Genomic DNA, 142,796 nt, shown 5'->3' with positions numbered 1-142,796 from the left:
TCGACCGTATGAACAAATAGAGGGGTGCTAGCCCATGCAAAAGTCGGTTGTCACTTCTTTCCATGCACTGCCATAGCCGTAATGTTGGCAGAATCTTACTATAACCGTTTTCACGACGGCCATTTGGTACACATTTGGTGCAGATCAGGTGCAGCTTTGGTCAAATTAGGCTCATTGTGTTTCCTTAAAGTTATCAGTATGGGTTGCAAAGATGCTTATATATTTCATTTTTTAAATTATGAAAAAATATTTTCACTGAAATAAATTCATGATATGAAGATATTTGTTGTAAAAGAGATTTGGTGCAGATTTCGTCAAATTTGGTGCATGCGCCAGATAGCCCGTCATAAAACCAGCTCATGCCTCGTTTCGGAGGGCCCGGATCCGCAAAGGCGCAGACTAACGGGACTTCATTTGCCGTCTATGACGGGCGTGAATTCGTCTCCATACCCTTGTCCATACCAACACACGACAGAAGCGGAGAGAAGCGAGTCTTCAACTGCGCTGAGTCACCCTCCGTAATCCTCACCGCCGGGAGCCGACCCCCGTCATTTGCCCTCCTGAGAGGGTCCAAATGGGACATAAATTCGCGGCCCCCTGTGCGCGCGTATAGTTAGATCACGCTCAGAGTCGCGGAGCTATCGACCGGAGCGAGTTGTGTGACGTACGCACAGAGGGGGGGAGGGGCAGTGCGGGGGAGGGGAGAGGGACGAAGGATGGATAGGACAGCGATGGTCTTCTGGGGTGGATGTCGTAGGATTTTCAGTTGCATGACTTGATTGATTACTGTATTCCAGTGTTCATCAGACCGAAACTCAATACAATTAGGTACTTTGAGCCTTTCTGATAACCTTATTGACAATCATATGGCTCCTTCGGCAATTTAAAATGCATCAGCTGATGCTGTTTATCAATTTAAGACTATCACCTCGTGTAAAATAATAGTATCTTCCATGTGTTTCCAGATCAATGGCGCGCGGTCGACCCACCCACAGCTCTCTCAGTATGACCTGCCTCAACACTCGCCCTGACCGAGACGAGCCCCCGCCTCCCCCTCTCCTTATCTCCCTCCCTCTCTCTCTCTCTCTCTCTCTCTCTCTCTCTCTCTCTCTCTCTCTCTCTCTCTCTCTCTCTCTCTCTCTCTCTCTCTCTCTCTCCGTCGGCACCGGCGATGAGTCATCGGTCGATGGCCGTACGCACGCGCGCCCCCGACGCGTCGAAGCCGACGAAGGAGCTCGCGCGTGGCCCGGCGTCGTCGTCGTCGGCGGCGGCGGCGGTGGTGGTGTGGCGGTGTGCGTGGCGGCGTGTGGGAGTTGTGAGAGTCGGTGTAAGAGTGAACAGTAGCGGTGGTGAGATGAAAGAGCAGCGGTGAAGTTGTGGGAAAGACAGCGAAAAAGGACGAGGAAGGAGCGAGAGGTGATTTCAGCACTGAATGGTGAGTTCGTAAAGATGCGAATGCAGTTTTATTTATCCAATGACGTTTTGTAGCCAATACGATAGTGTAGTTACCCCTGGCACGGATGTTTTTAGGACTAATTTATGTTCTCTTGGCTACCGAGAGTGACAGAAGTCTCTAGTCTCCTTCAACAGTTTTTCATGCAATTTTATTATTTTACGACTGTGACCGTTGCATACATAGAACTCGGTTCATCAATCGTTTGCCCGAAGCGATCCCCTCACCCCTGGTCCCGTTTATGCCGTATATAAGTTTATATTGATATTGACTGAGCCTGAGGCTGGATGCCGCCTCACGTGGCCGGTGCCGCCTCCTCCCTCCCTCCCCCTGCGGCCTCATCCCCCTCCCTTCAGCCCACGACCTTCGCTCGGCCCTCCTTGGTAGTTGGTGTCGCGCTTCTTGCAATGTGCCACTTGGTCCCACATACATACGAGGTGTAGTAACCTTTTATTAGATAACTGTATAGAAACGCAATATTACTATGGTGTAGCGTATATAGTAACGGCACGCAGTGAAAAACTTTAACCCTATTCCTGGCGGGGGGGGCCTCAGGAGCCCCCCCCCCCCTGAGGTTTTTTGGTTATTTCTCCCAAACGCTTTGAGCTAGGAAGCTCAAACTTTCTGACTTTTACTAAAAGGCTTTTACGCAACATTTCTGAAAATTTTGAGTTGATCTGACCTCAGGTCAGGTCACCAGAGGCGGTTTGGTGACCCTACCTCAGAAAAGTTTGCAATCACGCCAGAGCTAGAGTTTTTGACCGATCAATTTCTTCTCTTCAGGCTTTAGTTAGGGTACCAGTATGTGCAATTTGTATATCTCAGCATTTTCATATCTGTGACCTGAGGTCAGGCCAGACTCGTGACCTTTACATTGCAAGCCTATGGGAAAATATTGAAACGCCTCCTGCTTCGTGTAAACGAGTCAAAACCACCCAATTATTTCAGTATTATGGAAGATTATTTTATCGGTGATGATCCTGGTGCCGCTTATTGACAGGAGCACCGGCAAAGGTCATCTGAGGTCATGTGACGTCATAAATCGTTTTTCTGTAAATAAATCACGACATGATGGTGCTAAAGACTTGTAAGTGGTACCAAACTGCTTGCCTGGTCAAGGCGCGTCGTTTGGTATGCAGCATGACCATACCCCACAACCTCATTGATGAATGACCTGACCTTGACCTCAGGTCAAATTTCAAATTGACCTGTGAAGGTCATCACATACTTATTTCGCATCGCCTCGGCGAGAGCAACAAAAAATGTATTGGTTTTATGTCTCTATGTTTCTTAGTTTAAAAGTTATATAGGTAACTAATTCCAAAACATTTTATCGTTGATGACCTCTGGTGACCTCAATACTGACCTGACCTGAAAATGTTTTATGTAAAAGTTGTAGATCTTTAAACGACCTATCAAACACCGTTCGCCGTTTGTCGCTGCGATGTGTAGTTTTTGAGATCTGAAGGGGGGCCGAATCGCCCCCCCCCCCCCCCGCCAGTTTCTTGTCCCGGCGGAGCCCGCCAGGAATAGGGTTAAATCTACATATATGTAGAAAAGAAGAGAGAGAAAAAACGTGATGTCTCCTATGTCTTTTGAAGCGACATCGACGGAGTAGACATCTTCAGGCTTGGCAGCGGTCTCGAATGGTTCTTTAGGGATTCCTGAAGCCAGCATCGATCACCTATATGCGTCAGAGTTCCGGTGGCGCAGCTGTGCTGACGGAAAACATACGGCCCGCTGAGACCGGGGATCCCCGGCCAGACGGCTGATCGATTTAGGCAATTTAGGCAATTTAGGCAATAAGGTTATCGACAAGGAGAAGGCATGTTAGACACGGTGAGGGGTGATAGATGAAAACTTATTGTCGATATTATTCTGCCCTGAAAAATGACACCATCCTTCAAAACACTCGCTATCACGTTGGTGTAGAACAAGTTGTGAGCGTGTGACATGCAGCTACCGCTCTGTTATACCTACCTACCTATAAACTTTTTTTTAAGCAAAAAATGCGCCTGAAAACGAAGAATTCGTGCGTCTCTTGACGATATTATTACATATGAATGAAAGAAAAATTAAGCAAGTTATATTCACCATAACGATGGCTCGAACGTTTTTGTAAATCCATACATCTTTCACCGTTATAGACGTGGCCATTGACATCAATACCCCTCTAGAGAGCTGACATTTCAAAGCATATCTACAGGGTGTTTCATAAAAAATGTCCTGATTTGTTTTGCTTATAACGAAAAATCTAATAGTCACATATCCAGCCACAATGGTTCAAACGATTCCACAAGGAATGGAGATTTATTACATACATATCACGAACATGAATCATGCGTTCAGCGCCGCTCACAGCACGTTCTCGAGATGTCCTCCTTTTCGGAGCAGACATACGTCGGCCCGTTTCGCCACGTGCCCGATAACTCGGGCGCATGTGGCGGGCGTGATCGCACGCACCTGGCGTCTGATCGCCCGCTTGAGCTCTCCGAGACTCCCCGGGCTCCCGCTGTACACTCTGGACTTAAGAAAACCCCACAGGTAAAAGTCGAGGGGTGTCAGGTCAGGGGAGTGAGGGGGCCAGGGAGTGTCCGTTCCGCGGCTGATGATCCTCTCTCCGAGACGCTCCTGGAGCCACTGGAGGGCCATCTTCAAGGTGTGCGGGGTGGCCCCGTCCTGTTGGAACCAGATATCGTCACCACCTGAAGTCGAGCCTTCTTGCACTGTGGCCCAGAAGCGTTCCAGGATGCGGACATAGCGTTCCTTGTTCACCGTTTGAGTGCACCCGTTGCCGTCTTCGAAGAAGAATGGCCCGATTATTCCGGTGGAGCTCATTGCGCACCATACAGTCACTCTCGGGCTGTGCAGTGGGACTTCCAGCAACGTTTCGGGTGGTGCCGAGGCCCATATACGGCAGTTCTGGGTGTTCACCTGTCCAGTAAGGTGGAAGTGGGCTTCATCGCTAAACCAGACCCCATCCAAGAAGCCAGGATTAGCGGCAGTCTGGTCCTTGAGCCACTTTACGAAGGCCACTCTCTGATGTTTGTTGTTCTCCGACAGCTTGTGATGCACTGTCACTTTATATGGGAACAGTTCGAGGTCCTTTCTCATTATTCTCCGCACCGTTGAGTGGCTTGTGCCAACTTCTTGGGCGATTTTCCTGATGGACTTCTTGGGGTCCCCATTGACTACGGACTTCACCTTGGCGATGTTTTCGGGGGTCCTTTGTGTCGTTGGCCGTCCACTTTTCCCTTTGTAGCAATTGAGGATAGACCCATCTCTTAGGAACTTTTCTTGCAAACGCAGGATTGTTTTCGGGCACGGTGTGAATCGGGTTTTGAAGTGAGCCCTAAACTGTCGCTGTGTTAGAATGATAGAACGTGACGACCAGTAAAACTGAACCAGTTTTGTTTTTTCTTCCTTACTCAGATGCTTCATGGTGAGAAGTGAGCTAAGGTGCGTGAGGAAAATTTCCCGTGCACGTGCTTTCGATTGCAGTGAAAAAAAAAACACGTGATTGCAATTAATAGGGCACCCCAAAATGCAATCAAAACCAGGACATTTTTTATGAAACACCTGTACGAGGCCCCATCTCCGGCTAGGAAGGGGGGCACCTCGGGCGGTGATCTATATACTCTGCCTCGGGCTGCCGCTATCGCTGCCACGAGCCCGGCATTGCTCCCGAGGGCACACTGGGTCGGCTGACGGGTCTGTTCTATGACTATCGCACTGACCCTCCGTGGTGACGACATGCGAATGTTCAACTGCAGGATAACTATTTTACCCCGGGATCAGCGAGTTGGGTGTCGTTTGGTCTGTATAGGTATGCTGTGATAGAAATGAGGTCTGCCGGCTCGACATGCCTTAGCACATTCCACGCCTAATGGGTGGGTTTCTTTAAAAGTTAACGTTATGCAAAGTTGACTAATGTAACATCTATGTAAAAGGAAACAGTAAAATTAACGGGGAAAATTGCCTTCTATTTGCCTACCTACATTTTGGTAAAGATCACGAAAAAGTGCGATAGAAGCAACGAAAGCTTCTTTTTTTTCTTTTGCGGATGCGCTGAGCAGATATGTTGCTTATACGCAAAATTCGTACATATACCTATTAGTTTCAAATGCAAAATAGTCATAGCGAAGCTTAGGCCTCAGATGAAGATATGATAATGCCTGAAATAAATGAACCATGTGACATGCAATCAAAATAATACTTTAGTAAGTGCCATTTGCTGCCACAATGCCGCTGCATAAGATGCCAACAGTTTACATTTTTCTTTTTCTTTTTCATCAGCTCTCTATCATCATGATCTCTAGACGCCCGTGGCCCGCCCGGTGGCCTCACCACTAGTGCCCCCTATCGGCGAGTTGTCGGCGATCTGCGCGCCATCTGTGGGCGACCTGAGAATGTTAGCATGCTGGCCAGCCCGGAGAACACGGACGACCTGGGCGAGAGCACCCCCAGCGGCTCGGTGGACGGAGACGAGGTGCTGCTGAGGCGGCAGGCCCTGCATGACGTGAGTTCCCTATTACACTGCACGTGATTGCACTGTTTGCATATATGTAAGTAGCTATGTGCCGGCGATAATGGAAAGGTAAATAATGAACTTTCCCATTATGTTGTCGAATGTTGGCAGTTACCAATCACCTACGAAACCATAATGAATGTTTTACCTTATATTCATCTGCATTTTCTACAGATGCATGCATAAGGTTTGTTATCCTTTGATGAAGAGTCCCTTCCCCGGCTCGGCCTTCGATAAAGGAATAGGTATGCATTACCAACAATAAGTATAATGTTTGTCTTTTATCTCAAGTGTAGGTAATGCACGTAAAAAGAACGTCGAATCATAAAATTGTTGAGTTTGGCACAGTGTGATCAGGTGCTCATCAGATTCTCCTCTGTTTCAGAACTTACGGGATATATTTGATAAGGTAAGTTATCAGTGTTACAAATATTTGTGTATTGAGATTGGCGTGTGTTGCATATTAACCCGCGCCCCACTGGGGTCTGTGTATAACACGCCCTACTGGGGGGGAGCTATTCATAGCCCCCCCTCCTAACTCCAAAACTACTGGGCCGATCGTCAAAATTCAAACGGCGTCTGATAGCCCCGGAAACACTGTCGAGCGAAACCTAATTTCATTGAACTCGAGGTCACCGATGACGTCACAGGTCAGGTCAAAGTAAAAATTATTAGCATTTTGGCTTGTTCACATTTTGGGCTCTGGCCGCCGTCTTACAAGTCAGATCAGGCTCATTTTTTGTTTCCACACTCGTGAAGAGATGCTCTAGATACTTTGAGGGTACCAAACTTGTACTTTGATTTTCAGGTCAGGGTCAGGTCATCACAGGTCACGAAAATATTATATCATGCGTCGGTCACGTGACACATGTTTTATGGTCCATTTAGGCCATAGATTTCAAATTTGATGTCGTCTGTGTCATTCGAGGTCATTTGGAGTCGAATTTCGCTTAGGTCAGGTCACTTTCAGGTCAAAAAAGGTCAAATTTTGAAGTTTACATTTTTCAACAAAAAAGGTGTCTAATGGATGCAGTTTGAGCTCAGGAACACGATGGTGCCATTTATATTGGTGTACGATGTCAAATACGTACTGAAAAATTGATTTGAAAAATTAATAATTGTGAATTTTTTGCAATAATGCGTATAACTTGGCCATTTTTGAAGATATTTAGCTAAAACTTGCTAGAGTTAGTCAACATTATGCGTTCTGTCACATATATTCCGGTTTTTTCGAAAAGTCAAAAACTTTTTGAAAAAATATAAAAATATACATTTTGAAAATTATTATATAAAATTTTCGAAATTTTCAAAATTTTGAAAATCCGAGATAGCAGTTTGATAGCGCGGTCAATTCTGAGTCCTTTCATGCAAAGAAATTGGATCTAGCTTAAAAACTGAGCTCTTGGGAGCGATTGCCGTGGTTCAATGTTTTGCGTCGAAATCGGACGAACATGACGTCACTCTGACGTCATTTCCGGCCGACCTATGGTAGCTACAAAGTTCAAATTTTGACACAAGGTGTCAAATTGATGCAGCCGAAGGTCCTGAAAGTTTGGCGTCGATCCGTCAAGCGGTTTGGAAGTTATTGCAGAAAAACGGGAGGGGGGGCTATAAATAGCCCCCCCCCCAGTGGGGCGCGGGTTAAAAGTACCTAATTCGCATTGGTATTTATTGAACGTTGCATGTAACTGAACACGTTTTCGTAGCTTCACCATTCATAGCTCTCGTTATTATCTCTATAATCCCGTTCTTCATTGAGCTATAGATCAATCGACCGACTTTGACCGTAGTGTAATACATAACATAGTGATATCTATTACATTGTACTTTGACCTGACGTTGACATTGTCAACACCCAAAGTGACTTACAGAAGAAAATATTAGCAATATGGATTTAAAACGTCTCGAAGCAAAGAACCAGGTACTTGGTGTAAGTTTTGAACAAAACCGTGATGATGTGGCCACTTTTTGGCCAAAGCTGTATGTATAACAAGAAACCGGTTGTTTGTTTGTTTTTGTTTTGTTGGGTTAGGCCCCTTCGGTCTGAAAAGACCATTTCAGAGCCGGAAGAATGATAGGAATTAGGGGGAGACATTGGTCTGGGCAGGCACTCTAGAGAGTCGCCGGGGCTGAGCACGTCCCAAAGGACAGGCCGACCCCCCCCCCCCAAGCACTCTCTGCACCCGACTACGGGGTGCACTCCCTTGGGAGCATGAGATAAGGTTGCCTGTCCAGCCCGGATTGAGGGTTGCAGCGTGAAGGAGAAGGATTTGAATGTCCTGAGGATGGAGACGACGGACGGGTGAAAGAAACCGGACCAAAGGTTGATCGGGTTTAGAACGTAAATGCCCTGCTACTCTATTTCTAACGTTTATTAATGTTCTTGCATTGCTAGCGGAAATGAGATAGCTGTTGTTTTAAAAATGTTTTAGAGTTCATCCTTTCAGATGAAACCTATTGATTGAAATCGACTTCCTCTCCTAGAAAACAGCACGACCTTTATACCGCGATGCTCAAGACAAGTGTTCAGTCAAAGATGAGCAAACGTGAGGGAGGGGAAAGGAGCGAAGGTAAAAGGAAGATCGTACTTTCACCCCTCCCCCTCCCCCTATTGTGAAAAGATGACGGATGACGGTAAAAGATAATTGATACCTTTGATAGGCTCACGGCCCAAAATTCCTCCAGACACCCTCGAATCGTCAGGCATTGCCACGATCCAATGTGACGTCCCCTTCTGCGCTAGTGGCGCCGTCTCATCACTTCGTCGAATCATTAGTTCGCCTCCTCGTCACCAGGTGATCGCTCAGCCTAGTGCGCGGCTTCCCAGCCGGGAATATCTATTATCTATGGACGGCTGTATCTGCAAGCACAGTGCGAAATTTAACAAATCTTCAAAGATAATGATACTTATAATGATAATGATAATGATACACAGTGACGTTGTCTTTATAGCTTGAAAAATAATGATAAATAAATTAATGTGATCCCGAGAGTCCGACCATCGGTCATCTATCCGTGACGATTACGTGACAAAAGATCGTAAGACAAAAGATCGTATGGAAAAAGATCATAGGAAAATGATCGTAAGATAAAGATCGTATGTTGTAAAATGTCGTACGACAAAATATCGTAAGCAAAAGATCGTAAAGCAATTGATCGTATGAGAAAGATCGTAGGAAAATGATCGTAAGACGAAAATCGTATGTCGCAAAAGATCGTGCGACTAAATATCGTAAGCAAAAGATCGTAAAGCAAAGGATCGTATGAAAAGGATCGTAGGAAAATGATCGTAAGATAAATATCGTATGTCGCAAAAGATCGCACGGCAAAAGACCGTAAGCAAGAGATCGTAAAGCAATGGATCATATGAATAAGATCGTAGGAAATTGATCGTAAGATAAAGATAGTATGTTGCAAAAGATCGTACGCCAAAAGATCGTAACGCTAAGTTCGTAAAGTAAATAACGGTATAGAATAGTGTTGTAGGTAAATGATTGTAGCATGAAGCCCGTTAGTCGCAAAATATTCTACGAAAAACCGTCACGTGCGTGTGCTGCTGTGACCTGTGGGGTGCCCCTTTTGGGACTTGGGGTGCTCAAGTCTTATTGGGGGTGCCCAATCTAGCAATTGGGGTGCTGAAGCACCCCCAATGAATGTACAAATTCACCCACGCTTAGGTCACCTAATATAAACAAATCCGAGATATAAAAACTAGGAATGTTTATGACGTCATGTTGTCCACTAACTTCGAAAGTTTTCATGCCAACAATTATATAAAGAAAATCACAATTATGAGTGTGACTACCATGGGCTTCGATGCTGGAGCATGGGTGTGGATTTTCAAAAAAAAAAAAAAACGTTGGGGCGTTGCAGGCATAGGTGTGTCCCTCACGGCTGGGTGTGCCCCCTATGGCAAAGAGGGCCCTCACATTTCACATGTTACCAATAATATCGTACTATTTTAGTGGGCTATTCATATTTCATAATACATCGAAGGCATCAAGAAATCAATAGCAATCCTGTAGAGATTGTTTCAAGATTTGCATTTTGCAATCGTGGTAGCGGAATATCGACAACATTTTTATTTTAGGAGCAAAAGGTGGTGTCGCAGCCTTTTGCTTTCCAGCCACCACCCCCTCCCCTACCGGGCGCCGCAAGTTGAATCGCGAGGGACACCACAGGTCTAACAGAGGCACCACAGGCCTGGCAAGGGCACCCACCATCAGCCTCGCAGGGACACATTGGGCCTGTCAGGTGCACCACGTGCCAGTCAGGGGCACTTAAGACTTGTCACGGGCACCTCAGTCCTGTCAGAGCCCAAGGGCGCCAGCGGCCTAGAAGGGGCACCACAGGCCTGCCATGGGCACCACCACAGGCCTGTCAGGCACCACCAACCTCGCAAGGTTACCACGGGCCTGTCAGGGACACCACCAGCCTCTCGTTGGCACTTCAAGCTTGTCAGGAACACTACAGGCCTGCCAGGACCCATGTGCAAAAAAAAAACTGAAAATAGGGCAGCACCTAAATGAAGTGGTCGAAACCGAAATTCGAGATCCGTTAAGTTTTTTTTTTTTTTGGGGGGGGGGGGGGTTTTAGGTAGGGGCACCACTTCGATTCATTATCCTCCCCTCGGAGTTTTCCTGGATCCGCCCCTGTACATACGTACATGCGTGCATGTGCACCTGGGGGCTTTGAGGTGCCCCTTTGGGGGTGCAGAAGCATTATTAGGGATGTAAAAATGATAAACACATCCACACCCATGTGCTAGAGCCTCAAAGAAAGGAACAGACAGCTGAGTCCTTTCTGTCAATGCGGATATTTAAGCTTCAGCTAATAGCCATCTAAGGTCTGAAATAACATCAATGTATGGTCGAGCTTACCACGGCCACTTACTACGCGAACACATAAATTGATAAGCTTTCAGGTATTGACGAAGTGTCATTTCTAATCTTCCTCAGGTAAATTATAGTAATTCGTATTCGTTTCGGGCTACACTGAGGTTAAAAAATTGTTAAAAACCAAATATTTCGGCTTTATTGAGTAGCCTTGTTCACTGGTTCACTTGTTCACTGGTCAAAACCAGTGAACAAGGCTACTCAATAAAGCCGAAATATTTGGTTTTAAACAATTTTTTAACCTCAGTGTAGCCCGAAACGAATACGAATTACTGATAAGCTGCGCTAGAGTCGGGCTATACCATGTGAATACCATATTTTGACTGTACAATCTTTATCTCATACGATCATTTGGCGTACGACCATTTACGTCGACGATCTTTTGCGAATACGATTTTTCGTCCATACGAACATTATACTGTACGATCTTTATCCCATACGATCTTTTTACATACGATCATTTTCATTGACGATCTTTTGCGAATACGATCTTTTGTCCATACGAGCATTATGTCGTACGATCTTTATCCATTACGATCTTTTGCATACGATCAACTTCCTACGATCTTCTGCCATACGATCTTCTGCTTTACGATCTTTTGTCCGGTTACCACCCGTGACAGTCACCCTCTGCGGGGTGACTGTTTGAGCGGCAGGGCGGGCTGTCCTATCGGGACCGTCCCGACTCCCGTCCCGCGGGACGCTCTCTGCCGCTGCGGCGCACCGTCGCGTCGGTGGTCCACACAGTCCACTGTCTACACTCCTCTCTATCAGCTCACTGCTCTGCAATAGCCCTTTAAAGGGACCCTCCCACCTTCAAAAAAGTTAATGAATTGGCATGAAAGTGATGTCCCTTGGTTCAGAAAGAGCGAAAACGAATATCTACCAAATTTCACCGAAAAATATTCACTAGTTTTAAGATACTAGGCTTTTACTTTTGCTTACTTTTTGGGATCTCCCCTGTTACTAGCGACTTTATTTGGAAGCAATAATTTGGCAGCCTTAAAGTGCGGCAGACGTTGCGCGCAAAGCAGCGTATACCACCACGTGTTAACGATGGTTTTAGTCTTTAAAAATCGTTAGATCTCCACTGACGTCACAAATTCTAAGGGGGCATTCCAATGCATTAGCCCCTTAGAATCCGAAAACTGCAAGTTTGAAATTCCATATCTTCGAATTAAAGCATTTTTCGATGTTGTGAGTGCCCAAACCGGTATTTGCAGGCCATGGCCACCAATTTGGCTATCTCAACTCAAAACTAATGTTAAGGTGGGAGGGTCCCTTTAACCCTCGCCGGACCTATTGGTTTTCTACATACGCGCCGGCCGAGGGGGGGGGGCGGGTACGACCCCCCCCTCGCCGTTTCGCCCCTGGTGGAGCTAGCGCGTCGCGGAAAAAACGAGCGTGTGCGCCGTTACGAGACGCAGAGATTAGTACCCGATTTTAAGGTCCTAGGTCAACCGGTGACCTCTGAGGTCAGGTCAAGTGCCCCAGGGTACGGTTCAGTTTTTGGTGAATAACTTCGCAAAAAACGGCTGCAGAGCCGCGATTTCGGCAGCATCGTGTTTGCCTTGCTCAGGCGCGTCGAATGATATACTTTTTGTCCGGGTCAGGTCAACTTGGGGTGTTGACCTCAGGTCAAGGTCAGGTCAGCACCCCCAGGTCACGAAGTTGGTCGAAAGAGGTCATGTCGCATATCATTCGATTTGTCAGGTCTTCCTGAGTCCATTGGTGGCTTTCTCGACTCGCTAGCTCAATTTGATCAAGAGTTATTGACGAAAAACTAATATGACCTTGATGACGTCATAAATGACGTCACGCAAGGTCAACATTGCAAAAGTGACGCATCTAACCTTGCAAGGAGTGCATCAAATCACGATTATGTGTGCTTGAGATAGTTGGAGATCGTTCCCGGCGCCAGATTAGCAGTTTTCATTTTTCCCCATTGACTTATAATGGTGAGGTCACGAAAATGACCTGACCTCATATGACCTTTAGGAAAAATCCGAGATATACAAGTTGTGAGACTCATAATGGATACTAGATCCTGCAAGTTTCATTTCCCTGTTACATCTCCTCTGGCAGTGAGGGCGTTGCGAAGTTGCGACATCTGAAGACCGTGCAGAGGTTCACTTATGACGTCATAGGTCAGTGACCGGACCTGACCCAAAAATGCGGTTGGTGTCAAAAGATGCGGCTTGGATCAAAGGTCAGGTATGCCAAGTTTCAGCTCTCTATCGCCAGCGTGTTCGGAGCTATCGCGAAAAAAAACCCTATGGGGGGGGGCGGCACCCGCCCCCCTCCCCCCTCGGCCGGCGAGGGTTATTAAGGCGCAAGAGCTCGCTCCCAACAAAACAATATAGCAACGCCAATCAAGGTTGTAGGTACGTACGTCAGCACTTCAGATTTGTAATCAGCTGATCTTGTTTGCTCGCTTGCTTGCGAGCAAACATAATGGTTTCCGCGATATAGCTACATCTATCATAAACATCATGCATCATGATATTATTGCACATAGGTATTGACTTCAGCAAAAGGACACAAATACACATATTGACTCACAATGCGAGACAACCCAGCATGTAGTTCGAATTCTTTCAACTGCATTGCAGCTCGAATCACTGTCAGCTTCAATAAGAATACTTGCTTTAATCTGCTGATAAAAACCAACAAATAACGCCAGTCACGAATCATTATTTTTACCAAAGAAAGCCGGCAGTCGCCGACTAATTGCCCCGACAGCGGCGAGTTTCTGCTCTAAAAGTTCTCGTTTTGCCACACCCGTTGGCGTTTTTCACGATTCCGACGTGCAGAGCTCAGGCTGCTGCCCATCCTCCATTCACGAAGTGCCAGCAATGGCGGAGCCAGGAGGGAGCCATGGAAAGGGCACCGCATTGGTCCGATACTAAACAGAACACTGAAGGAATAATTATAATACTAGTTAAGCAAAAGATGCAAATCGATAGGGTGATAAGAAATATAATTAGTTCATGGACGAGTCGGCGATTTGACTGTAACCGTGTCCGTGTACCCCTCTCCCCTCGCGAGTCCCGCCCCTTGGTGCGCCTCTGGCACTGGTGCTGCCTCTCTGGACAGTAATCCTAATTTCAGTCGGTGTTTCGATGGGGCTGAGCGGGCCGGTTGCCATTTTTGTCGGACTGCTGAGACTGTGCTCACGCGCCGGGGATTAGAGCGGACGGACGGTCGGACGGACGGACCACCCCAGTCCGAGCCGAGCGGCTGGACGGCGGTGATGGACGTGATTCGCGGCCATTCATGATAGTTCGATAATTTTTTTATTTTGCAAACCTCATTTGTATCGTACACTCAAAACAGCAATGAAATGCATATTTTTAGATTTTTCATTCCTTTTTCCAATATCTATTGTCAATGTTCAAGAAAATGTTGACATTAAATGTACATACCTAATGGCTGTTGTCAATAGCGCAAATATTCACGATCAAAACTTTGGTGCGGTTGAACTATCAAATGGGCATCTTGACTATCAAAGCGTCTAGAACCCTTCGTTTGTGCCTTTCCTTTCAACGTATTCAGATTACATAAATGCCAATATTGTTCATTTCCCAGGGCTTGCCTATTACCAAGCTCGTTAATCGTTATAGTAAAAAACGATTAAGTTAAGTTATCAAAAAAGTTATAAAATAGCCGCAACCTGACGCTTAGCTTGCCCATGTTGTATTTACTCACGGGCCGCGGTGCTGACACTAACTTCTTCTGACCTGTCAGGTCGACCTCCTCTGACCTTTGACGCCGACCCCTAACACTAATCTGTGACCTTTGACATTGACTTGTGACATTTGACCTGTGATTAGTGACCTCTGACCTCTGGCCTGTTCACGTGAACCGGGAGGAGTTCGGAGAGGTGCTGACACTGACCTCAGACGCTGACCTCCGACACCAATATGTGACCTCTGGCACTAATCTGTGACCTCTGATATTGACCTCTGACCTCTGACCCTCTGACCTGTTCAGGTGGACCCGGAGGGGTTCGGAGAGGTGCTGACACTTACCTCTGCCACTGTACTCCGACAGTAATATGTGACCTCTGATATGTGACCTCTGACCTCTGATCTCTGACCCTCTGACCCGTTCAGGTGGACCCAGAGGGGTTCGGAGAAGTGCTCGCCGTCGACTTTCTCCGGGCGATGAGCTCTGCTGAGTTTGTGGAGTGTGTGGACGTGGGCAAACGAGTTCAACTGGCCGACCGGATCCGCTCTGGGGAGTTGGAGCTGGTCACCTACCAGGAGTTTGTCAACGTGGTGAGTACCGCTGGTCCACTCTGGGGAGCTGGAGCTGGTCACCTACCAGGAGTTTGTCAACGTGGTGAGTACCGCTGGTCCGCTCTGCCGGGAGTTGGAGCTGGTCACCTACCAGGAGTTTGTCAACGTGGTGAGTACCGCTGATCCGCTCTGGGGAGCTGGAGCTGGTCACCTACCAGGAGTTTGTCAACGTGGTGAGTACCGCTGATCCACTCTGGGGAGTTGGAGCTGGTCACCTACCAGGAGTTTGTCAACGTGGTGAGTACCGCTGCAGTCGGATCCGCTCTGGGGAGTTGGAGCTGGTCACCTACCAGGAGTTTGTCAACGTGGTGAGTACCGCTGGTCCGCTCTGGGGAGTTGGAGCTGGTCACCTACCAGGAGTTTGTCAACGTGGTGAGTACCGCTGGTCCGCTCTGGGGAGTTGGAGCTGGTCACCTACCAGGAGTTTGTCAACGTGGTGAGTACCGCTGGTCCGCTCTGGGGAGCTGGAGCTGGTCACCTACCAGGAGTTTGTCAACGTGGTGAGTACCGCTGGTCCGCTCTGGGGAGTTGGAGCTGGTCACCTACCAGGAGTTTGTCAACGTGGTGAGTACCGCTGGTTCGCTCTGGGGAGTTGGAGCTGGTCACCTACCAGGAGTTTGTCAACGTGGTGAGTACCGCTGGTTCGCTCTGGGGAGTTGGAGCTGGTCACCTACCAGGAGTTTGTCAACGTGGTGAGTACCGCTGGTCCGCTCTGGGGAGCTGGAGCTGGTCACCTACCAGGAGTTTGTCAACGTGGTGAGTACCGCTGATCCGCTCTGGGGAGCTGGAGCTGGTCACCTACCAGGAGTTTGTCAACGTGGTGAGTACCGCTGATCCACTCTGGGGAGTTGGAGCTGGTCACCTACCAGGAGTTTGTCAACGTGGTGAGTACCGCTGCAGTCGGATCCGTTCTGGGGAGTTGGAGCTGGTCACCTACCAGGAGTTTGTCAACGTGGTGAGTACCGCTGATCCGCTCTGGGGAGCTGGAGCTGGTCACCTACCAGGAGTTTGTCAACGTGGTGAGTACCGCTGGTCCGCTCTGGGGAGTTGGAGCTGGTCACCCAGGAGTTTGTCAACGTGGTGAGTACCGCTGCAGTCGCAGGAGCTTGCCTACCGTTAGTAGCTACAATTTCTTTAAGACAATTTACTCTGAACGATATGTATTTTTTGTAATTATTGTTTGCCTTGTTCGATGCCTTTATGTAATTACAAAATATTAGGTACATAGTCCTTTTTTAATTTGTTTACCCTATTCGCATCTTTTGCATACTAAAATCGTCCGAAGCAGCAATTTTTTGTAGGATACTCATTTAATCGGCAGTCTGCTTTGTTATTTGATTGAAAATAACTGCATAGCCAATTTTTACACATGTTCGAATAAGTAATACCTGCTAGTCAAGTAACTGATGTGTCAAACCGATTAGTGAGACCACAGCAAGTGCTAAAATATGATGAACAAGGGGCAGTAAAAATCGTAAACCAAGCAGTATATGCGGCCGTAACCGATAACTTTAGGCATTTTGTGCATCTTACAAAGCGATTAAACCCTTTTACCTGATTGGTCCTCTGGGTTGTACTTACAAGCCCCAATCATGGATTACTCTCGGATTACAAACCGAATTACAAGCCACAAACCACCATATTATCTCGTGGTCTCGCCTAAACCTATTTGAACATCCGAAACACATCGAGAACAACAGGCTTCGTGACGGCATAAGCTCGCACATGAACTCTTCTCCGCCTCGAGCGAGGTATCCGACAAAGCATATAAAACTTGCACGTGTGTCGAGACTTTGGAAAAGAGCTGCTGACGTGCCATGGCACGGCAAACGTGACAAACACCTTATGTACAGATGAAACATATCGCACTTGTGTCGCCTTCGCCGAAACGCTGCTGAAATGTTTCGGGGAAGATGTCCTGCACCCTCTGTCCTCGTGCCATTTGTCGTTTCGGATGTTACTCACTGCTCACAGGTCCATTTCCAGCCAACCAGCTGTAATGAACGAGCGGCAAATGCACCCATTAGGCGAGACACTGGAGAGCGTACCGGGTGAAAACAAAATATCATAATTTGAAATCAATTCGGCGAATCCAACTTTTCAGTGTTTCTGACTAAAAACAAATACGGGTATTATTTTAGGGGTAAACGCAAGTATTTCGCTTACTGCCACTCACGATTTTCTTTTAACCCGCGCCGTGCTGGTGGCCTGAACTTTCCGCCGAGTGCTGGGGGGGGGCGTTTTCACGCCCCCCGTCTAACTCGGCTCCTGGGCCACATAGCGACACGCGGTAAGCGGCAATCGAAAGAGCGTCAAAAATAAGGACGAAAACACTTCGGTCATTTTTTGGGTCAGGTCAAAGGTCAGGTCACCAGAGGTCACCAAAGGTAAAATGTTGACTATTTCAACATTTTGGAAACTGCCAACGGCTATCTCGGGAACCGATAGAGCTACAGCGCCGCGGAAAAGCGCATTCGATAGCCCTTTTACAGACCTTTCTGAGTAATGTTCTCAGATTTGACCTCAGGTCAACGGTTTAGCCTCCAGAGGGCAAAAACTCCAAAAATAGCCGTTTTTACGAAAAACGTTTTTTCGTCAATAACTTTTGACTCATAAGCGCCATGACATTACTTTTGCCAGCATCGTGTTCCTCTCGTCGAGACGCGTCGAATGAACTATTTGTTGACCTTGAAAGGTCATTTTGAAAATTTGACCTCAGGTCAAGGTCATGACCTGACCGAAAAGGGTCATGTTGCATATCAGTCGATCCGTATCGTCGAGCTGAACACATCTGACGTGTTTTCACCGCTCTAGCACGTCTCTATCAAAAGTTATAGCCAAAAAACTGCTGGCGACCGTTCATGACCTGAGATGACCTCAGGGGCACACAGAGGGGTCACAGGTGCATTTTTCCTATTCAGTGTGTCATGTTTACCTATGAACCGATGTTTGAGAGCGTTTTGAACGATATTCGTCCAAAAGAGGCGCATTTCAATTTTCTCCCATTGACTTATAATGGAGAGGTCGCAAAATTGACCTGACCTTAGGTCACAGATATCAAAAATCCGAGATATACATTTTATACATACTGTTACTCATATCAATCGCTGAAAGTTTCAAAGTGATCGTTCAGTCGGTGTAGCTATAGCGAGCCTTTGAACTTTTTCTGAGGTAAGGTCACTTGACGTGACCTGGTGACCTGACCTTGAACGGCCTAGGTCTGAAATTTTCACAACATGTGCGGAAATGATGTAGGAACACGTGTACCAAAAACGGCGGCGCTGCGCGCCGCCGTTTTTGAGATATTCGCGAAAAACCTGAGGGGGGGCGTAAAAACGCCCCCCCCCCCCAGCACGGCGCGGGTTAAAAGGATACCTATCTTAGCGCTAAAGCAAAGCTAGCGTGTTGGGGGCTGGCCTATTTTTACTGCATGCATTTCATGTTTCAGAGAAGTCGGTTATGCAAATTGAACAGGTGCTCCCGCTGAACAGTCACCACACGGATGTGCTAAGACAGCGATGTCACTGATATTCCTTAACTCCATCCGATCACAGCTAATTTTGGGATTTCTCGCGGCGGCATAACGCGTGAATAGATCTCAACGTCAGACCGGGATGTTTCACAGTTCCCAGTACCTACTGCATCCAGACTGCATTTCTGGTTTGTCGAACTGGTGATATGACTTCACCATGACACGTCACCCAGCTACTGAACACGCGGCTTTGGTGTCTACCCAACACGGACGTGCTGGTCTGATTGATGAGCGGAAGGTATTTTCAGACAGCGCTTATCAGGCACGCCACTGAGGATCTGAGTTGACTAGAGTCAATTATCGGGTGATGTCAGGCGATTTTCTCAGATTTATGTCTAAATATATCCGTTTGACAGCAGGCAGCATATGCCTTCCCATATGTTTTGAGAGTCGCCTATACTGTTGTTCAATTAAGGACCATTTCAATGAACATAACCACTTCTGGGCGAGACGCCTGGTGTGGCCAACACTGCACCCTCGGACCATTATTTACGCCTTCAGTAACTTGTGCCACGCCCGCTGTAGGCAGCTTAGTGTGTTTCTGCCGTCACTCCGGAGCGAAGGGCGGAGGTGTTAATGCACTGTTTGTGTTTACCAAGGTGGTGCGGTCACAAGGCGCCCACGTTTAGCTGGCCATGCTTTACGTACGTACGGACTTACGGTGAGGATAAAGCATTTAGTTACAACTTACAATACTTGACCAATGAAGTTCAACGTTCTTGTGAATAATTATTACCTCTCATTGAAAACATCATTTATTCAGAGACTTTAGTCGTTACTAAGTGTATCAATTCTCAGCATTTGGGCCGACGAAATCAGTCCAGAATCGGTTCGGAAACAGTTCGGAACTGCTCCAGCAATGTCCGAGCACCACTGCAGCTCTACTCGGGCCGCCTGGTGACGGTCCCAGCCGACTCTCCCTACCCCCGAGAGCCGGCCGGTGCTGACAGAGCAGAGCACCGCGCTGACCTCCGCGCCGGCTTACCGCCGTCACGCGGATCTTTTACCGTCGCTAACGCGTTTAAGCGGTGTTCTGAGCAACGCTTATCAGTGCAGAGCACCTGGCCGGTCCTAGCGGGCCGACTCGTGACAAACTCTGACCAACGGAATGATACTGGAATGATTCTGCAGTACAACCGCCAGCGGTGGCCATCAGGGCCCGGACCAAAAATTTCGGCAATCCAGCGCCATTCCTGGCGCGGCGCGGTCGGTGGAATGTCGAGAATGGAATGTCGCTCAGAGGCAGGCCGTGAAGTTAACGACCGCAGTTCGACACGTGATTTGGCGAGTTATTGCAGGGCTGTGAGAGCAAGTTTGCACGTGCTTTGCGCAAAGGCGAGCAAATCTGGACGGTTGACGGTGTTAGGAGTGTGAGACAGGAATTGTTACGGCTAGAGCTGACGGCTTGGTGCTAAAAGAATTGAATACAGTGGAATGAAATATCGACGTAGTTACTAGTTATACCGCATTTTCAGTGCACGTTATCTGATCAGCCCACGCAATCCAATGGCCAATGCATCCTTTTGCTCTTGGATGCATCAAATTGTCTATTTTTTCATGTGAACCAAAATATCTTCCAACAATTTATCTGTTGCTGCATTGTTGCTGTACATACCTAACCTGGATATATTTTTTCACGAATGAGTGTTTAGCTCTCCGAAGCTGATGTGCTTGGCACGAGCTGCGGGGCCACCAAATCCCGCCATTACAGAGAACCGCCTGACTTACGGAGCCAGACGCGCTGAGTTTGCCTCTGGGCCGCTCCCCCGCAGGATGGCATTGAAGGCACACGAACGGCCTCATACCTAGGTCTTGCCACCAGCCCCAGGCACGGGACGGTGAGGGAGGGCCTGCTGGTCAGGGCGCTGCAGAGACTGCTCCCCCGTGATACTGCAGCACGGCGCGAGCAGCGTTAGTGCTCGACCACCAGCTCGGGATGGTGCGGGAAGGACTGCTCCCCGTGATACTAGTCGGTAGGCGTGCTTCCGTATTTGAGAATGGAGACTTTCAGCAGCGAGTTAGGAGTGAGAGAAACCATACATACATCAGGATAAAGAGGAGCATCCGGAGGGACAGCATGCAATGCATGTACATTTAATAAACCAGTATAACGCCTTATGGGGCGACTAACGGAGCGAGCGAGAGGGTGGGCCTTGCACGTGCGAAATTTCGAGGGGGTACCTCCAACTGACTTGTGCACGGCACCCTACTAACTGGTCTCTAGCGATGTGCCAAATTTGAGCACAATCGGCCCAGCCGTTCTCGAGATCTGGAAGCGGCACCCTGCACGTGCGCACGTGCAAAATGGGTCCCAACTGACTTGTGCACGGCACCCTACTAACTGGTCCCTAACCGTGTACCAAATTTGAGCGCCATCGGTCCAGCCGTTCTCGAGATCTGGAAACGACCCCTGCACGTGCGCACGTGCAGCAGCACCCCAACCTTAACACATGCAGATGAATTATCTGATGGAGACCTAACTGTGTGCCGAGTTTCAATTCAATCGGCCCAACCGTTGTGCCGTTATTGAGGTTGCAATTTTGGGGTTCTTAAAAAATGTCCAACTTTACCACGCGCCACGTGCGGTGGTTGGCAAGAACGCATGGTGGCCATCACACCACAGAACTTTTACGTCCAAGTGACATTCAGTAAAGAAGACCGCTTGTCAATCGGATGTCCCGTTCCTAAGATATTAGCTTTTGAAGAGCGTCCCCACGGCCGGCCGGCCGGCCGGCCGCTCATACTCAGAAATTTCCGTTAATCTAAGGAAAGACTCCGCTCGCTTCGCTCGCTCCGTAACCATGAATATTGCACACGGAAAACACGCAAATATTTTTGTTTTTGTTTTGTATGTGTCAGATCATTTTATGTGGTAGTTTGTGAATTTCCAATTTGATGATCGTAGTCATATTTTGGAACTGCGTCTTGTAGGTTTTTATTGTTTTTTATTCAATACTTTTTTAAACACCTGTTGTCATGAATGAACCTGGCGTGCAGCGAGGATAAAGGAACTACTTTTAGTTTGCGGTTACATCCCGAATCAGGCTTAGTGTCTGAAATACGTTTATATAATCTCCTCTAATCTGCTTCGCCCGTCCCATTAAGCGCTGCCGTTTGCACGATGCTGCCCATGCCAAATGCCCGTATGTCTATGTTGTTTCCGTTTAAAGATCTTAGCCTTTTCTGAGGAACAGTGCACAGTAAACGTGACTGGTATTTTATATGAATGGAACATTGTTGAAATTACAATTTTCTTTACTGATGTCATTTATCTTTGTCTTTGTTGCTATTCTTTCTGGAAGTTATTTACCGTGAAGACCATTTATGGCCAAACCTTATAGTGAATGAGCTTTAACCCTATTCCTGGCGGGCTCCGCCGGGACAAGAAACTGGCGGGGGGGCCGATTCGGCCCCCCCTGAGATCTCGAGAACGAAGCAAGATAGCGACAAGCGGTAAACGGCATCGGATACGCACGGCCAAGATCTACAATTTTTACAAAGGTCATTTTCAGGTCAGGTCAAAGATGACGTCACAGGGGTCGAAAAAGTCAAAATGGCGGCGCTAGATATGGAGAGAGTTTTTCTCGAATAACTTTCGAATTAGTCAAGATAGGAACAAACTAAGGGCATCATCGTGATCCTCTCGTCAATCCGCATCGAATGATATATATGTTGACCTCGAAAGGTCAAGGTCAAAGGTTGACCTCAGGTCACGTGACCTCGAGGTCATCATGTATATCATTCGATGCGTCTTGACGAGCTGAACACAATGAGACCATCCACGCGTCTTTATCTTGTTCCTGTACGGAGTTATTGGCCAAAAACCTTTGGTGACCTTTGATGACGTCACATGACCTCACAGCTGCCCAACAGCAAAACAGACCTCAAGATAGTAAAGGTTGATCGTATATGAAGTCATGTATGGTATATGGGGCCATTCCGACCCGTTTTAGTGGTAAAAACAGGGAGTTGATTTTTCCCCCATTGACTTATAATGGGGAGGTCGCGAAATTGACCTGACCTTAGGTCACCGATATCAAAATTCCGAGATATACAAATTGCACATACTGGTACCCTAACTTAACCCTGAAGAGAAGAAATTGATCGGTCAAAAACTCTAGCTCTGGCGTGATTGCCAACTTTTCTGAGGTAGCGTCACCAAACCGCCTCTGGTGACCTGACCTGAGGTCAGATCAACTCAAAATTTTCAGACATGTTGCGTAGAAGCCTTTTAGGAAAAGTCAGAAAATTTGAGCTTCCTAGCTCAACGCGTTTGGGAGATATAACCAAAAAACCTCAGGGGGGGCTCCTGAGGCCCCCCCCCCCCCCCGCCAGGAATAGGGTTAAGACTCTCAGTATAAGAAATTACAAACCGCATTTACTGATATCCCTCGTTAGACATGATAATTATTGCGTAGCAAAATATTTAAGTTGTTTAACAACTTCACAAAACTACACCTATTTAGAGCCTTATGCCACAGGAACCCGCTTTGGTCGTTTCAAGCCATTAGATATCAAATGCAGCAGCCTGAGCCCTTAATTGGGAGGTGGATTGGGAGGTGGACTTTAGCGGGCGTGCCTTCCAATTTCTTACCACATAGCTCGGTATGCCAGGTCATCATGAATTCATCAAGGCATTGCCCACGGTCCATTGCTTATGCTTGTAAGCACGGTTGTTGACAGTCCATTGCATTATACATGATACATCCTTAAGGCTAAACAAGCTTTGTAAAGGCCTAACTCAGACAAGAGTCGGAAACGAAAAGAACATCTATGGAATATTACTATAAAACATAAAAAATGTCCAAGGTAAGGTATCAGCAATAGGTAGGACCTCAGCAAGTCACTCGCTACAGATTGAAAATTCCGGTTTTCAATCAGAATCCATTATTTTAGGGCCGTCCGAAATCCCGGCCCAAATTAGCGGCATGTGGCACGTGATCCCCTCCATGACGCACGCCTTCTGCTGACTTTCCAACGGCTCGTGTCCAGGGCTTGTGGAATTTTCGGTAAAATGCAGGTGCCGGGGCGGCCAATCCAAGCCCATGCCAGCTGCTGGCTGCGCCCGCTGCACCCATCTTGCCATTGTTGCAGGGCGTGACCCGGTCTGTAATCCCCGCCTCACAACCTGCTGCTCCGTGCCTTCCGTTCCATGACTTAGATAATGTCGGCGAGAAGATGTGACGCATTAGAGTGAGAAGCGTGATGGGCCCACCCTCTCAGCAAAAGATCGGTAGATAAACCTTGAAATCCAGTTCAGCTCGATTTCATGTCACTGATGATGAACATCGTGGACAGCGGAATAAGCGCAGATGCAGGTGGTGATACAACGTAAATGGCGATGAAATTTGAGGCCAAGGCGAGCATGTTTACTGAAAGTGAAACAATAAATTTTCAATTGGAGGCATGCGTGTCCTTTAACCCTCGCCGGACCTATTGGTTTTCTACATACGCGCCGGCCGAGGGGGGGGGGCGGGTACGACCCCCCCCTCGCCGTTTCGCCCCTGGTGGAGCTAGCGCGTCGCGGAAAAAACGAGCGTGTGCGCCGTTACGACACGCAGAGATTGGTACCCGATTTTAAGGTCCTAGGTCAACCGGTGACCTCTGAGGTCAGGTCAAGTGCCCCAGGGTACGGTTCAGTTTTTGGTGAATAACTTCGCAAAAAACGGCCGCAGAGCGCCGATTTTGGCAGCATCGTGTTCGCCTCGCTCAGGCGCGTCGAATGATATACTTTTTGTCCGGGTCAGGTCAACTTGGGGTGTTGACCTCAGGTCAAGGTCAGGTCAGCACCCCCAGGTCACGAAGTTGGTCGAAAGAGGTCATGTCGCATATCATTCGATTCGGCAGACCTTCCTGAGTCCATTGGTGCCTTTCCTGACTCGCTAGCTCAATTTGATCAAGAGTTATTGACGAAAAACTAATTTGACCTTGATGACGTCATAAATGACGTCACGCAAGGTCAACATTGCAAAAGTGACGCATCTAACCTTGCAAGGAGTGCATCAAATCACGATTCTGTGTGCTTGAGATAGTTGGAGATCGTTCCCGGCGCCAGAATAGCAGTTTGAATTTTTCCCCATTGACTTATAATGGTGAGGTCACGAAAATGACCTGACCTCATATGACCTTTAGGAAACATCCGAGATATACAAGTTGTGGGACTCATAATGGATACTAGATCCTGCAAGTTTCATTTCCCTGTGACATCTCCTCTGGCAGTGAGGGCGTTGCGAAGTTGCGACATCTGAAGACCGTGCAGAGGTTCACTTATGACGTCATAGGTCAGTGACCTGACCTGACCCAAAAATGCGGTTGGTGTCAAAAGATCCGGCTTGGATCAAAGGTCAGGTATGCCAAGTTTCAGCTCTCTATTGCCAGCGTGTTCGGAGCTATCGCGAAAAAAACCCTATGGGGGGGCGGCACCCGCCCCCCCCCCCTCGGCCGGCGAGGGTTAAACACAGAAACTAAAAATTAAATCGTTAAGTGCAGCGCGCAAGTCCATGGTTTCTTATGTTATGTGTTCTGCGCACTGTGCAGTGTGCAGTGCACGCCTTTCGCACGGTATCCGCTCCATCAGAATCTTTGCTGAAGAATATTGCTCCACAATGGACGCAAGCTTCTATTCAAAATATGATTTAAATATATACCATTTCCAACACATCCTGGAAAATTTATAGGCACTCGATGACCAGTTGCTATGTGCGCAAAGCTTCAAGAAGCTCAGATAAAGTGGAACCCGCGAAATGGTAGGCATGCAATGTTATGAATTCAAACGCGTTTTCGTGTGCCACCTCATTGAACATTGGACCATTTCCTAGGACAGTAATAATCATCTCTGAGCCGTGGCTGGTTCCAGGTCCCCTCTCCTATTATTTCCTGAGGCAGCTGTCCGGCAGAAGTGGCGCGGCTGTGGCCATTGTGGCGCAGCTGTGCGCCGGAATGGTGCTCGGTGCGCAGCTGAGCGCCGCACGTGCCATGCGCGCCAGTGGAGCGGGGGAGGAGAGGAGCCTCGTTAGAGGTCTGGACGGGCCGAAAACCCGCCCGTCGACGGAGGTCGGAGCGTAGCACATTACAGGACCACTGAGGTGAAGGCTATTGAATGCAGGCTGACTTTTTTGCATAGGGGCCCTATCGGCCTATTTGAACCTCTTAACCGAGAAAAGTTGTAGTGCTCTTGTGATGTTTGCCTGCAGTTCCGATTTTACACAAACACTCACGACGAACGATGATTTCAAGAAAAGCACCCACGTGCTACTCGCAGGCGAATGAAGGAAGTGAAACAGTGTCTAGCAATGCTTTACTGTAAGTGGGCCAAATCTGGGCCTTGGGCCAAATGCTCCTCGATAAAGCATACCTACGTGGCCAGTAAATTATATGCTGGGTAATGTTTGCACATTTGCTTCAATAAAATAGCAATGCTTTTCAAGTACAATCCTCTATTTAGTGCTGTCTAATCCACAAATGGCCTCGCTGATACTACTAGTGCTGACGTTTTCCATTAGGTACTGCTAGATTATTACTTTCTATTATACCCGATCAGCTTGCGCTATAATTTGAGCAGCTTTGTTCCTAACCCCTTATATAATACACATTACACATACATTAGGAGTACTAAATTTTACTGCATTAAGCAGATATAAAACATCTCACTTTTTACGTCAGCTGGTGTGACGTAATGGCTATCACCATATCTCTCAGAGGTGATTGGCTGTCGGATACGTCAGATAGTCGATGACATGACATATTGTCGCGGTTTCTAAGAAGTCTGCCGCAATTTTCATCCACCAGTGGGAGAACCAATCCCATTCATAGCTAAAAATATACACTGATTGACGAATTAATAATTCATCAAAAAGGCTTTTTTTCTAGCATGGAAGAAATGTGATTGGTAAAAAGCATGATTCAGCCAAAAAGGTAATAGACAATAAGAAATAATTGTATTATTATAAGACATACTTCGGAGGTTATCGATCGTTGTGTATTCGTTTAAAAAGATAACAATCAATCTTGATCCCCTCCCAAACTATTATGAAAAAAATATATTATGTTTTTTCATAATAGCTTTGAGGAGGAATCGGGATGATCCGAAACTGTTAGCTTTTCAAACGAATACAACTATCGAACTACTCCGATGTGTGGCTTATAATAATAATTGATGCGAATTTAGTGCATTTTCTTCCAATAATTGTGTCTTTTACAAGCATTACAGCGATGACATGCAATCTCATCGACCTAATGCAAATTATCCATCTCATTTGGCTCGGATATTTCTTGCCGTGCACATCTCCTCTCCTCTTCCCTCCCCTCCTCTCCCCTTCTCTCGGTCCGGCGCCGTCGCGAGCTGTTTTGGTAGCTGCCGTCCGTCCAAATAGCCGGAAAATCCATGGACCAACGCATACCGCCGCTGACCGCGGGTGTCACGTGACCCAGGGGACCCGGGGAGGGGGAGGGCGCCCGGCGCGTGTGGTGGCGAAACGCGAGCCCCACCAAAAGGGGAGATAATTTCTCTCCTTTCTGCATCCCCTCCCCTGGCCGCCGGGGGGGGGGGGGGGAGACAGAGGCCGCTTTGGGGACTGACTGGACCGTAGAAGCGTGCGGGTGACAGTGGAACTATTCAGCTGTCCTTACACTCCCAGTGACGGTGTAATAAAATGACACTCGGTGGCACTTTTAGTTGTTTTGGCCTGCGACATTGATTTGTAGTTTATACGTTCCATGAAGTGTAGCTTGAGAGATTATTTCACACCTTTTCTTCGTAATTTATCACCCAGAGCCGTCAAACATTACTGGGAATGTGTTTTTTAACAATGCCTTAGCCTTTCTAAGAGCCATTCTCTGAAAACATGAGCATCGAACGTCCCTAAGAAGTTATAATTTCTGTTTCATGGCAGTTATATCTGGAGTTATTGTCACATTTATCACCCGGTTAGCAACTGCTTGTCCTCGAGAGACGTCCGCCGGCTCAGACAGCCTTACGCAAACAGGTGTGAACCGACCCTTACTGACAGCCCACCTGGCCCAGATGACCGGCTGAGCTGGATCACACTGCCAACAGAGCGCACGTGCGACCAAAGACCGGTTTCCATGGCGACCGGATTGAGTCGGTCGCGTCGGGAGGAGTGACTATCCCAGTCCGCTATCTGCCTGAATGCCTCTTTTACGTCAATGCTTGCGTCAATGGTCCACCCGAGTCAAGAGTTAAAGCTGCGGCTACTATGGCTGAGTTTTACCCTCGGCCCGCCAGATGTTCGATGCATTCATCTCATCGTTACAAACAAAGGAGTTTAAATGATCATTTTATAGTTAGAGCTTTGAGCACTTGTCGCCCGAGTAGCCTGCCTATTGAGGGAGTGCTCGTTCGTTATATGACCAGTCTTCAAGAGGACAAGAGCAGCGTGACATTTATGAGATACTTCATTCGTGATTTCAACTTCAGGCCTTATCAACAGGTGCTTTATCTCTATAAGCCCACCCATCACCCGAGAAAGACCTCGGGACACCTTTCAGAATCAACCCTGACATCACACGGCACTGTTGCATCTACCCCGGATAAGTCTACTGAGCAGACCGGATGTGGCCATTTCCGCCGGACGGGGTAAAGCAGGCCACTTTGATGGCATCTCACCTGACAGTCGAGAGGTGTGGTGTCATACCACTCTACCTGAGCGCCCCCACCTCCACTGGGCAGCTGGCCAACGCTCGCCCACTTACCGCTAAGCACATACATAAAATATTAAACCGGCAGTTTATCCGGAAACGCTGATCCACCACTGAAGGCGTTATCAAGGCAGTCGGCGACCAGAACTATGTGCAGAATAAGCCGGCGGCCCGTTAGAGCTGCGCTGCCGCGGCCGCCGGAAGGATTTAGCTCGCCGTCGAGCCGCTGAAGACGGGATCGTCAGTGCTGCCGAGCATTGCTGAGATGACAGATAGCCGAAAAACGGGGAGGCGCTGCTGGCCTAGAGATCGGCACTGAGTACTGAGTAGGTACTCAGTACTGTGTAGGTATTGAGTCTTGAGGCAGTCAGTACTCATGAGATTATTTGGCTGAGGAACTGAGTACAGATTACTGACTACTGGGGCACTGAGTACCGGAGCAATGTGCACTGAGTGATGAGAAATGAGGTACCGAATGTTTCACATGGTGAACTGGGCATTGTTGGTAGCTTTAGCGATCGGCGAGCTGTGTTACCTGGGTTCCATCCGAACATATCGGACACACGGGGAACAAATACGAGAGCCGTGCAGGACACAACACAGACACAGAGACATATTGCAGGGAGACACGAGAACATATAGACAACGAACACCCAGTCACGGAAGTGGGTCACGGACAGACGGTCACGAAAAAACGCGGCCACGAAGCAACAGACACGCTGGCAAAAACACGGAATTCAACTCATGACACAGTAAATACAAGATGTGACAGAATGGTTGATTTAAAAAGGTAATTATAATGACATAGCTTGGATGGTTTGTAGTAACGTTTGAGTGCTGAAACTATGTATGAACCAATAATGCTTGAAAATATTCGCTTTCGTTAGATCTGACCAATCTTCAATTCGTTCTTATATGTTTCAACTTCTGTTTAATTTATTGGTATTTTGAATATCTCATGATTAGAATTTAGAAGTGTTTTCGATGCTCATTTGAACCAGTATGAATGCATAAACTACATTGTAATCCGTGTTCAGAGATACCAGATTTGAGCTCCGTTCTCCACTATTTTCTCAGCCGTCAAGAGTACGTCACTGAGCTCTCAGGAAGGAGGATATGCCACCGAAGACTGGCGGCCTGTTGACCTTCCTGCTTACTCGCTGTTGACCTTCCTGCTTACCGCTGTTGGCCCTCTGTTTGGCCGTCACTCACCTCTGTTTGCACTCGCGCCGGCGCGTGTGTCTCCTCTCCTCCCCTGCCCTCCCTCCGGGGAGTGTCCACCCCCCCCCCCTCCCGGCGGGCGCCCCTCCCTCCGCCGGAACCCTCGCCTTCCGGTCCGGCCGGCCTTCCGGCCCACATGGCCGGCCGGCGCGGCCCGGAGGAGTCGGACTGTCGACAGAGGACACTCGGAGTCCAGAGTGTGTTTGATTAATGAGGTCCGAGCAGGCCTGGAATGGAGACTCGGGGGACTGGGTCCATCGCGCTATACTGGCTGGGGCGGGTCACCAGATGTCTGGGGATAGGGGGGAGAGAAAGGGGAGGTGAGAGCGAGAGAAAGAGAGAGAGAGAGAGAGAGAGAGAGAGAGAGAGAGAGAGAGAGAGAGAGAGAGAGGTGATGCAGGTTTGGATAATTAAATGATTAAGTTTTATTTGGCGGGTACTTTGTTTAAGAAATCAAATTTGTCTTACCTAACTACTTTTCCATTTGCCCATTATGCAAAATAATCTTCTTGCATTCAAATACAGTGATTGTCAGTAATCTCTATAAGCCGAAAACCACATGTTGTTCATTCAGTACTCAGGATCTTTACCTAAATGCTGGTGATCAGGTAAATAGTTATAACTGTAAACTGATGTCTAGCAAAATGACCTGATGTCAATCGACCAAAGGCTAATGCCACCGTTCAAGAAGTTATCAAATGAAGACATCAATCATATTCGGCATTCGAAAATTATTTACAAGACACGGATACGATGGGAATTTGAGTGCATTCTAATTATGATAACCGTTACACTCCCATAGCATACAACTGGAGAACAATGAAGTTGTGGCGGAGTTCACCTTCGATCCAAGCCTGTTCTCTTGAGACATGGCGCTCACCGAACTGGCTTTCATTGTCCGAAATACCCGGCGAACAGCTCTGTCATTTCTCTCACATTTCGACCGCTCCGAGATGGATTGTCCGGCGACGAGCGAACACGGTCCGAGGCGGTTAGAATGCGCCGCGGAGTGGCTCAGATATAGTTTCACAGCTGTTGGCTTTTGGGACAAACGACAAAGGCGCCTCGGCTCAATAAATCAAACTGACAGCGAAATGATACTGACCGCATGTCGGGCCGGCGCCCTGTCCTAACAAACTGATGGCATTCGATATGTCTTCATAGGACGGCGATAGCGGAGCTCACCGACCATTTAGTGGTTCCAGGGAAGTTGTCGATCTTTTGGTCAGCAGTGAAGCACTTACCGAGACACACTTTTTCGTGAGTGGTTTTGTTTAACCCATTTATGCCCAGGAATATTGACCATCATGAAAATCGACGAAATCAAAATATGTTATGCTCCTACCAGGGCCTTGTATGGAATCGAAAATAATTTTTGCCTGCAGCAAAAGTTTCTCGAGAAAAACGTAAAAAACATGCGTTGCGAAATCGCAACGAAGGGCACACCGGGCGCCATCAGCGTTGCGAAAACGCAACGACGGGCACATCAGACGGACATAAAGTACACTGAACTGCCGTATATGCTAATATATTTTGACAAAACATCAATCAACTGTTGACAACTATTGCTTGAAAAAGCGGAACCCACATCCGTCATGCTCTATAACCCGCCTAAGAGCCTCAGTGAGGAAGCATAACTTCATGATTCGCGAACGGGGAGATGGCAACACGGTCATTATCAACCATTTACGTTGTCCATTGCTTTTCATTTAAAGTTGTGGTCGACACGTATCCAGGGTGATGCTTTCTTTTTGGAAGCTAGACAGATCCATTACCTCCACCTATCAGACCCTGCACAGTGCACACTGAATACAATTAAACGGAGGATTGGGAGTAAACCAGTGCCTCTCGTATGCGCGTATATCTGCATTCATTTTTAACCACCCTCCTAGGAGTAAAGTTAAATTCCATTGCAGGTTAGTCGTACCCACTCTCAGCAAAAAGAAAAAAGGACCGATCCGGCTCTAACAAATTACCCGCGTAAGGCGTAGCGCATCACAACAAATCGACTCCCAGTTTATCATGTTTACACCTAATCCAAAATTTTCATGGCCCCACTCTCAGCGACCTTCACGTGTAGCCTCTTTCTCGAGACAATGCCAGGACAGAATGGTGATTCGACGTCAATCCGTCCTTTCCATCTTCAGGATAGTTGAATCCTCCTCCACGCCTCATCCCCCTGTTCCGGGCTGGACCGGCAACGTATATCGCAATCGGGCAGCTCACATAGGAGCGCGCCTGTAGCCGGGTGCAGTGAGTGCTTGGGAGGGGGGAAGGGGGTGGGTCATGGGTGGCGGCTGCCCACTGGCTGGGCTCAGTCTCCAGTCTACGATTGACCGTGTCCGGTCAGACAAATGTCTCCCCTAATTCCAATAATCCTGCTAGCTCTAAAAATGGTCTGATTAGATAAAAAGCCTATCAAAGTAAGAAAACAGGCGTATACTCCACATCAAGCAGCTTATGAATCTATGCGAGTTATGAATCCTAAAAATTATTATTTTCCCATGGGTCCGCCCTCATTACCCCTGCCGAAGGGCTCAGCTACCCTCAGAGGGGGCCTATCCCACTATTTGCCGACCCTCAGTTATCTTTTCTAACGCAAATGCTGGTAGTCAGCAGATTCTATCCAGAGAATGGCGATGCCTATCTGTCGCCTGATACCAGAATACATCCCCGTTATTCATTATTTATGGACAATGTACTGTACATAGTAGATCCAATTTCCAAAGGACCTAATTATCTCTCAGCTCCGTTAGCATCGCCGACCGTTTGATGCATGAGTCCTTTTCCTACCATGCGATTTTCAGATGCATGGGAACACATTGCTTAGTGAACGAACAGCCCGAGGCCGAAAATCTGCGAGAGAAAAAGAAAGGAGTGTTTGTGGCTGTTTGAGCCAGCAAATATGAAATGTGTCGCAACATTTTACGTGCGAACGCACCTTGCACAAAACGTACCTATATACGTCCCTCATGGCATAGGCGGCGGAGCCGGGGGAGGGGGCACCGGGGCACCGTGCCCCCCTTGATTTTGCCATTTTAACATTATCCCGATAGGCGTTGCATGGAAATGGAAATGGAAAGAATGAGACCAAAAGTCAGCAGTGCTCCCCCCCTTAATTGAAGATGTTCCGCCGCTACAGCCTCATGGCTACAAAATGAGAGAGAGAAAGAAAGAGAGAGAAAGAGAGAGAGAGAGAGAGAGAGAGAGAGAGGGGGAGAGAGTTGGGGAACGAGGAGGAGAGGGAGGAAGATGGGGGAGAGAAAGAGAGAACCCACAGCGTATCACGAGTGAAGTCTACTGTTGATATTCATACTTCCGCTACCCTGCCAATGTGCCCATCGTTGCGTTTTCGCAACACCGCTGTCTTTCCGATGTGCCCTTCGTTGCGTTCCCGCAACGCGACCGTAGTCATATTTGAAAATAGTCACAAACCCTTTTTGTAGCATTATTTCTTAACAAAATGCATATCTACGCTATTGCAGGGACTCTGCAGAATATGTTTACACAATTTTCATTACGATATTATTAAGCACTTAGCCTACTTATCTTGGTTTTCGTGACGTCATCACTCACAAAACCTTCGACTTCCCTCTGGGAGCTCTAGGCAGTAACTTACCGGCCGCACAGACTTGTAACTGCGTAGTATCATGCGCACAACCATGCTACACACGCTGAAACTTGTCTCATCGGTTAGTCTCTTTTACACACTTCTCAAGCTTCGATCACGTCGACGCTTGCTTGCGTTGCGAAAACGCAACGAAGGGCGTAAATGGGTTAATGACGTTTGACACGCTAAATAGCTTTATCGTTTCACACTATGGATCGAGCGTAAGTCAACCAAAGCGTTGATTGTTATGGAATGTTGGCTATCTATGGATCCGACAATCACCTTTCTTTTTTGTGGTATCAAGACCATGTTGAACCAAATTTGTACAGCGAATGATCTACCCACTCGTTTTTGAGAGTGGTTTTAATTTCATTGTTGAGTGACTATTCAGACAGAGTAATTGACAAACGACAAGGCACCCTTGCTTGGTTTTAATAACATCCTAAAAATAGCATATGTAGGCATGTTTAAGACCTAACTGAACACGTCGGAACTTAATAAACAATTCGTGTCCTGAAAAAACGTTACTGCTCGCAGCTAATCCCTCCTCCAACCGCCGGCATAGCAGCATAAATTCATCGGTTATGCGTTAATGTTTCGGTTAAAATTATCACCGGTGAACCGGGCATGAGCAGGGTAAGAGGACTGAGGAGTGAGCCCTTCGCAACAAAACCCTACAGCGTTCCAATCGGGTTCTAATGTCGCGCGCACAATCATTTAGACAAAATGTTAAACAGTATTCCTTGCCGGCCCTATTATCATGCAAATAAATAAGGATGTTTGTTCTAAATATCACACATTGCCATCGAACATCATAAAACATCAATAGACCACCACCCCATCGCTTTACGTGCAGATTGTCTCACGTTCCCCGCCCCATTGGACAATGGTGGACATCTCTCAACTCTCGCACCGCTCCGACAGAATGTGTGCCGGCCCAGCTCCGGAAGCCCCACCTGCCCAGAGCCCCATACCCACCCCGGCGCGCCCTCCCCTCCCCTCGGCACCTGCCCCTCCCTGCCCCCCCCCCCCCCGTTCCGTGCGCGCCTGCGGTCGGCATGCCGGAAGCTCCAGTGAATAGATGCACGGTTATGTTCGTCACATGGTATCACACCGGTCATAACAAGGCACAGCCGGCGAACACGACAGCGACATAGCAGCGGACTTCCGCAGACATGGACCGGTCTCATGCACATGGAGAGACGGAAGTGCGAATATGGCAGCATCAAGGTCTCCGGGCACCTCATGTAGGGTGGTTATTTTTGTTGTGACACGAAAGTCACCGTTGGAAAACCTGTCGGTACACCTGTACGGTATGTCCTCGTGTTGTGAGAGTTTTGCGGCGTAGTGTTGTCACTCCACCGTTATCAGACGGCCCCGATTGGTATTGTGACGTCATCCGGGGCGCGCCGCAGCACATTTGCATACTGCACGTCACGATATCGAGCTCCGGCCGACTGGGCGCTGAAGCTGTCAGCGCGGGGCAAAGAAGCATTCTATGAGGTCAGAGCTATGCGCTGCCGCTTAAAACTTCAAAGGCTTATATCTGCTTTTGACAGAAGCTGAAAGTTTTTTTTTTTAATGCGTGCCGTTCAGGCGCGGATACAAGGGGGGCCATGGGGGCCATGGCCCCCCCCCCTTGGCCGATTTTTTTCAAAAATAAAATAAAAAGTTAAAAAGCTGAAAAGGGGGCCTCCTGAAAATAAAGTGGCTGTAAAGTCTTTGGTCTTGTATTTGCCACGAACGGTGACAATTCACACATCCAAGACCGACAACTTCGTCCCAGCACGGACCAACAGCCAATAATGCTCGCCACAGCCCCCGCTCCCGGCCGCCCGGGCCCGGTCAGCTGATCGCTCACCGCCGGGGGGCAGGCCGAGCGCACACGTAACTCACGCGGCACCGACCGACCGAGCCGCCGCGCCCGCCAGCCGGCGCTCGAGCGTCCGGCATTCGGGCCACCTGCCCGGTAGACCGGCGGTATTCCCTAACATCCTCCCCCCGTGAAACGGGACAGACGTTTCGCAAGTTCACAACACATCACATACCACCGGCTTAGCATACGATAAATCAAATCGGCGCATTAAAAACAACGACGAGAAACTGAACAAACACATCGGCGCAAAACTAAACCACGACAAATATCACACCAATGCGGAGACGGGCACTGGGCAGCCGAGGTCAGGGTGAGAAGAGGACTCACGGACTCACGGTGTGACGGTCGGACTCACGGACTCAGGATCTCGAGGTCGTGCAGACGCTGCACTGCCCTCGTCTTCCGTCCACGGCACGTTCGTACCTCGGCAGATCTGGGCACACCATCCCTCCCAGGGAACAACCTGGTCACCACTCCCATCTCCCACTTAAATCGGGGCTGATTCTCGTCCTGAAGGAGGACAACTGAACCCTCCACCAGCCCACCTTGGGATCTGAAGCGCCTCACCGCTAGAGGGAGGCTCCTGAGATAATCACGACTCCAAACCGTCCAGAACTTGTTCAGACGCCTCGCTCTAGCCTTCGCGCGCGATCTGAGTGTATCTGCTGTCTGAGCGGAGGGCTCCTGAGCCGACCGCACTTGGAAGCCCACACTGTGCCCAGTCAGAAAGTGCGCAGGGGTCAGTGGCACAGGGTCATCAGGTGCATCACCAACAAAGGTCAGCGGCCTGGAATTCACACAAGCCTCGATTTCTGTCAGCACAGTCTGCAGTTCAGTTTTTGTCAGATGTCTCTGACCGAGGGATTTTTTCAGCGCCGCCTTAACGCTGCGCACCATGCGCTCAAACTGGCCTCCCCACCAGGGAGCCAGTGGCGCCGAGTATTTGAATCTCGGCGCGAGTCGGCCGTACTGCCCCTGTAACAGACGCTCGGCGCACTTGAAGGTCCTAAAATTGTCACAATAAACAGTCGACGGAACACCGCGTCGCGCTGCAAACCTCTGAAAGGCTAACAAAAAATCGTCAACTCCCATCGACGCCGTCAACTCGAGATGCACGGCCCTCACCACAGAGCACGTAAACAAACAGATATACAATTTCTGCTTCGGACAATCGGCAGAGAACAGAGGACCTGCAAAATCAAGTGCACAAACTTCGAAAACTTTCGCCTCGGTCACCCTGTCACGAGGCAGGGGTGGCGCCGGCTCGCAGCAGGCTCGCGAGTCGTGCCTCCGACAGGACACGCAGCTCCTCACGACACGCCGCGCGATCGAGCGCAAACCGACGATCCAAAGGCTGGACCTCAGGGCGGTCATCAAGGTCGAAACACCGCAGTGCTTCATCACTCTGTGCCGCTCACGCACCAGCAGCTCTGCCAGGTAGCCTTTGGGGATAATTATCGGATGCTTTTCCTCATACGACAAGTCAGACATTTGCAGCCGCCCGCGCACGCGCAGAAGACCGTCATCAGCGAGAAAGGGCGTCAATCTGTGGAGTGGCGAGCTGGCGGGCACTGGCTTGCCCTGCCGCAGCAGGTCAATCTCGGCAGAGTAGCTGTCTACCTGTGCGGCACGATACAAATGGTCACAGGCAGCCGTCAGCTCCTCAGTTGTGAGCTCACCAGCTCGGCGCTCTGAGCGGTGCCTGCAGTTATAGACAAACCGCAGCGTCCACCCCACGACACGCGTGGCTTTCGCCAGCGTCCCGTATCTCGTCACCTGAAACAGGCCGCGCTCAGACTCGTCCACTCTCACCGCCGTCAGAGTTGCACCGGCCACAGCATCCACCTCCTCAGGCAGCTGAGGAGCAGGTGGTGTGACGTCAGCAGACACGGGCGCCGTCTCCGCCCGTGACAGCCATTCCGGTCCGCTGAACCACAGCGGTAACGTCACCAGCTGTTCTGCCAACACGCCCCGAGTCATGAGGTCAGCAGGGTTATCCTCAGACCGGCAGTGGCGCCAGTTCTCTGAGCAGGTCAGCTCCTGTATGCGAGAAACACGGTTACGTACAAACACATCCCATCGCTCAGGTCGCCCCCTGAGCCATCCGAGAGCGACCATAGAATCGCTCCAGCACACATAGGGGGTCTCCTCCGGTAGGCGCAGAGCCTCGATAACTAGTCTCACCAGCTCTGCTGCCGTCAGACACGCCAGCAGCTCCAGTCTGGGGAGAGTCAGCCGCTGCCTCAGCGGCGCCACGCGTCCCTTGGACATGACGAAAGACACGCGGTATGAACCGTCAGGCTGCACGAACCTGAGATAGACACAGCTACCATACGCCTTCAGAGAAGCGTCCGCAAATACGTGCAGCTCCACATCACCTGTGAGTGACGACCAGTCACCGGCGGACATCGCAGTGAAGCAGCGGGACACCCTCACGTCCCGCAGTCGCCGGCAGCCGTCCAGCCAGCGGCAGAACAGCTCTGCCTTCTCCTCCGGAAGCTCCTCGTCCCAGTCCAGCTTGAGCTCCCATAGCTCTTGGAATACAATCTTGGCCAGCACTGTGAAGGGACTGAGTAAGCCAAGCGGGTCATACACGCGGGCCATCATACACAGCACCACACGCTTTGTCGGTACAATCCCAACAGGCAGGTGGTCACCTGTGAAACAGAGTGTGTCATCATCCTGACACCAGGTGACGCCGAGCACCTTCACACTTTCATTCTCTGAACAGGCGGCCCCCTGTCTCACCGCGTCCAACAGGAGCGGCGAGTTGCTGGAACACTTAGTCAGCTCCATGCCTGCAGCAGCCATCACGGTGCAGGCATCCTGCAGCAGAGCCGCCGCCTCCTCCTCGCTGTCGGCCCCGGACAGCCAGTCGTCCGCATAGAGGCAGTCCAACAGCTCCGTCTTCACCTTGCTGTCAGGGCTCTGTGAGAGATGGTATTTGATGGTCGCATTGAGCAAGAAGGGGCTGCACGCCACACCCATCACCACACGCTTGAAGCGCATCACACGGAGGCGTCCATCTTGGCGCCACAGGAACCGGTGTGCATCTCTGTCCTCATCCTGTAAACAGATCTGATGAAAGGCACGCTTCACATCAGCACTGACGCCATATCTCCAACGCCTGAAACGCAGCAACACATCCTGCACGCTGGGCATCAGAGAGGGGCCAGTGTGCACAACATCATTCAAGGACAGTCCGTTAGACCCTCTCGAACTGGCATCGAAGACGGGTCGCACCTTGGTAGTGCTGCTGCTCAGTTTCACAACTGGTCTGTGAGGTAGGTAAAATGTCACGTTCTCGGTCACGAGCTCAGCAGGAGGCACCTCACTGATGAAGCCATCATCCTCCATCTGTTGAAGAGCAGCACCATAGGCAGCCTGGAGAGGGGGATTCCGCTGAAGCCGCCTCTCCAAACTTATCAGTCTCCTCTCTGCTTCCCTTCTGTTATCCTGTAACTGATCCCTAGAATCTGTCCAAGGAATCTGTACTGTGTACCTCCCATCCTCAAACTCTATCGTCTCATTGAACCTCCTTAGCAATGAATCCTCACTCTCATCGCTATTCTCCACATCACAGGGACCCTGAGCCCACACATCACAGCCACAGGTGTGCGGCACTACCAAGGTCAGTAACTGTCAGCCCTCTACTTTCGACCGTCCATCCACAGCACCAGAGAGAACCCAGCCAAAGGCTGTCTCCATAGCCACTAGCCCACCATCCCTCACCAGCCCCGCCTTAACAAGGGCCCAGTACTGGTCCTGCCCGATCACCAGGTCTATGTGCAGCGTGGACTCAGACGAGGGGCAGTCAGCAGCCAGCTGGAGGTGGTTGAAGGGCTGCAGCAGGTTCGAGGACACAGGTGGTCTCCGCAGGGGCGCCGATATTTGCTCCACCTCCACTACTCGCAGTTTTTCAGCTGTGGGCACAGAGACATTCAGGCCAGTCACACTGATTTCATACACATCACACACATCAGTCATTTTTGAGCCACCAAAGGAGGCACAGCTCATCTCGACAGAGCCCTCAAGCTCTCCTTTGACCTTCCTCATGAACGACTTTGTCACAAATGAGCGGTCTGCACCTCCATCAAAGATCAGAGTACCTTTGACAACACTGTTACCATCCACGGAAGGGACCAATACTGTGGCGACAGGCAGCAATGTGACAGTTCCATTGGTAGTGCATGAAAGTGAAACACTCTCACCCTGTCCCCCTCCCCCCATGGCTACACCCTGGGTGGGGGCCCCCTCCCTGGCTCCAACCCCAGCATCCACCCTCCGGGAACCCTCATCACCCTCAGTAGCACACAGGGTCACATGGTGACGCCCACCACACTTCCCACATCTGGCAGCACAGCGTCTAGCCATGTGCCCAGTCTCCAAACAGCAAAAACACAAGCGTTTCTCTCTTACACAGCTGAACCGGTCATCTACACTCAGTCTTTGCCACCCCAAGCACTTAGCTGTCTGATGCTGCTGTCCGCAGAAGCCACACCGCACAGCAGCGGCGGACTGTAGAGCAGCAGTAGAAGGGCGGGAGGCTGAACGAGCCCCACGCTGGCCCAGGAGGCCAGCCGCCGGTCCCTGGCGCCCACCAGAGAAGGCAGGTCGGCGTCCAGTGGCAGCAGCAGCTGCCTGGCCTGGAGAAGTAGTCGTCCTCGTTGACGTCAGACCCTCATACACGCCTGACCTTTCCAGCCTGGAGATCTCTTGTTGCAGGAAGCTGATGAGATTGTCCAGGTCACCCTCTCTTCCAACACTGCTCCTGGCCCACTCCAAGCGCACCTCAGAGGGCAGGCGCGACAGGATGAGAGGCGTCAGGATCACTCCATACTGCTGACCAGTGACGCCCAGCGCAGCCAGGCTCCGCACCTGCACCAGGAGCCGGTCGACCAGGTCTTGCAGCTTGGTTTCACTCGAGCTGCCAAGGCTCAACAGCTGCTGCACGTGAGCGAAGATGATGAGCTCTGGGCGACCAAACCGGCTCTTCAGCAGGTCACAGGCAGCAGCGTAGTGTTGAGCCCTGAGGGGGAGGCCCTCCACGCACTGCTTTGCTTCTCCAACGAGAAGAGACCTCAGGTAGGTCAGCTTGTGGACCTCAGACAGATCCGCCTGGTCCACTGCACATTCAAACGACTCCCAGAAGGTGCCCCACTTCATCACATCACCGTCAAACTTCGGGAGCTCCAGCTTGGGCAGACGTGCACCTCCAAATCGACCGCTAGCTGATGCAGGAGGCACCTGTTCACCTGCTTCAGCCGAGTGCTGCACCTCTGCAGCACGGAGAAGAACGCGCTTTATCCCCTCTCGGAACGACCAGGCGGCTTCCAAATCACCTTCCAGGACCTCTGGATTCAGCTCACACTCGACAGAGGCCTGTACTTCGTCCAAGGCGGCCAGACGCGCCTCGCACTCTCTTTTCGCATCAAGCAGCAGCAGCCGAGGGCTCACACCAGCCACCTCCTCGTCCATCTTCTGCTCCAGCAGATCAGCCAAGACGTTGGCCGAGCGCGTGGCCCAGCCCTTCGCCGCCACACGCCGCCTCAGCAGGCGCTCCAGCTCCGCCATAGCGTCCGCACAGCAGCCTCAGAACGCTCACGAAGCCGCCGTCAGCCGACGGAAATTCACCGCCGACGACCGCCGACAGTCCACCGCAATCGTCGACAAATCGCCCACTGACGATAGTACTTGGGCATCAACCCATCACAACAATGCTCACTTGCACTGTCCCGAGCAACGTCCCGGGTTTCGGCACCAAATTGTAAAGTCTTTGGTCTTGTATTTGCCACGAACGGTGACAATTCACACATCCAAGACCGACAACTTCGTCCCAGCACGGACCAACAGCCAATAATGCTCGCCACAGCCCCCGCTCCCGGCCGCCCGGGCCCGGTCAGCTGATCGCTCACCGCCGGGGGGCAGGCCGAGCGCACACGTAACTCACGCGGCACCGACCGACCGAGCCGCCGCGCCCGCCAGCCGGCGCTCGAGCGTCCGGCATTCGGGCCACCTGCCCGGTAGACCGGCGGTATTCCCTAACAGTGGCTATTCATGTTGAGATGTTGCCTGAACAGCTAGATAAGCTCAATAGACGCAGTTTTTTTTTGGGGGGGCCAACAAGTGGGAAGATGGGGCCTCCAACAGGTGGGATTATGGGGGCCTCCTGGTTTCTAATGGCCCCTCCCTTGGAGATTTTCTGGATCCGCCCCTGGTGCCGTTTAACAGCGCATTTTAGTTTCAACCGTCTAGGCAAATTTGTTCAAAATTTTGCAATGAACCAATGAATAATTCAAATGGCAATGTTAATGCAGTCATGTTGTTTGAATCATAGGTACTGCGCGAATGTATATGTGCCTCTTCACACGAAAGACGGGGCCGACATCGAACATCAATTCTGCAAGTGTTTTGCTGGAGCAAGCATTAAGCAAAAGACAAAAGGCAAAAGATTTAATTGAACGTTCATATTGAAAGTCATTGAAAGTCAGCCGTGGAAAACAAACTAAATGAACGCTGCATTTGTGTATTTCGGATGCGTTCCATTTAGTCGTCACCAGTTTGTATAATGAAATCAAAGACTTAAATTTAAATCTTGTGTAAAAAGGCATTCAGCGTTTCATGTCACGGAAGCCCAAACCTGAGAGTTCAGCGGCCCCTTTTGCAGCGGCGCAGAGGCAGATGAAAAACACATGTGGGCGTCGCTGTCCTTGATCTTTAACAAACACACATCCCATTGCCACAAAGTCTATAAATCCCCACAAACTGTGATACGTTGAGCACTTTTATTGTGCATGCCAACTTCATCACAAAAATGTTTACGTTCAATGATTTATTACATGGCAAAGCTGCTGAACGTTCAGAGAAATGGACGCAGTCCCTAACGCGCGGAAGCCGAAAAGGTTGTCGATCGCTGGAGACATATGCAAAACTAATAAACAACAGTCGTAAATCTTACTTACACACTACAGCAAAGAACACTCATGTGCAGTGAAAGACGGGGCCGACATCTAGCCCGAAACAACGGGATGTCTTATAGACACTCTTGTCACGGAGTTTATGTAAGGTAAAGCGTGATCGAAACCGCAAAAGATGCCGAGAACATCTACGACTGATGATAGTTTATGAATAAGGGTTTCGATGTTATAAAGCCAAGCGGGCCGCAAGTGCCACGTCAAATATACGTGGCGGAGGGCTGGACAGCGCAGGTTCTTATCTCAGGCAGTATAAAAGACTAGCATGTCAACTCATAGCCTTATGCAATCTTCATATGCGTGGGAGGGAAATGTCTCAAATACGACCGAAAATCAATGAGTTTATGAAAGATGTCTTCAAAAACCAACTTCTGTGGCACGATCAACGGGAAACCAGACGGTCCTCTCAACACTAAAAATGGCACGCGTCAAAAGGGTATGTTAGGTCACTGATGATATTAATGTCAAATATTTTCCAGTAATTATTTTCCAAAACAAGATTTGACAGAATAAGTTGTTAAAATTTCGAGGAGCACAATTTATAGATTGCAAATTAAATATAGTCAATACAAAAGAACGGAATTAGTTGCCGACAATAACCCTTGGATTCTATTTATCCCGTGTCCGTAATGCCGTTGAATTTCGGTACAACTCTGGGTCGAGCTGTTTATAGTAGGCATACTGCAGGTAGCTGCTGCAACGAACATGCATGCTCCACAACATCATATTACTCCGGCATCTAGATTGGCTGGAATGCTTACGCTATGATAACCCCACGTAGAGATCCTGGAGCGAACGCTTTGTCATTGTCCTGACATTCCGCGGCTCGTAACAGGCGTTAGTTCGGCAGACGGCCGCCAGGCGGCGGTGCCGGCGGCGCTGGTTGACCCCTGACCCGGCCACCGACCGCAGGCCCCGCCCCCCGGCCGGAGCCGTCATCAGGGGCGACAGTCGGCACCGGCCTGTCATTAACTAACGGCTGCAGAGGACTCAATTACGCCGGAGCCTCCAGCGCTGGGAACTGTCGTCGCGCACAGTCGACAGAGAACTGAGCTGCTATTGGTGGGAACTGGTGGCCTGTGACGTCATACACAGCCATCAGAGAGCATAGCTAGTTAGTGCTGAGCTTTTTTTGGTGGGAACTGTCGGTCTGTGACGTCATACACGCTCCGGGTTGGGAAGAGACAGAACAGAGGTGCCGTGCAGATTTTAAATTGGAGTGCAGTGTCAGGGTGCGAAATTGGTGGGAAACGTAATCCGGTAACGTAATTTACGCCAAGACTGGTGAGCTGCAAATGTTTGGCTTGAAATGGAAAATGAAATTAGCAAAATATAAAATGAATATAAGTAATGGGAATGTCATTTAATTGCAGAATTTCTTTTGACTTGGATAAATCAGATTAGTAAAAGAGCTGTAAAACTACAAAACGCACATTTGGGCCATGTATAAAACATGATTGATCTATAAAATGTCAATAAAACGCATGAAGCTTTGATCAGCATCTGAGGACGCCAGGGTAAGGAGTTGGCCAACACGTTGCAAAATTAACAGCTCAGCACAATATGGGACAAAATTCCCTATTAATCGTGCTCCCTCCATCCGCTGTCTTACTTTTTTCAAACTGATATTACAATTTAGGTATTTATTAGATTGCAGCCGCCCTCCTTCTCTCCGAGACTGGTTACGTGTTGCACGGCCACGACCTTGCAGTGCAGCTGCCGGCGCCTGCTCTGATGCACCGTGAATGTGCATTGTGCAATGAACAGTGTGCAGGTCAGGAGCTCCTGTTTTTCCGCCAACCTGAGTTGAAGGTCTGATAGGCGGTCGCTCCCATGCCGCAACAGAAGGAAGGATGATTATTCGGCGATACGGTTGAATCGGAACCCAGCATTCCTAACGCCGGATTGCCAGGGTTTTCCGAAGACGAGGTGGAATGCCCTTGCTCGTCGATGATTTGGATTGCACAATTTCTTATGATGGGCCTTTCCTTCAGACAACACAATTTGCTAAATTTAGCCACTGTGTCTTGTATTCTTGTATTTTCATAAATCACCAACAGGCTTACGCCCAATGACAGGTGAAGTCACACGCAGTCGGGGCAGGTTTATTGTTGGTGTTTGTTTTTTTTTTTTGCGCATGACTTTCCGAAGGACCGTGGAATTATAAAAGCACTGCACCTATGCATGGTTATATGTATTTCATGTACTTGTAATCTTAACATCTACATCAGATTGATATAGGCAGTTCATTTTTTTTAAATAAAAAGCAAGTAAACAAGTACTTCGCCCTCCATCACCCCTAATTTCCTCCACCCCCTCTCCCCCTATCCCCACTCACTGAGCCACGCGGGCGGCGTCGACACTGGACAGTCACAGTGACGGACCTACCGGGTTGTCAGGCGCCCGCCCGGGGCGAGAGACCACCTACTGGCGACGGTCGCCCGCCCGCCGCCGCCGCCGCCCTGCTCCCTCACCTGGGAGGCACAGCGGTCAGTAACGATTATGACTTTATTTACGGTCTCCCGCCGGCAGCGGCGGCAGCTTCATAAAGAGCCGTAAATTGGTGTCGTAGTCGGGCCTGTCTAATAAAGTGCGCCGACACGCAGTGCGCGCTGGGAGTGTCCCCGCAGGTGGCGTAGATATTACGCCAGGGGTGGAGCTGCCGTGCTGGAACGTCCGGAGCACGGCCCAGGTACGTCCGGAGCACGTCCGGGCCGGAGTACGACCTTGCGCCCCGCTCCGACCCCCCCCCCCCCCTATTAGTCATCATGATCTGATCTTCGAATACTGGGCGAAAAGCATCACATACAAACTTCAGCATCGCTTTTTCGCTTCTCTTTCACCGTCACTGGTTACTCAAGCGTGTTTATAAAGTGAAAAGAAGATCTCTCGAAAGAAGGTCGTGAGTCGTGACTGTTCGATTCCCTCGGATTTTATTGGACTAGTAATCAGATCACTAAACCCCAAATCACTACCATTGCGAGTGTTGCCGAGTCCGAGTTATGCCGCATAATGGGATGAAAATCGACGAAATGCACGCGGATGGGGTAAGATGAGCCAGGGCCAGATTGCTGGCACGGGCTTGGTTAAATTGCATTTGTAGGATGAAATGGAGGATTTTAACAATCAACAAAACAGCTCCTCAAATTAATAGATATGCCTGCTGGCCTGGGCGTCCCTGTCCTCTCCCTTCTTGAAACCAGTAGTCCCATCCGTGCCGTATATGTGTCCCATCCGTGTCCCATCCTTGTCCCATTCGTGTCTTGTCCGTTGGTTGTCAGTGTCCCATTCTTGTAAGTACCATTCGGCATTCACATACCACTCGTGCATCCTCCTATATGTCTCAAGTTTGTGCAATGTGCATCTGCAGTCCGTGACCTGCACTGTGCACTAAACAGGTGCACAGGCGGCGACACGCTACCGTGCACAGTCACCGGGAAAGGTCACGGACAGGCGGCAGACCTGAGCAACATCCCAGCTGCTTGCACGGCGGCGGCCGCCTTGATTAGAGAAAGGTCATGACCCCCAGCCGGCCGCTGAGGCGATGTGAAATGTGAAGTGTCAGCAGGGAGCGGGTGCGTTTGATGCCGAGCAGGGATTAGGGGTTGTGGTTCAGGAAACGAAAGGGATGCTTTTAGTGGTGGACGTTGTCCTTTTCTCTGATTCGTCTTTTATGTGATATGCATTGTTTTACTGCAGTTGCAATCAAGTCGGTACCTGGTCGGTACCAAGCAGAGACTGGCACTTGGAAAATATTATAAAAACCTTAAATGTCATGCGTCATGTATGGTACATGGAAGTGGTTGATGTTGATGTGGTGATTATGTAGATAAGAAAACGAGAGAAGCTCAAAAGGACGGTCCGCTGCACTGGTGAAAATTGAAATGGTGGTTCCGTAGAATTTCTTCAGAGCTTCAGTAATTTCCAATACGGGAAGCTTTGATCCATCAAACATCATACAGAACGTGCATATTGTGGTGTAAAACGCTAACATTTAAACTTTCCACCACACACACGGGCAGCCCACCCTGCCGCCCATCTCTCACTGTCTGATGACGTCACCCGTTATGACGTCACTCAGTGTCAGTAATTACGTCGCTGGCCACCAGGGCGACATCAGAGGAGGCCGAACCCTTTGTCATCGCCGGCCGGCCTGATTGCGGCCGCGCCGCTGCAACAGACGAGGTGCAAATAGCAGGTCTGCTGGCACCCGGAGGCGCCCCCTCCCCCCGCGGGTCACCTGTCATCAGGGGGCGTGGGAGCGACGCGGAGGGGGAGGGGAGGGGAGGGGTGACCCCAGTTTGTCCAATTGTGGCGGTGAGCTGGTTGCCAGTGGTTGGTAGGTGGTCCACGCCGACCTCCCACCCACTGTGTGAGCCTCAGAGGGGACGCAGCCCGCGACAGAGAGACACGTAGGGGACGGGGTGGGGGAGGGCTGGGAGCGGGGGAGTAGAGACGGGATGGGGGGGCAGGGAGCGGGGGTAGAGGTGGGATGGGGGGAGGGCAGGGAGCGGGGGTAGAGGCGGGATGAGGATGATGGACTGCTCGAAAAGGCGCTGCTTTATTATATGTAAAATGATCTCTTTTTTTAAGAAAATGAGCTGCAATTTAGATTGCTTAAAACGGTTTTGAAGCTGCTGCCATTCCCAGTTGCAAATAGTTTAAAGGCACTCATTGTTAAGACGTGTATGACCATGAAAAGATTGCGTGCCTGATGCTTCCTATCACACCTTAGGACGCATCAGAAATTCAGAAACAGTATCATTGCGTTATCAGTATCATGAGCAGGATCCGTGTGTACTGGTGACACATGCACCGTGGACACAAACAATAAGAGCCCAAATCAGATGAATATACAGTTATGTAAAGACCCTTGTGTTACTCTTGGAGCATGACCTTTGTCAAAGCACTTGGGTCCGGGAGTTGGGCTATTTCGGGTACAGGAAGCGTTTGCCTATCTGTTGCAGTAATCGTCCTTTAAGATCGTGTGAGGGTCGCTAGTTTCCATTGTAGAGCCTAACACAATGTTCGTAGTGCCGTCTTTTGACAGAGCCTAGCATAGGAGGTTAAGCATTGACCCCTGAAATTGCACGAACAGAGCTTTGTGAACAGAGTGTGTTGGCCGTTTACTATGAAACCCTTACGCTTAGCTCCGTTGGATCGGCATGTATTGCATCCATTTTTTCTCAATCAAATGAATAAAACGAGATCAACTTTGGATAGTCGTCTTAGTGTACGGCGCACATCCTTTCTCCTAATTGGGTCGATGTGACGATCCGTTTTGGCAGGGGATGAACCAATGGCCCATTGTTCTGTCTCTACTAAGAGACGATCATGACAAGATACCAATCAGATCGGTCTCATATCTGACCGATCACAGCTCACGATCTTACCGGGCGACGAGATGAGGCAAAAATGTTCAGAGGAGATAGCGATCTTATAGCGATATTATAGATAGTATTGAGCTTTTGATACCGGCGGATGTTGGGTGGCTCTCTTGGTGACAGACATCCCATGTCAAACTGTGTGACTTGTGAATGGTGTGTGAAAGTGCTTACATTGAACTTTGAGGTGTTGGTTCGCAGAATATTGCACGAATTGCATCATGAATGCATAAACTTTTGCTGTAGCATTTTTTCATAAATTTAGGCCGAACCTTTTGATAGGAAGGATTCACAAGGGCAGAGCCACCGCTAAGCGAAGCTTGTTGCGGTGACCCTTCCCTTTACCCTCCGATCGTGCGATGAATCCGATATTGATTCTTTATTTTCAGGTACTAAGTGTGATTGTGCATTGCGCACGTCAGCTTTGCAGGACAGAATGCTGTCAACCTAAACCAACACGTTCGTCCTAACTACCTGAGTCCAAACATGATGTACGATCACCGAAACCTGCGGCCACCTCCGTCAAACAGACGTGTGAAATGTGGGGGCGGCACAGCGCGGAAAAACGAGCGCTCAGATGCGCGTGGGCTTATCACTAGACGTCAGGAGATTAACTACGCCAGAAAACACACCTGCTGCCGCCCTACTGGCTGTAGAGATTGACGTTAACTTGATGTATGATGCTCTCAAACAGTGTCATTCAATCGGAAGGGGTGTGGGTCGTTTAGGACATAATGAACAGGATGCTTCTGTTGGTCAAACTACAAACACACACCTTCAATCATGCTCGGTGACCTTCACTGAGCATCACTGACTGGGTTTTTGATGTGTCGAATGGAGCTCATTTATTTCTAAGATGTTCGCCGAGCTGCAATGGCACGGTGTTCGTCTCCTGCCTCTAACGCACAGATGGCTGCGCTTACTGATCAAATTGGGTTAAGGCAGACTTCTATACCTCCTCTCCCTTCCGCTCCAAGAAAAACACCTAAAGATATGGTGCATTTTGCGAAGATCAAATGACAATCTCTGAGACTGTCTGATACTACTATCTTACAAACCTCTCGAAGATGTCTAATTTACCCAACTCGGAGACAGTCGGCAGTAGCGGGCCCCTCGCCACTCGCTGGTCACTGGTCACGCTAATTTCCGAGGCCATTACCGACTCCGAGTCCGGAGCAGCCAATCGAGTCCCAGTGTCTCGGCCGTGCCAGTCGTGCCGCGCCAATAAATGGCCGGTCCCGATCGCGCGGGAGCAGCTCCGCGGCTGTGACCGAGTGGAATGCCGGGCGAGGTCGCTGGGGACTGCTGACGGGGTTCTCGAGAGGGAGGGGCTACGGGGGCACTCTCACATCAGTTCGAACTGACAGAAGAGGGAAATAAAATTTTTAGACCTTAGATTTGATCTTGTTGGAGCCTTTATGTTATGTTTTCTTAAAAGTGATTGGCTTATTTACTAGAAAAGTTTGTCATATTGATACAATGAAATAGGTTGGGCGATTGTCAGCTTAGACTAGTACTATTTAGCATATTACTGCCATGGTAACAAAAGCTAATCTACCATTAATCTGCGGTCCAAACGCTACCTTCTGTTTTTATTTATCCCTGCACCCGACCTCGACCAACAGCCGTTTGCAGCGCGGAGACTGCCATAGTGAGATGCGCAAACAAAAACGGCAGGAGCGCGCCGCTTTCAGCGAGCTAATGGACTGCGGCGAGCTTTTTGCACGGCCGTCCTCTCCAGATCAAAACGATGTGACGAACGCGGAACCAACCGCAAACCGAACACACTCTTAGCGGACCGCGGCCTTTGTCAGCAACCGCCGCCGTCACCGAAACGGCTTCAGCTACCCGCGACACTAACTGAAATACATCCGTATAATTACATACGTGTCTGAGCGCGGTAGGGTCGTCTCCTCATCTACCAGAACATCGGTTTGGCATGTCGGTAGCCTGCCTGCGCCGTCGCTCACAGCTATGGCCTTTGTGTAATTTTCTGGCTTGTCGCCGCCGCGCGGCGGGTCTGTCATTGTCCGTGGCCGCCCCCGCCCCCGCCCCCGCCGCCAATGTCTCCATCCCGCGCTCTGACCCTCTCACCACCTCTCTCCGCGGCTTCAGGCGGCGCCGACAATTAACATTTCAATTTAGCGGCGGTGACTGCCGTCCGTCCACTCTGTGTTCGTCCACCGCGCCGCCTCACCACCCGGGGAGCACGGAGCGGTGTGTGGGGCGGCGGGCGGCGGGCGGGGGCTCGAAATTACACCCCGCTCTGCGCGGCCCCCCGCGGCGCGCGGTGGACGGGGAGGGGAGGGGGAGGGGAGGGCGGGTCGGGGGCCAGGTGACGAGCGGCGCGGTGGTCGCATCAAAGGCGCCGGCACACGCCGGAATGCTGGCAGTGTCCGGAGTGCGGAGGTGGGCTCAGCGGCGACCTCAGGAAGGGTGGGGAGGGGAGGGGTCAGCAGTATCATAACTCTCACCAGTATTAACACTTGTATCATCATCGTCATTATCATCATCATCATCGTCATTATCATCATTAAAATCATCATAATCGGTAGTAAAGTCATCTTGCTCCTTACGTTCTCTACTGTGTAATCGCACTTATCATCAGCATAATAAGATTGTGAGAATCAGGTTTTCATAATCATCATGGTTGTCAATAAGTTGAAGCAAAGTTACCCTTTAATATTGTATCGCACGATAAAAATTAGACAAACCAACGGTTAGATGGCCCAATACCTACCTACGTGGTGAATAGAAATCCAGCCATGAAGCGCCTCCCGTTTCGTATTCCTGGCTGCGCCGCTGAGGGACAGCGCCATTCGTCGCGAGGGGGCCACCAAAGGGGCGCCAGAAGGGCCGGCGAAGGCCCACTGCTGATCCGATTAAGGTATGGGCGTTTTTGTCGCGGCGCCGGCGCGGGCACCGAGCCCGGTAAATGGGCACATAATCGGCCACCCATTTCGGCGGCTGGCCGCCGTTTCAGCACCCCGGGACATTGTGTGGAATGGGACGGGCGGCAGGTAGGGGGGGGGGGGCCTAAATGGCCACTACAGGACAAATAACTGCCGTCTCAGAAGGGCGCCGCGGGTACGGGGATTCGACGCAGAAAACAGGGCGTTTACAAACGTCGATTAATCTTTCGATGCTGAAACGCAACGCTCAAGTTTGAAAGTGGAAAACATAATCGGACCAGGGTTTAGTTATGAACAGTAACCTCATTTATTATCAAAGTAATTACGTAACCATTGTCACTTTATCTCCTGTCGTCGAACCTTTGGCGCAGTGACCGCTCCGGATCCACTAACAAACTGTGTTGGTATGGGAACAGCTGACCCTTCCTGGGAGGGTCAATTGGCAGCCCTCTCGGCGGCTGACCCTCTGTGGGAGGCGGCGGTCACTCAGCCGGTCAGAGACACACACTCGATCACGGCGCCGCCCGTCCATCAGACCTCTGAGGTCGCCACAGGGGCGGCGATGGACCGTCAGATATAACCGGCCGATGGCCACCGCTCGCTATGGGAAATAGTGGACGGCCACACACTCCGATCGCTATTGGAGATGGTGGGATGGCGGTGACAAGTGGCGGCCCACAGAAAATGGGAGCGATGGGACGGGTAGTGGATTTAGGACCGCTCCGGTTATGTCAGGGTTAAACTGAAAAACGACTCCGTGAATGCGGCTCACGTTCCACGGTAATGTTCACGGACTATTTTCAGACGTTTTATTGGAAATCGCACTTCAAGGTGGCATTTTGAAATACTCTGAGCGCCATTTCGTTTCCTACGAACGACCACCAGTTTTTTCACACACTCCTCTCTCTCTCTCTCTCTCTCTCTCTCTCTCTCTCTCTCTCTCTCTCTCTCTCTCTCTCTCTCTCTCTCTCTCTCTCTCTCTCTCTCTCTCTCTCTCTCTCTCTCTCTCTCTCTCTCTCTCCTCTCTCTCCTCTCTCGCTCCCCTCGCTTCCTCTTTCTTCCCCACTTTATCCCCTCATCTTCCGCACCTGATGTTCTTCAGAGCCGCCGTCTCCAAATAAGCCCGTCGGTGTCGGCGGCGATCACCTTCTCTCCGGACGACTCATTTGTCAGAGGCGATAATTAGGAGCAGCCGCTGTGCGGACATTCGTCACTGCCCGCCGACCGAACGGCTATCGCCCCCATCGGACGACGTAATGTTATAGTGGTGTCCGCCGCCAAATGGTTTTTATCATTTCATTAGGCGCCTTTGAGGAGGCGCCGATTGGCTCGGACTGTGGACGGTTGTCGGGGCGCTGACGCTCCACCAGATGCTGTCGTTAGTTTTGCAAATTCTTCTACCACTCTGTTGCCACTCGCTTCATTTGTTAATTGTTTGGTAGTTGGTACCTACAGGATGATGATTTTGACAGTGCCTGTTTTCAAGAATGTTTTTGTTCAGCTGTTGTCAATCACTGGGGCTCAATGCGGCGGAATCATAAATGCTTTGCTCGTGTGTTCAACGTAAACATTCATCCACAATGTGTACTCATGAAACTAGCTATGCTCTGCGTTTGGAACTGAGTGTCATGCTTTATCAACAACTACCGTTTGCTGCATCATATCATACATTATATGAAGCTTCCCCTCTTGGAATGCCGTATAAATCCAATTAGACGGATTGACTGGGTTATCGTTATGCCAAAACAAAAGAAACTGCTTACCGTAGAGTGTTGTGTCTGGCACCCCTATTTGATGGCCTTGTACTATATCTCTGTACCTTTGAGAGTTCAAATCCATCGCCGATTTGCCAATCGATCTATTGTTGTACAGTTTTAGAACTCAGATGCTGGGGTAGATAAAGTACATTGTTGCATGACAGATTTATCTTCATTAGCTGGATATGGGTTCGGGAGTTGCATACAGTTATTTTATCTCCAGTATTTTTAGCTGCACATGAACGGACTGCTTCGCACGATTATCTTATTATTGTCTTTATATTTGTTCATCGAGCTTTCTGTGGTTGACCTGACGTCAAAACAATGGTGTTCATCCTTGGATAAAGCTATTGTATCTCCCATCAAAAGGATATCTGTCGAGAACCTTTTTGGAATGTTCAATTGCCACCAATAATTAGGTGTCTTCCATTCTAATAAAAAAATGTTATCGGGCCAAAGGCGGATCCAGATAAGCGGTATCATAACGGAGTGGGAGGCATACAAAAAGAAGTTTTCTAGATTCCAAAAATTCATGAGAATTGGTTTTCGTATGCGCTGCTGTGACGTGTAAAACATTTTTTAAAGTTGTTTTATTTGCTTTCCATTCTAGAAAAGCGGCAAAGTTGCTCCATTTCGGGCGCTGCGCGGGGAAGGGGCCATTTATCCCAAATGCTCTCTAGATCAGCCAATGTGTCGGGCTCTTGTATACTGCTGAAATAAATAATATATGCTGTTCTCAAAAGGCATTGTTCAAAGTCGTCAAAGTATATCGTTATATATTTATTTTGCGTCATGTTTCAAATTGTAATACCTGTGATGTGTGCATCGAACCGTATACGTATTCAGGCTAAGCTCAACGACAGCCGAACAGCTGTTCATCGCATCAAAAACGCCGTAACATAACCGTAAGTCGAATGATTATCTCAAAGGTTTTAACGTTGAGCGGCCTAGATATGCAGAAACATAGCATTTACGAGTACTTTGGAATCTAAGAAACTGATGAGAACATTAGCAACTCTAAAACGTATTAGGTAATGCCTGCTCATAGAGCGTTACTCCAAATTGTGTTATACAAGCTTGTTATACAAGCTTGGCATTTCAAATGCAATTTGCTGGCAAAAACCATCGTTTTTTTTTACTTCCCCTTCGCCTGATAAATAACTATATGCACTGAGGCGTGGTTCTCACTGTATAGTACTGTGCGATCTCCGCTGTTCGTATTGTCATTACGAATTGACAATTCCTAGCTGATGTATCGTCCTACCGTGCGCTGTTTTCAGATATGATCCGGCGTATAATTGGGAATTGTCTGGCCTGATTTGACTTGAATGACCGTAAGGTGACTGTAGTCGGAACTGGGAGTGGAAATTTTCGGGATGAGGTATAGGTCTGCAGGATGAACCTACGAGTAAAAGATTCAATGATGTTTGCAACTGTTTCTGTGATTTTGATGACGTCAAAGCGTCCACAGGGCCCTTTGAGGTCTCAACATGTGATTGCTGGATTCAAACGGCCGAGATATTGTGGCACAGCGGAGCTCGGCTGATGCCGCGGTGTTTGTCCGATATCGTCCGCTGCTGCGTTGCAGTCCCTGGGTACTGTCACAGCCAGGCGTCGCAGTCGCCCGCTGTCCGTCTAGCTAGCGGGCTCATTCAGCTGTGTTTCTCATTTCTGAATCGTATGATTCGCTGTTCAGATTCGTATTCGCCGTTCATCGTATGATTCGCTGTAAGGTTTAACTTTGAGGATGAAGAACCTTGGTACGCATGCTCTTCTTTCAGTAGTTTATTCGGTGACTAGCATAGCGGAAAACTAAGAAGTAAGCTATTTAGAAGATAGGCACATAATAAACCGCTACCGCTGTCTGACTCTGGTCACGATTCAAATTGTCGATATGTGCTATATACTGATGATATGACCTGTGATTTGTGGTTCTGGTTTTAGATGAACCGTAATTCGAACTGTGACATATAATTCCTTAGACGACCCTCTTGCGCCCAAATATTCGGAGAAAAACATACATTCACCAACCCTTCCGTCCCCCTTCTCCCCTCTCTCTCCCCGTTCCCTCTCCCCGTTGACGGTCCACCTGGGCTCCTTACCTCGCCGGCATCACGGGCCCATTATTAGCGCGTTCTGCCCTGGCAGTTTGCCAGCTGCCGGGGCACGTGCCCGCCCGCTGGACCGACTGGCGACGGCGATTTGCGCCGCGACTTGGGAACATATGGAGTGCGCGCGCGCTGCCGACTGCCCGGGGGCATGGCCCACCTGCCGCCTGTTATGGACAACCCCCTGTCCTGGGGAGGGGGAGGGAGGGTGACCGCCGGGCGGTGATGTGTGAAGGTTATCGGGCAGACGGCGGACGGCCAAAGCGCACAGCTGCTCTAGCGTATGCACTGCCCGGAATAAACTGGTATACTGAGTGGGTTCACTGGCATCAGGAATGCATCTCATATGGCTGGAATTTCTTCTGTCAAACTAAACGTCACTCTGTCATTGGAGTCGTGTCTTGTGTTCGTAAAGAGTTGAATGTTATAAAAACGCATGGCATGCCATGGTAGTTTATCAGACATAGTTTGGATGATGGGTCATGTTGACTCACTTCCTGAAATGCTGCGTCACACACATGTTGAGATCTAACATGCAGATGTTTACAGTTGGAAGAGATGGGCAATAGGAACGAATCGCTCAGAGCTGCAGTACAGCTTTTCTATCAGCTTTGCAGCCTAGTTTCCTTTGCAAATGATGCATCACTTGTTGTGCTGAACGCTGATATATCGTGGTAATCACCATTTAGTTAATGACATTCATATTGATATTGAATGACAACGTGGTTCCCATTGTTTTCCAATTATGATTTAATGTCATTCATTAACTATCCCTAGCACATATTAAATAAAACGGTCCTCTCCTACCATCTCATTGCAGAGGTAACAACTAACACAGTAGGTACACTCTAGAAGTTTGTGCGCAGTGAAAATCTTGTTGGAAGAGCAAAACTCATGAGTTCTGACGGATGTGACGTGCTTTGACTGACGTCAATGCCTCGAATTATGGCTTTACTGGAAGCTGCTTATGGCCCGAGAGACGCTGAACTGCTCAAACTGCACCGCATCCTCTGCCATTTTTGTGTATACCAGGCTGCCGCAAATCCTCTTTTATTTTGAAGCTGCTGGGTCTAGGTTTGCTAAAGAAGGAACAAGGCTCACCGGGCTTTGACATCAACGAAATGATAAATTTACTGAGGTACCTATCCAGATCGTTTTACAAAGGGGAAAGTCACTGAAAAAGTTTTGCTTCGGTTTCTATGGAGGCTTTTACAACAAGACTATCGAATTTATTTGGTTATCTCAGTTGTCACAATTATGCCTCAATCACAGGCCTCTTTGTCCACCATGTTTTTTCTCTTTATGCATTGATATGCTTGGAATTTAAATTTAAAACTTTTGCTTCGAGGTCAGATCATTATGATTTTCAGCAATAATGGACCTATCATCACAAAACGGTGCCGAATACCCTACGGCCTACAACTGTTAATAAACCGATATTATTTGTGCCTACAATCATTCACGGTACTCAGGCATTTTGTTACTCTTATTACTGAGCCAAGAGGTATATTTTCTGACTCGGTCTCAGCTTTATTGAGCTTCCATAAATATCTGAGTTAATTTGTTCATAGAATTAACCTATGCATATTGCATAGTCACAGGTGACCTGACAGGGCTTACACCATACACTGTAAAAAATATTGACTAGCCCCTCGTCAAATGATTCTCAACGCTAAATGTCGGGGGTACAGACTAGTTTTGCATCCTACTTTTGACACACGCTGCGAGCCCCTGGCTTGTTTTGTGTTCGTCAGATGACAGTTACCAGGTGTCGGTTAGTTTTTACCACGTCCCAAAAATAGCTGGAGCGTTTCTGCCTTGTTTTGGAAGCAGGTCCTCGTAAATGCTGTGTATGATAACAAAGTACCTAGTAACAATAATAACGAAAAACAATGTCAAAACGAGGGCGGCTTGTTTAGTGACGATGTTCAAAAGAAGCATCGTCTTGTTCCTACTTAACGAATGAAGCTCAAACTAGGTCAAAACTAGGGGCCCAACTAGGCCCTAATCAACCCATAGTCAGATGACCAGCAGATCCTACGCCGCCCAATCCAGTCATCGAATTTGCCAGCGAATTCGTTTGAAGACCATCATATTATTAAATATCGGTGGTCTTCAAACGAAATCCCTTACCAGTTTGATGACGAATTCATCCGGCCCATTCCAAAAACGCTCAAGATAAAATGAAAGTGTATTTCTGAAATAATGTGCTTTCTTGCAATGCACCTTTCGTATATCAAGCGAACCTTTCACTTCCAGCGCCCGTTTACAGTTATCAATCGAATCAGAAGCATGCACATACCTATCGATAGATCTGAACTTAAGAACACAGAAGACATTTTGTAAAGTACCTGTCTGAGCCTATGCAGTGGAGCCCGTGAGCCGCCCAAACCGCAGCTGCCTCATGAACTTGATGATAGGTCTGAACCTCAGATTGGCCAGAGCTTGGCCGTCAATAACCAGCTTATTTATATCCACAGTTGTAGTGACTTAGGGTTTGGAATTTGCCAAACCTAAGTTTTGATTACCAAGAGAAGTTTTGTACTTCTTGCACTTGCCTTTTCTTCATAACTTTGGCGGAAATCGTCGTAGTGAAACTTCAGTGTTCCGTTAGCTGTCGGTTCTTGAGAGAGTTGGCCAGGCCGGACACCGGGGGCGGCTCCACAACTTTCGAAAAATTAAACCAAAGTCCTATTGCACTGCATGGAGAGCAATTCATTTAAAATCGCTCTTGTCCCCCCCCCCCCTCGACAACTTTGCAAACGTCTCTGCGCGATTTGGTTGAGAATAATGGCTTATGGCAAGTTATTGAATCAGAACGTCGATCACTGCAGGTCATATATCGGCAAGCAATTCTTCATAACTAGACACTGCACAAATGGAAACGATACAGGTTTGCCCAGTGATAAACACTCGCACTTCACAGACGCACGCACCCCCGACCGAACGCGGCACGGCACAGCGCAACTGGCGCCGGGAAGCCGGGAACGCATTAAGTGAAGGATTCACAGGTGCGCAACTTTACTGCGAACAATAAAAACCTACCGCAAACGATTAAAAAAAGTTTTAGGGCAATCGGAAATAAAAATGTATTGACTTATTGAAATAAAATTGTCATTCAACTTCCAAATAACCCAACAATTTATTTGCCGTAAAAAGTGTCTGGAAATGGAAAGTTGCAAACATGATTCAGCAAGTAGGGAAACGCAGCAGCTACCTGGCGAATAATCTCAGGCTGGTTTAGTGACGAGTGCATTGCTACGGCTTGTTCCTCACCCTTCACACTATGACAAAACTACCCCTAGTATTTTGATCATCCTGAGGCTGGCTTTCACCTAATAATTTGATGAGGGTCTTCCTCGTTTCGGATTGAGGCGAAAACAAACGTCAAACAACATTGATAGTTAATTCAGCACTTCAAAACAAAGGTACACCTAGGGTATCATTACAATACCGGATCATAACGATCTGGATAGTTCTCAGCCTGTAAGCTAACTAAGCGGTAACTAGTCAAGTGGTAGGTACCGGAAGCATTGACAACCTGGTGACTGTTTCGAGACCCTTGTTTTGACACATAGCTCGTCAATATTTTTTACAGTGTAGGCTTTGTGTTTGCATGCAAAGCTGGTGTTAAGTGAGGTGAGAAAGTAATACACCATTGGTAACACAATGCGATTGCATTTTCGGTGAATAAGGAACCTGAAATATCGCTGTTTTAAAAAGGCGTTGAGAAAAGCGATTTTTTTTTTGGCAATCAGTAGGTTTGTTAAATGGTCAAGAAATGTTGCTGATTGCTAATGCGGTTGTAGCATGCATCTTTGCTGTTAGTTGTTTCTCAGTGGCAACTGGCAAGACACAACTAGAGCGTTTCCTACAGGTTTGTCTTTTCATATATCTAAAACGGTCAAAATGTTTTCAAAATATTTTCGGTCTACGTAGACGAGGGGCTGCGACAGTAGCCGACATCGGCATCAAAATTTGAAATATGTATGTAACTGCTTCCTGCATGTCAGCAGCTGATATGCCTAACGTTTTTAGGTACGGTTGTGCTTAATATTTAGCTCCAATTTCCATGCGCCTCAAAAATATCTAAACGAGTAAAGAGAAATGTGACAAGGCAGTGGAAAAGCACGTCTGATGGGAGGTTTGCGAGTTTTCGGGAATTTACAAAACACGACACGCCAAGCCTTGAGCTGTCAAGCCCTGAGCGCGTCTGTAACTCACTGGGGTGTGTTAAGCTCTGTCCTAATAAGACACGTCTGGTTAACAGAGCACATTCTTTTCACACGAACCCAACAACTTAAAATGTTGGGAACATTAAAATACCTGTATCGTTACAACTCATCGCTCATTTCGCTTTCTGATGTCTTTTAAAGGGAACCTCCCACCTTCAAAAAAGTCAATTGATTGTCATGAAAGTGATGTACCACCGTGATTCGGAAGGAGCAAAAATGGATGGCTACCGAATTTCACTGAAGATTACTCACAGGTTTTTGAGTTATTAGACTTTTATTTTTGTTTACATTTTGGGGCCTCTGGTAACCGGTAACCGGTAACCGGTAACCGGTGCCTAAACCGGTAGTTGCAAGCCAAGGTCCCCAATTTGGCTATCTCAACTCAAAACTTATGTTGGTGTGACTGTGATTAAAGTGAGTTATGTCACTTAAATCACGTTTTTTATGGCAAAAAGATAAATACATCGTAGCAAGCACGGCGAGAAAGTAATTTTCGCAGTTTAACCATGAACACCAACACCTCACAAACTTGAGTCGAAAATGTGGCCTGCTGGTAGGTAATTTCAATTCGTCGGCAGTTATTTTGTAAAGAAAATGAGCGAGGCACAATAGGTTGAAGTTTGGCAGTCCTCTTGCCAATATCTACAAAAAAAAGATTTCAAAACATGAGTCGTATGCCCTAATTAGTAACAAACTTAAATTAGTGACCTCCGACCCTCCGACCCCGGTCACCAAAGTGTCCCCGTGTGCCGCACTGCCCGTCACATTTCCCCTGGCCCGCGCGGCTCGACCAATGAGCGGCCGGGCCGGGCCAGGCCCCGCCCCCGGCCGGGCGCAGCTGGTCGGCGGCCGGCGGCCGGCAGTCGGAGGTCGGATCCCGAGCGGGGTGGTTGTGCCGCAGTGAGTTCTGTGCCTCTGTATCGATCCAGAGAAGGTCGACGTCGGCCGTGTGTCGTTAGCGACGAGTCGGATTATCGGACGGCGGAGTTGTGTGAGTACGACCGGTGACCCTGGGGCGGGTCCTGAGGTGGCTCGGCGGGGTCCGTGCGTGTCGGCGCATGTTTCACGGGAGGACGGGGTTGCTCAATGTGTTACCGTTCCGTGTTAGCCCAGTGGGAGGGGAGCTAGCGGGGACTGTTAGGACCACCAAGGTTTGCGTGTCCTGACAGGAAATCAATAACAGCGATTAGGCTGACGGAGGCATAACAACCACGGGGTCGGCGGGCTTCCCGCAGCCGCCGGCTTCCATCGCTGCCGGCATCGAACAGTTTGGGTAGTCGTGACCGCTCGCTCCATGGAAATGTTATCGATGTACTGTACAAACCTTCCCATTCCCAAATCATGTATACAGTTTTATTTGCATGTCGGGTGTCTTTGGTGGTCGATATTCCGCACGGCATTTGCCCAATGTTCGGAATTCATTCCTGACATGGCTGGCAGCGCCGGGAAGCCGCGGGCGGGCCGCCGCTCACCAAACCTGCTACAATTTATTCATTCATGACGCTAGCAGGCCGGGCCATAAACAGCTGCCGTTACGAAACAATGCAGCCGTCGAGGTGCGATACCGTGCATTGAGCGCGTTATTAATGTGGCCTTCGTCGCGTTTCCTTTTGAGGGGTGGCTTTACATACGTCTCAGCCGCCGCGACCCGGCCCGTGCCCTACATGTGTGGGGCTCAAACTGCGCTGTTTGGAGTCTCATCGGTTGTGTCGAGGTGTTTAAATCGACTCGCCGATGCAGATGTTACCGATTAGGGGTTCGCAAATCGCTCGCAGGTCTGGTGCCGCTAATAGCTCAAACACCTTCAGCCGTTCGGAGTATTTCCGCGTATAACGGGATACGGTAAAATCAACACAGGAGTGCCGGGTATCAGCTTATAGTTAATATTATGCTGTTTTAGTGGCGGATTAATGATAGGCGTAGTACGGATGTGATGGCCGTATTATACCAGCCAAACACCATACCTGCTCACCACAATCCGAGCTATAGCCGACAATCGCGTGTCGGGCCGGTCACCAACAGCTCTAAATGATTATTATCATAATAATTTAAGCACACAATCTGATGGTAAATAACGATTGTGCAATTAGCGTTAGCGTAATCAGCCTTTAGAGGGGCCGCCGGCCGGGGTCAGGCGGCCTCTGCAGGCGCTTTGAACTGGCCGACTGCAATCGGTGGCTGGTACCCACGCGTCGGCGCCGGTCACTGGAGCACCACTGGTGCAGCCAGGTGGTGCACTGGTGCAGGCGGAGCGGGGCCGTGACCTGGTGCCGCTGACTGGGGCCAGGTCAGCGCTGGTGACCTGGTGCCTCTCTGGTGCCAGGTCACCAGGGGCGGATCCAGCATTTTGCCAAGGGAGGGGCTATTCCGAATCGGGGGCCCCCCATCGATGGGGGCCCTACCTACCCCCAAAAGTTTAAGCCTGGATTTCGTCCACTTTATTTTTGGGGGCCCCCTATCATGCTTTTTTTGCAAAAAAAAAGAAAATGAGAAAGTCGCCCGGGGGGGGGGGCGCTATAGTCCCTATCGCCCCCCCCCCCCTGGATCCGCCCCTGCTAGGAGGCCTTGTATGTGAACTAGGAAGCCCTCTGTGATAGCTAGGAGGCCCTCTGTGCAGATGCGAGCGCAGGCCCTCAGTACAGACTTGGAGACCCTTTGTGTGGATGCGAGTGGAGGCCCTCTGTGGAGATTAAGAGGTCCTGTGTTGGCGAAGAGGATATCTGTGCAGGCTTGGAGTCCCTCTGTGCAGGATAGGAGACCTTCTGTGTGAGTTAGGAGGCCCTCTGTGTTGGCTAGGAGGCCCTTTGTTCGGATGCGAGTGGAGGCCTCTGTGTAGGCTAAGAGATTTTGTGTTTGTTAGGACATCTGTGCAGGCTTGGAGGCCCTCTGTGCAGGTTAGGAGGCCCTGTAAAAGTGGTCATCTCTGTGAGTATAAGAGACCTCCAAGTTATGAAAAGCTTTACCAATCTTCTAACAAAGAAGTCTTCTCAGCTAGTCTTCTAAGAAATAACTAAGTGGGTAGGTTAAAAAAAAAAACTCATCGGATTTCGGCCACTTTATTTTCAGGAGGCCCCCTTTTCAGCTTTTTAACTTTTTATTTTATTTTTGAAAAAAATCGGCCAAGGGGGGGGCCATGGCCCCCATGGCCCCCCCCTTGTATCCGCGCCTGCAGGTCACTGGTGTCAGTCGGCTGGGCTGCTCCACATGCACTGCCGCTCATGTGCCATGGATGAAAATCGCGATTGGTGTTCTTCGCAACTGTTCAATAGTTTCAAGGCGGCATTGTAAATATCTTTTCACCGGGCGTCATTTGATATTAAGCAATCTATTCGTGACACCTTTTGCGTTTAACGATGTCGATGTTCAACACACATTCCACGCGTATAGAACGTGTGATTTCAGGATGAAAACGCTCTTGGCAACAATTATTCCCGGTTGATTCTGGTCGCATTTCCAGAACCAAGAAATAACTGCGAAGTTTGCTTCAAGTCTGTTCCAAATATAATCGTGACTGCTTGTCAGCCTGTGCGTTATGCACATCATGCATGTCGTATGGGCCGTTTTGTCTAATATATTCTCCCTAAATGTTCAACGCTGCACGCGTGGTTTCCAAAAATAGATGGTTTGTTCATCTTGGTAATGCAGTCCGCTCGCGTTATAGCGCCATAAACTTGCATCTTTTCAGAGCGCTATGCTTTTAAACAGTTAGCACTGTTTTTGGAAAGTTTATAGAACGGTTCACACTGTGAACTAGTGATGTCAATTACGGAAAATCGGAATACCGATACCAAACCAAATACCAACCAAAACCGCGGGAAAATACCGAAACCAAACCAACTTGGGAAACTGAGGGAAATACCAACTTTTTACCGATTTCTTAGCCTCTTATACATTAGTGAGGGCTTATGATACCAACAAATTACCAAACACATTACGATTGAAATACCAAATACCAAGTTGGTATCGGTTTGGTATCGGTATACCAAAAAGTTGGTATCCGATTGACATATCTACTGTGAACCGTTCTCTTTCCCCTGAAACCCGGGGAAGCCGTGGACACACGCCTCTGAGAACCTGGGAGCGTGTTTTCACATTCACTCCCTGGGCCTTCTCTTTGCCTGCGAAACTCGTAAATCGGATGTCTTGCGAATGCTGGCCGCGGAGCATTTATGTAATGCATCGAATATGTTGCAAATGGCGTTTACGCCACTATGGCGTGCCATTCTTGGCTTTGATGTGTACTTTTACGGTTTAACAGACCGGCTGGGACCATGGCAAGCTATCGCGTATTTGTCCGGTGTGCCTCTTTTACGTTGATCGTGAGGTGACTTCTTGGTTTGGCTGACGCTATCTGAAACGAGATCAGACTGAAAAGAGCGTTCTGGCGTCATTTCTGTCCGTTTGGGTTTTAGAAAACCCGTCACTGGCCAGCTACTTACCAGCAGCGGGGCTTTGAGAGGAGCAGTCGACCATCTGAGCTTTAAGTGCTGACGTAAACAGCCCTTAAGCTCTAATCTCCGGCATCGCTGAGTTTGTGTGCTCGGAATATATTTTGTCCGTATATTAGCGGATTCAGAATGCGTTGCAAAGAGTCGTGGTTTTCTGTTTACGTTTTTCAACAGTTCGAATGGATGGATATAAGAGAACACGGCTACGGTGGTCAAGTTTGCGTATAGTGTTGCTCCAGATACAACACTGTCCCATTTTAGATGCAGTTGCACAGCTGTACAGAGGGCCGGCCGCTCGCCCGCGTCCGTCGCTCTGACTCGATCGCTCTCTGCCCGACGTGCCCCGATCGCCGCCGATAACCCCGGCGACCTCTGATCGGCCCGATGACCTCGGTTGACCCCGTGACCTGGGCGTGACCCCGGGCGGCGGCCGTCTGACCCGGCCGGTCAGCTCCGCGCAGGGCGTGCTCCCACGACCTCGGCCGACCTGCACAGAGCGCCGACGGGCCCTGCAGAGCACCTCTGGCGGCCCCGGCGCGGCGCGAGCCTCGCGCAGACAATCGCGGGCGGAGGCGCGGCGTTATGCAAGGATGGGCGTGCCGCCGCCGCCGCCGCCGCCGCCCCCGCCCAGAGCGAGATGCACGTCCGCCCGGGCAGCCGGGCCACCCAGCCATCAGTCTTGGCGGGGCGACTCGCAACTCCTCCACCCGTCCGACAGTGACGTCTTGAGAGCTTTATGCAACAGAGTCGCCTACGCTGGCTTATAAACGTCCGCCGAGTGCGGGGGCATTTGGCATCGCTGACATGACAATATCCTTACTGCTCGCGCAGCGATTTCTCAAAGCTAGTGAATATTTGCAAGAACGCAATTGATTTCGGTTTGTTTTCGTAACACATCTTATTTTTAAGTGAGCACAGTCCACAGACCTGAGAATCTGAAGATTGAAACTCCGCGGATAGGTGTGTTCCATGTTCGGTTTCCCTGCGGTAACGGTGCCGTGTTCGCGTTTCCCGCTCCGCTCGTGTTCCGTCTGTGACGTGCGTCCGTCCGTCACACGGGTCGAGCCTGGCGTGACGGGCCGCGTGACGCTTCACGGCCGGCTGGTGCCGCCGCTCCAGACTGAGGTCATTTGCCCGGGTCACTTATCGGGCCGTGACAGGCGGGCACCAGGCGCCGAACGGCCCACGCAGATTGCGAAACGGCGCCGGAACGGAACGAAATGGAACGACAGATGGAACGCACTGACTGAAACTAACTTACCAGCTGAACCGGAATGGGGACGAACGGAATAGTATTTAATCATGAATGGAATGGATGGTTGTGAAGGAAGGACTAATCATAATAGAATATAAAACATATGATGAGATGGTTAATGAAAAGCGATGAGGGATCTTCGATGCATGGCTTTGTATGCTTCCGTAGTGAAAAGGTTGACCCTTTTTTGCCAGCTGTAATTGACAAAATGGAGCGCCTAATATGCGAGCAAGGATGCGAAACGACCGTCCTATTTTGTTAAATCCCTAGTTTCCTTTTTAGCGAGCTCACTCTAATGAACACCGTCCGTGCTCGGTAGCAGTGGTCGGCGCTCGATTTAGTGGTCGCGTATCTCGGAAACTGTCAGTGGTGAGCAGAAATCCATAATAGGACTCGCACGACGCGCCCCGGCGGCCGTCGAAACCGACTCCTGCGGGAGCGGTAGGTAGTCACGAAGCTCCGGCCAGCTGCCGAGCTGCCGATCACGAAACGGAGCCGAGCTGCCGATCACGAAACCGAGACGAGCTCACGGGGACTAGGAGTGGTGAGAGCCAGAGATGGGACATCAGAGATTGGAGCTGGTCGAGCTAGGAGCTTAGAGCGAAAGCTGGAGGCCTGATTGAAGTCACGTAGCTCCACTCCAGCAAAAGGGGATAAGTCGTGGTTTCACGATTTAGTGGCCGTGTCTTTGAGCTCGGGACAGGGTGGACCTCTCGATGCTTCGTTTTCGGGATCGCCACCGAGTCACTGGCGAATGGCAATCACCCGGACATTGGCACTCCGGCCGGGACCCTGTCAGCTGATCGAATTTCCGCCAATACCCCGACCCTGACCTTTGCATGACCTGCCAGGCGGACTGACATTTGCCGCTCCCTGAATGGCACGGTGGAGGGGGTGTCTATCTGTCCCTCGCGGGTCGAACGGTCCGTCGATACGGATCTCAGCACTGTTGAGCGTTAACTAATAACGGGCGTTAGAGCACAGTATGGCGTGTGTGGTATGCAATAATGGACGTCATTCAAGGGTGTCGCGATGTCTATTGTTCAGATTTGATTGATGTTGAGCACATTCACGCAGTGACGCGACTGAGGCGTCAGACGGCGCGCGGAGGTGATTCACCGTGAGAATGGGGAGCACACAGACGTGAGGCAGCATCGAGTCACGACCAAGGTGTGGGTACACCAGTTTGGGAAACGGAACATATCTACCTGAGGTGGGGATTAGCGCGCTGATGATGCGACTTTAATCACGACCTCGGACCGCTGAGCAGGCTAACTACCGGACAGGATACACCGCGGGTGGCATGGTTGTGGATCACCTGAAAAATCGTGATATTGCGATGCATTGAAATCACGACCGGCAGCCAGTATTTCAGGGCACCCCATCCTACGTCATTTCTCTCGATAAGCCAATCAGATCCCCGCCTGGCCCCCTCATGACGTCACTTTTCCCCCAGTCCTCCAATCAGCGCGGCGTTTCGGGCGGTGCCGTACCGCCGTCCCACATTCCATCCCGTCTGCAATGCGGGCCCCGGGCGGCAGGTGATTTGCGGCCGTGTGTAGACGGTCGCCGGCGGCCGGTCCGCCAGTGCCGGTCACGGCAGCCGCCTAGCGCCCCGGGTCAGCCGGCTAAGTCTCCTCTCACGCAGCGGCCGGCCCGCGCCAGCCCCGACCGCCGCCGGCCAGATGAGCTCTAGGTGGAGTCCCAGCCGGCGACAGCGCTAAATTATAATGGCCGTATTGCGTGCGCGGTCGGCCGGCTGGAAATTGCGCACATGCTTTACGGTCGATTTTTGAATTATGACTCGATTCGTGTAGTGACAGGCAGTGCCGCAATGTTGATCGGGTCGCGAGAAAGTAATATCGAGCGCCATTTGGCTCACGATGTTCAATGTAGAACCTGATCAAGGTCATCGCTTCAGCGATTAAATGGGTCGGCGTTTATCATCAGTTGACCCCTGTACCGCGGTCAGCCGCATTCTTGCCACCCATCATCCCGGACCGGTATACTCGTACGGTGGGAAGCGGTGCGTTCCCGGGGAGTCGGGCGGCTCCCGGCCGGTCCGTCTGTCTGTCTGTGCCCGGGGGCGGCTGCTCGGATCCTCGGCCCGCCCACCGCCGGGGGCAGCCCTCTGCCCCGGGTCAGCCGGCCCCGTGACAGCCAGCCTGCAGTGTGCGGCTCACAGTTTCGCAGAACGCCCGTGAGCGGCCGGCGTGCAGCTCGCGAGTCGGGCGGGCCGGGCATGCCGCGCCGCGCCGAGGTATTCGCGATATGGCTGCTGCGGCGCCGCGGGCGCCTCCTCGGGGGCGCAGTGATGACCTCTGAGCCGTGTGAGGTACCGAGAGAGGCCAACAGCGCAGCGGAATAAACGGCCCGGCCGCCGGCCGTATTATAAAGTCATAACGAGGGCCGTTACCGAGGACGGCGATGGGTTCCGTGAAGGGTCGGCCGGCCGAGTGATGGGTGGCTGCTTACACCGCGAACGGGCCCAGAACTGGTGACCTATGGGGAAACCGGGAATCACTTAGCGGCTTAGCTTGGTTCCTTGGAGTGATTTCTGACGTAAGTGTGGCGCTAGGTAGCCCTCATTTTGCAAAGTTGCACGTATCCTATGAAACGATTTTAGAGAAAATATAATTTCTGGCAACGAGCGAAACCCGGATCCAGGTATGAGGTAGGATATGATTTAAACGGTGAAAACAGCTATAAGGAAGTGCATGCTTCCGTGATCACTGATCAATGATCATCCTGCATGAGGATGATTTTTTTTTGCCGAAAGCTTAAGCTTTCCGCTGACATCACCGAACAAATTGCACTTTGTTCTGAGCTTGCCTGGCGCCCAACAGATCCTCAGCAATGATCCCCTTACATATCTACCGACGGCTGTCGAAACCGCCACTCCATTCTAACGAAAAACAATCCTTCAAATGGCGAAATTCCGGCTTCGCGGCGGTCAGGGGCAGGATACCGGCGCGACCCCCGTTCTGGTCCATGGGGCGGCTATAGACAGGAGGACAGACACCGGAGGTCGCGCGAGGGGACGGGAGGGGACGCGGAAGGGGAGGGGGACGGGGGCAGCCGAGTCGAACTCCGCTCCCCACTGAGCGGCGATCGATACGGCCCGATCGCACCGGGCCTGGAAGGGAAGTGGCGCGCCCGGGCAAACATGGCGCATTACGGCGCCGCCGCCGCCGCCGCCGCCGCCGCCGCCGCCGCCGCCGCGCCGTATTTGTCCGACACCGCGCCACTTCCGCCGGAAGGGGGCCGGAACCGCCGCACCGCGCCCCTCATTGTCGGGGAGAGCGGACGGTGGACAGCGGATCCACGGCAGACTGATGCCACCCGCTGGTATACGGCGAGTTCGCCCGGCGAAAATAACGTCAGAGCGCCGCTACCGGCGGTGTTTGTCGGGAAGGAATGCAAACGGCAGGTGTGCTGGGGTGATGGGGAGGATATTATTGGTAGGTCGTGAATGAAAGTCCACAATTATTGATCAGGACCCTCCGATTAGCATTGAGGACGAATTGTCGCGCAATGCATTTATTTTATGTACACACAAAAGTAATAGGAAAGAATACAAAGCAAAGTTGATTAAACGCATTATATACCCGACAATATCCTGTCACGTCATGGCGAATCATGTCCCATCGTGACTCCACGCCTCGTCATGTTTCGTCCTTCCGTCCCGTTGCGTCACCGTGTTCGGCGCCGCTGGCCAGCGCCACCCACTCCCAGGTGGACCCCCCTCCCCTGTCGGCGTCGACGACTTGGCAGGCGGGCCGGCGCCACGTGGGCCGCCGTCTGGCCCGACGGCCGCCGGCGCGCCGACCCCGTGACCGTCACTGTCGCCGGCGGCGGCGTGTCGCGAACGACGGTGGCGGCGGTGGGTGGATGGTGCAAGTGTGCTGGACGCTGGTTAGTGAAAGTGGAAACGAAGGATTTATTTCGTAAAGAATATACTTAGAAAGTCGAGAATTAGACGTCAGGAAGAAAACTGCAGCAGTGTGCGCTTGATTGGCTGGCCGTCGCTTTGGGTAAGAACTAAGAAGCACCCACTCGTGATTAATTTCGTGGTAACCGTTCGTTCCCTCGCCACTGTGTATTACATGGTATCTGCATTCGGAGTTGCATTGTTTGGTAACTACTTGTCTGATTAATGTCTGTCTTGTTGAACACCTTGTGAAACATTCAATTGCATTCATTGAAACGGCCTGTAAGCGTCGAGACCTGATTAACACATCATTAATGACACCATTGCTATGCCCCGTCTGCCGGCTCCTGTCGCTGGTAATCACGCAGTCCACACAGCGTCGTACCACGCGACTCTGAGTCGTTAACATGCCGTGCCGTCGTACGACTGCCTTCCCCAGGTCGTAAGTCCCCTCCCTGCCCTGTTCGGGCCGGCGATCGATACTGGTCTCCCTAGCTGAATTACCCGACACATGCACGCAGAAGGTCGGACCGACGACCCCGAAAAACGCCACCTTCTGTACAAACTCGCAGCGGGCCATGTCTCACCCCGTGGTCTAATCCGGCTCATGAGGACTTCGCTGTGATTATCTAAGCTTCTTTGGGCTGGATTTTGTTAGCTCGAAAGGCGTTGACTTTGGTCCCTTGGCCTTAGTGCAGGATTGAATTTGGTTGGATTGAGTTGGCCCATGACCGTCTTAGTTTGGTCTGTTTAGGCCTGCCTGGGCTGGGCTCATTTACTCGCTTGCCGTGGTGAGTCGGGGAACAGAATGTGAATAATGGAAAGTCGGACGGGGCGGCGGGAGGGGCAGTTTTTACGCCCGGTGCGGCCCGCTGCCCCGCGCGCCACGCGTTACCTTTCAGCGGGGTGCTCTGGGCTGGGTGAGGAGCGGGTGCACAGACCCCCGGTCCAGACAGCGCCGGACGCTCCGCCGGCAGACCAGGGCGGAGCGCCACCGCCGGCGGAAGTATCATGCCTAGCGTGCAGATTGTAAGGGGATTCGTTTCTAATCCTGTTTCACACAGGGCCGTGCGGACTAAACTGGCGGATTTGCAGAGGCATCGCATGCAGGTGCATCGTCTTTTCCTTGGTTTCTTTCCAGTTTACCGAGCACGCCTCCTGACTGGCCGGCGGGCCGTGCGTCCCTGTTGGTACTGCAGTGTGTTTTCTCCGAAAGGGCGGACCCCGGCCGCGTGTGACATACCACTCTCTCGTAGACATTGACTGAGGTACCGCGTTCAAATTATTGACAAGCACGACACTTCACGCGGCCTTGCTTGAGATGCAGAGTCGACTACGGGCGGCCCGCCTGCTCTAATAGCGAGATAAATAATGCATTTTGTTCGCGCATTATACATTCAAACGGGTTAGTGATAGCCGAACCTGGTGCTCTGCTTTCGAGCTGTCGCCCCATGGTGTGAGCGCGCCGCGTTTGGGGCGAGTGTTTGGCCGAGCTCTGACCTGTGGGCTGTGACCTCTCCTCCGTAGATGACCGGGAAACGGACGCGGAGTTTCAAGTGTGCCGTCCACCACCGCGACCGCGAGGTGCGCAGCGAGAACGACTTCCATCTGATCACCAAGCCCATCTCACCGTTCCAGAGGTGAGTTGGAGCGCGGCAACAGCCCGGAGACAGCTCCGGAGACAGCCCTGCCACATCCCCGCGCTCACAGCCCCTGCTACAGCCCCACCCTGCCCTGTTCCAGACATAGTCACGGACCGGCACAACGTCACAACTCTGGCACAACTCCCGTCACAGTCCCTCCCCACAGCCCCATCCACAGCCCCCTTCTACACCTCTTCCACAGCCAGTTTAGACTCCTGTCCACAGCCCCTCCCTCAGCCTAGAGACAGCCTCGCGGCCGCCCCTGCTCATGTCTGCATATCGATGCGACCGATGGCCGTTCGCCTCTTTTGGTCTCGGGCTGGCGGCGCGACCCCGCGCGATGTATCGGTTGCCAGCTCGTCAGAGCGGCGGCGGCGCGGCGCGAAATTGACGGCACGCCGGCGGCGGGCACTCTTCTGTCGGGCGTCCGTGTAGGTCACGCGTCCGGCCCGGGTCAGGTGTCAATATAAATAGCAGGCGACGCCGCGTGACCTCTGCTCGGCGGGTTGGCTGGCAGTCTGAACCCACGCACAGCCGCGATCGGTCTCCGCCCCCGCTGTCATCAGCCCCCCCCCCCCGTCACCCAAAGCTACACCCCCCCCCCCCCCCGTCACTCCGCTGCCACAAACCGGCGGAATGCCCGGATCGGCCGTCGTGAGATGGCGGGCTCGATTCCAGTCACGTGCCGTGTTTTCACTTTCGTCTCGGCTGTCTCGAGATGATGAGTACGAGCCACTCGCCATATCGGTTGCTATGTTATTTTATAGCCAGCAGATGGCCCCAGGTGCAGCGAAATGAGCGGTCAGTGATTCTTAGCTGCTAATAAATCACGTCATTTGCATGGCGGTCGGTCATTAAAGGTGCATCTTTGTTTCATTTGTTGTGTTGTGTTGGTGTTGCAGAATGGTGAAAATGGTGGCGGACGAGTATTTGACGGACGAGCGGGACCGCAAGTACTACGCCGACCACTACCGCTGCTGCCCGCCGCCGCTGTTCATCATATCGGTCACCCTGCTGGAGGTGAGTACCCAGTACCGAGTTCCTAGTACCGAGTACCGAGTACACAGCACCGAGTACCGAGTACTGAGTACTGAGTACCGAGTACCGAATACCGAGTACCGAGTACCGAGTACCGAGTACCGAGTACCGAATACCGAGTACCGAGAACTGAGAGACAGTACACAGTACCAGTGTCGAGTAAGCGCCGAAATCAGCCAACAAAACACGGCGAGCGACTCCCTCCTAACTGGTGGTCAAGTAGTGCCTCTGCGTGTAGAAGTGCCATTCCCGACCACCAGACTTTGATGACCTAAAACCTTGCCGCAAGACTACAACCGCGCGGACCCTTCTGAAGACATTGGGCTCAGGCTCTGCTTGTCCCAGGCTAGATTGTCCCTCCTGATCATCTCGGTGGCCACCTCTAAGACCACCTGGTTGTCTCGCCTGAGCCTACTGGGTGGCCCCTGATGAGCCCGCTGAGTGGCCCCTGATGAGACCACCCCGAAACGGAGAGCTGCACCAGTTGACCGTCGCCCAGAGTGGCAGACTGCCGTCTTCCTGGTCCGGGACTGGGGGCGGGGCGCTCCGAGCGACCTCCGCTCTCTCCCCTCTCTCCCCTCTCTCCTCTCTCCTTTCCCGTAGCCTCTGCACAGTCGCCGGCACCGTGTTGGCGCGAGCGGCGGCCCAAATTTGGCGCCAGGACGGCCACATTTGGCGCCGCACTCGCCGCCGGCGCCGAATTCAGACGGCATTTACATCTTTTAGGATGTATTGCCCATGGTGCGAGTGGGTGCATTACAGGGCGCGACCTGTGGCGCGTCAGTGCCGCTCCTGACTTGTGGCACGCCCTTAAAAAGACCGGAGCTGGCAGCGGGCAGTCCGGCATGTTATATGCGACAGTTCTAGACTCTCATTCGGCTCTGAATTTGCTCCACCAGTGCGCTCGCTGCTCAGGTTGTGCAGGCTTTCTCTGTGTGGACTGAAACGTCACTGCTCTGCGGGAACTGTTTGGAAGTTCCGCACTCGGATCCAAAGCCCCTCTATGCTAGTGGCAGGGGTTTGTTTGAATCCGGCGGCACCCCGTAGACTGCCTGCCGAGTGTCGCAGATGTCGCGGGCGTGTTTTACAGCTCCCACCGCGCTGCGCTGTCCACACCGTACCTGACATTCTGGGCCGTCTTCATACAACCGGGGACCTCTCGTGAGGCCTCTCCAGGCCCCTGTCGCCTCGCTGACCCCTCGCCGGCGCCGGCGGCCCCTCCCTGGCCCTCACTGGCGCCATACAGGCCGCTGCAGCTCTGCCTTTCAATGAGAGTCGCCGGCCAGAAAAGGCGCGTGCCGTCCGCCCCCGATGGCTTTTGGCGGGTCACCCGGCGAGCGGCGGGCGCCGCCCAGCGCTGTGCCGCTGGCCTGCTGACCAGCGACCAGCGGTGACCACCGCTCAGTGGCCAGCCCACCTTCCCCTCTGTCCCGAGCAGACTTGTGCCAAGGTCCCAAAAAGATCCGAGATCCAGGGTTCGCAGAGTCCAAGGTCTGGGACCTTGATGGATCCTGGACCTTGCATTGTCATTTTTGTCGTGAGACCTTGGAAACCCAGGACCTTAAACCATCCATATACCGCGAGACCTTGGAATCCCAGGACCTTAACATTTGCATGTGTCGCGAGACCTTGGAATCCCAGGACCTCAACATTTGCATATGCCGCGAGACCTTGGAATCCCAGGACATCAACATTTGCAAATGCCGCGAGACCTTGGAATCCCAGGACATCAACAATTCATGTGACATGAGACCTTAGAAACCCAGGACCTCAACATTTCATATGCCGTGAAACCATGGAAACCCAGGGGTCAGGACCTCAAAATTTTGGTATGCTGCAAGACCCTGCAGAATGCAAACCTTCAGTCACAGTTTTATTATTTGTCATGGAATCTTAGGAGAATGGTCTGGACCTACACCATCACTTTGTTGAGGGACCTCAAGAATCCTGGAAGCCAGACTGTGTAGACATATATAGAGCCAAATCGTTGTCATGGCTGTGAGGCAGAACTGGAACAAGAGACCTGGTAGCTTTTTACATTATCAATGTTATGGATTATGAAACTGTCAAATAGTGGACAGTGGTGGTTTGGAAAGTTCTTTTCTAATCTCATCTCACCTCACATATTTTCTGGGTTGTGATATGCCGGGCTTGAAGCTACTTGGAAGCTACCTACCCACTGACCAAGTAAGTGTCAAACTTATTTGTTTTGAAAGTCATCAAATCACCATTGAACAATGAGCATTCAATATAAGCAATTATTCCATGACGGTTCAACTTTTTCGTTTAGCAGGTTTTCGTCGGACAATTTTCGTCTGCAGATTTTCGTCCGCAGACTTTCGTCTATTGCATTTTTTCGTCTGTGCATTTTTAAGTCCGCACATTTTTTCGTAAGGACATTTTCCGCCTCGTCCAGACGAAAAAATGCCGGACAGAAAAATACTCAGACGAAAAATGCACCAAATCAATTCGTACAGACGAAAAAATGCAAGACGAAAAAGTCAGACGAAAATCTGCCGACCAAGAACCTTGCCAAGAACCATCTGACGAAAAAATTGTCAGATGGAATTTTGTTCAGAGCCTTCAAGCTAATGTGAATGAACAGTAAGTAAGGTTTGCGCTCGCTGATAATCTAATTCTATTGGCTTAATCGCTCAGTTTTTCTGTGAGCGCTCGCGCAAACAAGACTTGGAACATATTTGAGTTTTTATCCTAGGTATTATGTAACTGAATGTGCAGAAAATGGAAGGCATATACCTATCCAGTTCAACTTTTCCATATTTATGAAGCCTGTAGGTTTTATTTCTGGCTTTTTGATATTGCCTGAAAGAATACTTGAATGTCTGTCTTCAATAACTGTAAGGTGCTATCCTACATTCATACTGATCAGGTAAGATTGATTTGAAAGGGACATGACAATACAAATTGCAAGGTACCTATTACCTACCTATATTTTTATGAATTTTTCAGGCTAGAGAAGGAGAGATCGATATTATGATCATCTTTAACTTGTGTTGAAGCTCCCCTACCTATGTTGGTAAGCGATAAAACCACCACAGGTTTGCATAGGTTCTGCCCCTTTCAATGTTGCTGGGCATCCGTTGGCAGAATATTTAGAAGTAAGTCTGCTCATCAGAATGTTAGTTTGTTTTAGTTCTTGTTGTGGGACCCTGAATTCTTTGGATCCTGAGATGTATTCTTGTCGTGGGACCTTGAGGACTGTGGACCCTGAACTCTGAAGTGTATACTTCCATGGGACCTTGGGGACTGTGGATCCTGAAATTCACACTTGGCGTGGGACCCTAGGGACTGTGCATCCTGCAATGCATTCTCGTCGTGGGACCTTAGGGACTGTGGATCCTGCAATGTATACTTGCCGTGGGACCTTGGAAACCTTGGATTCTAGAAATTGAATTTGCCATGGGACCTTGGAAACCATGATTCTAGAAATTGAATTTGTCGTGGGACCTTGGAAGCCTTGGATTCTAGAAATTGAATTAGCCGTGGGACCTTGGAAACCTTGGATTCTAGAAATTGAATTTGCCGTGGGACCTTGGAAACCTTGGATTCTAGAAATTGAATTTGCCGTGGGACCTTGGAAACCTTGGATTCTAGAAATTGAATTTGCCGTGGGACCTTGAGGATCCTGGATCTTGATTTTTGGTCACGGCACAAATCTGGTCCCGAGATAGAGGGGAATGCTGTTGACATTGCCTGACGGTTAGGACACGAAGTGTTCCGTGGGATGAGTAGAAAGCTCTCCGTGGGCGCGAGAGATGCGTCCAAACCGGGCACAGAGGATGACTCAGAGTCCGGACCCGGTAAGAATCACTCAGGATTACGTCCGTATGTGGGCGAGCGGGCCTCACAGCTGTGACCCACCCGGAGCCGCGCGGCCGAAAAGCTGCCTATATGCGCCCCCCACTCGCGGCGGCTCCGCCCTGCAGCCAGCCCGAGCTGAGGTCACGGAGCTGCCGTGACACCGCACGGGGAGGGCAGCGGCCGGCTGAGGATGACGCGTCCCAGCAGCTAAACGAGGCAGCTTAGCGGCGACACGAGACGGGCTCATTGGCGTCTCCCGCACGCGCGGATTAGAGAGCGGCTCAGCACGCGAGCGACGAGAGCCGCCCCGCAGAGGAGAGAGGGCTGCTCGTCGCGTGCAGGAGGACAGTGACGGTTTTAATTAGATATCCGCAGAAATACCAGGGGATGTTCTGCTCGGGGAAACAGTGAAGTCCCCGAAAAAATGAGCAATCGGGGAATCACTCTGCGTCCTCGCTCTTCCAGATAGGTATCAGTGCCAAAACCCGTTCCGTCTAAGTATTCCTAACAGCCTTGCCATGAGAGCAGTCAGCCAACGAGTGAGAGATCTCTGATCTGCCATCGCAGGAGCAGGCTGTCTGGTGACAGGGTGGCTTTGGGCGGATGTCAGGCATGATAAATGAGCACGATGACAGCTCTTTCTGACGCGAACTGTCTAAGATGGTCTCTGATGGTCTCTGAGGGGAAGAGTCGTGTTCGGACGGCTGCGGGTGACGGGAACAGACTTTCTGCACAGGTTTATCCTTTTTTAAGACGCAAGATTTATAAACAGCAGTTTATACATAATGTCTTACCGCCATGCATATTTCAGATACTTACATTCAGAGACCGCCAAATGAGGTGTTACAACGCCCTGCAGTCTGCAGTTGATCAGTCTGCAGCTGCTCGTCGTTGTCCACATCTGCAGACAGCTGTTAGCAATATCAGCCACCGTCGACATACCTCTCGAACCACTCCAGGTGGCGACAGGGCTGCATCCTCTCCTCTTCGAGTCTTCAATATGTATACCGCCCGTCAGCTGTCGCGATAAACCTCCTCCGATTGACACGGCGCGGGTACTGCGCCCAGATGTCCACCGGCTACCCGGTAAACGCCCATTACTGGCCATTATCAGCGGCTAATTAACCGGCCATTAACTAAGCGGCCGGTGTCGGGCGTCTTTATCGCGCGCGCTGGCCGCGCTGGTGCCGTCTGCAGCAGCCCAAATGGATGGCTGCCGCCGGGGTGCGGACATAATTGTGAGGCGGCCACTCGATGCCGCCCAGATAGGCGGCCAGCGTGGGATGCCGGGGAATGGAACGCCACCGGCGACGGCCTGACGGGGACGACGAGCAGCGTGACTGAGACGACGGACTGGACTTTGATACAAGACAGGTGGTATGGTGCGCGATTTGGTGCAAGATTGGCGTCTGTGTACCGCGATTCAGCTCGTAGCCCACTGGTTTCGTGTGTCTTGGTTGGCTAAGATACTTCATTATCCTCTGTGTCCAGCCTTGGGCGGACTTTGCCTTGGGGCGGACCCGTCCTGTATCCCCCTGTATCCTCTGTGTCTCCGGACGGACCCGCGGTGCCGGGTCCGCGTTGCGTCCGTTGGTCCAGGGCGGAGGGCGGGTCCGTCCTGTATCCCCCTGTATCCGCTGTGTCTCCGGGCGGACCCGGGTTCGCGCTGCGTCCGTTGGTCCAGGGCGGAGGGCGGGCCGGCGCCGCGTCGTGTCGCCGCTGTCCTCCCACGCCGCTCCGTATTCGGGAGGAGCACGGCAGCGGCCACCCGAGCGGCCGCCGACCGACTCCAACCTAGCGGCGGGGAGGGGGGAGGGGGGTCACCGTCTGAGACAAACGGGGCACTGTCTGGAACAGACGGGTCACTGGGAGAGGTACTGTCTGAGACAGACGGGTCATGAGCAGGGTCACGGTCAGAGGAATAGACGGGTCTCGTGACGGACAGATGGGTCACGGTATAGGAGAAGGTATGTCACGACCTGAAATCCCTCCCATTTAATCCCGTCTGAATCCCTCTGTCCCGTGGGCTGATCCGGCTGATCCGGGGTCAGCTGACCACGCCCCTGGGCGGTGATTGGGCGGCTGATCCCGGTGTGGATCACGGTCTGATCCTGGCGGCTCTCTCTCCGCGGCTGAGTCCGTGATCCCGGGTCAGGGAGGGGTCACGATGGGCTGATCGGCCTCACGAAGCTGCGGGAGTGGCCCGGTTAGAGCTGGCACACCGAAAGCCGACTCCGGATAGCGTGACTGGAGACGGCAGACGTCGTCTTAGGAGGTTTAGCGGCTAGGGAATGATCCGTGTCGTTACTGGTTATTTATATTTATTATATTGTAAAATATTTCGATAACGCGATATTAAATTTGTATTTTGTATAGCCATGATATCCTTGCAAGATTGTTCTACCACCACACCGCTGCTTTTCTACATCTCTTCAGGTAACTAATGGCGAGTGTTGTTTTTATCTACGCCACCCTCATCCTCTCTCTCCTCTGCGCTCTCTCCCTCCGTGCCCAGTCGTCGTTTCGGCGGGCCACCTCTCTCTATCCCAGGATGCGGCTCTGCCGATCGGAGCCGCGCACCAATAATGCACCGATCGGCGGGTCAGAGGTCACCCCCCCCCCCCCGGCGGGGCGGGGCGGGGCGGCGCTCAGCGGCCGCTCATGCAGTCGGTAATGGCGGGCCGGCGGTGAGTTATGGCCCGCTGGCCGCCGGGTCTATCCTAGTTCCCACGAGACGCGGCCGCCCTGCACGACCGCCGCCGGGCGCCGTGCACTGCACGATGTGCACGATCGGAACGTGAGGTGTGCTGTGTGCATGCGGCGTGCACGGCGCGGCGCTATTGATGAGTGTCTGATTGGCGGCGATCGGGAGGTTGATGAGGGGGTGCAGTCGAGATCAGGGTGTAGCCGGGCGTATGGGAGGAGCGGGCCGCAGCGGGGGTCATGGGAAAACGGCCGACCTGGCGGATATAGTCGTCTGCGTGATATAGGATAGCGGATAACTCCAGGGGGTTTTGATTCCACCTGGGTATTACAGAATGCGTATTGCACAGATATACTGAGTAATGCCCAGAAGCTGTGATTTGACTGTCCTGACTGCAAGGATAGTGGATTTTTAACATTCCGTTTTATGGCTTGTGGTTTCTGTTGGGTTTTACGTAAGCTTGAGCTGTTTCAAGAAGTGATACGATTTTATTACTTGTGATACGCTACCCTGATAACCTTTATGTTCAGATTATTCTGCTGACAATATTTCAGATCTGCTGTAACCGTGTGTTTCTGCCCGACTGATCTATATGTAGTTCGGCCGTCTAATCTGACCAGTACCTGTAAGCCGGCCAGCTAATCCGCGCTGCGCTGTTCACGCTATTGGAGTAGCGTGGGGACGCGCTGAGTCGCGGTTTTCTCTCGCGTGTCGCCAATATGTCTCGGACATGTGCTCGGCGTGTCTCCGACAATGGAATGTGTCACATCTGCTCTGTCCAGACGGCGGACCAGCGGCAGAAACTGCGGGCATGCCTCTGCACGCGGCCAGAGCCGGGGACATGAGTGCTTCTCTGCAGCAACATTGTGTCGTGACATGTCGCCTATAACCGCGCCACAAACGTATCAAACGCGCTGCGCGTGTCGGCGCGGGGCGACATCAGATATGTCGGATCGCGCCCGTCGGGCGGGCGAGATGTCTGCGAGAGTGAGAGGACTGTCACGATCTGGGCGCGGCCTGGTGACAACCGGGCCGTGAAGGGCAGATTCTAACATCCGACATACATATGGGATCTTCTTTTCATTGCGAAGCATTTGTACGTCATCGGTCATTTTTCTGTGGTACCTTTCTTGCACACTTTCTCTTAGTCAGGTGTTCTGGTCTGAGATCGATCTTTGTGGAAGTCGGTGGTTTCGAGTTTCGACACTGTTTAGATTTGGGGCTCTGATCAGTCTTTGTGTTAAACCTCTTTCCACAAGCCGCTTGTTTCCAAAGTTCCGCTGTGCTGGTATCTGGAGCTCGTTATCTCTGATTTCGGAGTGGTTTGGTGCGAAGACCACTCGGTCATGACGCTTTCTACAGCTCGGGCAGCTCTCTGTGAAAAGGTCCGTGTGAACTCGTCTCTCCACCGTGTGAAGCGATTACACCAGTGTCGCATGCTCGGTGATTTCTATCGCAGATGCTGGGAATTCATTTAACGTGATTAGCCAAGTCGGGCCGTTTTATCTCGGACGAAACTGTTTCCAAATAGCGCGGCCGGTTAAAGGCGAGATTTTTACCGAGAGCAGCGGACTGGAGAGCTTAGGGGATCAAACTCGAAGACGATAAGATCTTGGTTCGGACAACGGGACCCGTCTGCAGTGCTGCTCTTGTCGAGGGGTGCGTCACGGTCACCGGTGCACCTCGGAGCGTCTGCCACAGGAAATTCCCCTCATCGCTCGCACTGTCCGCTCCGTTTTATCGTTGTCGACACTCACGCGTTTGCGCGATCAAGATTCCTCGCTGGCGGCCGTGAATCACAACCCAGTCATTTCTAACGGAAAACCAAAGTTGAATTCGTTGCGGTGATCTGGTGGGCCAATAGAAATCGTTCGGCGTTTCGAACGCGCTGGCTGCGCCGTGCCGATAACCCACTCGACTTTCCCAGGGCCGGCCGGCTGGGTCGGGGTCGCGGGGGTCACAGCCGATCATCCCGCGCCGGCCCGGGTCGCCGGCCCAGGTCACCGGGGTCATGGGGTCAGCATCGTGTTGCCCGCCGCGCCGCGTTCGGCCATACGGGCGCCGGATCAAACTGGTGCGCGCGGGTCTCGGGGCGTAGATCTGAGGCCTGGCCATTGCCTGTAGTTTTAGCGATATATCTTGACTTGCGCAGTGCGCACATTAGCGGCTTTATCATAACTAGCTTTTGCCTTTTGCATTTTCAAAGCCGAAGCTGAAATTCATCAACGAAGATATTGTCATGCTCTATATAATATTAACGATGTTTTATATTAGGCTGCTAAAAGCAAGAGCTTAAAGATAGGTACTAATTGCCACCTCATAATAGTAGTCGTTTCCTAACGCCTGCTCTAAGCCTTTACGCACGTGTGGCCTTGGTCCACGCGTTTGACCGGTTCAGCCATTCCTGAGCTCTCCTCACCCCAGCCGGCCGTCTGGTCTGCGTCTCCCCTCCCTTCCTCTCCTCTTCTCTCCTCAGTCCCCTGTTCTCCCTCCATGCGCGCCCTTCCTCCCTCACAGAATAATGAGCCCAAAGCCGGTATTTAGACAAAGCCAGACAGAAACGGTTCGCCGTTTGACATATCGACGCCACGTGGCAACCTTTCGCGGCAGACGCACCGCAGAAACGCGACAAATGCGACGCACACGCGGCGAGAACGTAGCTGAAACGCCACAAATGTCGCAGCTGGAGATTTACGGCGTACTGGTGAAGATGCTTCAGGAGGCAGTTTTTCTGTGCCTGCGCCGGTCGGCACTGAAAGAGGGTTCATCGGAGAATGCTATAATGGCTTCATTACAACTTGTGGCGCCCCGCGCTGAACGAGTCAGTGTTCTGAGGGGGAGGGGAGGGAGGGGGGAGTCCGGACATCCGCCGCCAGGTCGACAATGACGTCATCGGCGACCGCAGCCGGAACCCCCGCTCCCGCCGCCGCCCCCGCCCCGCTCCGCCGGATCCGCTGTTGTCAGAATGTTGGCCCAGCTGTCAACTGATGAAACTGGGGTCCCCCGGCCGGGGCGGCCGCGGGAGCTGTCCCACTTCTACCGCCGCCGCTGCTGCTACCGCCGCCGCCGCCGCCGCCGCCGCCGCCGTCACCTGGCCCTCCGACGTCATCCTGCGTCATCCGGCACGCGCCGACAGCGGACAAAAAGGCGACGCGGACGACGATGAGAGGGTGTTGTCGGTTTTTGGGCGGCTAAAAGCCGGGGTTTGTCCCCTGAAATAACTGCTCGTATGTCATCGGCTCGCAGCTCGGGCGGAGCGGCGCTTCTCCGGGGAACTGGAGACGGCTGCTTCCGACTTGTCAGGGCAGATTCCGCGGAAACGGGCGGCGAGGAAAAATGACAAAAAGCCGAGAGCATATTTTGGGCCCGGTGGAGGGAGTTAAATGAGCAAACTGTGGCGATCCTAACCATCGCTCATTCGGTTCAGTGCTTCGTCTGAAGTGAGTTTTACAACCCTCGTCCCTCGAGTTCATTGTTGCTACCGGTGCCTCTGGTTCTTATTGCCAGAAGCCCAGAAGTAAATTGATGTTGTTAGCTTTGACTGTTATTCTCTCTTATCGCTGCGTAGATTTCCGTGATACGTCCCCAGATAGTGTGAAGTGTTAATGGCACTTTGGACAGAGTTGGGAGTTCTTGCGTGCCGGCGTCTCGTCACCTAGCTGCTGCTGAGTGTTCCATGAGAGTGGGAACACACACGACAACCCCAGTTAGTTGAAACTTCTTGTCGACCAGGACTATCTGATCCGTCAACTTTTACGACTCTGTTCTGGACTTCCCATTCATTAGCTGTCGCTTAGCGGACTGATTTTGTGATAATGACCACTTAACGTCTCGCCCATTAGCACGGTTATGTACGTTAAATACCCTATGATGAGGCTAGCTGTCTTGTAGAGAAGAATAGAGTCCTAGAAAGCCCAGACGTATCAATTTGAGTCCCTATCATAAGCGATATGAAGGGGTCGCATAAGTGTTAATTTTTCTTTCTGTCGCTTTTCTACGACACATTGAGGGCAATGGTTCATTTTTAATTATTTGTAGCAAATATTGCCGGTTAACTTGAGACAAAATAACAACTGCTGTTTTTATCGTAAATGCTCCATTGTACTACGTTCTTAGAGCGCTTACATGCATTCTCATTTATTTATTTCACCGCTGTTGAATGCTATGAGCATGACTTGTGTCTGACGAATGCCGATAAGGAGAAACATTCTGTTCTGGGGATTTCTCTCGGAAACCACAGAAATCCCCGCCGCCGCCCAGTGCTCCGACGGGGCAGAGGCGGCGTTTTAGTTCTGACGAATTCAGAGTGTTCCATCCGCTGGCTGACGTAACAGCCTATCAGTGGCAGACATTCAGACGCTTCAGACCAGACAGACAAACGGACGGGCCTACCGGCTACAGGTCAGACAGATGGGCGAGCCTACTGCGGGACGACGGCGCGGCGGACGCTTTGGGATAGCTGGAGCGGGGGGAGAGAGGGGGCGCGAAGAGAAGAGGACCGGAGAGGGGAGCGCGCCGGTCTGAGGGGAGCCGAGGGGGCGGGGCGCGCGGCCACGCCCCCTCTCGTCTGCGCCTGACAGACAGCTGCAGAGCTGCGTCTGTCAGTCCCGGGGGACGCAGCTGCCGCCGGGCGGGGCTCCCCTCTTTCCCCCTCTCCCTCTCCCCTCTGCCCGACTGCAGCAGACGTATGAACACGCCAGGCCAGACGTCCGCTCCAAATGTCTGTTGTGTCAGTTGGAGAGCTATAACCCCGCCGGTCGAGGGCTGAATGATTTCTGAAGACGGCTCTTCACTCGTGCTGGGAGAGCCTCAATATTCGCCGGGCCGAGTAGCTTCGCTGGAGTGATTTGCGGCCCGGGCGCAGCGGACGGATGTGATGGTTCTTTACAGAGCCCGAAATCCGATAACTCTGAGGGTCCAGTGATCCGGTGGATGCGGTAGAGTGTGGATGGGAAGCTCGCCAGGGTTGAACGCTCTGAGCCACGCCGCTGCGTGTGCCATCAGTACCTCGGTACGTGCGCGAACGGGTTGAAAGCTGACCCGGTTTTCATCCCTTTGATCTGACACTGACACGGAATATAAATGAAAGCTGCAGTATGGCACACCCGCGGAGCTTCAGCCCTTCAAAGGGGCCGGCTAAAAACGTGAGCTCGAATAACAAAGCGAGAACAGACGTCCTGAGAGCTTGAAGCTGCTTATTCCGAGTCATATCACGGCGAAGCTCATGAGCCTGTATAACATATGGAATCGGATATAGCTGTCCAAAGCGCTGGATTTGTGGCATTTCGGCGACATCACAGCCCGCGATCCCCAGGAGGGCAGCTGGGCTCAGCAGAGCAGCTGAGCTGGTCAGTGGTCAGCTCGCGCGCGGGGGCGGTTGGCGCGCGCGCGACCAGTCGGCTCGCGCGCTCTGTGTGGCGCGCCGGCCGGTGGGAGCAACCGTTCGCATGGCTCCCACGCTCGACCGGTGCCCGGTGAACGATGAACCAGTGTTGCTGCGATCGTAACGGGCCGCCAGCGGCGCCGCCAGGCCGCCGGGTCGGCCGTGACACGCCGCGGGCTCGGGTACGGGGTTCGCCCTCGGGGACTGAAAGAGGGAAAGGGTGCGGAGAATTTGTGGGAGATGCCTCGGAGGAGAGTTTGCTCACGGACCGCCCTGGGCTGCGGCCTGGGCGCGCCCCTGCGCTTTCATCGCCGGTGGTTTCCAGGTTTCCACGGTTTTGGAGTATGTGGCCCAGTTTACATGGCGCGTGGGAGTCGGCGCGAGCGGCGCGTGCGACGCACGGGCGACGCCAGGAGCGCTGACGGGGAGGCCGGGGCGCGGTCAGAGACGGCGCCAGGCCGGGTCAGGCCGGTCAGTGCAGGCCGGGGGCGGCGGTCACCATCGGTGACGTCATGTCTGCTGCTGCCATGACGTCAATGCCAATCGGTTTTGGTGCTCCAATTGTTGAGCCGATGCCCTGCTCCAGGTCACCCGCCGAGTCTTTGAGCCTCTACTGAATGCGACTTGCACCGTTAAAACTGAACGGCAGACCAAACAGTGCACTGCGACTGCATTAGGTCGGAGCAGACAAAAAGCCAATGCCCAAAACGACCTCTTCGCCGGCTGCTCGGGGCTTTCCGAGGTCGAATTGGCTCCAGTGGGCTGCAGGGCTGGGCCGCCCGACCGGTGCTCGTTCTCCTTCATTGAGGATCCATTGTGCGCTGGGTTGGCGCGCTGCTCTATTTGCATACGCCATTGTGCGGCGGGGCGGCAACATTTAGCGCACGCAGAGTTGACGGCAGACGCCCTCCTCCCGACCGGCTTTTTGTAGCGCCTAGCGGGTCACGGGGCAGCTCTGCCGGGCATGGAGCTGCTGAATAGCTGATCGTGATTGCACTGCGCCGTTAGGAGCGGGTTTGTCCCATCCATGGAGTGTGACACGATTTCTGGAATAGTTGCGCCGAGTTTGGCCAACTGGTACGCAGCGGCGGCCTCCTGAGGGTCGTCTGCTGACTGATAGAGTGGTGACCAGGCGCCGACAGAGCCCAAAAAGGCAAAACGGCGTCAGTGGCGCCTGAGGCCGCATTCATGACATGTTATACATGCCCATGACATCCCGGCACATTGGTCTAAGTCGCACTCTGCTCGAAGCCCGGCAGAGTGACCTACGGCGCCCTTCGCTGCCACCTTTTCACCCTCTCCCCCTCCCCCCCCCGGGGCGCGGCGCGCCGCATCACGCCGCAGCCCGCCCACCGCGCCAGCTTTGTCGTCACGCCCGCTAGCATGAAATAGGCCAATTATTGGCCGCCGAACGCGCGCTCCGACCAATGAATGCTTAATCACGACGGACAATATGCCCTGCCGGCGACTGCCACCCCTTGGATCTGACCTCTGGGTGACCTGCCGTGACCCCGGCGGCTCGGGTGACCTCGAGGGGGGCGCGGTGACCTTTGGTGACCTCGCGGGGGCGCGGTGACCTCCGGTGCCCCCCGCGCCGGTTGCGGGCCCCGGTGGATGGGGTGATCTGGGGCGCCGAGAGGGAAGCGGGACCGGTGAAAGGGCCGACCTCTGCGCGGATAGAGATCAGTATCATCACGGCGTCAGAGGCCATGCCGCGGCCCGGTCTCGCAACGGACTCTCACAGCCTGGAATCGCGGGCGGGCGGGGCGGCGTGCCTTCACTGAACCACTGTCCTGCGCGTGTTCTCAGAGCGGCGGATATGAGCTCCCGGCAGACGGAGTAGATCAGATCAGATCAGGCCGCCGCTCCCAGTCGCTCTCAGTTACACTGCCTGGAATACGGCCTCAAACCGCCCTATTTACGGCCGCTATATTACCAGACTGACCGCCGCGTGGACAGCGCGGTGGCTGTGGGTGGGGGGGGGGGGGGGGGGTGCTGGAATGCCCGCTCCAGTCACCGCCGCTACTGCCGGGGGAAGCCCGTCTCGGAAACCCAATCGGAAGTGGCTGAGACGAGCATTCTGAACGGGTGATTCACGGGGTCGAACCTTCAACTGGCATAGTGGTTGGAGATGTCCTTTGTCCTACTTTGGAAGGCTGCCGTGGGAATTAGGAGACTCGTGGTGACTCACTATGAATTTTGAATGAAAGGTGTTGAGCATAAGGCTGATGTCGAGCGAAGGTAATTCAAGCCCCAGCGAAGCAGTTCGCCCCCCCCCCCCCCGGCGGTAGACCTCTGTAGAGGCCGGCGCGGTGCGGCTCAAAGCGCCCGCGACCACCGGCGGCGTCTGCGGCGGCCGAGCGCGCCGCGTTGGCCGCCGGCGGCGGCACGCGCCAGCTGCCGCGTCAGGTGGCAGTCACGGTGCGCCGCGCTCGTCGGCAGGTGCGCCGGCACGCGCCGGATGCGTCTCCGCGGCTGACCGGGCGCCGCGGGGGTCAGCTCCGCGCAGCCGGCCGCCCGGCATCCGGCCCCCCCCCCCCGCCCCACCCCGCCGCAGGGGGGGGGTCACGGAGCAGCGCGCGCCCGCCCGCGCCCCGCCGAAATTGGCGCCGAACAGGAAGCGGAGGCCGGTGGCGCTCGTAATGACGGGGGTGACCGGGGTCGTTGGGGAGCTTTGATATGACCAGACAGCTCAACGAATTAACGCTATTTCCTTTTATTTGAAACTATCATTCGCTCGGATGGCCTCTGCCCAGTGTCGGTTATTCCAGCGCGTCCGTCGCGTGTGTTGACTGTGAGGCCGTATACCCGTAGGACCGAGCTGGCGGCGGACCCTCCGACCTGGTCCTCTGCCTCCTCCCTCTCCCCCCGTCCCTATCCCCCTCTCCCCGGGGCGTGCCCCCGTCACGGTCCCCGCTCGGTCGACGGACTGTGCTGCTCTGATTGGCACCGCCTGAACGAGCAGTGACGCCGTGAACAACCGGTCTGTTCGACCCTCTCCCCCGCACGCAACTCTCGGTCAAATGACGTCACTGTGAGATATGACGTCAGACCGGCGGCGAGTTTTAAAGCACAGCTGCAGTTGAAGGCAGCTGATGCTAAGTGATTCCATAAAATTCACCGAGTCAGTCATGTCAAGATGTGGTTGATGTCAGCTGATTTACAAGATCGCTGGTATGTTTGACGTCGTGTTCGTTCAGTGTCGGGGATTTTCTGGCAGATGTGTGATGCCTGCTGCACTGTCAGACAGCAGACAGGGCGCTGTCAGACAGCAGACAGGCGTGACAGACGGGAACAGCGCGGTTGACGGCGGGTCCCAGGCGCGGTCATCCTCCAGAACCCTCCGCCTATATTGCAGCTTTCTCGAGAGAGCGTCAGTTGCTGGAGTCGATCGGCACGCTCTCGCCCGTTCTAGCTCTGAGTCAGACAAGACTGATTCTTCCGTATTGGAGACCGATTCACCGCCAGTAGCTGCAGTGTCGAGCTGGGGCGTCTCAGTGGACTGCTTCATCACGCCGTTGGGAATTGCCCGTCGATGTCACTGGCGACGAGCGACGACCCTCGGGTGGTTTACGTTCTCGTTGTCTGGTGATGAGTTGGTCCGAGTGACCGCCGCTGAGCCGTCCGATGGTACTTCCCTTACTGTTGCTGCCCGCTGGAGGACCGGAGGGGGAGGGGGAGGGAGGGCAGACAGCTGCTCCAGGAACCGTCCGGTTACCACAGCGCGGCTTTGTCGCTCGGCTGGGTACGCCGCCTCGGGTAGTCAATTTTCCGGTGCGTTGGACGGCGCAGGATGGACGGGCACGTGCCCGCTCCCATCCCTCTCTCCGCTCCCGTGCTCTCTCTCTCTCTCTCTCTCTCTCTCTCTCTCTCTCTCTCTCTCTCTCTCTCTCTCTCTCTCTCTCTCTCTCTCTCTCTCTCTCTCTCTCTCTCTCTCTCTCTCTCTCAGTCTGCTCGAGTCGGGAGTTCTGGAGCCAGGACACATGACTCGACTCTGAGTCACAGAGGAAGTAACCGACTTTTGTCGAAACCACGTCCGGGATTCATGCTGGAACCTGTGACGCTGCGATGAGTAACCGGCCGCATGTGATAAAAGTTTCCATCATTCGACCATAACAGTGGGAGGCGATGCACGAACGAGCATGGCACTGATTGTTGCTACATTTTGACTTTACGACGAATTCGTCCGCCGATTGCAATCAGCGGAGGGCTGGTGCACGGGGTGTTTTTATGGAAGCCTGCACCAATGCTCGATAGTGTTCTGGTCCATACAAAGTGCCCAGTCATTCGATGTCGGTGATATGCCGCGGCATGCGCTGGACGTGTTATGCGCAGAGGTAGACTCGGGCTGGGCTCACATACCAGTTCCAGGGGGAGGGAGGGGAGGGGAGAGGATCTCTACGGGGCGCTGACAGGCCAGGATCAACTGCCGCAAAAACCGAACGCTTTCTTCATTCCTGGCCTTCCTTTGCATAATCAGCAATTACTTAGAGCAGTTGTGATCATTGGTCATTGCTCAATATGGTTTAGAGGGCGAGGGCGTCATTTGTTGATAAAATATTACACAGTGTAAGCGTGGAAGTTATTGGAACAATAAGACTATTTGTAGCTAACCCAAGCTTTTCACGTTCGACTAAAGCGATATCACATTAAAGCGCATTGAATTTCCATCTCGATACGGTGGATCCACCGCCGGGTCCTGACCACGTGACCCACCCGGTGGTGACCTCGCCGGGTCACGTGACAGAGCTGCGACCACCGGCGGCGTTGTTTTTGTGATCGGCTGCTTTCGAGCGGCGTTGATCCCTATTCAGCGACTGCGCTCGACCGAGCGGACAAAAACCACAGAGAATGCCGCCTGTGCCGGGCAGGTCGGCCGGTCAGGGCTCGCTGCGCTGACCCGCGCGACCCCGCCGTACGGCCGCTCTCGCCGGGGGGGGGGGGCGGGAGGCCCTTATGGGTGCGCTGGCCTGCTCCTGGGTTACGTGATTGTCGTCAAAAAGCAATATATTCTTACCTTGATTTCATTTCGCCTTGTTTTAACGTCTTTTATAACGTTTTTAACGGCATCTTCGTGAGCCATTACAATTTACAATATTTTTTTATAAGATTTTGGTATTGTTTAGTGGATATGATCTTTGTTTACGGACGAACGTTTCCTGTAAAATTCCTTTGCAATGACCGTTGTTAGTTCAACGTCCTGGCGCCAATCCGGTCACAATGAGACGATACGAATCGAGCACGACACCAAACTGAGATCAGACTGGATTGTGGCAACCATCGTGACCAAACCAACCATAAAACAACATCGGCGATATTTTGGTAACATTGATGAGCCTATTCTCAGAAGCATCTTCCGTCGAATCGCTCATAAACTCCTTATTCATGTTCGGAAGCTTTTCGGCTCAGGCGTCACCGCCCTGCGCTAAGCCCGTGGCGTGTTCGGTGGCTTTTGATGACGCCTGCTCCGCTGTCGTCGCCGGTGTGGAGTCCATTGTTGGCACTGAACTCCCACCACTGTGCGGGCTCTCTGTGGTCCTTTGATCGGCCTTTGTCCGTCGCCGAGGGCCGTATCTGTCCGGTGATCTGGGCCCGCGCGGCTCGGACCCACCGACTGGTAATGCAGCGCCGGGCCTGCCTCAATTTTATCAGTCGGGCCCGGTTCGGCCGCCGCCGCATTCCGGCATACCTATACCTACCCGCGCGGCGCCGCGCTGTGTAACCCGTCCGCGCAGCGACTGTGTGAAATATGCGCCGGCGCGCTGGGAGAGATCGTGGGTGCCTGTGTTGGGGATCGTGCATTGCAGTATTCTTTGTTGCAATGAGACGTTAATGAGCGTTTGCAAAACAGAACGGGGTGGTAAATAGTCTCATGTTTTACAAACAGTCACATGACCCGTGAAAAACTGCGCCAATAAGACACGTGATAATTGTATGGAACGAACCACTAACGATCATCCCCCTCCATAAAAGACGGGCGAAATAAAACATCGTTGAGCTCAGGAATCGAACCCGTGCCCCTCCGATGACTGACGGCGCGCGTCCTGCGTTCACAGCTGGGTTTCTTCATCTACTACACGGTGACGGGGGCGGAGGACGTGGCCGAGCACGGCGGCGTGCCTACGTCCGTGTCGCCGGTGCCGATCGACTCTGTGCTGCTGTACCGGCCCGACCGGCGCTGGCAACTCTGGCGCTTCTTCACCTATATGGTGCTACACGCCAGGTGGGTGTAAACGCTGATATACGGTGTAAACACCAATATACGGTGTAAACGATGCGAGATGGTGTAAACGCACCTCTGCGGGACTTGTGGACAATACACGGGATGTTGGTGTAGCATAGTTCGCATTTGGACAACGCGGTTATTTGTCGTAATTCAAAGGCGAACGTTGACTTATTGTCAGCCCTCGCTGCCTGGGCTATCCATCGCAGCAGGATAAATGTGCACAGACGAACCAGGAACCAGCTCGGCCACTGACCACTGACCACCGGCTAATGACCACAACGTGACCGACCTTGACGTAAATACCGCGCACGTCCCCGGATTTGAACCGCCAACCTCAATTTTTAGCTGTAAAACCGCCGCGGGCCATGGCCATAAATCACTAGAAACCGTCCGTACCGTCTTTCTGAGACGTCTGGTGACCACTTTAGAGACGTCCCGGACAAGTGAGCGCCAAATGGAGCATGATGTACGACTTTGGGGGGGGAGGGGTGGCGCGTGGGAGGACTGCGCGGGAGAAATTCAGCGCAGGTGTTCTGTCGATCGTGGACGGTGGACGGCCGCGGTCCGACCGCGCGGAGCTGTGCGGAACTGTGCGGAACTGAGCGGATTACGGGGCTGAGCGGCGTGCGGTGTCAGCTTCGGAGAGAAGCGCTGCTCGGCATGGCTGCTGAGTGCTGCCGAGTGGCGACCTGTCCGGGTTTATCGACATGAGCTGCCGGGACAGGACAGGACTGAAAACTCCGGACGACAAACTGCGCTGGGCCAGAGAGTATAACTGCTTTTGGGAGGCTTCAATATAGAGCTTTTTTGACATTTTGGCATGGTGAAGCTCTGACACAAAATGCCGCTTTCTCATTCTCAACACGAAGCTCACCAGTCTGCGAGTGCGCTGCCTGAGCGCCAGTAGGCTCATAAATCTGTCGTCCCGTCTGTTATTCAGAAATGTCACTATCTCACGCCATGACGGCATGACTTTTCGCCGTCGTCCCCGCGGTTGCCTCCGCAATTGTCCCCGCGGTTGCCTCAGCGATTGTCTCGGCAGCTCGGCGCGCCGCGCTCGCCACACTCGACCACAGCGGCGCCGCAATTGTCGCTGTCCGCGCGGACATTGTGGCGTGCCCTCGCTGTCCGCAAGTGTCCGCAAATGTCACCGGTCGACCCGTGGAACGCGGCGCGAATGGAAAAACTCGCGGACAGGGTCGCGGTGGGGGGGGGGCGTGGGAGCGGGGAGGGATGGTGATCTACGCCGCCGCTCGGCACACCGCGGCACGATTCAGTGTGCATCTTCGCCCCCCCCCCCCCCTCTGCCCCCTCGGTGCGGCTCCGGTGTGTTGTGCGCCCAAACAGGGGCATTGTACGGCTGCAATCCCTGCACCGTGCACGTCGGCCTTGCCGCCGCCGCGGCTGCCTTGCAATGTCGGCCTGCAGTGCAGCGCTGCCGGAACGCCGTGTCGCCCGCGATGAGACGATCGGATCGGCGGCGGCCGGGGCCGAGACTGTTCACTGTTCAGGGTGGGGGGTCGAATGGTCGGATGGTCGACGGATGGTCGATGGTCGACGCCGGTGGTCGATAGCCGATTGATTTGTGTGGTCGATGTGTCGAACCCGGAAGAACTGTCCGCTGGTTAGATGATACGGTGATTGGAGAAGCAATCTTGGCGGTCAGGACATCTCTGATCAAAACTGGTGATACATCGGAACGCTATGAGGAAAATCTAACAGCTAAATGCCACCCCTACCTCGACACTCGATGCATCAATCACAGTTGGCTCTGTCGCCGCCCACATGTCCGTTTCATTTCATCGGCAGTCCGCCCCGCCACCGTGCGCCAATCACTTCATTGACGGCGAAATATTGCGGCGAGCTGACCCTTCCTGGGCGAGCGGGTGGGAACCTGGCCCCCGCCCCCGCCCCCGTCCCCGCCCCTGCCCCCGCCCTACTGCATTCTTGGGTAGGCGTCGACGCCTACCCAAGAGCGCAGCCGATCGGCTGCGCGCAGCAACCTGTCTCGGGGGACGGATTTGGGAGGGGAGGGGAGGGGCGGGGTGGAGCGCGACAGGATACGGCGGGCAGGTCAGGTCAGAAGGGACAGAACAGGATAGAGATTGAGAGGAGACGCCGCCTCTCTCTCTCTCTCTCTCTCTCTCTCTCTCTCTCTCTCTCTCTCTCTCTCTCTCTCTCTCTCTCTCTCTCTCTCCGATCGTGCCGGACAGCGGCGACATCAGCTCAGCTCTGGCGATCACTAACGGCGGATTAGGACGCCACCAAGGCTCATTATCCCATCTCTCAGGCCGGCGCCGGCGCCCCTGTCGATTGCCGTCTCTTTTCACACAGTTTCCCGGCTCGGGTAAATGCCAGTGGGGATTGTATGCGCGGTCGGGCCAACTGGCCGCGCTCTAATCCGTCCCCAGGATGGGCGGACACGAAAATATCGACAGCGCAGGTGACTGAGGCATTTCTGACGCGCCGCAGTTTCCTAATTGATCCGCGCTAATCTGACAGGCCCAGAAGGACTCACGGAGGGAAACGGGCCCGTGGGAGGTGCTATTGTGAACAGAGCGCGACCCAGAGATACGGGCCTTTTGAGGGATGATTGGCTTTACGGGCGCTTTTTATGGGTTTTGTGAGGGGATGTTGGTTTTGGTAATCCGTTAATTGGTAACGTAGTATTCGAGGGAAGGCGTCGTGCGCTTGGCATCTCCTCAATCGCTGGCCTTTCCATTTTTAATCGCGCTTACCACCGTGTCATAGATAATGCTATTTCGCGTATTTGCTACGTCACTTATTAGTGCTTACTTGTGGTTGTGTGTGATTGGCTCAGTTCGTATTTTGCACAGTGTATATAAATAGTATTTTGTAGCTCGAGTTCATCTGGAGCATCTCGTCTCGCAGTGCTGACGTCCTCCTCTCCTTCCGCAGCTGGTGGCACCTGATCTTCAACCTGCTGGTGCAGCTGGTGGTCGGCCTGCCGCTGGAGATGGTCCACGGCTCCTGCCGCGTGCTGACAGTCTACATGGCCGGCGTCCTGGCGGGCAGTCTGGGAACCTCTGTTTGCGACGCCGGCCGCCAGGTGTACCTGGTCGGCGCCTCCGGGGGAGTGTACGCCTTGCTGGCCGCTCATATCGCCAATGTGCTCCTGGTGAGTAAGGATTGATTTTGTTCATCTTTTGAAAACATTTCTGGAACCATACATTCAGCGTTTTACTCTCAATCGTACTCAAGATCACACGTAGCTCAGTACTGAACACCAAGATCTCTAATGGCCTCGAGCTTTGAAGAACGAAGTAGATTTCCCCTTTACTTCTTCGTTTGTTCTTACAAGCTTCAGTGGAACACGGAATGTTTTCGTCGTTATCCAAAGCATTTCTGGTGCGCTTGTAATGCTCACATTCTGATCCGACACTAGCGCCACCTAGTCTGAATGCTTCTCTTGCGTGACACTAACGCCACCTGTGCTCCGTTTCCAGAACTACCACAACATGGAGTTCGGCATCTTCCGCCTTCTGATCGTGTTTCTGATCGCGAGCTTTGACGTCGGTTTCGCCATCTACCACCGTTTCTCGCCGCTGCCGGCTGTGGAGCCGGCGGTCAGCTATGTGGCCCACCTGGCGGGCGCCGCGGCCGGCCTCACCCTGGGCCTGGTGGTGCTGAAAAACTTCCAGCAGAAGCTGCACGAGCAGCTGGTCTGGTGGCTGGCGCTGGGCACCTACCTGGCCTGCACCATGTTCGCCGTCATCTTCAACATCATGCACACGCCGCTGGATGAGCGGATCGTGTGAGGGGGCGTGGGGAGGGGCGGGGAGGGGAGTCGCTGTGATATGTGTATCGGCACTGGACGGGGGAGGGGAGGGGAGGGGCGACCAAGTCAGATCGGTTGTGATGTAAGGTGGCGAGCGCCGCGGAGGGAGGGGAGGGTGCGTCAGGTTCGTCCCGGCCGCCCCAGGTGCGCCAGAATCGGCAATATCTGAGCCGTGCCCATGTACCAAAGAGGAAACATTTGGGTCTGTGTTATTGTGTAGTAGACAATCCTTTAGGCACATTTCTGTATCGGTGTGAGCCCGGCGCGAGTGCTGAGGTGTGACGAGGAACAGGCGTGAATCTGTGTGACCGTTCAGTGTTCCGTGACGTCACGTTTATACGTGTGACGTCACTCTGCCGTCATACCGTCCACGACCCATTCCCGGCGCCGGCAGTGCAGTTCCCCAGGCGGCCGCCAGGGGCGCTGCCTGTCGCGCCCGCTGCATTTACGCCTCGGGCCGATAACTCGTGCGAGAGGTGGCGTCACCTATTCAGTGACGTCACCGTGTTTATGTATAACGTCATCTGCCAGTGCCCGTCCGCGTTGTTCCGTTTATTAACATTTTTGGTGGAGTTCTGCGCTCGCGCAATAGTTCCATCGCTTCCGTCTTGGAGGCCTTTTCTAGTCAGCACGAGGGCCCTGCGCAGAGGCTAGTCGCTCTTACTCAACCAATAAGCCTTACAGCGTCCGCCTCTGCGCGGGGTCCGGGTGTGCACACTGTATACCGGGCGCGACTGTATACTCGGTGTGTTGGGGGGGGGGGGGGCGGCCGCGGCCCCGCCGGGACCAGCTGACATATCGGGGCGGCGCGGGTCCCCCAGTGACGTCAGATGACGTCACTGGGGGCACGGCGGCCCGCGCACCTTCCAATGAGCGCGTGTACTAAGTGTGTGTTGATACTGATAATATATAGTGGATGCACTTATCAGGGCGTTTGGTGGAAACGACCAAGTAAAACTGGAGTAGTTAGTACCGGATTTAACAATCCATCACCGCAGACCGAAAGTACACATCAGGCTGTATTAGAACGGTTTTAGCTCACATTGGATAGCAATACATCACAAAATCCCATGTGCGATACGAATAAGCTCAGCGCCAGCAGAGCTACCATGATGCCCATTGCCCGGCAAAGCTCCCACGGAGCACCGAAACGCGCACACATCATCAGGGGCACAGAAACATAAACAGGGCGCGCTCCTCACCCAGAAATGTCTGTAAATGTCGTCAGAAATGGCCGGCATATGTGCACCCGGGTCACGGCACCAAAGCAAGGAATAACTGGTGTAAACAGCTTGTACACAGACAAATGTCGACATATTCCGCGACGGCTGGGGCAGACCGCGTGCCGTGCGGCGAACATGAACAAATACAGCACTTCACTTACACTACCTCGCAATGGCCCCGCGTGGGCTCAGATACTGTAACTGTTGAAACAAAGCGCAATACACAATATTTCCAGATTCTCCATGCTAGAACGAGTTGTGGCAGCAGATCTTGACCAATGTTTTAAGGTACTCCTGTAGCTAGCCTAAAGATAACAAGATTTGGAACAATGTGGATTAAAGGAAAAATTCCGATGGGCGAAGGAGATAGAGGCTAATTGTCAGCATCCAAAGAGGATAAACGTTGATATCTAGCAAACATCAATTCGAAGAAACACTGGTGTAATTCGCAACGTAACTGACGCTCGTTTCGATGCTCCCTGAACTTGCAGGCATAGTCCAACCAGACAGAAAAGAGTAAGCTATCGCGAACAAGGAGTTTTGTCAGGCATGTAATCCCAAGCGCAATTTACACCCCAGCTCGTGTGCAATGATCAAACAAAGAGACTCGGTACACATTTTCAAACTGCGGCTCCGAAACGTGACATAAAGTTTCAGAATGTGAATGAAACGTGGCATCCGTTTCAACTTGGCAGTACTAGAGCGAGAAAGTTAGTGCACTGATCTCACGCCAATTTCGTCTACAAAAGCAGACGCTGATCGAATAGAAAATGATCAGACTGCGGGCACGTCATGTGTTCAGTTGCACGCACCGCGGCCAAAATGAATCGTCTGAAGCAGTATTGAAAACAATGCGTATCTTGCACAGGTAACACAGCCAAAACGAAGCTCACGGCTCCAAGGCTAAGAATTCAAACTTATCAACGATTACCTCCTCCCAAAATAAGTCTTTAAGCCTAGTCCTAGAACAAATAATATTGAGAAACTTCCGATGGCTCCATACATCGACCAATATACGCTGTGTAAATCACGATAAACTGGTTCTGGACTACTCACCACAAGTCAGGTAAAGCAGTCTTTAGCCACAGGTCTCGAAGTCTGTTGCGTCCTCTCGTGAGACACCAGTCCTCTCACAGATCTCTCTCCTCACTGGCACGGTCACTGGTTCTCACTATTCACTGAAGTAATCACTAATCACCTTTCCCCGAGGCGTATCTCGCCTTTCCGCGCGCTCACCCCTCGCTGTCACAAAGAGTCTCCGGCAGCGGCCTCCCCTCCTCAGTCAGTTGCGCCAGCACAGTAGTCCCCGGGGGTCCCTCCAGCACCGGCTCCTCACTGACAGCCACACCCATAGCCCGCGCGTTCCGAGCCTCCCTAATGTGCCGCTCCGGCCGGTCCGCGTGGATCTTCATATGCGTCTTCAGGTGGTGCGACTGTCGAAACCCGCGCTGGCAGACGGTACACACGTACGGCTTCTCGCCAGAGTGGATCTTGGAGTGGTGGAACAGCTGGGTGCGCGTAGAGAAGCGCTTGCCGCACGTCTCGCAGGCGAACGGCCGCTCGCCGGTGTGGGTGCGGGAGTGGATCTGTAAGGTGACTTTGAGCGCGAATCCCTTCCCGCAGGTATCACACAGGAAGCGGCGACCGTCGGTGTGCGTTTTGACGTGTTTGGCCAGCGCCTTGTCGTCGATGAAGCCTTGGCCGCAGGTCTCGCACTTTGCCGGCCGCTGGTCGCCGTGCAGCAGCCGGTGGCGGCTCAGCCACATCTTGGTCTTGATGGTCTTCCCACAGATGTCGCAGATGTATCCCGGCTCGCCGGAGCGGTCGGCCCGACACTCGTGCTCCTCCAGCTGCGAGGCTTCCATGAAGGAACGCTTGCAGGCCTTGCAGCGGAAGGGTCTGGGCCGGCGGCCCGGCCCGCGGCCGGCCGGCCTGCCCTCCCGGTCGTGGGCTTTGAGGTGGTACTCGAGTATCCGCCGCTGGGGGAACTTCCAGCGACACCGCGGGCAGGGAAACTGACGCGCCTGCTCGTGGGCGTCCACGCTGTGTCGTACCAACGCGTCCAGCCGTGAGTAGGCGCGCTCACACACCTCGCAGGACAGCTGCGGGCGGTTCGAGTGGGTGCGCGCGTGTCGAGACAGGTTCCGCGCCGAGGCAAACCGCTGGCCGCACTCGGAGCACTCGTGGCTGTCGCCGTCACCCCCGCTGCCGCCGCCGTCACTGGGATCATCCTCTTCAGTGCCATCCTCCGCTCCGTCTTCGTAAGCCTCTTCCTCATCTGCGTGGTCATCACCTTCTTCAACTGCTTCAGCCTCCGTTTCGACTGTCACCTTTTCACCGTTGGTAGCGTTGCTGGGTTTCTCAGCGGCGAGTCGCCCTTCCCTGTCAGCAGTTTTCTGCACTGCTACGGCTGGGGGCGGTGCAGACACGTCTCCGCTCTCCTCCTCCACAAACACTACCTCTTCCTCTTCAGGTTCCTCAGACGGCTCCCGCCCCCGCCTCAGCCCGGCGTTCCGGGTCCGGGCGGCCGGCGGAGTGGCCTCCGGCGGCCGCCGCTGCGCCTCGCCGGTACAGATGTGCCGCTCCAGCTGGCACTGCTGCGCAAACGCGTCGTAACACCCCGTGCACCGGTAGAAGCCCGTGCGCGGGTGCGGCGCGAAGTGTTCGCGCAGCTCGCGCGCTCGGAACCGCTCGCCGCAGCTGCCGCAGCGGGTCGGCTCGCGGCCTCTCCGCTGGGGCAGGAGGCGGGTCGGAGTGGCCGGACTGGCGGCGGTCTGTGCAGCCCTCCGGCGGGTGGCCGGGGCGCCGTCCTGCCGCGCGGCGCGGTGCCGCCGCTCGTGGCGCGCCCGGTCCAGCGGGGCGGCCAGCAGCCGGCCGCAGCGGGAGCACGGCTCGGCCGGCGCGCCGCCGTGCTCGCGGCAGTGGACCGCCAGCGAGATCCGGTCGCTGAACCGGGTCCGACAGGCGTCACAGTCGAACGGCAGCGGCGGCGGCGCCGCGGCGGCCGCGGCCGGCGGCGCCGACCGCCTGCCGGCCGCCTCAGCGCCGGCGGCGGGCAGTGAGGAGATCACCGACACGCGGGAGGCCCGGGAGACGCCGCCGCCGCGGCCCCTGCGCGGCCACTTCTCCGTGACGAGCCGCTGGACCGGCTGGACCTCCTGCGGCACCCTCCTCGGGGCGACTCCGGACGCCTTCCGGCGAGCCGAGCCGGTCGGAGTCACCACCGCCGTGACGTCACAGACGGCCGGGGACTCAGAGGCGGCCGACTCGCCCGCCGGCCGCATCCAGGCCACCGAGTCAGACACCAGAACATGGACTGTTCGGCCGGCGGCGGCGGCGTCCGGGGCCGGCGGGGCGCCGTCAGACGCCTCAGTGGTGTCCATCGGCTGCGGAGCCGCCTCTGTTTGCTCATGCTCTAACAGCTGCTGCTGCGATGTCTTACTCTCCTGTTCTGACAGCAGCTCCTGTTGTTCCTGCTTCACGTCCTCTTCCTCTGGCGGCGGAGGCGGAGGAGTCAATGGTGATGCCACTGGCGGTGATGGCGATGCTGATGGAAGGTCACCACCCTCAAGGCCTGCACTGGTCATCTCTGCTGACTTCCGATCTGTCATCACTTGGTCACAGTGAGCCACTGTTGTGACGCCATCACACTCTGATACTTCCACTGTGTCAGGATCTGGCTTAATCAGCTCAACCACCACTGTATTCTCGGCCTCCAGGGTTCCCAACCCTACACACTCAGCTTCTGCAGGGCTCTCTTCTGACTGAACCTCAACCACGGCCATGGGCTCCACTCTGACGGCTGGGTCACCATTGGTGGCACTGGGACTGCTGGCAGTAGCGTCCAGGGTGGCCATGATTAATGATCAATAGGAAAAGAAAGTAGAAGCAGTAAGTGAGATATGAGCAGGAAGTCAGCATTCACAGCTCATCATTACTTCCAGTCCAGGCAGAACATTGAGAAGATCAGTTTTATCTGGACGCAGCAAAAAGTCTGAAACAAATTGTCAGCTCTGTCAATAAAGTATACTCAAGGTTGATATGAATTATTAAACGTTAGGGTCGGAAACACGGAGGTCCCCAAGCGTTTTCGTTTTAATTATATGAATCCAATTAGTATCACAACATGCTATAATCCAACTATCTAACATTCCCTGCCAGTAAAATGCAACAGCTTACCATTTAAAGCTGGCAAAATTGACCCCAAAACACCACATACCTCACCCCTCGCAACCGACGCTGACGCCATGCTGGTTACGGCGGATGAACACAATTTATAAACAATCAAGGCTGCAAAAATATCAGATGCGTTTCGCGTGCACAATTTTTTATCGCAGCCAGAAATGACAAACAATACCAAGGTTCTCAAATTGTTATGTCTAAAGCGCGGACAACTTTAAATTTGAGAAAAGCGATTATTACTCGATGAAATTCAAAGAGGTGTCCTAACCTAACCTAACCTAACCTAACCTAACCTAACCTAACCTACTGATTTTTGCCTACCGAGCTTAGAAACCTAACCTAACCTACTGATTTTGCCTACCAGGCATAAAGAAACCTAACCTAACCTAACCTAACCTAACCTACTGATTCTTGCCTACCGGGAATCCTAACCTAACCTAACCTAACCTAACCTAACCTAACCTAACCTACTGATTTTTGCCTACCAGGCATTAAGAAACCTAACCTAACCTAACCTAACCTAACCTAACCTACTGATTCTTGCCTACCGGGAATCCTAACCTAACCTAACCTAACCTAACCTAACCTAACCTAACCTACTGATTTTTGCCTACCAGGCATTAAGAAACCTAACCTAACCTAACCTAACCTAACCTAACCTACTGATTCTTGCCTACCGGGAATCCTAACCTAACCTAACCTAACCTAACCTAACCTACTGATTTTTGCCTACCGGATAAGGAAATAGTTACTTGCAGGAATAGATTGCAGGCAATAGTAAATCAAATATTTTCAGGTTAAGTGGTCATGCATCAGGCTTCAGGCCTTCGGCCTGAAGCCAGATACATAACCATTTAACCTAAAAATATTTGATTTACTATTGCCTGTAATCTCTCCTAAGGCATTGCCTTCGGCACTGCACTGCTTCGCCACGAGTTGGCCACAGACGAAAACATGTACAGTACAGGCGAAGAAATGTTGGACGAAGAATGAAAATATGTACAGACAAAAAAATGCACGGACCAAAAAACGAAAATAAAGAAAATGCACGAACGAAAATATTTACGAACGAAACATTTCTGAAGACTTTTTCAGAAAAGTCGCTATCATTCGTCGACAGATCTGGCGCATCTCGTGAGGCGCTTTACCGAAAAAGAAAATTACCGAATTCTCTTCTATTAAAAATTAAAAATACAGAACCGTAATTCCAAAATTATTTGTGTATATCTATCACTTTTTCATAAAAATAGTTCCCCCCCCCCCCCCACCCAAAACCCCGGTTTCCCACAGTTCCCCTAGTGTGTTGGGTTTTATGAAGATACTACATTTCTGCGTAATGGTATTTAACAACAATTGACAAATGTTGACAACAGACCGTCGTGCGGCTCCACCGAGATCGTGGTAAGAATACGATTAGTTAGCTTTTGGTCTTAAAATTATCGATCAGATAACTGGAAACCACATTATTCTTACTAAACATGAGTTTCTCTATAGAATGATGTCTATATTATAGGGATTAACTAATTTTGAAGCGGGGACCTCCATGTGTACCGCCAACGTTACAACAAAAAAACATTTAGAACTCAAAAAAGGGTAAAATAAAATGCATGTTAAATGTCAAATAAGAAAAGCAGACCGCATATATCCGTGTTGCATTATCAGACCCATCAATCGTCCGCAAAAGCAAGGCCGTATATGTATAGGCAAAAGGATAGCTATGAACAACAGCACAGTGGTTTTACAATGCACAAAATGATAAAAATTTATCTTTGCATGTGTTACCTACGCTGTATGCAAGGCTGCTGTATGTAGTCACCTTATGACCTTACCATGGATGAAGTATTCCTGGATAGGACACTCCCTATTCCCCAACACTAGCGCCGGCGACCAAGCGGCCGCCCTGGTGGCGGAGCTCCGAAACATCGGCGGCGAGTGCGCCGGCGGCCGCCGCACCGGCTTGCGTGCTAAAAACGCGGTAATGGAGGGCGAAATTAGCGAACTTTAGCTCATAAGACACCATTTCAGACACTTTAAACATAATTTTTAGTCCTTTCTCATAATTATTATGGCTCCATTTAGTCACTATCGCATACGGAATCATTACCTGATGCCCATAAACTGAGCCGGTATTCTTGATTTGCCGATGCAATTTATCATCAAATATCATCGTTCCTCGGCAGTCAAACAAGTTCTTATTGATGATTTAATACAATATCAACTTATTTTCATGATATCGCATAAAACTTAACTTTATTCCAACATTGGCTCTTCGGCTGTAATCACGAACCCTCATTTGTCAGCAGAATTTAAGCAACTTCTTAAATCAAAACTGGGAAAAGAATATTTCCATGACATTCCTCGATTCCTGTTCTACCTGGTTCACAAAAATTTTCATGAAAATCGGTTATAAGTAAGTAATAAACGACAAAAGTATACAAAAAGACACGCTCCGCCCATAGCCCGCAATGCTAAAATGACGCCAGCGCCCTCGCCGTCGCGAAATCCGCCGCCGCCGCCGGGTGGTCGGAAAATCGGCGGAGTGTCCGATCCAGGAATACCTAATCCATGACCTTACTGTCACTTGCAACCCGAATAATATTTTTGTTTTCTAGCACGTCTAGGGCGAAAGTTGCGCGACTGATACAAATGTGCTGAGAAATACGGGAACACCGCAGCTAATTGAAACTATACTCACAAAATAACAAACAGCCAGTCTATCTGACATAAGAATCGCAATATTTGCACATGTCAATTGATTCCTGAACAAATGACTGCTACAAAACATGTCTTGAGCCGATAGATCAATAATTATTACTTTTAATTCGCTATTCAATGTCAAAATTTTATGGCAATGCTACCCAACTCACCTAGTCACTTCCAGCCGCACGAGTGCAGTGTAGTGTCGAAAAACAAACCGACCATTACCTAGTCAGTCAGTCGCTGCCTTACACAGCACAATGAGTTGCGACATCCGAGCCTCCATATTGTCTCACAAACTGAAGGCAATATTCTCGGCGACCTTTTCAGTTATGGCTGCAGCCTGCAGATAGCACGGATCAACGTTTTCTTCATGCGACGTGTTCCATGGGCCCACGTTACGCCACCAGCAGAGGTCACAGCTTTTTCAAGGCAGCCTTTTCTCCCGCTCAAACTCACAACGAAATGTAGTTATTTATTTCTAAATGGTGACTTGATACACCGCGCGCGAAGCTGCTTGTTAAAATGGAAAAGGACAGACATGCGGAAGATAATACTAGAACTAAGCATAAAGAATCCATTCACAGCTAAAACAAGAAGCTGCTCCTACATTAGCAGATAGAATTTACCTTAAAATAGCGTAAAACGCTACGCATAGCACTCAGCCGCTGACTGGACAAACGACCACGTTCTGATTACAATAAGCCACTAATCCACCGTTACACGAAATCGTTAATTTTCCGTCTATCTCCTACTTTAGGTTGTTTTAACATAACACATTCATACTTCAGGTCTGTTACGGAAGGCACCCTGTACAAAACAGCCATCGCACTAGGCAGCCGTCCGCGCGCCCACGCCGTCCCCTTGCTCGTTCACATCACACACACTGGCCAGCGGACATCAGCTGACGTGGGTGACGTCACAAACCTCTGGTGACGTCAGCTCGGCACTCTGCCGTACACCAACGGAGAGTCTAGGAAGGCAACAGTTGACCTTCTCGTACTGCAGCTCGGCGAGGTGGCTGAGACAACACCGCGCTCACCCCACCAAATCCTGATCTCTTCACGTATCCCCCCAAACAATCACACCCATCCACAGATCACCTCCCCCCCCCCCCCCTCCGCAAACGCGCTAACCCCTCAACAATCACACTCATCCCCCCCTCCCCACCCCGTCCCCTCACCAGCGGGGCTCCGGACCGACCCGTCCGTCACCCGGGGAGTTTATGGCAATGCTACCCAACTCACCTAGTCACTTCCAGCCGCACGAGTGCAGTGTCGAAAAACAAACCGACCATTACCTAGTCAGTCAGTCGCTGCCTTACACAGCACAATGAGTTGCGACATCCGAGCCTCCATATTGTCTCACAAACTGAAGGCAATATTCTCGGCGACCTTTTCAGTTATGGCTGCAGCCTGCAGATAGCACGGATCAACGTTTTCTTCATGCGACGTGTTCCATGGGCCCACGTTACGCCACCAGCAGAGGTCACAGCTTTTTCAAGGCAGCCTTTTCTCCCGCTCAAACTCACAACGAAATGTAGTTATTTATTTCTAAATGGTGACTTGATACACCGCGCGCGAAGCTGCTTGTTAAAATGGAAAAGGACAGACATGCGGAAGATAATACTAGAACTAAGCATAAAGAATCCATTCACAGCTAAAACAAGAAGCTGCTCCTACATTAGCAGATAGAATTTACCTTAAAATAGCGTAAAACGCTACGCATAGCACTCAGCCGCTGACTGGACAAACGACCACGTTCTGATTACAATAAGCCACTAATCCACCGTTACACGAAATCGTTAATTTTCCGTCTATCTCCTACTTTAGGTTGTTTTAACATAACACATTCATACTTCAGGTCTGTTACGGAAGGCACCCTGTACAAAACAGCCATCGCACTAGGCAGCCGTCCGCGCGCCCACGCCGTCCCCTTGCTCGTTCACATCACACACACTGGCCAGCGGACATCAGCTGACGTGGGTGACGTCACAAACCTCTGGTGACGTCAGCTCGGCACTCTGCCGTACACCAACGGAGAGTCTAGGAAGGCAACAGTTGACCTTCTCGTACTGCAGCTCGGCGAGGTGGCTGAGACAACACCGCGCTCACCCCACCAAATCCTGATCTCTTCACGTATCCCCCCAAACAATCACACCCATCCACAGATCACCTCCCCCCCCCCCTCCGCAAACGCGCTAACCCCTCAACAATCACACTCATCCCCCCCTCCCCACCCCGTCCCCTCACCAGCGGGGCTCCGGACCGACCCGTCCGTCACCCGGGGAGCCAAGCCGTAACGTCTGTCCCTCGGAGCCGCCGCCGAGTCCGCGGCGCGGCGCCGTACCGCTCTGAGCGAACGGTGCTCCAGTCCGCCTCCGGCAGCCGCTCAGAAGAGCGCCGGCAGGCCGAGCCGGCTGCGGCGCCGCGGGGTCAGAGCTGGCCGCGCCGCCGAGCGGGCCGGCGACTTGGCGGCCACACCTCCGGCCGTTCGCGGCGTGCGGGGCGTGCGAGCGCCGGCGGCGGCGGCCGGGGCGACCGGTGCCGGCGGCAGGCCGCCCAGACGCTGCGAGCGGCGTCGACTGCGGGTGGAGGCGCGCACGGCCGGCGACGTGTCAGCGGCCGCCGCCTGCAGTCGGCGCAGGCCGCGCGTGAACTCGGCGTACGACATGTCCGACGACAGACTGACGTTGCGCGCGCTCAGCTTTCCGGGAGCCGTGCGCGCCATGGCCACGTCCCTGTGGGGGCAGACGCGGGGGCGGGGGTTAGAGGGGAGCGGCTTATGGGGGATAATGGGGACTTGTAAGGGTGAAGTGACATAAGACAGAGTCCGCGGCGCGGCGCCGTACCACTAAGAGCGAACGGTGCTCCAGTCCGCCGCCTGCAGCCGCTCAGAACAGCGCCGGCAGTCCGAGCCGGCTGCGGCGGTGCCGATACGAGCGGTTACACCGACGAAGAACGAGTGAGTTACTTAAGAAGCGCGGACGTCATTTTGAGCTAGGGCATTTATTTTGGTAAGGCAGACTTAGTTATTGAGTGATATGTCTTTAAGTCAGCACAGCATCAATTCACATTTTGCGTACAGCCAATGCATACTCGTTCTTTCTCAACTAAGGACACCTAGAACGAATTTCATTCATAACCATCAGAAATATCCATCTAAAACCCAAAAAGTGAAAGTTCCATCGGGCCATGCGGCATGACTTGATCATCAAAAGATACAGAACACAGAAGTTCTTTTATGCCAAGTCAAACATGCAAGCTACGAGTACAAATATATCACCAAACAGAAAGAACATCGATGGTTCTGAAAAGAATATAGCGGAAACGTAGAAATCACGTCTGATTGATATCTACCGCCGCATTCATCAAAGCCCATTTTGCCTTGACGAGGGGTGGGCACCGAGACTACTTTGTACTACACAAATGCACTATTGAAAAACAACCACACTCAGCCAATAAAACGACTAGGAAGGTTTGACTATTTTTGCTAGCGAAAATACCGCGCAACCAAACCACTGAAACTATGTTTGGTACTGTCGACGTTCATGAGTCGAGAAGATCCTGATTAGTTCTTGCGACAAAAAGAAACTAATAAGAGAGATGAAAAGAATATTGAAAAGCAGCCGCCTCTGAAGCCAGGCCCGCTTACCAGCTAACCGCTCAGCGGCTGCAAATAAAAGACAATCGTGTGTTACTTAATTGCCTCAAACGTCAAAACTAGAGCAAAAGAAGCATGAACAACGAACAAATAGACACCAGTAGAACATTATAAACATCAACGATCTTACGTCGTTAGTGCTCAAAAGGCTTTGGTAAACATGGCTGCAGCAGCACATCACCACTGGAGAGAAAAGTTCGCTTAAAGGACTCTAATCTAACGCTCGTACGCATACGATGGAAGAATATTGAAAAAGTATAGGTTGGTAGCTAAGAGTCTTCTTCCATTATTCCAAACATAATGCTCAGTATCGAAAGTGACAGAAGAAGTACAGGCATCGGAAGAAAGATCGTAGATTTTCCGGACTCCGGTCGGAGCTCAGAACGCACGTAAATCAACCAAGGTATATACCTGTCGGCTGTCGCGATACCAAGATACTCGCGATGCACTGGTTATGTGAGTGCTAAAATATAGTGCTAAGTTAGGTATATGTTGGGTTGGGTTAGGACAAGCTGTGTTAGTGCTAGTCTCCTTGCAGAAATGTGTGAGCGCGTCAGTTAAGTCACTCCAGGCAGCGGATGTAAGTGCAGTTGTACATTTACAGCAGCATAGTCATGCAGAGCAGCTCGTTATACTAGTTGCATCAAAGTCTGTGGATTTACAGCTGCAGTGCGTCCTGTGGAATGTACATCTGTACAACTCCGGCCGCGAAGGAGTCCCAGCCAGCGCGGGTTACAGGCAGACAGTCAGTGTGCCTTGGCTAGGACCAGGGCACACTGACTGCCGGGCGGAACTGGTTAGGTACAACGTGCTGTGCGAGTCGCTTAGCCATGGAAGCAGGTAGGTATGTAAGCGCGCCCCTCGGGCCGCTTACCTCCACCGGGCCGACCAAGCGGCGGACAGGGGACGGGCGGACGGACACTCACTTGGAGCGGAGCACGCGGCGATCCTGGATGGGAGTCAACGGCAGCCTGCAGGAGACGGTATAACGGAGAGTGAGGGAGAGAGAGAGAGAGAGAGAGAGAGAGAGAGAGAGAGAGAGAGAGAGAGAGAGAGAGAGAGAGAGAGAGAGAGAGAGAGAGAGAGAGACGGCGTCGCGTCAGACAGAGGCGGAGGGAAGGAAGGGAGGGGAGGGATGGAGGGAGGAGGGAAGTGGAGGGGGAATGAAGGAAGGGATGGAGGGATTGCCGTAGGACGGAGGAATGAGTTTTGGGTAGAGGAAGAATGGAGTAGGGAGGAAGAGACACAGACAAGTAAATGAAAGAAAAGATGTGGGATGGGATGTAGAATGGACAAGGGATGATATTGCGAGACGAAGATGGTGAAAGTAGGAGAATACATATGTTGTAAAGTTGATGTGGAAAAGGTCTAAGTGGACTTTAATGGGTGTGTGACGTACATAGACTGTACCGAAGACGGTGTCCGTGGGACGATGGACGTTGAACGCACTAACTAACTAACCACTACACATACTTCTACATCGTGAATGGTGATCGTGTGGGCGGTATTGGAGGACGCGACTGGAAAGTGGAAACACAAGAGAACTTGTTCGGCGGAGGCAGGAACAGTGATCACTGAGAAGGACTGATGTAGGCATGCTTCAGACGAAGATGGAAACGTTGTGATGTGTGTCGATGGGGCGGGGCAAAAAGTTGTACGTGCACTCAACACCACAGCACCAATTTAACGTCGATAGATGTATAAGTGTAGCTCGGTACAAAACCGTAAACAACCGGCTGATTTAATGACCGGAGATAGCCGCATTTGAGCCATGTCAATAAGTAATATTTGGATAATCTCAATTTCTAATGTTTAAATAAATACTCTGATATAAACCCAAAATTGATATGATTATACGGAAACAAATAGTGTTCGCTGCCTGTAGAGAAACATCTGTGGCACTTTCGTATGATGTACCCCTGACACAATTTGAAACGGATTAGCCCAAAGACAGAACTTTGTTCCAAGCCGATAACTTCATCACTTTTGAGTTAACTTCTCCCCGTACGTAGTGAGAGTCAGGCCATTTGGTACGCATTCACTTGGCATGCACTAAAAGTCTAAATACGAGCTCATTCCCGACACACTAGTCTACCTCTTCAAGACAGGCAGGTTGTCAAACTACGAATATACCACTACACCAACTACATTCTACAAAAAACACCCTTCCCACTTCCAAACCCTTAAAAACTCGGCCGCCGCCGGGATTCGACCCCACACTGACCTGTTGATGGAGGCCGGGTTGAAGAGCGAGAGCGGCGTGCGGGCGCTGCGGCCCAGGCCGGGCGAGGCGGCGCGCAGCTGAGAGCCCAGGCGGGTCGACTCCAGCCGCCGGTGTTTGGAGGGTGAGCCGCGCTCAGTGGCGCCGCCCGCCCGACGCTTGGCAGGCGTCACGGGACGCGCGCCGAACATGGTCTCCTGAGGGGGAGAGGGGCGAGAGATGTGTAAGTAAAGGTGAGCAAATTTATCTGAGTTACGCTATGTTGCTAAGAAACGCCCGAGCTACGCTAAGCTAAATATGAGGGCATACCCAATAGGTATATATTTGACGCCAACATAAGCATAAAATATGTTTCATCCATTTTTCAATCCTAAATGTCTTTCGTAAATCTATCCTTCGTAACGACTCTACATAAGTTTAACAATCAACAAAATATATCCACACAAATTACACTGCCTGCCGTGCACATAACAGCACCACCCAATTACAACACACCCCACCACATCCCTGCCTTTACTCCTAATCCTCGCATCACAAACAACCCCTTCCCCCCCCCCCCCCACTGATCCCGCGCGGGCAGGTTCGCGGGTTCGCGCCACTCACGTGCTCCAGCTGGTGGGCCTTCTTGTTAGCGCGCTCCTCACGCTCCTGCTCCTTGCGCTCGTTGTACTCCTTTTTCTGTTGTTCGATATAGGCAGCGAAATCGTACCCAAACACCCGGAATGTGGCGTTGTGCTGCGACTCCCACCTGCAGCAGAGGAGAAGACACGGAGACACGGATGGTCAGGGAAGGAGACTGAGCGGGGAGGGGTAACTCGGAAACAAAATCGCATACAAAGTTACTTCAACAAGCATCGATACAAAATACATTCGCCGCCGTTTTCACGCGGAGGAGAAAATATCAGTTATTTAGCATTGGGGGAAAATTATCTCAACAACTATACCACGGCCGGTACCTATTGAAAAGTGATGAGCATTGAGCAATCATTAATTATTGTAGATTTCCTGAATGCAGACACCTTAGCACAGTTGAGTCAAGAGTCGAGATAAATGGAACAGAAATCATCTGCATTCAATAACAGATAGCCACTCCAACACGACGACAATATATATTTTACACCAACAAGGAAAAATGTTATGCAATGCATTATTTATTGCTCATAATTATGACAACCATGAAAAAGGTAGCTACTGCTGATTACCGACAGCAATGAGCCCAAATGTTTAAGTGACTATCACCCATCCAGTGTCTCGGCCAGCGCCGCCCGTCCCGCACCTCGGACTCACCTCTGGATCAGCTGCTGGAGGTCGCCCCCCCCCCGGACTTACCTCTGGATCAGCTGCTGGAGGTCGCCCCCCCCCGGACTTACCTCTGGATCAGCTGCTGGAGGTCGCCCCCCCCCCCCGGACTTACCTCTGGATCAGCTGCTGGAGGTCCCCCCCCCACCCCCGCCCCGACCCCGGCTCCTGGGACTCACCTCTGGATCAGCTGCTGGAGATCCCCCCGGACTCACCTCTGGATCAGCTGCTGGAGGTCGCTCTCCACTTTGGGCAGGCGGCGCGCGATCTTCTTTCGCTCCTTCTCCTCCAGCAGGAGCTGCCCGCCGCGGTTGGAGAATCTGACGCACAGAAACGTAAGCAGGACGTACTTAGCAGAATATATGGCGTGATCGTCGATCAGCGACGGTTCTTAGTGGAAAACGGAAACCGCGGTCCGCGAGACCGTTCCAGCGGAGGAGGCGAAAACATTACGAATGAAACCCTAATGCCCTGCATGGCATAATGGCACGATATCAATCTTTTGCGACTGTCTCAAATATCAATAGATGTTCCTGTTCGCATCACCAGTCGCCATTCGGTGCACAAGACAAATTAGAGAACTCAGCGATAATAGGCAGAGACGACCTAACAACAGGAATGATCACGGCACCAACATCATAACTTTCCAACGGCTCTTCATGTGCCTCGAATAATCCCACGACTGAAAGCCCTCCGCATCTTACTGCACACGTGTTTTCCATTCATCCTAAATCCCCGGATCTGTCGAGGTACATTTACTCCTATCCTTCACCCACTTTCCCTTCCCGTCACTGCCGCCGTTACCTGGCCGGGTCGTTGACGCGGTCCTCGAGCTCGATCATCTTGGTCCACAGCTTCTGGTGGTCGTTGACGTCCTTGATGAGTACGCGGTTCGTCTCGTAGTAGCGCCGGACCCGCTCCAGCTCCTCCTCATGCTCCTCCAGCAGCTGCTCGGTGAAACTGCGCGAACAGAGACAGCGGGGTGATGCCTTTTCCTAGCCGAGTATATCGGGAACTAGATTAGTGATGCAGTGATCGCGCGGAAGCTTCTCGGTAAAACTGCGCAACAGAGAGGCTGCCGGGGTGGTATTGTAGAGGTGTGCCTTTTGTTCCTCGCTGAGCGCTTACGCCAATTACCTAATTGGGATAGATAGCGCAAGCGCTGCAGGTTCACACGCCAACGTACTGACTCGATATCTTCAGTCAACTCGCAAACACAAACCGCAGCGCTAAAAATAAATGTCAAGTCAGAAGTCAGTCAAGTCAGTCAAGTTGGTCGGTAGGTCGGTCGGACGCCAGCACACCCGTCCATTCATCCCCCTCCCCCTCCGCCCGCCCGCCGGACTCACGTGGTGCTGTGGTACCCGTCGAACGCTGCCCGCTGCTCCGCTGAGTAGAAACACTTTTCCCACATCTCCGCTATCTCGACCCGCAGCGCGCGCACAAACTTCTCTACGTTCTGTCGCTTCAGCTCCTCCTGCTTGTTCACTTCCTCTCTCAGCAGGTGGAGCGTGCTCGGCTTGTGACCCGTGCATGAGGCGAGCACGCTGGCGCGCCGGTCCTCCGGAACCTCGGAGACGACGGGGCACAGAACGGGTGGATTAGGTGCATTCCTTACCTAGTGAGGCTGGGAGCATGTGTGGAGCTAGGAGAGTTACATGAAGACATACCGAGTCTGGTGAAATTCACGACTATAATATGTGACACTACCACCGGAACAGCCAGACTTGGTTGACAGCCAGTCGACTTCGTTCCAGGTTCGTTGGATGGAGACATAAAATGCCTATAAATCATTCCAAATCGCAAATCACATAATCAAAATAAAATTTAAGATTTAAGCTTCAGGTATCCCCGGCGGCCCAAACCGGCCCTATAACCGCCAATATCCCCCTCTCTCAGCCCTCCCTCTATCTGTCTCTCACCTCCAGCCTGGCCCACAGCTGTCCGAGCCGGGCGCGCAGTTTCTCCGCCTCCGCCTTGTTGGCGGCCTCCTCCGCCTGCAGCGCCAGCAGGCGGCGCTCCATGGCCTCCAGGTTATCGGTGGTGAGCGGCAGACGGCAGTCGTCCGCCTCCCACACCACCTGGGTCTCCAGCTCGCCGTCCGCACACCGCTCCAGCGCCTCCAGCAGCGGGAACAGACGCTGACGCAGACGCTCGAACGTCGCCTGGCGCTCCTGGCGCGTGGCCCGCATGTGCGCCAGGTGCTCCCGCATCTCGCGGAAGTCGGCGTCTTGCGGGACCTCGGCGGCCAGGGTGAGTGTGGGGATACCGAGCTGAGAGCACAGCACCGCCTCCTCGTCCTGCGGGACAGAGATAGCGGGGGCGGTTAGGGATTGAGGGTCGGAGAATGGTTGTACACGGGTCTGGTTGGAGGCAACTGGAAGGAAAGCAGCCAGCTTTGAAATTCATAGAACGGCACAGACAATTATACGCTAGATTATCATGTGTCGCAGCATTTTAGATCGATCTCAGTCAACTTATCCGAACTTTTGGGAATGGTTGGTATTATCATCATTTATTTTCACCGTAATAATTACCCGACGAGCATAAATCACAAAAGTACGATTTAATCTGAAACTTTTTATAACAGCGAGGACAATACTGAGAACGTGACCAACCATTTCGCCAAAGGAAGTAAATACTGTATTCATTTTAGCCGACTGTCTGCCGTCCAGCCCAACCTCCCCCGTTCGCGCCCGCCAGTGAGGCCTCCCGCTCTCTCGCCGTCTGGACTCACCCGGAGCGTCTGCATCTGTGCGGTGATTTTCTCCTTTTCCAGCTGCAGCTGCTGCAGCCGCTCGCGCAGCAGCCTGTCCAGCTGCAGCAGGCTGAGGTTTTCGTCCGGCTCGTCCACCACACGGCCCAGCAGTGAGGCCAGCTTCAGCAGCTGCCGGCCGTTCTCCTCGATACTGTCCGTGAGGTGACGCACGCGCCGCTTCTCCTCCTCCACCTCCTGCCAGCGGGGCGGGGGGGGGGGGGGACAGAATACAGTCAGCGGGGGTGGGGCGGGCGCAGAGCGCGGTCAGAGGAAGCGGGCACACAGCAGTCCGCAGGGGCAGGGTGCAGAGCACTCAGCGAGGGCAGGGCAGAGCGCAGTTATGAATGGCCGGGGAATAAGCCGTGCATCGTTGATACTACACCGTCTGGTCTGAATATGATCTATTTAACTGAAATCAGAGTGAATGCAAGGCAGTTTCAGAAATCAGCATAGTAACTAGCAAGCAGGTACCTACCAAACAAAGCAAATGTACAAGCAATGCATACAAAAAAACATACAAAAAAAAAACATTAAAAACACTGCCTCCAAGAACCATTCTACCTTTCATATGTTGAAGGGAGGGTGATTTAAATCAATCTGAAATCATGAATTGGAACAGGTTATGGCACAGAGATAAGGAAAGCAAGATACCAGAAGCACAGAGGGCTGTTCACGGACCCAGTGTGCGGTCGGACCGCACACAGCCTCCAAGCTCCGCCCACTGCGTCCCTACGTCAGCCTTGCGTCACCGCACACAGCGACCGCTGTGGCCGGTCGGGACTGGCCACAGCGGACCGTCCACCGCACGCAGCCGTGACGTCAGAGCCGCCTACCCATCCCCTACCCCAACGCCTGCTGGACGTACCGCACACACCGCACGCAGCAGTGTGCGGTGCCCGTGAACACCCCTCTGGACAAGATAGCTTTTATGCCAACTGGTAGGGAACTTCTTCAGTATAGATCATGGCAGAGTTGTGCCATTTCACCCTTACCTCCTGCATGGTGGTGACAACATGTCCCCAGATGTTCCCCAGACGCCCCTCCCAGTCTGTCTCAGGGACTCCTATCTCCTCGAACAGCTCCAGCAGCTGCTTGTAGTAGGCATCCAGTCGGACGCCAGCCACAGACTTTTGGCGCTGTATCGCCTCCGTGATCGCAGCAGGAGGCGTCATCGTGCAGCCGGCAGGACAGGCTGGAGGCCGATAGTCTGTCGAACAACCAGACTCAGAAAGTTAAAAAACAGCTTGTCTCAGGGTCATAACTTGAACTTGCTGAAGAGAAATATCAATGATGTAGACTTGGTAACAGTTTGTAACAATAAGAACCAGTCTATTTTAATTGCTAGTTCACATAGAAAATGCATAATATTGCCTTCAACTATTTAAACAAATTTGAAATTAGATTACTTACACTAAGGCAAAGGCAAATCAAAATGCATCGACAGTTAGCAACATAATGTCGCTGACATTGACACTGACACTCTTTCACTTTCAATTATAAGTTAGCTCTCACTTTCATATGCTTGAATTTTTATTTGAAAACTAGTGGTCATGAAAAACATGCAGAGGATTGCTGGTGCTAATGCGTCGTCATGATTCGACGTCCACCGGTTCACTTTGACTTACCTTTGCTGATTTAACTCAGACAAAACACCGATTATGAGTTAGGTACTTGAGAATGTTATATCTAAATCTTTTTCTAAACGCTTAGTTGCATAAGATCAGCACTCGCAGATCATTATCAATATAGTAGTCTGTAGTAACAGCACACCCTTCCTAACATTTGTCGCCATTCGATCCATTCGATTTCAAATCTTTCAAACCGTGCGCTTCGGGCGGGGATAGAGGTGGGCTGACGTCGTAAAAATCAATTTTCGATAGCTTTTTCAACTCTTTCTCCTCGATAAATTAAAAATTTTAGTTTATTATAATCCGTCATTGACTTCAAGCCTATTTTTTAAAGTATTGGAGCAAATTTGCATAAGGCTTGAAACTCAAAGTGGCAGATTTTCATCTCTATCTAAGCGAGACGATTATGAACGCCGTGATAAATATATGAATGTAAACAAATATAACGGCAAAACACGACTCTTCTCGGAGATGATCCAGCACTAACTGATCTAGTACTTGATTTTGTCTTAAACTCACCTTATTCCGACAAACTGTAAAGTAAGCACCATTACTTGGCCTTAGGCATACCGCATTACAAGGAATAGGTATATAGTCGCCGAACGAATGCGAAAAGCGTTTTTTTCATCCTTCTCGCTATCATCGCAAGGAACTGTCCACATACTCTGGGGTTGTCCCTTCACCCACTGCACAACGACGAGCAGCGGCCAAGGATTCTTCAGTCACGGACCCGGCCGCTGAACAGCGGCAGCGGCCGGGTTTGGGCGACCACAGGCCCGGGTACAACAATCGGCCCTCAACAGCGGCAGCGACATATCCTTTCCTATCATCCAACTTTTATCGTAACATCGTAACCCTACCAATTACCATTCACAAACTTCCTCCTTCCCTCCCCTCACAAACATCAATTTAACGGTAAGTCTCACTGTTTAACGTAAATTCATGGGTTTTTCCCCATATTCATGGCATAGTACATGGATATGGGTTTTCCCATGTTGTCTTGCAGTAAAAGTGGCCACCGGTCTTAGTTAGGACGGCCGGTTTCTTTTGCGCGGCGTAGTTAGGTCGCCGCCCTCCTCGCGAGGCCAGTAACGTAAGTAAGGGCCACTAAAAAAAAAAAAAAAATCAAAGCTGACCACGCAAACATTGGCAAACAGTTCGAGGGGTTCGGGTAAACGTCCTAAAAGCCCCTTGCTAAAAGCATTTAATTCTAGGCCCTACATGCTCTACCTACCTATCTGCCTATGAAATTTAATGTGATTGGCTAAAGAACCTGATGTTCCTGAGATGTTGAAGTGGCCTTTGACGAGCATTCATGCAAGTCAGATCCTGATCCAAGATTGAGATGCCAATTAAAATTAGATCAGATCGCAGTCATCAGACCCACCCATCTGACATTAAACAGTCCCCATGAAGGCTCCTACTTTCGATTTCTCACCAACTTTTGAGCCCAGTCAACCTGTTCTTGAGACGAACGAGCGTTCCCGGTAAAAGAATACATTAAGTCCGAGTGACTGTTAAAAGATAAAGTTTTCATATTCTTACATAATTTGACATCCTGAATCCAAAAATGATACTTATATGTCTTGGACATAAAAAAAGAAAAAAAAACATAATCAAACCTGACCTAACCTTACCTGTTTAGTACCTACAACCCCAACCTACAACCTACAAATAACAAACCTACAACCTAACAACCTAAAACCTACAAACCTACCAACCTAAAACCTACAAACCTACAACCAAACCTAACCTAACCTAACCTAAAACCTAAATTGTTTGCTGTTACATATTTGTATCAACAGCGTCACAATTGTCCACTCGGTCCTAATATATACTAATACCGCGTTCCCTGCATGTGTTTGTCTGTGGTAGTATTGAAACTGACATTGATCAATGGAGATGTATGTATATTGGCCACATTTTATGCTCAATTGTTGCTGTGAGCTGTTGTAGCTCAATGTGCTTAAGGTCTGAGATAGTCATAGCAGGCTTACACGTGGTATGTAGAACATGTTTGACACTCCTGATTTGGAGATTGAGATAGCACAGGCTGTCAAGTGTCACACAAATTCCCATATTTATTAAAAGTGTATTTGGCCCCAGCCCACTTACACAGCATTGCTGACCATGGGACTGTTCACTGTTCAGTTAGTAACCCCAATCATTTCATTTTCTGAAGGCTCTCGGGGTTTAGTTACATGGTTTACAACAGTGTGTCCTTGTGAGATGAGTTAGCATAGATTGCCATCCATGATCCAGGGCAAACACCTTTCAGTAACTTGAGACAATTTTCTTTTTTAGTTTTCATACCTGCTGCAAGCCACGCAGCACCTGACTCGTGGTGGTGACAACTGAGATTAACAGTGGATTAACAGTGGACTGTCTGCCGAGTGCCGGCACCGGGCGAGTGCGGGCCTCACCGCGCCCGGGAGCACTGGTGCTGCCATCTACCGCCGCCCCACCGCGCCCGGTAGGACCGGTGCTGCCATCTACTGCCGTACGGTACGGTCGGTAGTGGCCGGTGATGCACAGGGCCTTCTGTGACGCGTCCGGCGACCGGCAGCGGCTCCGCTGGGCACACGCCGTTAACTGCGAGAGCCACCTGCGGGCAGCGCTGGACGACCCAGCAGTGGACGCGCTGGAGGCCGACGTCTGTACACTGCCATCTAGCGACGGTGAACGCAAACCGTACATCGCTCATCCGCCGGCAGGTAGGCATCAAACGGGGTGGCCACTACTCCGGGCTTTTTATAATTAAACATGTGGTTTATCAAGCCATTTGCTGATTTTTCTTCTAGGAGTGAAAGGCTGAATGCACTCTACTAACCAATTATGTATGCATGTATGAATGACTTCTTTCTTAGATGTAGTAGAACAGTCATCCGCTGCTTTCAGCAATGACTACTTTGGCTCTTTTTATTTATTAATCGGTTCCCGCACTTCTTTTGCTTACTTTTTTTCAATTTTCCTAGCTGGGAGTGCCGCGACTTATCCTTTTTTATTTTTGTCTGGTGTTAACGTAAGGTGCTGTGAGTCGCTGGGCTGAGGGTGGGGGCACTCCTGGTCACCTAATAATGGGTGGCGGAGTAGTTCGAAAAAAAATCAATAAACTAGCTGCGAGAGACTCGCCCTTTTATCCCATTGATGTATACTCGCATCCTTCTCAGCACCTCAATCCCCCTGATCCGGCTCATTTGTATCCGCCGTGAGTCAGATACAAATGACCTCAGGGGTCGGGTCCTCAGCGGCAGGCCTATCGTGCGGTGAGATGACCTTAAGTGGGGCTGGGTGGCCTGTCCACGTGATGGGCTCAGCCCTGGCGACTCACCTGGATGTCTGCCCAGACCAATCGGCCTCGCTTAATTCCTATAATCCCTCCGGCTCTGAAATGGTGTCATTATACCGAGGGAACCAACCGATCAAAATAAACGAGCTGCTAACAGCTCGTGCTTAAACGGACATTATCTGGTCACGAATGAGGCTTATTGTCTGACTTATTGCCAAACGAATGTGGAATGGAGTGATCTTGAAACGAGCGCAATTGCGGGCTTTTGGTGCGTATATCCCTGTCGCTTGCCTACACACTCATTTAGTATGTGGAATTAATTCTAGTCCCCCCCCCCCCCCCATGTTCGCAGTGACGGCGGACATAACAGCTGAGCGTTTTATTGACATCGTGCGGCAGTCGCACACAAAGAAAATCGTCAAACTCGACCTCAAGTGTGATGACGTCATTGCCGAGGTCGTTGACCTCCTGCTGCTCTCGGGGATAGCGGTAAGTTGGTGACTGGAGCTGGTTTCTGATGACATGTGATCCTTTCGTTAGTAATAGTTCACCAGTATCTTCAAACTAAGGCTGATTCAGTACTTTATATCACCATCGATCGCTTTTTCAAATATTGGTTGAATTTGCACCGCAGTAATTAGTGCACCCTCCCTTTTGGACGGGAGTGAGCCGATGGGATGGGACAGGCTGGTCCGTGGTCACTGACGTAACTACGGTCATCCCGGAGGATATATACATTGCTAGACCAGCCTTTATAGTTTGCCTGTTGGGGTGCGTGTCAGGCAGGAACAGGGCTATCTGATCAATTAGAATGGGCCGCCTCTGAGGATAGCGAGGACAGATAGTTTATGGCCGCGTGGTGAGTCAAATCATACGGGTCTGTGTGTTTGTTTTGTTGGGTTAGGCCCTTTCGGTCTAACAAGACCATTGCAGAGCCGGAAGGATGATAGGAATTAAGGGGTGACATTGGTCTGGGCAGGCACCCTAGTGAGTCACCGGGGCTGAGCCCGTCCAGAGGACAGGCCGACCAGCCCCCCAAGCACTCTCTGCACCCGGCTATGGGGTGCGCTCCCTCGGAAGCAGCGGTGCTGCTCCAAGGGAGCAGCCCGCATGACATAAAGTTACCTGTCCAGCCCGGAGCGGGGGTTGCGGCGTGGAGGAGAAGGATTTCTGTATCCTGAGGATAGAAGCACTTGGTGTCTTGGTTTAGCTCTCTGGTGGCTTTATCTGCCGACGTTTATCGTTCGAACCGGTGTCAGTGTGAGTTAACCCTAGGCCCCTAACTCTCTCCTCTTCCCACAGGCTGTGACGCCACTGGTGCTGAACGCTGACGTCATCAGCACCTCTGGGAATCCAGCGCCGGTCTGCGCCGAGACCCTCCTCTCGCATCACGCCCGCTTCGACAACGTCACCATCCCTCCCGTCGTCTCCCTGGGCTGGTGTCCACCTAGCGGCGGCGACGCAACACTAAGTACACTCAACATATCACAGATGGCAGCACTGGCGCGGGGCCGGGCGGCGACGCTGGCCGTGCGGGCTGATGTGGCATTGAGGTCACAGCGGCAGCTGGAGGGGCTGCTGGGTGACCTGCCCGGGTGTGGGCTCACCCTGTGGGCCCACCCGGGTGACCCCGTCTGCCCCGAGACGCTGAGGAGATGGGTGGACAGTCTGGGAACGCGGCAGGTGTGGGTGGACGTGCCGCAGGAGATGTTTCCCGACTCGTGAGTGAACAGCCGTCACACATGTGACCCTCACTTAGTGCGTCACGGCCATTTTATTTGAAATGTGTTGCCAAACTGGAGAAGGATGCGGCATCTCCCAGGAAGTGTGGCTACACTGCATCCTTCTCTAATGGAGTAGAATGCGGCAGCGGTCAGAGACCAGGTGGCCATCCAGCTGCCGATACTCCTGCCGTCCCAGCGGGCCATCTTCGATCGGGTTCTGGCGGCCGTCGACGGGCGGCGTCCGCTGGCCGTGTTCGTGGACGCCGCTGGCGGCACCGGAAAGACGTACGTCTTCAACACGCTGCTGGCGGCGGTGCGCTCGCAGGGTCTGGTGGCGCTCGCCGTGGCCTTCAGTGGAATCGCTGCCACTCTGCTGGACGGCGGGCGCGCATACCACTCGCGTTTTAAGGCACCGCTGCAGGTGGACGCGACATCAACGTGCGCCATCAGCGCGCAGAGCCCGCTGGCGGAGCTCATCCGACGGACGGCGCTCATCATGTGGGACGAGCCGCCCATGGCCCATCGTCACCACCTGGAGGCGTTCGACCGCACGCTGCGTGACTTTACTGGCAGCGAGGAGCCGTTGGGCGGAAAAGTCCCCGTGCTGGGCGGGGACTTTCGATATATTTTTCCCAGTCATCAGGTGATTAACAGCAATATCAGCACGATTCTGTTCCCGAACTCCATGTCTACCTATATGTCGGTAGGTCGGAGTTTACACCCAGGTTTAGTGTTCGACGCACTTCACCGGTCGACTCAGCTTGGCTTTGCCAATGATGCCTTACAGTCTTTAACATGTAGACTGTTTGCTGGTCAGTGAGTTAAGTACGCCTTGTCAGTATTCTGTGGCGGTCGGCCTCTAACCCGAGTCGGCGGGCTCAATGCTGACACCACCGAGCGAGCGCTGCCCCGGAGAGGCCGTCCGCCTGCTGAGCGCCGACGCTCGACAGTCTGATGAGCAGAGGGGCCGACCCGCTGGATATTCAACATGAGTATCTAAACACCCCGTGCGCTCCCGGCTTCCCACCTCACTGTTTGATGATAAAGCCAGGCATGCTACTCATGCCGCTTTGCAATCTGTCCTTTCCTATGTGTTCCTGGCTTCCTGCCGCTCTCTGAACATCGAGCCCGGGCATTTGAACGCCCTGTGTGTAAGGAGTTTCGGGTTTCTCACCGCTCCGCCTTGAATATCAAAGTTCTAAGTGTGGTATCCCACTGGTTGTTCCTTCCGGTTACTTCTGCTCACTGCGTCGCGTCTAGGTAGTCACCAAATGAAAATTAAATCTGGTGGTAGTAGCAAAGACTATGCTATGTCGCGATATTTTGGCGCTATCTCCCCCGACTCGCTTCTGACCCTCTTTGCCATCCTTGTCAACTTTTGTCATCCTTTTGTCATCTTTTATTTCCTTTTCGTACAAGCTTGATTAGTGTGCGCTCGTTATTCCCTTTCCCAATCGCGTCGAGGTGTGGTGACAGCTGTGCGTTTTTCTTTCGTTCCACTGATGTTTCTACTCGGCAATATGTTGTTATTGTTGTAACGTGTGTCGTGTGTTAATACAATTAGTACCTGTATATCGTCTCTGCATGGCGGAAGCAGCCGGTCGGTGGTCCTAAGTCATGGTGACGATGGTTGTCACTGATAACCGTTTGAGGTGCGATTTTAACAATCGACTTTTTGTGCGTCGTATCTAAACCTTACGTCTTGACTGTTGAGTGAGAGAGATTTTGTAAATCACACTGGGCCGGCGAAAAGATTATCGAGGAGAAAGTTCGTCGAATTTTCCGCACGAACATGAAGTCGAGGAAGACCAAACTAATGTCGATAGTCCACTAGACGACTGGCAACTGCAGAGGTGCAAATCTCCGACCCGACGAGCTGTTGACTGTAGAGTGTGGGTGCACTGAGCACTGAGCAGTTGAGCGCCTTCCCGTGTCCTGCGGGAGTCTGTGTGGACGGTATAACCCTGCCTGGGCGAGCCTTGCGCTGTCGCCATCTACACTGGATACCATGCTTGTCTGGCTGTGAGCGCTACCAGCTCTGTCTGCGATAGTGCTGTCATCTCTGCGGCGAGATGCAAACTCTGGGGCAATGTTGAGCCACTGCTTGCTCCAATGCCTTCCGATTATGGTCTTTGGGTGATGAGTCAGCTCTACAGATCACAACTCCACGAAAACACTTCTCCATGGTTATGTTTTATGAAGCAAATGGACAATGATTACATGAGCAATCGTACAGCGCAATGCGTTCAGTATAAAACGCACACATTCCGGCATAGACCTACCTCCATTACGGGAGTTGCACAAAACACATCACGGAGTTGACCCGATGTCACAAATAAACAAACATTCTGGAATTGCGTCACAAGTATCACACAAACACACGCGGAATGCACAGCTGAACAAACAGCGTCCCCCGATGCGGGATCATAGGCAAGCTCAGGTGATTCACTTTTACACGTCGCAAGTTCTCAAACTTCCTACAAGTCACAAACCAACAGCCTGTGGAAATGACGAGCATGCGCACTAGGAGTCACAGTTTTAACACTTGTATGCGTCTCGAAATGGAACAACTGTCCACTTCGCACGCAATCAAAGTCGGCACATCCGAAAGCTGAGGTCACATCTCATGACTTGCTGGCAGCATTTTACAGTTCAGACTATCGCCTCTCTCAACGCTCAAGTATTGCTAGCCGACTCCGCTGCCGAATACCACAGACTATGTCTCACTGGAACGTGGAAATTCAGCGGCGGTAACTCTGCGAGCGGACGCGCACAGGACGGTTTGAGCAGAGACGACATTTCAGAGCCGCCCCTCAGTCAGCGATATGCTCCTATGACGTCATCAGATGTGTCACATATCACTGAAACTCACGGTACCGTCATAGCGACATGACGTCATTACGACATGACGTCATTACATGAGAATCGGGCAGAGCGAACTTTACACCACGACTGAGTGAGCACTTTATGCATGGGTCCGTGTCTCCCTCTCACTCCCTCTCACTTCTACAGTATTTACAGCTAACCTCATCTCACCAAGCTCACATACTGCCTCGCATCTTGCACATTGACCATTGCACGTTGCGGGGCCACGCCCCCGGGCAGGCCGGAGCCCCTCCCCTCCCGCAGCTCGGCCCCCTCCCCTCATGAGACACCGTTGGATATTGTCGTGTGGCCGAGTTTGTCGAGCTGCTCGTCGCTGCAGGCCGTCTCGTATGAGGGGGGCTCCTCGGCGATCACAGAGAGGTAGGCGGGCGGCGGGTCGTACGTCCTGCGGCAGAACAGGACGGGGAGGGGTTAGATATCTATACCTATCGACAGAAGTCTACACAGAGAGTTTATTTGGCAGTGCTTTTTTCAATAGTTTATAGATATGGGCAATTAAAATATGATAATTTTGCAACGTGTCTTATGCTTAGGAACAAACATAAAAAACGTGCTATGTATCACACAAGGTTGGGTATGGATAAAAAAAGAGGTAGGTAGTAGGTATACTGCCATGAGTCACTTAGTGCAGTACCTGTCCTGTCATCACCTAAGAACATGGTCAAGTACCCTCCTTCTGATATGTGAATACCGATAATCACACTGACGCCAACCTAACATACACCTTTGACACTTCACCACGCCTACCTGTGCAAGTGATGTCGTCCGGGCAGCGGTGCGCGCAGGGCCACCACCGGGGGAGCCGGAGGGGGAGCTCGGCACGGGCGGGCCGCCTCCTCAACTTCCTCACTGGAACAGAGAGAGAGAGAGAGAGAGGGGGGAGAGGGTTAGAAATAGAGTACGGGGAGCTCGGCACGGGCGGGCCGCCTCCTCAACTTCCTCACTGAAAGAGAGAGGGGGAGAGGGTTAGAAACAGAGCACGGGGAGCTCAGCACTCAACTTCCTCACTGGAATAGAGAGAGGGGGAGAGGGTTAGAAACAGAGCACGGGGAGCTCGGCACGGGCGGGCCTCCTCCTCTACTTCCTCACTGTTGGAGAGAGGGAGAGAGAGGTCACAAATGGAGGACGCGGGTAAACTATCGCTTCGTCACTGTAGGCATAGCTGGTATACGCAAGGGGAGAGGAGGAAAGGGTCAGAAATGTAGCACGGTGTGAGTTATTATCCCCTGTGGATGGTATCTGCATATGTGATATGTATGTGAAATGGCGCAAGGTCACTGACCTTGTCAAATGCCACGTAACCATTCCCAGTGTCAGGAGCGATATGACGCAACGGTTAGGTGTGGGGACGAATCAAACATCTATGTTTTAGGTCAGGTCACGGTTGCCAGATGTCGAGCCCCGTGGGTCAGAGGTCAAGCGACTGGATATCGGTGACCAGAGGCTAGATGTCGGCAAGAGGTTAGACTGCAGAGGTCAGGTCAAAGGTCAAATGACTGAACTCAGGTCAGGGTCAGGCCTGAGGCCAGATGACGGTCAGGTCAAAGGTTGGATAATGGTCAGGTCAGAGGTCAGATGATGGGGTCAGGTCAGAGGTCAAATAACAGGGGTCAGATAATAGGTCAAATGGCGGAGGTCAGTGGGCAGGTGCCTATGATCAGTGTGCGGATGGGTGGTATTCCCATAGGTCCTACACTGGAGCAGCGCTGAGTAACAGCTACCCACCAGTCGGTACGTTCTAATTTACCAACGGAATGCTGGGGAGGTGCAGTGTGCTGAGCGATGACTGCACTACTCCATGAACATTGAACACACATGTGAGTGGCAGGTCATTCCGTACACTCTGTCATGCATAAAGAAGTGATGTAATATCAGCGAACAAAGTAAATGGATGTTTGGTAGTGCGATGAGTGCACGTGATCCAAACCATCCAAACCGCAGTTGCAGTGGGTGAAAAGGAGCGGTAAGGAGCGGTACGCAAGCCGAATTTGGGGACAATCTCAGCGTCAAACGGCACAACATACGCGAAAACGGAACTGGAACGGGTAGGGGAGGGGTCCTACGGCTGGGGAAATAGGAAAAAGACTCGGTCAGGAGAGGGGCGATATTAGTCGAGTTCAGCTAGTCTGTCCCCCACCCGCCGTTAACCCAACAGCAACAATATAGCATTTCTTCAACTCATGTCATACACAAGCGCAGTGCAATAATTTATAACTTGGCACGGCAATGCATCGCTTTCCTTGCCGTCAGTTTTCTTTATACGAAAGCCTTCGTGGGGCATTGTATTCGACGAAGCCATAGGCACAACTGAGCAGTGCTGACGAAGGACGAGGGTTGCTTCATGGTTAACCCTATTAGTGGCAGGCTCCTGGCTACCCCCTATTAGTGGCAGGGGGGGGGCTGTTTACGACCCCCCCTTGATATCTCGAGATCTAACGGGCCGATTTTCAAAATTCAAACGGCATTCGATTTCGCTCAACGTGATCTACATTTCTAAAAAATAAAAAATAAAAAATATCAATAGGGGGGGGTAGAGGGGGGTAAAAACGGGCAAATCGCAGATACATTTTAGACTGTTTATCACGGCCAGGTTTCTGAACCAATCTTAACGCAACTTTTGCCGATCGATAGAGCATGAACCAGGAATTCACATGGATCCTAAAAGTACCTATGCATTTTCAAAAATCATAGGCGGATACATATCATTGAGATTGGGGGTACACAAAAAGTATAGTAAATAAGGTTTTTGTTGGTACTGTTTCTAAAAAGGGTGGTAATGGTCTTGTTATGTTACATTTTTCTTATGAGAGAACGACTACAATTGTATTGGTAATGCATAGGCGGTGTCAGGGCACCTATGTTGGGAGGTAAAACATAACCCCCCTTTTTGGACGCCTGGATCCGCCTATTATAGCAAAAACGTGTCAAAAGAGGATGCACAATAACTGTATATGTTATCACATGATACCTTTTATTCACTGTTCGTAAAACTGGTGCAGCATCGTGATCTTCGCCCAAATGACTCGCTTCACGAATAGGACCCCCCAATTCCCAGTGCTCTGGAGCCGCCCCTGGTAAAGTTATGAACTTGAAATTTTCAGGGAATGTGCTCAATTTAGTTTTAGGAAAAGTCAGAAAATTTCAGCATCGTAGCTTCAGCGGTTTCGGAGATATTCCCGAAAAACCTGAGGGGTGGATAAAAACAACCCCCCCCCCCCTGCCACTAATAGGGTTAAGCAGGTACATATCAATTACGTTCGTACAGTATTTCAAACGGCACCGATTCACGACAGGAATTCGATGTTATTGGTAAGTCAGACTTCAGAGGTCAAAAGAGTTTCATCGAATGGCGCTGTGCCTAAACAGAAACATAATGTTTGACGAGTTGCCAGCATTATGTCGAAGTTATCGTGATTGATCGACAGCTAATTTGGGTTTCATCAGAAGCCGGAAACTATGTATGAATGACACAAACACTCCGAGCGTCACAGCGTTGCATGTCCCGTAAGCCGTGAGCATTGTTCCGCGGAGTTCGTGATGTCAGCGTTGATCTAATAAGAACCGCGCGTAACACAGCCGTGACGCGATGATACCACGTCAGTGTATGATAATAGGCCGCCGGGAAGCCTGGAACTTCCACGAGACACTGCCCTGCGCAGTTGGCGGGGTATATCGTGCCGATAAACATATTGTTTGACATCATGTGCACAGGAAAGAGGGTTACCATGAACCACCGTGCGCTTTGTTGGCAACCGGTGTCTGGTATGCCTAGGATAAGGGTCGGTGCATTGGAGGGCGGCACAAAAATAGAAAGTTCATAATTAGGTACTTGTTATCCTTTACTTCCCTGCATCAAGGGTACCTATTATCACAAAACAAACATGACTTGAGTCATCGACCACAGACGTGTTTTTCTGTCTGCTGTAAGAGGATAAAGCAACGCCAGCATTACCCACCACATTACAACCACAAATAAACAGCAAAGCGGTGCTTGTTTCCCGTCAGTTTCGGGTTAAGCTAACCGGACGCTTTCAACGAGCACTGTTTGTACATGTGCAATGTGCAATGTGCATGCATTTGAAAACTATAGGTATGCAGAATCGGACCAGTTTTCAAAAAATGCGCTGTTGAAGCAGTACCTACTTTCAGGAAAATACTGGCCCTACTGAATGGTTGCCTTCAAATTGGTCTGCGGCTGACCCAAATCCCCTTTGGGTGTCCACCGAGCCTGTCCTGTTCTGATGCGTGTGCCCCTGACCTGGATAGCTGTGACTGAGGGTCTTCACAGGCTGCAGCGGCACAGGATATCGGCATCGCCACGCTGCACACGCACAGCCGTGACGGCGCTACACGGGCGTCCCACCTGCAGACTGCAGAAGTGCAAACTCCTGACCCCCGGCACACCAGAGGTGCCAATTCCCGGCAAACAGCAGTCAAAGGCAAACCAGACGGACTCCCAGCAAGAAGGCTAGCCTAGCCCGCCCCGCCCACTGCATACCAGAACTAAGTAGGAAAATCCCCCAGACGAGCGGTCCCCCTCTAAGGTCAAACTGCAGACACCCAGTACACCTCCCGCAGAGACCACTCGCAGAGAGTAAAGTTTAATGCACTGACCACTCTCCCATACAAGCCCGGTTCTCACTACCTACGTAGAGACAGGCTAACAGAACAGCTCTGTGTGTTTTCTATTCGATATTGATCTCCCATTTGCTTTTGATAAGCATTGCGGTAGTTCAAACCCATTTATTTGCAGGACGTGACGCCCTAAACCCAGCAGTGACGAAGAACACCAAATATGGTCAGATCCCCGGACAGAAATCGGCTCCTTTTCTGCAGGCAGCCCTCTACCATTCTTCCTTCCTCCTCGCTAACTCCATGCGACAGCCGTGGTCGGGCGGCGCTCAGTGACCAACCCGCACCCGGTGATGTCTAACCGCAAAACTGGCGCGGCGGCCCCCTATCACGAGTGGACCGAATGGCACGGGAGGCCTTGAGACGACTGGGTGTGTGCAGTCGAGTAAAACTGCCCCGCGGGGGCCACTTAGCAACAGGCACGGACTGGCCGCAACGGAGGCTTTGACCGGCCACTGGCGCACAAAGGACGGGCAGAGGAGGGGTGAAGGTTACCCGAGGGGGGGGATGCAAGGAGGATCAGGGGGGTCTGCGCACAGTCTGCTGATGAACAGCCCCTCTGCAATTACTGCAGACCAGTCAGAGGGAGGACGGGCGTCTCGGCCGGATGACGAACTGGATGATCGCCGCACGAGATAACGATAACCGACATCCCCAGACGAGGATTACGACATCGGCTTCAGCGCCGGACTGGACTGGACTGGATAAGAGCAGATGTATCGAGTGACGATGTTTAGAGGGAGAATAGGGCTTACATCATTACTGTCATTGTTGATCATATCGGAGACGGAAGGGGAGGCCCATCGAATTTGCAGTACCCACTACCCACCACATAAATGTATGTACTCATGGAGAGTGCGAGGCGCAAGCAAAGTAATTTTTATACGAGCCACGAGCCCGGCAGTCATGCCAATTTTTCTCTCGTATCTGGAATGGAACAGCCCTGTTAAAGCACAGATGCCTAGGCACGGATTGCGATAATCGGCTCGCCAATAGTTACATAACATATCATTGGCAGAGGACACTTTTGGCAAGGATTGGTCGGCAGGGGTTTGGCAAGCGATTGAGGAAGGGGAGAGAAGCATAGCCCGCGCCCCGCTGGGCTATTCAGCCATACGCGCCCTGCTGGGGGGGGGGGGCAGATTCTGCCCCCTGTCTTACTTCCGAACCGATGGTCGTAGAAAGACGGGGAAAACGGCAATCGAAAGCTCTCAACAAGGCGGATCTTAAGAGCCCAAATTTTTTTGCTTAAGTAGGTCAGAGGTCAGGTCAAGGTCAGGTCAAGGGTAGGTACAAGATGCAAGTTTCTACAGTATCGGCCTTGCACCGTAGTTGCCGAAGAATGGACTGAGACTGATTGCCCATAACGTGTTCTTAGACTACCAAGACAATATTCGTTGCATACAATGTCATTCAAAGGTCAAGGTCAAGGTCAGGTCAGGTCATGTCAGGTCACCAAAAACAAAATATAGAAAAGGGCATGTGCGACACATGTTTTATGGGTCATTTTACTCATAGAATTCAATAGGCACACTCAATAAGTGATATGGACCACCTCTGGATGAATTTCAGGTCGAAGTCAGGTCAAGGTCAGGTCAAGTGAGGTCAAATTTTGAAGTTGGTTGTTAAGGCCAAAAAAAGGTGTCTATCTGATGCAGTTTTTCACGGCGAATCGAATGGTGCTATTTTTGTTTCCGTACGAGGTCTAGAACTTCCAAAAAAATCATTTTTCAAAATTTTTGTGTGTCGTGACGTCATAAAATTTTGAATAACTTCCACATTTTTGAACCACATAGACCACTACTTTGACATATATTCCGGGTTTTTTTCGATACTCAAAATTTTGGATTTTATAAATATTTTCCCAAAAAAGTCAGTTTTTTGAAGAAAAAAAATTGACCAAAATCAAAAATTTTCAAAAAACCGAGATAGCCATTTGATAGACAAAGTAGAATCACGTATACCTAAACTTTTTTGTTACGTTTTGATTCCTTTAACAATGAAGATGTTAGCGGCGTTTGAAATTTTGCCATTTTTTAGGCGAAAATGGCGAACATGACGTCACTAAAACGTCATTTTCTCAAAAATTTCCGACGGATTTCGCTCAAATTTTCAGGGAACGTGTCAAATTGATGTATGATGAGGTACTGAAAGTTTGACGTCGCTGGCGTAACGCGTTTAGAAGTTATTGGCGAAAAGGGGGAGGGGGGCAGATTCTGCCCCCCCCCCCCCAGCGGGGCGCGGGTTAAGATAGTAACCTGCATGGTATACCAATAAGGCATGTATCTTAGTGAAAACAAGCGATAAAATACAAACAAGTATAAAGCGGTTGGCAAACATCGGATAATTAGGTAATTATGCCCTTTTGAAACTGGATGCAGCTTTCAAGATCTCGGACTAGGCGATTATTGAAAACCAAAGCTGAAGCAGAGAATAAGGTCAAGTACAAATAGTTAAGCTGGGATCAGGGCTTTTAGCCGACTGAGCAGAGCGCGCTACCTGGCCTGGCAGCGCGAGAGAACAGCTTCCCCGGCGCATTAGAAAGATGACGAACGGACCCTCGCCGTGTCGCGTGATTAACCGAACCTACCCCCGCCGTGTCACATGATTGGCCGAACGGACCCTCCATCCAAGGCCAGCCGTTCAGAGACCGGTCTCAAAATAGACCGTATGTTCGTCCTCGGTGAGAGATTTCACTTCCACCTAACGGTCCCTGCAGGACCGCCATTGCAGCAGCATCCGACCGCAGAACATTCATGACATCTCTGCACCGCCGTATGCCATTCCAAGCCAAGCCATTTATGGCGGTTCAGTTATTCCCAGAGAGGTTTCTCAACTGACACTTAAGTGTCCTCTGATTATCAAATTTGCATCACGTGCCATGAGTTCGGCTGTCACTGGAATATATCACCGCGGGAATAGATAGGGCTCATGTGACTAAAGTCGACGGTGGGGACGGTTCAGATTAGAGCGGCGAGTAACGGGACCTGGTCGAGCCCCGCGGATGCACCCGTCTGGTGCATAACTCAAGGACATGTCCGGGCCCGGTCAAAACATGTCACCGGGGCGGTCGGACCCTCACGTCCCCGATAAACGAAACAGGACGCTTTGCCTACTGCGTAGAACCACTGAATGCAAAGGTGTGAGCTGATTTCGCAGGGAAACCAGGCACGTCACCAATGCATTTTCGCAGCGATAGCAGCGAAAATGATTATTTTTGCATGTCTAATAAAGAGTACAATTTGGAATCGATGATGTGTGAAATACTAGTCGATGGGCAATTTTTGGCCGCATGAACCAACTTTAATAAAGTACTTTTAACGTTTGGTATGCGAACAGGTGGTCTTGAGTTATGTTTTGATCCGTACAGACAACTTAACAACACACAAGTTATCGTTACACGACAAAACGACCAAAGAACTTGTCCCAGTCACCATGTCTGGTTGACATTCCAAAGGTTTACGGCGAAAAAGATACTAGATAGCATACTGCAGTGACGCAACAGACGCCCCCAAACAACTGTGGTCGTTCAGATTAAGGACCGGATTAGAAAAGTCGCCTGTTCGTTCGGCGTTTAAGGTTAGCAAGGTCAGAAGGAACGACCACGGAGCTGCGTAACTAACTCTGTCGTGGTGACTCAGCTATAACAAGCGTCAAAACAAATAAAAAGGAATTCTTACAGCCGAATGTTACGCATTAATTTACACATACCTATGCCTACATCCTCTCTGTCGCCTTCTTCCTGACCTGGTAGGTAAGTGGAAGCGCCACCAGGCTTCACTACTAGATAACGGTTGCCAAACAAACAGACTGGCCACGAACTGCGGACACCCGCTCACCGGCGCCAGGTCATACCAGTCACGTTCCCAGTTGGTTAGCGGGGTGACTGGGCTATCTTTGGCACACCTCGCCCAAAGACCAGCGTCGGGAGGGACGGAGCCCGACCCGGACAGACTCTCCAGTGCTAACGAACATTGCACAGCTGAGGCCTACTGGTGTCGCAATGTGGCAGGGCTGGCCGGTCGTGCTGTATGAGAGAAGTGGGGGCTTTTGGTTTTAGTTTTGATAGTTATATCTGGGAGACGGATGCTATTCAAATTCGAGAAGCAGTCTTGAGAGGTATCACGCTTGACCAGATCACTAAAAAGCCAGTTATAAAAACAGCAAGGCATCAGTTATAGTAGGGATGCCGGAAGCTAATGGTTTCTCCTCTGTTCCGCTCCATGAAATTATCCCGTGTTCCGGACGTTGGCTTTGGTCCCATGGCTCAGCTGTGGCCCTGAGGCTAACCCTGAGGGCTGCCGCAGCTCTCGGTCAGGGCTGTGGCGGTTCACCCTCGATGCTCTCCTGGCTCATAATGTGAGTTCTTCTGGCGGCTCACAATGTGAGCACTCCCAGCTCAACCTACGTGCTCCCCATCCCCCCCCAGTCAACCCTTCGAGCTCTCCCGGCTCAGCTCAACACAGTTCACAACTCAGTACGACTCAGCTCAACACCCATCCGCGTGTGCACGTGGGCTCGAATGTCGGTCCGTCTCTCCCTCTATTCCCCTCCCTCTCTTGCTCTGTCTGTTCTCATGCGACTGACTGTCTGTGTGTGGGTAGATATGCATGCGGTCGTGGTTGCGAGCACTGAAACGCGATCAATCCTAGCAAGGGAAATGATCCCACGGAAGTTTGTGGAATCCGACTTGCTTCCGCGTCGTGAGTTCTTTGTAGGCTTGGAACTAGGAACAGGTGGCATAGCAATGAGCTTGGTAATTACATTCAGTTTCCAAGCAACTTGGAAATTATGCACGCTAGAATTTCATCCAGCATGCTGGAGAAAACGTGAACTTTGCTGCGAGGTAAACTTAATCCAACTTCCGAAAGTCAGGTTACCTAACAGCAGAGTCTAGGTTATCTAACACAAGCCCAGATTACTTGCAATGCCGCTTGAAGTAGAGCAATTGATGCCATTTGCAACGTCTGTACGCCAGTAATTTTCCACTCCTGAGCCGATGGTGCGGCTAGCAGAGAAGGTGACTTAAGAGTAAAAGAGGAGCTTGGATAAATAAGTACAAACTAAATAGTCCTCCTTGTTATGGCCGCTTCCGGCGGTTAATCGGTTTGGCCACGAGTCACAACAATATCCCAGGAGCGGCAGAATACGACGAAAACACTATGGCGGCGACCTTGGAACTCGTAGATTGACACCACACCAGCGGAACACTAGGAATTTGCTGCAGGGACACGTGGACTCGAATCCAATCCAAACAGGACATGAAAATGAAAATCAAAAATGTAACATCACAGTGGTGAGAAATATTTTGTTGGTTTAAACTAAAATAGTGTAGTTGCTTTCGTGAAACAGGGTGCAGTAGCAAGCACCGGAAACTAGAACATTCTTACGCCTGCAACATTTCAATCTTCTTTAAAAACTCCGCCGTGGATTCACGTCATGATGATAGGCGCATAAAACAGCATGCATGCACACTGCAGTTGCACGTCTAACCGTGTTTCATCGAGGCGGGATCACAGTTTCCTTTAGCACACTTTTGGGGCTTCCTAATGAGTTAATGCGGCGCATTACATAATAAGATCTCTGTGAATCCGTGCCAGCCTGTGCAAAAACCGTTTTGAATTTTGTATAAGTGAGATTACCTATAAAACCGTTGGAGCCATTTCACATTTTCATTACATAACTAATCCGTCATTATATTTCCCCAGTACGTCAAAGACGGTTATTGAACTGCGAAGGAATAAAAGATAGCGACTTGATAACTAAAAACATAAGCACAATGTCCCTGAAACAATGATAATCCCATTTTATCCTCGCTTAGCACCAATCCAGGACAAACCTTCGCACTTCATATCAAATTTGCATAAAAAAACCCTAGCTTCGTTATGCAATAGGACTCCAAGCTAGAAGTCTAGCCGGACCAGTCTAATGAGACACGATAAAGGCTGACTAGCCGCAGCTGCAGTTTGTCTTTTAAACAGCTCCCAGCCCCAGACAGTCTCAAATCTGACCGAGACACCGGGTACTAAACCCGCCACATCTGATCGGTACACAATGCGAGGAGATCAGCAGGTGCGGGCCCGGGAGGTATGCGGGTCCTGGTGAGATGATAACAGCGCCTCTATCAGCTCAGGGCTTGTGAACCAGAGCTGTTTTCGTCCGTAATCGGGTTAAGTTATAAATGGCGATAGTGGCCGTGGATTTCAGGGGCACCCGGACTGCATGGTTACAGGGGTCCAAATGGTTCAGACGTTCTAGTTAGTAGTTATTCACAGTTTAACTAGAGCCGTAGAAGTGATGGACTGCTCTCCCATGTATAACAAAGCCATGCAGGGTAGACACAAACAACGGGAAACATTTAATCACAGGCTAAAACACACTGATTTTTTGTCCCCGAGGAATAGCATAGACCAAAGCCACGCTTCTTACCCGCATCTAGCTACTGAGACTGAGGTAATAATCATTCCCTGCCCAGTGCCCATTCACCACTCTCGCCCGTTCGCACCAGCTCTCTACACCCCCTCCCCTCCTCTCTCCTCTCGCTCCCCTCTCTCCGTACAGGGCGGCGTACGGTGCGAAGATCTCTCCAAACGCCGATGATGCAATCTATGTGTCCGACCGTCCCTCTCAGCGCGGCCCAGAGCTATTGGGCCTGCCTACTTCTCCAGTGCCCAGAGCTAGCGCTTACCTACATCTCCAGCGCCCAGCGCCGGCGCCTACCTACATCTCCAGCGCCGCCGCTACATCTCCAGCGCCGCCGCTACATCTCCAGCGCCGCCGCTACATCTCCAGCGCCGCCGCTACATCTCCAGCGCCGCCGTTACATCTCCAGCGCCGCCGCTATATCTCCAGCGCCGCCGCTATATCTCCAGCGCCGCTGCTACATCTCCAGCGCCGCCGCTACATCTCCAGCGCCCAGCGCCGGCGCCTACCTATATCTCCAGCGCCCAGCGCCGGCGCCTACCTACATCTCCAGCGCCGCGGTTACATCTCCAGCGCCCAGCGGAGAGAGGCCGACATTGATTCCCGGTAACATGCACGCCACTGGCGCCACCGCGCTAGCGCTGGCGGTATTTAGCATCGAGCGGCATCTGATGCAAGGGTGTCGATCTGCATTACAGAGGCGCCTACACGTGGGCGCATACTAACGGTTTTATGGGCGAATTGGCGCGAGGGAAAGAGTTCGCACCTAGCACGTGAGACTTTCTGTGCGCGTGCAGAATATCATTAACCTACTGGTCTTCGCACCGATTCAATGCGCACCTGTGTTCCCTTGTGCACGTGCAACATGAGCCTTCTCAACCCACTTCTTCTTTAGTAAGAACTCTGCAACCACCGGTGAAAAAAATGGTACAGAGAGCCACAAGAACACTTTCGAAGCTATCATCCTACAGGAGCATGCAGCCCGCACGCTGGTAACATAACACATTGCTTTAATCTCTTAACCCGCGCCCCGTTGGGCTCTGCCGAGCAGCGCGCCCGGTTGGGGGGGGGCATTTTGCCCCCCCCCCTAAGATCTCGAGAACCACGCAACATAGCGACAAGCGGTAAACGGCGTTGGATAGCCCCAACGGGGAACTACCTTGTGACCCAATTTTATTGACCTAGGTCAAACCGATGACGTCACAGGTCAGGTCAAAGGTCCAATTTTCACCGTTTACAGGCACTTCAAGAAATGCGTTGTAAAATCGAGTAAAATGCATTTCATTGAAAATCATCGATGGGGAAATGTTCTTCAAACACATATTTTGCTATTTAAGGTCACTGATACCAGGTCAGGTCACAGAGGTCAGGTCACGGGGGGGTCACAATATGAAAGTGTCGTGTGATACATGTTTTATGGTCCATTTTACATGACAAATGCGATTATATGGGTCAGGCAGCCTTTGGGGCCAGCTTAGATCACGTTTTGGTCAAGGTCAGGTCAAGGTCAGGTCAAGGTCAGGTCAAATTAGGTCAAATTTCAAAGTTAATATTTTTGCATAAAATGGGTATCGAATCGATGCAGCTCGTCACGGGGAGTTCAATGGTGGTCTTTGTTTTGCCGTACGTGGTCTAGAATCGCTAAAAATTGAGTTCAAAAATTTGACGTCATCATTTTTGAACAGTTTTTTCGCTATAACTTGGCCAAAAAACGAGATATCGATCTGAAATTTGGTATGTATATAGAAGAGCGCTGGGACTATCACATATATTCCGGTTTGTTCGAAATTCGGAACAATTTTGGATTTTTTCAAAGTTTTTCTAAAAAAATCAATTTTTTGATTTTTTTGGTCAAAAACCAAAAATTTTGAAAATCCGAGATGGCAGTTTTGTAGCGCCGCTTTTTGTCTACTAGACCATATAAAGAACTTTGAAATTGCTTGATAACTGTAGATTTGGTGAGCGTTTCAAGATTGCATGTTTTTTGCTCATTTTTGCTCGAACATGACCTCAGTTTGACCTCAATAACTCCTGACCTAAGGTGACCTAAGACTTGAAATTTGGTGTGAAGGTGTCAAATTGATGCCCGGGAAGGTACTAAAAATTTGGCGGCGCTGCGCGCCGCCGTTTTCTTGCTATTCAGGAAAAACCACAGGGGGGCCAAAATGCCCCCCCCCCCCCCCAACGGGGCGAGGGTTAAATCTGAGCTTGGAGCTATTGGAGAATGCAAGACAACAGGGTTTCGCCTGAACTAGAGACTGGAATAATTACAATGATCCTGTAAGTTGAGAACATGAACTGGAAGACGTAAGAAATATTTCAAGCTACAATTTTTCGAAGTGGAACCATAACAGTTACAGATAGCTAGTTACCTGGCTCCTCTCCGCGGAAAGGATCCTACGCTCCGGTACCAAAGCCAAAAGCTGACCCAATCTCCCCCTTGGTACCCGCCAGATCCGACCAATTTCCGTGGGAGTGCCGCACTCCGTGGCGGCATGAATGCAATCAGACAGGGCAGCAATGCAGAGCCCAAAACAATGGAAAACCGCAAAGGCAAGACTGCCGACTTAGGGCGTGCTCTCAGAAACAGCCCCGGCCGAGTCGGATTATATGCCACGCCACTGAAATCGCACAACATTGCAACCGCACGCCATTGCAATCGCATAACATACTCCACGTGTGTAGCTTTGGTAACACCAGACACCGCAGCCGCATGGAAAACAATATTATTTGTCTGAACACGTCGGGATTAAAGTTTTCAACCGAGAGACGGCACCTGGGAGATTGGAGAACCCGTGATAATTCGATCTCACGGACAGATGCAGCTGAGCGTTTTTGCTGCCCAGTTTCACCGCCCGGAAGTTGGTTTCCCGACATGACATGCCGTGTGTTTTCAAACGACTGAGCGCTCACAGAGGCGCGAAGGTGGCGTGTAAGGCACACGACGCCAAAGCGAGGCATTCACCGTGGCGTGAGATGGCGGTCTGCCGTAATCGAATTGTAACGCCCTTGATGCCCGTCCGAGTGACTGAGTCGGAGAGCAGACATCTGGCAGAGATGGATTATAGCGTGTCGGCCCCATTACATATCATCACGGCCACATCAGTAGCCAATCTCCATCGAGCCGGCAGACTGAGGTCCCTGGCCGGCCCCTCAGCTCCCCTACATTAGACCATGTGACCCCGACCCCTACCAGTTCCGCCCCTACCGGCCCCTCACTCACGTGAAGACTCACGTGTTCAACAGCGGCGTCCAAGGCTGTCCAACATTGCATTGAATGGCAACTACGCGTATTATCCATGCGCTGGTACGCCTCTCGCCGTATACGCTTACGGGGGCGTAACGGGACGGTGCATTGAAATTCAACTTCTCGGCAGTTAGAGTACGACAAGCCATCCCTCAAAGTATCTGGTTAAGGCGAGTAACGGTGCATGGTCTCCGCTGCGGCCGAGGGGTGACCTTCGAGAGCCGAGCCCCCGAGGTGTGCCAAGCCCCCTCTCAGCCCCCCCCCCCATCCCCCCAGGGCCACAGCCGGCGCCGCCAGCCGCAGCACTGCCGGCGGCCGGGCGGCGCAAATGTTACCCTCTGTGACGTCATTACCAGTGATGCGAAGTAAGGTTCAATGAACTCGGCTCGGTCGGCCGTGTGGGACTGTTTCGGAAGTTTACGGCGCCGAAGGAAAAGCGCCCTGTTTCCTGGATTATTGTGGTGTGAACGGGCACTATAGGATAGTGATTGGTCAAAAGTTGTTTTGGTGTCAGTCGAATGACGTTGGTGCCACAATCAGCGCTATCTACCTACTGTGGATAGCATGAAAAATAATCCATCTATTGAGGTAACAGGTAAGCCATCCTGCCCTGGTACCAATCGACTTTGCCAGAAACCACGCAATGTGTTTCGCCGAACGTGAAACGCATTCCACTACACCAACATTGCAACGTACAATGTAATCGACGTACGACTGTAACATGATAAGCATATTAAATATTTTATACCTTGATGCAACAGTCGTGCATTGATAAGTAATTTAATTCTCATCACCCCAAGTAAGGTCGAATTGAGGGCAATATAGGTACAGAAGAGCGAACTCACTTCAACTGACTTATCAACCGTATTCAGATACAGCGGCCACCGTCATTCAACCAAGCTAGATATCAAAAAGGTACGTACTAAAACCGAGCTGCATAGGTCTTGTGCGAGTGTACGAATTGGCGGCACATTTATTACCCGTTGGTATGTAGAAAACCAGTACGGGGTCCATTATTACACCTCTTAGGTACTTAACATTAAATATTTATGGCTCATATGGTGCTTTCATGAGTTAACTGCGTTCGTTTTACTGCCCGCATCGCACGAATCCCGTAACTGAAAGCCCTGTGTGCCCTGCGGTACAGCATACCTTCAGGCGTTCGACCCTGCTGACATCTAGCTACAATAAAACAAATACACTTATATTATTACCGCCAGATGGCAGCAGCATCGAGCGCCTGGAGGTATACTGTACCGCAGGGCAAATACGGATTTCAGCTTCTTTTATATATCCCGTTCACAGGGGCGCGGGAACTACTTTCCGGCTGGGGGGGGCACACCATAATAGAGATTAACCTAGGGTACCCCCAAATCTAGTTTTCTCACCGGTTTTAGGCCACTTATTTTTCACCCCTCGGCTTTTTCAACAAAAAAAGAAAACATTTGCAAAAACAGTGTGGTATTCCGTCTCAAAGCTGTGGGGGCACCGCCCCCACGGCCCCAGAGCTGGGGGGGGCAAGCTGCCCCCACTGCCCCCCCGGCTCCCGCGCCTATGCCCGTTCACTTGTACGCAAAGCTCGGAAATGTATCTCATTAAGTTTCTGCGATAACATTTTCAGCAGTACTCACTTACGCACCATTGCGAGGCATAAATATTGTTTTCTGCGCATTTGTATTCTTCGCGATTTACGATTGTGATGGTAGAAAGTAGTAACCTTAAGCCCCCAAACTGCTGTCTTAGTTCAAATCCTATGTTAAAAGTGGAATATTTTCATGACATCTACGACTCTAATAAGCAGCAGCATACATCTCAGCTGTCGTCAGGACCTTTCGCACAGATAGATATCCGAGGGAAAACTCATCATCGATATCACAAGCATTCCCAGCCAATAAGTGTCACCCACGTGCAGACCTGTTTTCCGGCACCTCATGATTACGCTCCTCACACTTTGTACCGTCAGCGAGGAGACCCCCGCGGTGGTCTTCAACTTCCTGCGGCCCGTATCAGATAGGCAGTGACACCACGTCACGGCGATCGGTAGTCAGGCCGTCTGATGAATGACGTCCGTTCACACTCAGTTCTGATACGGGATGACGACGGTGATATTTGGGTCAGTCAGAGAGGTAACTATTTGGAGTCACACCTCATTGGGATGAGACATGGGGCTAAAATTCTGAACAGGCAGTTGTGACATCGTGGCTTAATGGTCGACGGATCACGGAGCACTATTATATAAAAACGTTATATTTCATATTACCACATGAAAGACGTGCTTTCCTGAAATACTTTCGCGATGTACATAAAATCGCTAAATACTTAGTTACGACTAATACAAAATTGAATTGAATTCCTCACAAATATTGAAATAAAATTAACATCGACAAGAAAGCTACCAATAAATAAGCGAAATGCACCTAATAAACCATATTCGGCTCCAGAGTCCATCAGCCTTCAGTCTGCTATGGTTCAATGAAACAGACTTTAATCTTCATTTCTAAATTTAGAAGAAAAACGCCGAGATAAACACAAAATACAGTCACAACGTCGAAAAGTGGCATGATGCAAAGCACCCACAGAATTTACGTGAGGAGCCACGCTACACTGCTGATGACTTAGATTCACTATAAACCGTGCTATCGCGGGGGCACATAGCACTGGTCTGAAGTAACCCCGGAAAGGCTCAGCGCGCACGTCAAGGGCAACCGGTGCGAAGGCAGCCAAGGCGGGCCACCCCTAAAAACGGTGACAGCTATCTAAAGCGGAATGGTAGGGACAACAAACAACAGATCCAAGAACGTGCTAGGAGCCGGAAATGTACCTTTGATAACTGGTGACGGCATGAGCCAATTATACTGAAACGAGCAGGCCGCGACCATCACAAAAAAATCGGAGTAAGCTGCTACTTTTGAACAGATCGATATAGGTACCGGTACGTCCCCAGCGCTATTCAAACAGGTACATGGTGTGCTCAAAACAGGTTTATCAGCTGCGAATATCTTATCGGAAAGGGATAAGTGGCCATTTCGATTTCCTAGCAACCGATCCCATTTCGAGCCATTTTCGATCTATGCCACGATACTCGTCGTCGTTTGATATTCACGTTTCTTCGTTCACAACAATCGCAATGTTTGCGGATTGACTATCAATAACAATGGTACTCACCATGTGCTTTACCAAGCACATCCGGGCTTTATTGAAAGATCAGCTGATTCTATCGCCATATCGCAGTAGCCACAGCGCGCCATCCCGGATGCTACCTTTTCCAAAGTCATTTGGTGCCCACTTCAGGAGGAAAGTGGCCATTTTCCTATCGAATGTATAGTGCGTGTTGGACAGACATTTCGGTTAGGTAAGTTTTCTTTTAACGTTAAATCCGTTCGTTCGTAGCATGGTGAGAATATAATAGCTGCGCTAGTGGATGTGCCAGAAATACAACTGTCGCGCGATGCAGTTGACCAGATTTAGATCCAGAATGGATCCGGTTTGTCCTTTGGCAGGTGTAGCCGGGACAATGTCACATGCCATGGCTTATATAAGCGGAGGACGATCGCGAATACAGCACGGGTACGCTGCCTGCGCAGCAGGCGATTCGTGCAGACAAGAGCCATTCTGGCAGAAGACTCCAGGCCGCACGATGCGTACTTTTCGAATGATTCTCAGCATTGTTTGTAACGAAGCAGACGGTAGGATGAGTGTATCATATAACCAATAACTGGTTGGAAGGATCATGTGACGAGGAGACGGCCATCAAGTTAATAAACGATGGTAGTTCACCAATCGTTTCATCATTTCTCGTGTATGTAAGTATAACCCTCCAGTCGTCCTGCACATAAGAGTGCTCCTCTAATTCGATCGACATTGTTTTTCACCGGACCCGTGACGGTAATATTAATTGGTGTGCTTTGAACGCTGCAGCGGAACACCTTTGTAAACCTAACTGAGGCCGTAATATGTCGATGTGTCTAGTTGGTGAATATGATCAAAGTGTAGGATCGACGGATGCCTAGATTACATCGGTCATCGACGCATGAAAATACTTCAAAGGAGTCATTCTTCAAAGGACGTCGTGGACGACAAAGGACGACACTGGTGGTTGAAAAGTCCGATGGACATCGAGTACAAATTGCCACAATACCTGATCGAATCGACCACTATTTACCATTGCTGACGTGTCTTCCAAAACAAACTTACGCCCATTAGCGGTTCATGAGCCCTGATATGTTGGAACGTTACCATAAAATAAGCCGTGCTGCCTCAGATTGGGTAAACCCAAAGATAATACCAAAACAGTCAAATTGAGACAAAAGGAAAATCACCGTGTCAGGAGCTGGAAGAGTGCAACACTCAATGCCCGGGGATCTGCGATACCATAAAGGTCTCCGATGTGAGTCACTCATGGGTGGAGCAAGCCAGACACCATGTAGCAGAGTCGTGATTTGGTTGGCTGGCCATGCAGCTGCGACCCCATGGTAACAAGATACATCAGCATGGGTTCTGCCTGGTACAAACACCGCATAGCAACAAAGGAACTCAACTTTCTATGGGTTTATGACCAGGTTCGTAATCCGTATCAAAATACCTAGTTATTTCAATTTCATTCCGGAAGTCGGCGACGCCAGGCCAGTAGTTCCCACGCCACGCCCCCCCCCCCCCCATCTCCCCATCCGCCGGTATCACGGTTCGCTGCCTCCCCAGCCCCTCCCCCTCTGTTACATACCTGTCTCGCGGGTCCACCGACTCGCTGCGACGTCGTCTCGCCTGCTGTCTGTAGGCGTACACCAGCACCACTACACCAACACAGAGCAGCACCAGCACGGCGCTGAGCGGCACCAGCGGCCCGCCGGTCAGCGGACTGGCCGTGGTGCCCCCCTCGTCCCCCTCGCGGTGCACCATACGCTGGTTGGTGGCCGGGATTGGTGTGCAGGCTGCCAGCCAGCCGTGCGAACACAGGCAGGCGCGGAACAACACCGGGCTGGCGTGCTCTGAAGAGTTGGAGCGAGCCAGCATCTCTCGGCACGTGCGCAGGATCTTCATGGCCTCTTTGGTGGACATTTCGGCTGTGTCGGGCGTGGGGCGCGCTGGCGGGGGTCGCTGTGGGGCGGAGTACCGGGCCGACCCACACTCGCTCTCGCCATTCGCGCCGCGGACTGCGGGCTCGTGGCGCGCTCCGCCAGCTGTCGGCGGCGCCGCAGTCAGCTGACCAGCTGCCACCGGCAGCGGCGCGCTCAGGGACGGAGGCGGGGGGAGCACCCGGACACGGGGAGACAGAGCCGGGGGGAGGAGCAGGCTGGGAGCGCCACTGACGCAGAGAGCTGGTGACGGCTCAGGCTGGTGACAGCTACTACGTGCAGGGGCGGGGAGGGGAGGGGAGGACAGGGGGACGGTTCATTGATCTCCGTCCCAGCCACGTGGGCCCCTCACGCCCAGTAACAATGAGTTGCGCCTTGTCAGTCGGCCGGTGTCGGTTGTCAAGTGCAGCGGGTTTCACTGTTTCCGTTATTCCTGCCTCGATGGAGAGCGGAGGCCGCTAAAGGGGACGGCGAGGGAACACGGTAACGGTTCAGAAGGCCTCGTGCGGACCGACGTACGGCGGTCTGCAGAGGACCTTGGTCGCAGCCATTCTCAGCGCGGTCCGCCGACAATTTGGAGGCCCCTACCCTGAGGTCTTCCGTCTTCAGTTCAAGGTCCATAATCCAGTATGCATAGGGGACACTGGCCGATCCAAACCAACGGTGCTTTGGCCTTTGAAAAGCTGCAGAGGGGAATAGGGATGCATTGCATGCTCCCCCCCCCCCGAAAAGGATTCTCCAATACCAATTCGAATAAAAGATTCTTTGAAATTCGTTTCCTTCTGTCATGTTTTATGGATAAAAATGTCTACTAACAAAGTGCACCAGCCACCAACCTTTTCCTGTGTTGGTTAGGTGCCGAGCTCATCAGTGCTCTGCGTTCGCATGCGTCACCTTACGAAATTGTTCGACAAGCGCTGCCCGGACTATATGCTTCTTTGGGGTGGTATTTTGCAACGTTTATGAGTTAAAGGAAAAGGGCCACCTTTAACATGGGGATTGAAACTGAGATAGCCATCTTGTAGCCCGTGTCCGAAAACCCATCTGTCTTCCTCCTTACGGCCGATTTCGGCCTCCATTCGTAGTTATCGGCAATTTTAAAAGCAAATACGCCAGGAATGATGTTGATCAAGACAGCCCATATTCAGCCCAGATTCAGCCCGGATTCAGCCCAGATTCGGGACACCTCTGATCAAGCTGAAACTCGCACACAATGTAGGCCATGACATGCCCAATCCACAGTCCAAGTCATTCGGTGGCACTCCCAGCCGTTTGACCTACAGAGGTCAGCAAAGGTCACGTGGCCAAAATTTGCACAGCAGATTGTGGCTCACCCAGTAGAGCTAGAGCGCTAAAAATGGCACCAATCGACTCGCCAGCATCTAATCTTACTTTCCCAACACTCATTTGACCTCTCAAGGTCATGCGATGACCTAAGGTCATTTGTGGGCTATGTCGAAAATACACTTGCACACCAGTTTTCGAGAAGATGGATTGACTGAATTCCAAATCAAAGCACATCGTCGGGTAGCCCATAGGCCGTAGTAACTTTCGTTAAAAACCGCTTTTCAATATGTGACCCCGTTTGACCTCGGCAGGTCAAAATGCGCAAATAAACGACACTCAATACGTCGCAGCCCGGATTCAGCCCAGATTCGGGACACCTCCGATCAAGCTGAAACTCGCACACCATGTAGGCCATGACATGCCCAATCCACAGTCCAAGTCATTCGGTGGCACTCCCTGCCGTTTGACCTACAGAGGTCAGCAAAGGTCACGTGGCCCAAATTTGCACAGCAGATTGTGGCCCACCCAGTAGAGCTAGAGCGCTAAAAATGGCACCAATCGACTCGCCAGCATCTAATCTTGCTTTCCCAATACTCATTTGACCTCTCAAGGTCATGCGATGGCCTAAGATCATTTGTGGGCTATGTCGAAAATACACTTGCACAGCAGTTTTCGAGTAGATGAATTGACCGAATTCCAAATCAAAGCACACCATCGGGTAGCCCATAGGCCGTAGTAACTTTCCTCAAAAACCGCTTCTCGATATCTGACCCCGTTTGACCTCGGCAGGTAAAAATGTGGTCGCAGCCCGGATTCAGCCCAGATTCGGGACACCTCTGATCAAGCTGAAACTCGCACACAATGTAGGCCAGGACATGCCCAATCCACAGTCCAAGTCATTCGGTGGCACTCCCAGCCGTTTGACCTACAGAGGTCAGCAAAGGTCACGTGGCCCAAATTTGCACAGCAGATTGTGGCCCACCCAGTAGAGCTAGAGCGCTAAAAATGGCACCAATCGACTCGCCAGCATCTAATCTTACTTTCCCAACACTCATTTGACCTCTCACGGTCATGCGATGACCTAAGGTCATTTGTGGGCTATGTCGAAAATACATTTGCACAGCAGTTTTCGAGTAGATGGATTGACCGAATTCCAAATCAAAGCACATCATCGGGTAGCCCATAGGCCGTAGTAACTTTCCTTAAAAACCGCTTTTCGATATGTGACCCCGTTTGAACTCAACAAGTCAAAATGTGCAAATAAACGACACTCAATACGTCGAAGCCCGGATTCAGCCCAGATTCGGGACACCTCCGATCAAGCTGAAACTCGCACACAATGTAGGACATGACATGCCCAATCCACAGTATAAGTCATTCGGTGGCACTCCCTGCCGTTTGACCTACAGAGGTCAGCAAATGTCACGTGGCCCAAATTTGCATCGGCAGGTCAAAATGTGCAAATAAACGACACTCAATACGCCGCAGCCCGGATTCAGCCCAGATTCGGGACACCTCCGATCAAGCTGAAACTCACACACAATGTAGGCCATGACATGCCCAATCCACAGTCCAAGTCATTCGGTGGCACTCCCAGCCGTTGGACCTACAGAAGTCAGCAAAGGTCACGTGGCCCAAATTTGCACAGCAGATTGTGGCCCACCCAGTAGAGCTAGAGCGCTAAAAATGGCACCAATCGACTCGCCAGCATCTAATCTTACTTTCCCAACACTCATTTGACCTCTTTAGGTCATGCGATGACCTAAGGTCATTTGTGGGCTATGTCGAAAATACACTTGCACAGCAAATTTCGAGTAGATGGATTGACCAAATTCCAAATCAAAGCACATCATCGGGTAGCCCATAGGACGTA

The 142,796-nt window shown here is 51.5% G+C and overlaps 6 protein-coding genes across 9 annotated transcripts; 3 read left to right on the top strand and 3 right to left on the bottom strand.

The window, feature by feature from the left end:
* The first annotated feature begins 1,290 nt into the window (after positions 1-1,290).
* LOC122370077 lies at positions 1,291-27,743 on the top strand. Its single transcript, XM_043345338.1, has 5 exons — positions 1,291-1,435; positions 5,750-5,972; positions 6,367-6,390; positions 14,992-15,156; positions 27,732-27,743. Exons 2-5 carry the CDS (start codon positions 5,871-5,873, stop codon positions 27,741-27,743), a joined length of 303 nt encoding a protein of 100 aa, XP_043201273.1. The 5' UTR covers positions 1,291-1,435; positions 5,750-5,870.
* A 31,573-nt stretch (positions 27,744-59,316) lies between these two features.
* LOC122370072 (protein rhomboid-like) lies at positions 59,317-93,614 on the top strand. 3 transcript variants are annotated; one of them, XM_043345334.1, is made up of 6 exons: positions 59,317-59,432; positions 69,605-69,717; positions 70,623-70,740; positions 88,724-88,890; positions 91,813-92,032; positions 92,361-93,614. In XM_043345334.1, exons 2-6 carry the CDS (start codon positions 69,605-69,607, stop codon positions 92,670-92,672), a joined length of 930 nt encoding a protein of 309 aa, XP_043201269.1. In that variant the 5' UTR covers positions 59,317-59,432; the 3' UTR covers positions 92,673-93,614. The 3 variants fall into 3 exon arrangements, with proteins under 3 accessions (XP_043201269.1, XP_043201270.1, XP_043201268.1); XM_043345335.1 differs by lacking the exon at positions 59,317-59,432 and adding an exon at positions 68,064-68,180; XM_043345333.1 differs by lacking the exon at positions 59,317-59,432 and adding an exon at positions 69,051-69,106.
* Positions 93,615-94,602: 988 nt separating this feature from the next.
* Positions 94,603-97,903, bottom strand: LOC122370080 (zinc finger protein 316-like). The gene has a single exon (XM_043345343.1). The coding sequence runs from the start codon at positions 97,770-97,772 to the stop codon at positions 95,148-95,150; it is 2,625 nt and encodes an 874-aa protein (XP_043201278.1). The 5' UTR covers positions 97,773-97,903; the 3' UTR covers positions 94,603-95,147.
* Positions 97,904-102,328: 4,425 nt separating this feature from the next.
* Positions 102,329-112,564, bottom strand: LOC122370079 (protein regulator of cytokinesis 1-like). 2 transcript variants are annotated; one of them, XM_043345340.1, is made up of 11 exons: positions 112,361-112,545; positions 111,728-111,942; positions 110,715-110,930; positions 109,900-110,277; positions 109,327-109,547; positions 108,782-108,937; positions 108,193-108,297; positions 107,282-107,426; positions 106,682-106,875; positions 105,384-105,428; positions 102,329-103,534 (listed from the first exon to the last, which is right to left on the bottom strand). In XM_043345340.1, the coding sequence occupies exons 2-11, from the start codon at positions 111,905-111,907 to the stop codon at positions 103,186-103,188; spliced, it is 1,989 nt and encodes a 662-aa protein (XP_043201275.1). In that variant the 5' UTR covers positions 111,908-111,942; positions 112,361-112,545; the 3' UTR covers positions 102,329-103,185. The 2 variants fall into 2 exon arrangements, with proteins under 2 accessions (XP_043201275.1, XP_043201277.1); XM_043345342.1 differs by lacking the exon at positions 105,384-105,428 and having other exon boundaries at positions 112,361-112,564.
* Positions 112,565-114,568: 2,004 nt separating this feature from the next.
* On the top strand, positions 114,569-118,948 carry LOC122370071 (protein FAM151A-like). The gene is made up of 3 exons (XM_043345332.1): positions 114,569-115,077; positions 116,005-116,141; positions 116,955-118,948. Exons 1-3 carry the CDS (start codon positions 114,891-114,893, stop codon positions 117,375-117,377), a joined length of 747 nt encoding a protein of 248 aa, XP_043201267.1. The 5' UTR covers positions 114,569-114,890; the 3' UTR covers positions 117,378-118,948.
* Positions 118,949-119,553: 605 nt separating this feature from the next.
* Positions 119,554-139,712, bottom strand: LOC122370081. The gene is made up of 3 exons (XM_043345344.1): positions 139,285-139,712; positions 121,010-121,111; positions 119,554-120,647 (listed from the first exon to the last, which is right to left on the bottom strand). Exons 1-3 carry the CDS (start codon positions 139,617-139,619, stop codon positions 120,521-120,523), a joined length of 564 nt encoding a protein of 187 aa, XP_043201279.1. The 5' UTR covers positions 139,620-139,712; the 3' UTR covers positions 119,554-120,520.
* Between the last annotated feature and the right edge of the window lie 3,084 nt (positions 139,713-142,796).

Source organism: Amphibalanus amphitrite, unplaced genomic scaffold (genome assembly GCF_019059575.1).
Source record: "Amphibalanus amphitrite isolate SeventyFive unplaced genomic scaffold, NRLGWU_Aamphi_draft 001095F_arrow, whole genome shotgun sequence".
Taxonomy (NCBI): domain Eukaryota; kingdom Metazoa; phylum Arthropoda; class Thecostraca; order Balanomorpha; family Balanidae; genus Amphibalanus; species Amphibalanus amphitrite.
This window is presented reverse-complemented; position numbering and strand designations above follow the sequence as displayed.

Coding starts and splice junctions, on each gene's coding strand:
- LOC122370077 (XM_043345338.1), top strand. CDS start 5,871: ATGCTGGCCAGCCCGGAGAACACGGACGACCTGGGCGAGAGCACCCCC. Junction 5,973..6,366: donor GGCGGCAGGCCCTGCATGAC/GTGAGTTCCCTA, acceptor CCTCTGTTTCAG/AACTTACGGGATATATTTGA. Junction 6,391..14,991: donor TACGGGATATATTTGATAAG/GTAAGTTATCAG, acceptor TGACCCGTTCAG/GTGGACCCAGAGGGGTTCGG.
- LOC122370072 (XM_043345333.1), top strand. Junction 70,741..88,723: donor TATCGGTCACCCTGCTGGAG/GTGAGTACCCAG, acceptor CTGCGTTCACAG/CTGGGTTTCTTCATCTACTA. Junction 88,891..91,812: donor TATATGGTGCTACACGCCAG/GTGGGTGTAAAC, acceptor CTCCTTCCGCAG/CTGGTGGCACCTGATCTTCA.
- LOC122370080 (XM_043345343.1), bottom strand. CDS start 97,772: ATGGCCACCCTGGACGCTACTGCCAGCAGTCCCAGTGCCACCAATGGT.
- LOC122370079 (XM_043345340.1), bottom strand. CDS start 111,907: ATGACGCCTCCTGCTGCGATCACGGAGGCGATACAGCGCCAAAAGTCT. Junction 109,548..109,899: donor AGCTGTGGGCCAGGCTGGAG/GTGAGAGACAGA, acceptor GTCGTCTCCGAG/GTTCCGGAGGACCGGCGCGC. Junction 103,535..105,383: donor CGCCGCGTGCTCCGCTCCAA/GTGAGTGTCCGT, acceptor CTGCCCCCACAG/GGACGTGGCCATGGCGCGCA.
- LOC122370071 (XM_043345332.1), top strand. CDS start 114,891: ATGCACAGGGCCTTCTGTGACGCGTCCGGCGACCGGCAGCGGCTCCGC. Junction 115,078..116,004: donor CATCGCTCATCCGCCGGCAG/GTAGGCATCAAA, acceptor CCATGTTCGCAG/TGACGGCGGACATAACAGCT. Junction 116,142..116,954: donor TGCTGCTCTCGGGGATAGCG/GTAAGTTGGTGA, acceptor CTCTTCCCACAG/GCTGTGACGCCACTGGTGCT.
- LOC122370081 (XM_043345344.1), bottom strand. CDS start 139,619: ATGTCCACCAAAGAGGCCATGAAGATCCTGCGCACGTGCCGAGAGATG. Junction 121,112..139,284: donor TCGGTGGACCCGCGAGACAG/GTATGTAACAGA, acceptor TCTCTGTTCCAG/TGAGGAAGTTGAGGAGGCGG. Junction 120,648..121,009: donor GGACGACATCACTTGCACAG/GTAGGCGTGGTG, acceptor GTTCTGCCGCAG/GACGTACGACCCGCCGCCCG.